The sequence below is a fragment of the Akebia trifoliata genome, chromosome 1, assembly GCF_017979445.1.
Source record: "Akebia trifoliata isolate Shusen 1 chromosome 1, ASM1797944v1, whole genome shotgun sequence".
Lineage (NCBI taxonomy): Eukaryota > Viridiplantae > Streptophyta > Magnoliopsida > Ranunculales > Lardizabalaceae > Akebia > Akebia trifoliata.
In genome coordinates this window covers 31,644,340-31,756,978 of record NC_141375.1, presented here as the reverse complement: position 1 = coordinate 31,756,978, position 112,639 = coordinate 31,644,340, and the positions used below count along the sequence as shown (strand labels likewise).

Genomic DNA, 112,639 nt, shown 5'->3' with positions numbered 1-112,639 from the left:
TGGATCATTCAATCTTATAAAATTTATAAATATTAATAGCTTGTATCTAAAAATCTTTACAAAATCAAAATAATTCGTTTTTTGAGGAATAAAAGACGTTTTCTTTTTTGGGGCATAATTAGTCTAGTGCAGGGCGCTAGGAAAAGGATGCCCCGCAACAATCATCACCGTCAATAATATTACAGGGTGACATATCAGGTTTTCCCTGCCTTGATTTCTGATGTCATAAGGGTATTTTTGTCATTAAAAAAATATATAGTTAGGTTAATTACTAGACCTCATTACTGAGAGTCTCCCAAAATGGTAAGTTGTTATGAATTTGATTCCCTAGCCTTGCTATTAATACTGAATGCTAGGCTTCTCATTTTGCATTAAACAAAACAAAGTCCATCTAAAGCTTAGAAGGTAAGCTTCTTCTTCTCTCTCATGGAGTGCCTCAGGCAATCCTCCTTTTGCTCTAGTATGTTTTTTGAAATATAATTTCTATTATTTATTTTGTTGTAAATTATCGTTTCGTGAACTGAACACGAAGACATTCCGATTGCGGCTCACTGTTCATTTTAATTCTCAAAACATGAAAATCTAGATCGTAGGTTTTTCAAAGTGACAATCTCACTGGTTTAAAGTAGCAAGATTGTTAGGATTCTGCCAGATCATCACTTTTATAACTAGCGAGATTGTCATTTTGAAGGGGAAAAAAAATAGTTTTCTCACTCTTCCTGTATTGGGAACTAAAATGAATAAATAGTCAAAATGGGAATTTCGTCGAAAGTTTATTACTTTTTGTGAAATTTTACTGTAGTTTTTAGGTCAAGAAAATCTAGATCGTAGGTTTTTCAAAGTGACGATCTCACTGGTTTAAAGTAGCAAGATTGTTGGGATTCTCCCAGATCATCACTTTTACAACTAGCGAGATTGTCATTTTGAAGGGAAAAAAAAAAATAGTTTTCTCACTCTTCCTGTATTGGGAACTAAAATGAATAGATAGTCAAAATGGGAATTTCGTCGAAAGTTTATTACTTTTTGGGAAATTTTACTGTAGTTTTTAGGTCAAGATCCGGTGACTCATGAAGAATGACCCATGGAAAAAACATATGATCTAGACCATTTAGATACGAAATCCAATTGTTAGGGTTTTCTTTTCTATATGAAGATTCTTGAGATATGTGTTATAGGGCTATGTATAAATCTTGACCATAGGATTTTGTTTACACGGTTGGGATCAAGTGTTTTCTTAGGAGTATTTTCTTCATGAGTCATCAGAGCCCGACCCTTAAATTTTTAAGTTGTTTTTTGTTCAGTTCCTATTACATCCCCCTTTATGCACAACATGAAAAAAGCCTATATTTAATGGCTCAAGATCGTTGAATTTCATAAATTTTGACGGACCAAGACGTCAAATTTTTCATTGTCAAAATTTTTTTGATGGATCGAAACCGTCAAATTAATGGAGGATGAGGGAAATTTGATCGTTTTAAGCCTTCGAATTGGGGAACATAAAAAATTTCAACAGCCATAGACTATCAAAATTCGATTTCTAAAATTTGTGAGCTTTGGCCTATCAAATTTTTTAATTTTCACATAGTGATGTGACTGTTATATTAGATCATGTTTAGGGAATATTTTGAAGGATCAGACTCTTACTCTAGAATATCAAAAATGTATTTGAACTCAAGTTTAATGTTTGGTGAGTGATCAACTTTCAACTTTTTGTAAAAGCTAGAAGTCAAAATGTGACCTAGAATTGTTTGTAGCTTAGATCGGCTTCTCATTCCTCCCCGCTCCTTGTTGTGGGAAGTGGGATGGACCATTAAACATGTATTTTTTATATTTTTTTAGTTTACCTTCAGTCCCTTGTTTTTTCTTGAATTTTTCAAATAAGTGTATAATTTTAAATTATTTTGCTCCCTTTACATTGTCCATAATTTCCAAATGCCTACTTGCAAAACATTGAACGAGCATTTTCTTAAAATTATATATTTTCTCATGAGTCATTCTGACCATTTTTAAAATAGTTAACAAAAAATATATATACCTATTTTCGTATTTATTTATTTTATAAAGGGATTGGGCTCTAGGGACTCATAAAAAATGATTCACGAGTAAACTCATGATCTTAGCCGTTTGAACATAAAATCTTATGGCTGAGATTTATATGTATTTTTCTAATACATACCTCGAACTAATTTATCTCGAGGAAAAATCACAACCATTGGATTTTGTACTTAAAGTTTGGGATCATGTGTTTTTTCCACAAGTCATTTTTCATGGTATTTATTAATGAGTAGTGATAATATAACACCCCCATCATAGAACCGTAGATCATTTGCATCGGGATATATAAGAAAATACTTATGATTATACATATCTCAAGATAAATGAGTTACAGTTCAGTGATGGGGGGACCAGGGGTGTGTGTGAGAGAGGGGGGCATTAGAAAGTCATTACACTTATTTATTTTATAAAATTAAGCACTTACTTTGCTGTCATTCTATTGAATTTACATTTATACCCTTATTTTGCAAAATGGGTTTAAAATAAAACCATGAAAGTGACATACAATATATACCCTTCTGGTAAAAATAAATACCAAAATGAATGTTCTTTTTATACATATTTTAAAAAGAGTTGTGATTTTTTGACTCAAAACTTTCACTCAACTAACATGTCAAGGGCAGAGCATCATAGATCTTTTTCATCAGGGATACACAAAGGAAAAGATCAATGGTTATGTGCCCTTGCCACATCAGTCGAGTACAGACCAAGTGAAAATTTTCTGAATCAGAAAATCATTAGCGTTTAAAAAATATTTGGGCCAGTAACATGAACTAAACACTAAACTATTAACGCCCAAGACTTCATGGGAGTGTTAGCATCCTCGAAAATTTAATTTTGTACATTGTTCAGAAAATCTAAAATACACGAAGAAGATTACTTCTTAGTGATATTTGCTTTCTTTTTTTCTTTTCTTTTCTTGTCAACTAACTTCAATATCTTAAATCATATATTAGCTTTGTTCATGAAGGTTAATACTAGATTAAACTTTTGTTAACTCCCCCCTCCCCCAAACTAAAAAAAGAAGCAATTCTTTTCCAAAAAATCAAGGGAATTGTGAAAATTTCATTTCAAACCATCTTCATTTCTTTACTTACTTCATTTTATCTGATTCATTTGTCATCTCATGACAAGTTTACTTTTGAAGCTTCAAAGCCGCATTATGACTCCACCATTGCGTTTGGGAGAAGACCAACGAGCCTTACAAGGCTCTTACAACCAACAATTTCAAAACCCCCCAATTCCAGTTTCAAACCTGGTTAATTATTCCAACTCTTTAACCGACCTACGCCTTGGTGGGTGGGGAAATTCCCAGGGGTTGCATCAATTCCAATCTAATGGAGTTTATAATGTTGTCCAACCCATAGCAAATGGTACAAATGTTGGTGTTGGGGGGGTACAAATGGGCGTAGATCAAGTTTCTGGTGGTCATGGGACAAGAGTTGCAGCTAATGAAACAAACATAGACATTGCTGGTTCACCAACGCAAAACAAAAGGATCCGAAATAGATTATCAGCTGCTCGATCAAGAGCAAGGAAGCAGGTTTGTTTCTTAAAGATGGATATTTTTATTGAGTTATATAGTAATAACATTGCTTGTTACATGAACAATTGGTTCTTATTTTATTTCTTAGATGTTTTACTAAATAGGCCAAGCGAGAAGCATAGTCACCAAAGTTGCCGATTTTTTCAAAAGTCGTAATTAAATCGTGATTTTAAAGATTGGTCACGAAACTCGTGTTTTAATCACGAAAAACGTGATTTAATCATTCACTTTTTAAAGGATTTTTTCACAGATTATTTATTCTTATAGTTTAAAATAAGATTTGATGATATAAATGACAACACCATTTAGTAGAAAAAATTATATTATCCTAACACTATTTCGATTTTTTCATTTTTTTTCTTCCGATTTTTTCCCTTGCCGACTTATTTTCGAATCCCAACTTGGTGACTATGGCTTAAAGTTAAAATCCCAGTCCCTTAGGCATTTTTAAAATATTTAGCATATAGGGGATATCCCATGTTTGATAAAAAAAAAAAAATTATCAAATAGGATACTTGTATTTACTTTGAAACCTTTAGCATGGGCATTAATTCGAAGTTAAAATAAGGGTTATAAAAGTGAGATTTAAATATATATATATACTATTTCTCTATAAGGGATATCTCTATATTTTAAAAACAAGTGTGTCATGGTATTTTTGACCTCTAATGTGCCCTGTTTTGTGTTTTCCCCTTAAATTTTTTCCATGGGAAAGTCTCAAATCGACAAGGAAAAAAAAATAGAAAATGTGCGATTTTCCTAAAATAAAAATGGGAAAAATCCTAATATTTATAGATTTCGAGACGTATTATTCACAAATAACATTATTAAACTATGTGATGGAAGTAAGACAGTTTGGTTGCTTTTATTAACACTATTATGACACCATGAATTGCAAGATATTGTTGGTATTAAAACCCATATTTGAAATCTTCTGATGTATTTAACTGTATTTTATTTATAAATATGTACTGATCACTCACTCTTTCTTGTGTTCATCTTCTCATCTTAGAATTACTATGATAGGCTAGAGATGGAAAACAACATGCTTAGGTATGAGAATGAAAACTTTAGGAGGGAGAATGAACACTTTAGGAGGGAAAATCAGATCCTAAGGAGTTTGTTTCAGGTAATTACAATTCCTCTCCATTTCTCTTCTTTCTTTCATTTTACCTCGGCATGCGTAAAATAAGATGACAAATGATTTTGATTGTTCTTGCTCTTTTTTTTTTTTTTTTTAGGAAATGTTTGTGATGGGAAGCATTCGAGCATCAATGCCGAGGAACTTCTCGGGGTCTTCATAAATCTCGCGATAGACACCTATGGATGGCACATATTATATGGGAATTTGTGCTTTAAAATTAGACTGGTATGGGTTTGCAGTAGAAAACTGAGATAAAACTGGGACTATGGTGTGTGGTGATGTTTGTTCCTTTTCTTCAATTCTTCTTTTCTGGAGAAGAAAAACTTGGGGTATTTAATTTAAGACTTTAAAAGACTTATTTTAGTATGATGTTGGGCTTCTCTGCTTGAATTGCATTTCTTAGGCCTATTTCAGCCGAAGAAATAGGCATCAAGATCCAATTTTTTTAAAGCCAATTTATGAATCTATCCATTATGGTTTCATGAATTTTATCATCAAGTTTAGCGACCCAAATAATAAAGGTACAACATATTTTTTTGAGAATCAAATTATCTCTTAATAGATATTATGATTGATGAAAGGATAATTAAGAACAGAGTCGTGGAATGTGGTTGGTGAAAATCATTGGAATCAGGGGCAGAGCCCATGGTTTTAAATGTCGTCCAAGACCGATACGTCTTGTTATCGTCCACCAACAAGATAGATAGACAAGTCAAACATATCGGACGAGATATAATACCACGGTTCATTTTTCTCATTGTTGAATGAGACAACTTAAACATTTTGGAAAACTCGTCCGAGACAATTCGGTCTCATTCATGGACGAGATGAGACGTCAAAACTAGTTTTAAAACCAGGGCGGAGCCAGGATTTTGCCCATGTGGGGGCAACCAAAAGTAGAAATTTTTTTGTGGGGACAACTAAGTGGAAAAAAAAATTGTGGGGGCAATAGTAGCAGATTTTTTCATCCACCGCTAAAATCTGTTGTAATAGCTTACTAATCCATAGACTTCGAAAATTCTTGTGGGGACAAGTGCCCCATAGCCTACACTGTAAATCTGCCCCTGATCGGAATGAGTCGAGCGTGATCGACCTGATTGTAGGATCAAAGTGGGTCATGACTCTGATACAATGATATAGTTGTAATTCAATTGAATAACTGAGGAATTTTGTCTCCAAAGTATTTTATTAAATTTATAAATAATACCTAATTATATAAATATCCTTACTGATTATTCCAATCCTAATCTAAGACAATGATTTCTTACCTCATTATAATACATCATAACCATTTCTACTCCTCTAATAGAAACCCCTACTATGGTTCCAATCCCTTATATTTTGAAGACCAAGGGGTCGGATCATGGTCCCTGGATTGAACAGCAATTACATGGATGACTGTTTTTTTTTTGGATGGGTAAGTCGGATTTGAACCCATGACCTCAAAGTCGATTTGCAATGTGTCAAACCAACTGAGCTCTATGGGTCCTATTGTGGTTTGGAGCCTAATAGTACTTGTCAACAAGAAGGTAGTGTAAATCAAACTACATCTTCATGCCGGTCAAACTAATATATGTAAAACCCTAGTTAGGTTTCTTGGGATATTTATATTTCTCATTTTTGGTGAAAGAGTGCAATCTGTAACTGCAAGTCTTCTCTTCGCAATGGAATCAGTGTGATCCACGAACATACCTCAATCTTAAAGGAATCACGTAAAATCTGTGTTTCTTTATGTGATTACGTCTTGTCTTGTGATTGTTTTTCGATTCATTTTCTTTGTTCGATTGAACCTATTTTTTTAACAGGTCCAAGCCCTACATGGATCACCGTGTTGTTAGGTCTGTTGGTGGGAATGGCTTATTATTGGCCACTTGGTTAACTTTAAAAATTAAATAAGATAAAAGTGGGAGGAGAAAAAAAGCTAAGATTGCAAGCCCAAATAGGAGAAGCAGCAACAGCAACACTAGAGTTTCTTAAGAAAATAATGCAGAGAGATTGTTACTCCCCCATTAGGAAACATAGCCCAGTCAGGAAAAAGGAAATTGAACTCTACTTCTACAACCCCTTTTTCCTTTATTTTTCTTCTTATATCAAAGAGATTCCTACTTCTGTCTCTTGTATATCTTCCCCAAGAATAACTTCAGAACTGCTTGCACTGCTTTGCTTGGATGAGTTTCAATGGAGGAGATTAGCTTCTCGTAACTTGTGTTCTCATACTCGGCAAAAACTCCCTAAAACATTAAAAAGACAATTGAATTGAGACTTGTACAAGATCTAAGCAGCTCCACTATTATTGCTAAATTTTGAGATGCTATAACCTTGGGATATGGGTTTTAAAGTTATGTGTCTGCTCATAAATGAATAGCAAAAAGAGAAGACATATTTCAAACCTCAATATTCAAGTCTTTATAAATGGCCTTCACTTTTGCAACACAGGATGGATCATTCTTCCCATAGTTTTCCTGAAACAAGTCTCATCATAAATAAGTAAATCTAATGCCACTTAGAATAGAAAATAAGGAAAATATAGGGATGATGAGATGTCACTCTTACATGTAACTGTTTCTTCTGATCCTCATTTGCAAGTTCAACTGCTTTTACGACCAACCAAGAGCACTTAAAATCTTCAATGTCAGTTCCAATCTGATCATCCCAAAGAAGAGTAAGATCTTTTATAGAGATTTGAGACTTTTAAATTGTATATTTCTACAGTCATATACCGAATGAGAATAACTCGGGAGCTTACCTTACCAATCACTTCGGGCGCACCGAAGCAATCTAGATAATCATCCTACAAAAACACCCCAGATTATTGACACTGACGATGGGGAACCCTTTGGAAAATAAAAGAAATATAGGAAAATATAAGAAACAATTACCTGCACTTGAAAGTAGATTCCCATATCAATGAGAACATCTTTCACAAGAGTATGGTTGTCCAGATTCTCACCCGCCATAAGCAATGCACATGCGACCTTTGTGTACAGAAAATAGTACATCCAGGTCAATATTCTATATGAAAAATATCATTCGTAAAGAAGCAGAGAACCTATAAAAGGGAGGAATCATCTAGATCTAATTCTGGGAAACATGAAGGTATAAGCATCCAAAACAGAGTGCTCCCATTAGAAGCTAGGATTATTTGGGTGGGGGAAGAATTAAGGAACAATAGAACCATCTTCCATGTGCAGTGAACATGCCAATTATTCAGGTACAAGTGTCCCACAACAGAGTGCTCCATGTAGAAGCTAAGATTAGTTCAATTTAGGAATACACGTGTCATTCCTTGGGGTCTACACATAACATAAAGTGGAGGGGGGGTACCACACTCATGTTTAATAAAGTACCACAAAAGGGTGTCTGATTTGTCTTATAGTAAATAGTATGAGATTCCTTATATCAGGCTACAACAAGGAAGTTAAAACACTTCAAGAATGGAACACGTAAAAGGTTAGGTGGCTTTCAAGGCCATGGTCAGGAGGACTAACGTCCAACCAAGCAATCACGCATTAACCAAACACCTGCAACTTGAGTTCATCTTGTAAATTGGTAGTAATTCATGAAAATGGGGGGTAGAATCAACTGGAACTAGAAAATCATCTTCCACCATGGAATAAAATGAAGTTTGTGCAATTTTTCAACCATTGTTTGACGACTAGGAAAACTACTGTTGGTGAAGTTTCCTACTTTCCATCTCAATCGTTTTTAACAGATCAGAAAATCTGTCTGCCCAGACAAAAAATCAGATGGGTAGTATACTACAAGCTATTTAGAAGTTTTTTCAAGCAAATATCATGACATAGACGAATATAAACCATTATAACCCATAGCATATTGTAGCAAAAAAATGAGGGCTTTTTACTCACAGGAAGATAAAATGAGTAATAGGCAGTTTTGTATTGAACGATGCGACGATGACTGCATCACAAACCATTTCAGAGATTAGAAAATACCAAACATCAAGAGATGATTAATGTTAATCAGGCTGGAAAATCATCTTAGATGTTACAAGAAAGTATGAGAAATTTTGTAGGGCAGTGAATTGAAAACAAGATAGAATATATTGTAATAAACCAAAGAAGAAAAAAAGATACCGCCAGAACTCCAGAACTCAGTTACATGTGTTTCTATCCTATGAAATGATAGTGCCCAATCAGTAAACTACAACATTGCAGCATTTCTTACAGATGGGAAATCAGTTGCAGCCCATTAAAGGCTCAGCGGTTGTGTCCTGCATCCCACATCACACACATGGCCAATAGAATGGTCAGGATAGATGGGTTCAAGAGTCACATGTGCAAAGCAGGACACAGAGCTCAGATGCATCATGAAAACAAAATCTAAACCTTCACCAAACTCACGTAGTTAAATCACTAACATTGAATCTTAACACTCCAAAATTTATCACTTACACAGACAACTTGTACTTGGACAGATCTTTCTCTCCTTCTATTGTGGCATTCAAATCTATCATTTGTCCTGAAGCTGTCTGGAACTCAACCTGTTAATACACGATTGGAATCAGACATAATTCATGTCTATTGGAACTTCACTGAAATAAAAACAAATTGTGCATCCTCCATGCAAAGATGGCTACCTCATTAAATAAATCCAACAGATCTACATAGTAAGGCTTTTCTCTGAAGTGCTTTTTGAGAATCCTGGGAATATGGTTACGAAGTAGAACCCCATCGTTCACAGCAATCAAACCAACCTACAATAAACATTTTAGAGATGTTAATAACCTAGTCCGCCAAGTAAAAAAATCATAAAACAGCCTTTGAAATAACACTAAACAACAAGGGAACATGCTCATATTGTTCACACCTTCTCCACTTTGTACCAACAAGGTTGACCGCGTCGTGTATGAGAGCCGTCCATAATATCATCAAGAACAAGAAAGTATGCCTGAAGCTGCAAGTAATTTTTATAAGAAGGGTTCAGATTAGCATCCACATAATAGCCCAAAAAGTAAAACAGCTAGTTCAATATCATTCTAGTAATTAAAAGTTCAGGTTTGATGTTTTTTTTATTTATAAAACCATATCAATCTTCTATGATTATACCCATTCAATGCACCAGCCAAGCGCGGATGCAAGAAAAACTTCATCATCAGTCAGATCGTTTCCTTCTTTCAACAACTTGTAGCTATCAATCACAGAGAGGCCTCGATTTAGCTTACCTGCAAAAATAGTCAATCAAGAGATGCAACGTTAATAACACTTGTTCCTAAATATGCTTTCCTATTTCATTGGTTTTTTTTAATTTATGAATATCAGATGCTTTCTTTAATTATTATTTTTTTTTAATCTATAAGGTGGTTTATTCCCCACCTCCAGGTACATTGTAGTCCAGCATCTGCAACAGAAGGGAAACCCATGTCAGGACACAAACAAAGCAACATAAATTTTTAAACAACATCAAAGGGAAGATAATAACTTTTAGTTTCTAACAGAGAGAAATAAAAAGGAGCATGTGCATGAAATAATGATGAAGTTGTTCTTGAGTTTTTAATGTTTAAAGATCTCCACAACTATATTTGTAAATTCAATTAAAATTGTGAAGTAGAAGTAAGACTCAGAAAGAGGAAAAATAACATTTCACTTCTCATTTTTAAGTATGGGAAAATCATGCAAAGACCCAAAGACTAGTATCACAGAAATAATGAAAAAGAACCCCAGAAAACTTTGCATCCATGAAGCAGCAAACCCCTTGAATGCAAGAGCTTTACCTCAAAAAAGATCTTTCCCTTTTCTTTTCTTTTTCTCTCAAATCCAATATGAAAATTATGCAAAACTGGGTACTGTGTGTTATGAAGACTCCTGTGTTCTAATATGAGATCAATTCTTTTAAATTCTGTTTTTTTTTTTCCAAATCAAAGTTATGAAACTCTGGTTTTTACCTCTCATCTTATGAAGACTCCTGTGTTCTAATATGAGATCAATTCTTTAAAATTCTGTTTAAAAAAAAAAAAATCAAACTGTTTTTTATCTCTCATTTATCTTCAAAAACTTTCTATCTACAGTTCTTTAAATAAATCATGTTTAGTCAATCACTAATTCAATTCTCCATAGTTCAATCTCAATATTTCTGGTTTTCTCATCTCGTTTTCCCATCGTGACTCAGAAACCAGCAAGAAAAAAAATCATTTCTAAGCTCAAATCTCTTTCAAAAAAAGTTAAAAATACTAATAAAAGTAGAAATTACAAATCAAACATTAAAAATTACTTAAAACTTCCACAAAACGCAGAAACACTTCTCTATCCATTAAATCTCCGAAATTTTTTACAAATTAATTAAAGGAACCATAGAAAAAAAAAAAAAAAAGTTCAGATCTCAAATTATAACCAAATGAAAGCGAAAAATCTGGTGTTTTTTATCTTACACGATCGACCCATTTACGAGCATCATCGGTGAACTCGAAAGCTGGATCTTGAAGAAGCTCAGATTTCAAAACCGAGTAGACTTCGAGAAAGGTCGACTTCAGATCGATCGCTGATCCATTGGGGGCGGCCATTGGAGAGCAACTTCAGAGAGAGAGAGAGAGAGATGCGGATCCAAGAGTCCGCTTGCGCAATGATTATATAAAGGAAGAAGAGCAGGACTACTAGTCAGAGTGTCGGACAGACAGACGGGGGAGTACCGTTTTTCCCGATTAAGTAGTTTCATAAGTGGGTCTTGTTTAAGTGAAAATTTCAAAAAATGCCATTTCTAATGGTCCAATCCAGCCTTACTAATTCAATTCCTTGGAGTGGAATACTGAGTTTTTACCAATTTTTAATCTTATTTTGACTTTGAATTTGATGCGCGAGGATTATTAGATTTGCAGTGCTAATGCTGCCAAGGACAAGAGCTCCACCAAGTTGGAATTTATGTCAAATATGGTGTTAAATATATCAAGTCCTCGATTATTTGCAAACTCATCAATATTCTAGGCACCCCACAAATTGATAAGAGAACCCATGTTTTAATTCATAAATTTTTTTTTTTTTTTAAAGTTAAGTTGCTCTCCAATTAGATCATCCCAACTTTTCTTTACTCTCCTCATTTCTTCCTTTTTCAAAAATCGTCGACACCCTCCATTGTTGGGATTCTTCTTAAAACTAAAAAATAGATGAATATGAAGAGTGTAGGGTGTGGAGGTGGGGGTGAAAAGGATTTTTGAAAATAAAAATCAAAGGAAAAAGGGGGGGGGGGGGGATAGAGGGGGAGGGGCGATGATGGTGGTGGTAACTAGAGAAGAACTAAAAGAGAGACGTGTGTGCAGTAAGGGTGCAAAGGGTTTTTGAAAAAAATAGAGCCATTAAAGAAAAAGAGAATATATGTAAATTGTGCATTGTGACAGGCCATATCAGTTAGCTCATTCTCACAAATAATATGATGTAATGGTGCTCATTTTATGACAAATGAGATCCGATGGTTTTTATATTAGGCTAAACATATATAGAAAATAAGCTAGCCTAGAAGAATATAATTAATTTGATAGCTTGGAGAGTATGAATATTAAAAATTAAGGAGTGGGAATAGAGCTGGCAATGGGTCATGTGTGAGTCAGATGAAGTTATTTCTTTATCCTTATCCAACTCTATATCTAGTTATCCATATCCGATCTTTTACCCACTTATGTTGAGTTTAGTCCCACATCGAAAACTCATTGCCTTGTCTCTCTCCCTATAAACTCTTGGGCCTCTCCACTCATTGTCAATTGGTTTTGAATTCGACTCTTAAGTGAGTGTAAATGGGCTCGAATCTTTACACCCTTATAGGTAAGGGGGATTGTTGAGTGTATATTTTCCTCTACTCTTAAGTGAGTTATACCCCAATTAAGTCCCGTGACTTTTTTATATTCATAGTTCTCTCTTTCTCCAACAAATTGATCTTTTTGAGTAATTGGGAATCCAATTCCAAACCAATTGACAATGAGTAGAGATGCCCAAGAGTTTATAAAGAGATAGACAAGGCAGCAAGTATTCAATGTAGGACTAAACTCTATATACCCCCGCACGTGTGGGCCAAATTAGGCCAAAGCACATAGAGATATGAATTGGATGACGTGAATGAGAGAAACGTCAGCTCCAATACCATGATAAATTTGGAGGTCCAACTCAAGACCAATTGACAATGAGTAGAGAGGCCCAAGATCTTATAAGGAGAGAGACAATACAATGAGTGTTCGATGTGGGACTAAACTCAACAAGCCCTGCATGTGTGGACCAGATTGGGTCAAAGCACATGGAGATATGATATCTCAAAATTATCAAAATGTTGATGAAAATTTTAAAAAAATTAAAGTAAATGGAGTTCATTGCATTTGCAACATTTCATCAAACCATAGCAAACCAGTTCGGAGAATCGTATTGCAAATTGATTCGATTCAAATTGCATGCACGTTCTCATTAAAACTATTATGTAGGAAGGAAGTTAGGATAAAAGATCATAAATATCGAGAAAAAGAAAATGGTTAAGACAGTTGAAAATAGGTATATAAATAAGTACACTTACATTATACTTTTTCCTATCGATCGTGAATGAAAATGTTGAATGATGGCATAATGAGTATTCAATGCATGATACTAAGAGTTGGTATGATTGTAGAGAATACTTTTTGTGAGATAATGAATTCCTCAAGAAAATGATCACGAAAAAATGAATTCCTTGAAAAAATAAACTTTGTCATATGATTGCATTTAAGAAAATGTGAAAAAAAAAAAAGTGAATTTTGGTAGTGGAGTAACCATGAAACAATGACATTAAGACACAAAATCAGTTTCTTAAAGGGTGAGATGGAAAAATATTTTTCTATCCCGAGGAAAAAAATTATCTTGGGTGAAAAATGATTTTCTAAGGAAAATATGTTATTATATACTTTAAAATGTAATTTCTAAGAAAATCCTTTTCCCACCAATTAATAAATAAATAAATAAGGGACGTAGGTATGGCCAGGGGAAAGGTTAGCATGTCTGTAAAGAAGAGAAATAGAGAAAGAATTCCTTAATTAATAAGTGAATCAAACTTTTTAACTTTGGAGGAACTAATTAAAGATGTTCCCACCATACCCTTTTATAGGAAAGGAGATCCTCTATCAAACATTCCATTAATCATAGTGGATTAGTGATGCAATCCCAAATATTTGTCACCCGTTTTGAGTTATGGAATCATTTGCAAGCTTTCATTTTGATTCCCCCAAACCTCACTTAGCCACTAACAACTTTAGCAAGTGGTAGCCCCACCATTGGGAACCTATGAAACAGAAGTAATGGTATTCTCGTAGTTTAGTTCTATATTGAGGTTATTAGATGAGTTAGGTTTTCAACGTCAACTGTAACACCGTTTGTCCAATATAACTACACGACGGAAAAAAACTACCTAACTCGTGTGTAATGACACGTGTTGAATTGTAGTACATCTCTTACATTTGCTGATTTGTTATGCCTTTGTCAAATGGAAAAGTTAATTTCGGCACGTGATGTGAGAATCATAGGCCGTCATTATTCTCACGAGAAATTGCACTAAATTATCGGTCAGATTTCTGACTTTTGCCGAGAGTAGGCGACAAACATGTTTGTCAATCTTGATTCTTGACCTTTAAATGAAGAACTGTACTGATTTGGACCAATTAGATACAGCTTAGAAGTAGCTTAGTAACGCTGCTGACCCATTTTTCACAAAAGATGGCTCGTGGCGCATATTGCATATTTTAAAATTTTAATTTATAATTATTTGCTTTACCTGAGCTTACCTACCAAAAAAAATAATAGTGCTGCTTGGACTCTACCAACCAAAAGACCAACTTGTTTGACTTTGACATGGGAGTATGGTCAAAATGTTACAGCTGTCAAAGAGATATTTCATATTTGTTATTTTAATTTTAGATTTAGAGAATAAATGTTTTACTGTGTTCAAATTTTATTTATTTTATTTTTCTGATAATCCGTATCCTCTGCACATGGACCGGGTCTGTATCTAGATTTTATCCGGTCCATAGACCATGTTCTTGTCCAAAGATTAGTCCCCAATCACATGCAACATCCGCAGGGCAAAATTTATTATTGCTTAGTGCCACAAGAAAATATCGTGTAAAATTGTTGTATGTACTTAGTTGACTTTTAATAATGATTTCGTGTCAAAATATGATGATTTTTTTCGTTTGTTTGACTTCATCTTTGATTTTTTGGTACAAAATCTTGTTTTTTAAAATTCATATCTTGAGATTGAAGGTGAGAGTGAAAATACTTATTAATTGAAAATGATGGATTTATCTGATAAAATTTTTTATGGGCACGGGTTTTTGGAAAGAGTTGAATATGAGGGTCTTTTAAGTCTTTTTCTTTTGTTTTCAAATAAAAGGACCACAGTCAAGGGGTGGGTTTAAATTACCTAATGAATTGTGATATTTTGCAACTTCTATTATTATTATTATATAATCTTCGAGTGTTGCACCTGAAATAGTAGTAGTAGTATATATGATATTTTGTGAAAATGATGGATTTATCCGAAAAAGAATTAGTGAAAGAATTGAATATAAAGGTATTTAATTCTTTTTCTGTTGTTTTCAAATAAAAATACCACAGACAAAGGGTGGTTTTAAATTACCTAATGAATTGTGATATTTTGTAACTTCTATTATTATTATTATTATTAGTGGTGGTATGATATGACGTTCATAATTCAATCACATTTTTTACTCACACTTGCTATGAATTGATTAACACCATCAATGTTGATACTTTACTGATCTCATAACCTCTTATCAACTGCAACCAGATAGTCTTTGATCGATATTAATAATGTTTAGTGATAAATATTTAACATATTTTAATAATTAAAAATTTAGTGTATCGAGGTTTTCAAAAAAAAAAAAAATCAATTTTAATAACACTTTTAGCTTTTTTCAAACCAGTTTTGCCTATAATTGCAATAATCACAAATATTTTGTTACAATAATTGCTTTTGAACACATAAAGAATCAACATTTATTTAAGAAAATAAAAAAACATTTAACAAGATGGATGAAACATGGTTTTTCATGGAGAGCACACTTTAAATATTTGGGCATAGAGATCCAATATGTTAAGAATGTTATTGGAGAAGGATCAGCTTCCAATTTATAAAATTGAGGTTTGAGACGAGAATGGTAACCTTGACAAATGGATCTAATGACTAACAATGAAACCTTAAAGCAGCTTAAAAAATGAAATTTCTTATATTATTGATATGCAAATATCAATTTTGTGATTTGTCGAATATCTAAAATCCAAGGATCGACATATGTGAACTCGGGTTTACAATCTCTTACGCCTAGGGATGCAACTTGAGTGAGCCCAACATGAGTTGAGCCGGATATTCGTTGGCCTATTTGAGGTTTGGATTGGATTTTGGAATATGGCCTTTATCAACCTAGCCTTCATTAAGGATATGTAACGTCTTTAAATTATATATTTTTAGTATCTTCTAGAACTCCAACTTCCTCATCTTGTTCGAGGTTTTTAGTGTCAAAAGTTTCCAAATAACCTTTTGAACACAGACCAGAATGAAGATTTACAAATAATTAGAAAATAGGTCATGAGTTCGATACCCAATATGAGCAGTAATTCCTCAGGGGCCACTTGCAAGGGCGCACCTTCACTTATCTAGTGTGTGATGTGCGGGCATTGCACATGCCCCAGATCTAATCCTTGGACAAGATCATGGTCTATAGACTGGGCAAAGTCAAAATACCAACCCGATCCGCTATCTACAGGAATACCTGATTATCAAAAAAAAAAAAAAAAAAGTTAGAAAATAAAAAATAGAAGTAATAATTGAATTAATGAATAATATTGATTATATGGGATGGCATATTCGCAATAAAACCTTCAACTTAACCATCCAATTAACCCAACCTCGTCCGATTCAATCTAAGTCAAACTTGGAGTTAATAGTAAATATTTTGTGTGGGCCCAGATAGAACATCTCAAATTCATTTTGAATTAGGTATGAACCAAGTGTTCTAAAGCTCAAGTTGGATCCAAACTTGTCCAAATTGCACCTCGACCTCTAGGTCTGGGCTCTAATATATCTTGTGAATTGAACTATGTACATGAACATAAAATTTGGGCCTTATCCTCTGATCACATGTTAGGGCAATTGAAAAAGCTCATTCTAAATAAAACATTACAGCTGTCAAAGAGATATTTGTTATTTTAATTTTAGATGTAGAGTATAAATGTTTTACTGTTTTCAAAATTTATTTATTTTATTTTTTCTGATAATCCGTATCCTCTGCACATGGACCGGGTCTGTATCTAGATTTTATCCGGTCCATAGACCATGTTCTTGTCCAAAGATTAGTCCCCGATCGCATGCAACATCCGCAGGTCAAAATTTATTATTGCTTAGTACCACAAGAAAATATCGTGTAAAATTGTTGTATATACTTAGTTGACTTTTAATAATGATTTCGTGTCAAAATATGATGATTTTTTTCATTTGTTTGACTTCATCTTTGATTTTTTGGTACAAAATCTTGTTTTTTAAAATTCATATCTTGAGATTGAAGGTGAGAGTGAAAATACTTATAGACTGCAAATGATGGATTTATCTGATAAAATTTTTTATGGGCATGGATTTTTGGAAAGAGTTGAATATGAGGGTCTTTAAGTCTTTTTCTTTTATTTTCAAATAAAAGGACCACAGTCAAGGGGTGGGTTTAAATTACCTAATGAATTATGATATTTTGTAACTTCTATTATTATTATTATTATTATTATTATTATTATTATTATAGTATAATATAATGTTCGGGTGTTGCACGTGAAATAGTAGTAGTAGTATAATATGATATTTTGTGAAAATAATTATTTGTAAACTTTAAACTTTCTAGGGTAGGGTATGATAATCTTGAGACTAGAAGCATGTGAACATGTCGGATCCACAATGGAGAAGGCCCACAATTATTAGAAAGGAAGTACTATATAATAATTATTCCATGATACTTTTTTATTTATTATTTACTTTTATACGGAGGAGAGGGTAGGTATGGTGGAGATGGGGACCACTGCAAAGGACAGAGGATTTCAGTTCTGTATATATAATTCATTGTTTGGAAACAAGGCTTCAACTCTGATGACTCTGATCTGATAACTTTGGATTTGAATCTAAGATTGTGTTCTACTAAGGATCCAATTTAATAACCTTTCAGATCAGTTTTCAATCAACCATGTTCTCACCGGACCGAAAAAATGTGAGAAACTATGTAAATTTTAATTAACTCAGATGATATTTATTTAACTTTCGAATATCAATCTGGTTTTGATCAATTCAATTGTTAATTGAATCTGATCTTGGAGCCAGAATCGACTCTACAAATACTTAATACCCATGGGGTATCTATTAAGATAGATAATGTTTATTTTTATTTTTTTAAGAGAAAAAAAAGATAAGTATCCCATAAAAGAGACCATTATTTATAAATATAATAACATAACTTGTAATTCTTCAATTGAAAGTTAATATCAATAATGAATTCTTCAAAGAAATCAATTTTTTGAGAATAAAATTGTAGAAAATTATATTACGGATCATTTCGTTGTTGTTGAAATTGTATAATACATGAAAAATGAATGGATGTTCATGTAGAGAAAATGCAAAAATTAAACTTCACATTCTCTCAATATTTTAATTTTAATTCAAGTACATTTACTTCAAAATATCAGTGTCGGTATTTAATTAAATTACTAATTTATTAAAAATAAATAAATTTACTAGTCGAGTACCCAAATGAGACCCAATTCTTATTGGGTCCTTAAAGGAGCTACTTAGAACCAGACCATAAAATGATTGGGTCCATAATGGTAGACCCAAAACCTATTAATGGTTTTTGGTACATCGGGTAATTGGGTACGATGCCATTGACACACTTATGTGCCCTAAAATCTAAGATTATGTCTAAATAGTTGAGCTGGAGTAGCATTAAAATTGACATCAATTCACACATTGCTGATGTGGATGTATGTAATGGACCATAGATGATTTTCATCAGGATACGATTGAAAAGCATCTATGGCTATGTGAGAATTGATGTCAATTTTAATGCTAATCTTCCAGGTTTTGGTGAATAATTGAAATACCTCCCATGTTTTTAAACGGATGACATGCCCCTTGACGACGGTCTTCTATGTGAGATTGAAAAATGAACAAAATACCTTCATCTTCAACCTTAAAATTATTATCCCCTTCAACCTTTAAACCTTAAGAGACTGGAATTAAGGGTTTGATCATTTTCTACTTAGTCCCAAATGAAAGATCAAAGTCAAGGGGCAAGTCATCTGTTTGAAAAAGCATGGTATCTTACTTGCAACAAATTGAAAGGGTATTTCAAAATAACCCAAACCAAATTTAAGTGGCATCTAATTAAACGCCGTTTGAAGAATTCATAGTAACAAAAATCTACGATTAAAAAAAAACAAAAGTATGATTAAATCACAATTTTAATAGTTATTGAATAAATGACGTTTTTTTTTGTAGCATTTTTAAGTGTTATTTACAATCTAATATATAAATAAATTTTTTTTTATAGTTTAAAAAATATTTTTACATGTTAATTTATTCAATATTTTCCTGTTTTTATTGGCTTTGGCCAATTTTTTTCCAAAGCTTTCTATTGGAGAATTATTCCCGATCCTCTGCTCGTCACTATGGAAGAATTAGAATATCATTCTACTTATACTAGCTCACAATTTTCAAATGGCAGGTTTGTTATTTGTGTTGTAAATAAAGAAGTTGTCTGAAAAGTTAGGAAAAATATTTAAAATTGGGAACTAGGGGTGTGTTAATGGCCAGACTTGGACAGACATGTCTAATGCTAGCTAGGCATACATGTAGCTGAGGCTAACTAAATCCAACCTGTAATGGGTTCATGGATGATTTCTAGCCAATATATCAAAGCTGGTTTTGGTGTGTAGGGTCATATAAACAAGTGTGCAAAACATTCACATGGTCAGTGGGCCCAAAACTGTTTTGCTTTTGAAGGCCCAAGGGAGAATTCGCACTTTGTTAGGCATTTTGCGACATCATCTTGACACAGAGTTTAAAGAAAAAGGGAGTAGCACCATTCACCATAGTCACAAAATTCTCTAAATTTCTTATAATTCCTAAAAAGAGAGACAAGTCCATGAAATCTGCGATCGATGAATTAATTAATACTTATTGATTAATCACAAAATATGGTAACATTTACCTTTCACCCTCAAAATTTCAAATATCAAGAAAAATATAAGATTTTTGGAAAATATTATTTGTATATTCTCCAAAAATAATTCTGATATTTTGACAAAAATTGCCCATAATATTCCGAATTAAATGAATTGAAGCCCCGGCAAATAATTATGGAATCCAAACTGTTACTATGCTTTGCACAAGCTGGGTTGAGTTCCTGATCACAGATCAGATTTGGATCAAATGGTTTGAATCCTAGTCGGATTTGTTTTTTATTTTATTTATACCGATTTTTGGTCCAATTCTTGAAGTAACATCCTGGTTACCTGGATCATGACCATTTCATGCCCTATTCCCTGGGTTGTGAAATGGGCAAACCCATGAAGGGTCTGGACTCTGGACATTCCATTTATAACTAAATCTGGGCCTGTCCTGGCCATTCAGATACTATTGGGTTTCAACGTACCCAGACTTGATTATTGGTTTCAGTATATACTAAAGAGGACATCCACACCTAAATCTTATTTCAAAGATTTGGTCGGCTAAACCAATCTTGTTCTTCTATTCCACTTTGTTTGGAATCACATCTTTGGTTATTGAAAATGGGTTCATATTTGCTTCCAGTACAGGACTTGAATTCATGACCTCAAAGTAGTTTTGCAATGTGTCAAACCAACTGAGCTATGTGTCTAAACCCATCCACTTCGGTGATATTGTTCCTCCATTGATTGAGAATTTTGATATATATAAAGTATTCCGATCATTCAATAAGAAGGGTTTCAATTTCTTCAAATGAAGGATTTTAACACTTGTTACCAAGCAGAGTCTCACGAAATCTTCCCTCTTTGCCTTCAATTACATCCGAAAACGACTTGTAAACTTTATTATGACCGTCCCTCATTGGTTGTCCGCGGATCCCATTATCAAGAAGTGTATCCACGGCTTCTTGTACTAATTTCTCCTGACACATTACTAATTCCCCTGGCGTAGATCTACTTGTTGTTAATAGATCGGTAAGAGTATTGTTCCATATTTGACCTCCCTACAATGAAACTAAATTAGTTATTGGATATCGTTATTTGTGGATTATATATAAATTATTGAATTAATGAAAGCTATATATATTGTTAAGTAAGCATGCAAATGTCGGGTTTTGATCCAAAGTCTATGGTGATATTGTTCATCTTACCAAGGTGAAAACTTCAAATTGATAAAATTCAAAATAAATACAATAAATTATAAAATTGATTTTTTAAATAAAAAAATTCATTTCAAGTCCAATAACAAAATCCAAGGGCAATCACAAATTTTTTGTTCCAAATTTATATAGTATCCTTAGTTACCAGAGTTTTTAATCAAAATATCTTTATGTTCATATGACCCAATTTAATTGACAAGTATCTATAATTGACAACCATATGATCTAGATACAACATATTCTTACATTCATTTCACTTAATCAAAACTATTAAGGCTATATTTGAATTGAGAGAAGTGGATGAAAAGAAACTCATGAGAAGCGAAGAGAAACTCAATTTCTCTCCCCCATGTTTGAATTAAGACTTAAAATGGTATGAATTTTACCCGATATTCGAGTGATTTAAATCCAAATTTAGTAGATTTGGTTTCATCAAGTATATTTGAATTAAAATATGATTCGGATATGGGTAATGTCCTTTTACTCGAGTCAGATCCGGATTCCATCTTATATCTGTCAAGACCCAAATGATATATTATTTTACAAGTTGTATTCTTATATTTTTTTAATTTATTTTTTAACAACTATAAATGATTGGGTGTAATGGTCAAGGTCTCTCTTCAAAATAAAGAGGTCTTGAGTTTAAGTCACCATATTTAATCATATTTTAGTAATTTTATTTAAAATAATCTTAAACGATTTAATAGTATTCTATCTGAATCAATAAATTCAACTATGGATATTCATATCCATCCCGTATCTGACCCATTTAAGCTCTAGTTTGGATTGACAAGAGAGAAATTGGTACAACTTTGAAATTTTAAAATATCTTAAAAGATATCTAGGACAAAATTTGAATTATAAAATATTTTAAAGGGAGTTCTCTCCTCTTCTCTCTACTTTTGAAGAGAAAAAAACTCACATTTTTTTTTATCTCCAATTCTTTTCCCTTCTCTCCCCACTTAACAATCCAACACAAGATAAATGAAGAGAAACTCATTTATTTTCTCTTCTCTCTGTTTCCCTCAATCCAAAAGATAGTAAAGGTTTTGGATGGTGTCCAATTAGTTTCTTACTAGAGAAGTAAAGAGACAAAGACAATTAACTCCCTACTTTTTGTGGCCAGGGATTGAAAAAATTTAATCAATCTGAATCTATCCTCACTAACCATAACTTTTCAAACTTCTTTTTCTAGATTTATGTAAAGTATTATTTATGATTTTTTTTTAATATATATTATGTACTTTTAAAAGTTGTTTAATAAAAATTGATACATATTTCCTCTTATAAACTTGCATGATCATTTGAGTTTGGCTAATATTATTGAATTATTAAAGATAGAAAGCACCCCTCAAGTACTAATAAATAAATAAAACATGCATAGTTTTGGCTCCATCCAAAGATCCATCCACCTAATCACTAAGTTAAAAAACTAATTAAAAAAGAAAAGAAAAAAAAACCTAAGAAATAATTGTACACTTATCATGGGCCAGGTCAATCATCTAATCATACATGATTTCAACTCATATCCAAAGAAATGCTCCATTCTAAATTCACATAAAACAATCATTTGAGCTACAAATCATTTTCATTTCACTATATTTAAGAAAAACAAAAATTGCAATTTTGATTATTACTTTTGTGTTTCCCTTTTGACATATGAGAAAGGGACATGCTCTTGTTATGGGTCTCTGAGGCAAATAAAAGTTGCCTAAAGCTTGGTGGGGCAGTCGAACTCAACCATTCATCTAGGGCGTGCACTTAACAACTCTCCTTGGACATATAGAACATTGTCGATAATCAAGAAACCAATTGATTGGTCAAATTGGGTCAAAATTTTATTCACACAGATCTCAGGCTTAGGCTTCAGATGCATTATCTTTGATTCATATAAATAACTTGCGTAAAATTTGTATATGGGGGCTTTTGTAGGAGTCATGATTTTCTAACCCCTCCTCTAAAATATGCCCCATGATGTGGCATGGGCTAGAACCACACATCTTTTTCTCGAGATAAAAAATTGCACGTCCCAAAAATATGTGCAGTTGTGTATCTTGAGAAAAAAGATCTATAATTCTAGCACATGCCACGTCAGGGGAAGTATGGGAGCGTATGTCACAGGGTGTCAGAAAATCATTACTCTTTCCCTACTCCCAAATATGGTATCATATACAAATTTACTATTATATCAATACAAATATGATATTATTATATATAAATGGGTTTATGAGGTTTTTAGTCTAAATTATACAATAATGGAAATGTGAAAAAAGCATCTCTCCATAAAAAAAAATAAAAAAAATGAAATATACAATTATAATTTAATAATTTATAAAGGTCCACACACACTCCAAACTCTCCATAGAGGGTGCCATCGTCTGAAGTCTTCTTTTGTTCTGTCTCTCCCTCTTTCTTCTTCTGCTGCTGCTTCTACTTCTACCGATCAATTCAAACCCCCTAAAATCTTCCCCTATTTCTTTGTTTCCTTCGTTCTCTCTCTCTCTGTATGTTTATTTGATTCTCCATCTCCTCTGCTTCTCCCCTTCTCTCTCTCTCTCTCTCTGTTTCTGTGCGTGTGTGTGTGTGTGCGTGCGCGTGTGTGTGTGTATAAACATGAGCTCCGGTTCTAGGGTTTCAATCCCCAACAACGTTCGCAAAACGATCCAAAACATCAAAGAGATCGCAGGGAATCACAGCGACGATGAGATATACGCAATGCTCAAGGATTGTTCGATGGATCCCAATGAAACCGCTCAAAAGCTCTTGCTTCAAGGTATTCTATCTTTGATTCCTTCGTGGGTTCTTTTGATCTTGATTCCGTTATTCTGGGTTTTGGGTTTTGATCTGTTTAGTTGTTCTTTTGTGGGGTTTGATCTATTTGGAGAGATTCGGATTCGATTTTAAAATTGAGCTGGTTTTTTTATGGGCGTTGATGGGTTTTCAGTGTTGATTGTAGCTCTGTAACGATGGGTTATTTCTTATTGGTTTATTCAAAATTCAAATACGCTATTGGGCATATTTTTTATATAGAAAAAAGACGTTTTCCCCCCAACTGTTAGATTACATGTAATTTGGATCACTCTTCGATGCAAATTTCGTCACTTTTTATGTGTTTCGGGAGAAAAATAGTGCATTAATTGGAAAATGAAGATCCTCTGTTATCTTTGATGTCCAGATTCACAGATACTATATATGGAGGGATTTATTTTGTTAGATTTTATTGGTAACCCATTGCTTTGTGTTTTTGTTTTTAATTCCATTTTATATACAACTGGTAATATTTTTTTTTTTTAAAACTTGTATTGTGTTATTGACTAGTGTAGATTGATGATCTGGTTGTAGCTTGATTCTTGTCAATTTCGTGCCTGGTATAGAGGAATGAATTCCCAGCTTTTCTGTTATCGATTTTTGGATTTTTATTGGCTTTGAAAATTAAAAATGATGAAGTGGTTGAACTACTATAGTAAGTAATGTGATCAATTTCACATACTGATTATGGTTGGTTTTTTTTTTCCCAAGAATTAGGTGATTTTTATTTTCCAAGTATTTCATCAGCTATCCCTTCCAGTTTTCCATAATGTGTATGTTAGAGTCGTTACTCTGTTATCAGGTCTTTACCTTGAATCTAGTGAATGAGCACTGAATCCAGCGCCCAATGGTAGTTAACAAAAGTATTATTTTGCTGTACCTTTTAGCTGGCCCAAGCTTTAAGTTCTTCTTTTTACAGGTTTAAGTGTGAAGACGGGATTTTGATCCCTGGTCTATGGTATTACCACACACAAACCTTACCTCTAAACCAAGGTGGCACCTTCACATTTAGCATTGTTTTGGTTGCTATCCTCTGCAAACAATCGATGATCCTGGATTGTTACAACATTTTAGTGGCAGTGCTCAGAGCATGGTTTCTATGAGACTCATTATGCCACGATGTTTAAGTCTTCTGACTTGCTGGGGTCCTGGTATACATTTTTATGAATCGTCAATTTCATTTCGGGCAGAAAATTTTATATCGTTTTTATGGGTTTTATCATCACCATCATCATTATCTCTCTCATGTGAAAAAATGATAAATTTTATTTATACCAGGTGGATTGCACATTAGGTTCAATGTGTATCATGATTTCTTGTTTAACATAGTCATAACTAATGAATGGTTTGGTTCACAGATACATTTCATGAGGTCAGAAGGAAACGTGACAAGAGAAAAGAGGTAAAACTTTGTCCTTAATTCTCTTCTTGCAGTTTCAATTATTGATGGAAGCTCTGAGTCTGCTATTAGTATACCTCTTTTTTATGGGGAAGTCGGATATTATTATCTAGAGTATGGATTTATTTCTTCTTCTCCTTTTTTTAATAAATAGGAAAAAAAATCTGGACTTTCAATTTCCATTTAAATTGACCTCATGGTCTTATTATTCTTGCAGAATAGTTTTTTCCATTCAACTTTTCATTGTTCCGATTTTATTTGGTTAACTGGGCTGCTGCTTTTTTATTTTATTTTATAAGTATAATTATATTATGAATAAAGAAGGTTGAGAAGACCTTCCTAATTATTACAAGAGGGGTGCTAGTGCCTATCTCTCCACCTGAGGATCCCATCTACAAACAACATCCTCAAAGAATACATCCTTAACTTTATCAAACATTTTGCACCAACAGAAAAGAAACCCTAGTATGTTAATTAGTGTTTCTTTAAGAGATTGCTCATCCCCTTCGAATATTCCTCTACTCCTTTCCTTTCAAATCCCCCAACATACTACAAAAGGAGTTAGGACCCACAAAATTCTCTTTCTATGTGAGAAGACCTTAATCTACCAACTTTGAAATGGTGCCAAGGTGGGCTTAGGAAAGAACCTTTGTTTATGGAATAAAAGAAAGAAATTGCGACCAGATTCTACCTGAAAAAAGAACAATGAATCGACAAGTGATCTACTGATTCCCCACTGAACTTACAAGGCACACAGTAACTGGGTGAAGAGAACCTCCTTTTGATTAGGTTATCACAAGTCCAAGCTTCTACTAACCAAATGAAGAAGGAAACTTTTGAAGGAAGTTTAGGTCCCCAAATGGACACCATAGAGAATTACGTTAGAGTTACCCACTAATGACAAGTAGAATGATTTAACAACCTCTCTTGATTGCAAGTCCACTCCCTTCGCTCCTCTTTTATTGTAGAAGAGGGATGCATGATAGTTGATTGGTAATATTTGTTATGTCTTGGACCTCCCAATCATTGATGCCTCTCCTAAACTTGAAGTTTCATGACTACTCATTCCCGTTACAAGTCATGCAAGCTTCCACTGGAAATTTTTCTTAGTCCATATGGAAAACATAGAGGGAAATTGCAGAGATAAGGGTGACATACCACACCACGGGTTCTCCTAGAATCTAATGTTGTTGCCTCTACCCACCTTGAATGCAATTCTCAGAGGAGAATCTGGCAGTACACTAGATGATTCCTTTCCATATACTACTACAGACATAGGATGACTACACCTCCCAACTCTCCTTCCCAAAGACTCTCTCACCATGCTTTTCCTTATTGATTTTCCTCTACATACAGGCTTGGTCCACTTCAAACCTCTGGAGCCATGCTTTTAATAGTGCTTCTATTTGCAGGGCAAAATGAAACAAAATTAATTATTGGTACATTGTGAAGTGGCTAAGGAGGTGTGGGTTATGTTTCTGGCCCGTTTTGGGGTGGAGTGTTGTCTTCAAGGCTCCTTGAGAGGTGTGTAGGTGGAATGGACTCAATTGGAGGCTAGGTTTCGCTTGTTGAAGAGATTGTTGTGGAGTCTCACCCCTTTCACGGTCTCATGGGGCATTTGGAAGGAAAGGAATGAAAGAACTTTTGGAGGGAAGTCGAGGTCTTCTCAAGAGATCTTTTTGGAGATTCTGGGCTTATTGTTCTTTTGGTGCAAGATCTTCAAAGAGTTAAAAGGGATATTTTTCGAAGATTTTTTAGTCTGTTGGGAAGTAGTTTTTAATCTATCATAATCTTAGTTTACTTTCTCTCCTTTATCTTGTTGCTATTTTTTCTTGGTTGGTCATCTCGACCTTCCTTTTGTATTGTTTTTTTTCCCCTGAATTATCAAAAAAGAAAAAAAAGAAAAACAAAACTAAGCAGGTCCTGATTTTTCAGAGACCGCAGTGTTAAATTGCATTTCTTTTTGCACTTGACTGCCACACCTGCTACAATGCACTTGGTAATTGGTATTAGACTACTAGTGTTGCATCCTGTCTTGGATTTGACACTATCACTAAAGAAATTTGCAATGCTTATATCACTATGGAAATCTGAAACTTTAGGAGTTGAATCATGAAAACCATAATATAAAAAGATTATTGGGAAAATGTTACAAGCTCAGTTGTCTTTGATTTAATTTATGCCTTAATTCCATAGAGAAGGGGAGAGTGGGGGGTAGTGAGGGGAAGACTGATTTGTCTCAGATAAATTTCTTGTCAATTAGGAGAAGTGGAGTTCTCTTTGATGTAGCATAGTTTTGTCCAATTATTCCTAAACGAGGCAGTTTGTAAACATTCCAACAGATGAAGTGAATGTAATAAATCTTGGTTGAAGGAAGCAACATTCAGAATTGATTGGGCCTTTTCTTCTTAACCAATTTGGATGGTTACAATTTTGTGGTAGAAATATCAAATCTGATCTATCAATCAAAAAAATATCGAATCTGACCTTATATTTTTCATGTCTGCTGGAGGTTTATGGTATGGGAGTTTGTTTATTCTGCACATGCTTTGGCCTTGAAGGCGTCGTTTGGTGTGTATTGTGGTGTCCTTTACACAATAAGCATTTTAATAGCATTAACATTCTTCTCACTGTTGCATGTTCTCTTCATTTTTTTTCCAGATTGTTAACGTTTCTATTTCTTTTTTTTTCTTTCCAGAACCTGAACAACAACAGAGAGTCTGCAGATTCTAGGTGGAGACCAGGCACTCAAGGGCGAGGGAGTAAGGGTGGAAGGGGGAATTACTTGCCTCGTGGTGTTTCTTATGGTACAAATTCACCTCTATAGCAGAATATTTAAACTGCATTTTTCAAGTACTTAATTTATTTGGTTTTGGAGAAACATCATTGTTTTGGCCAACCCCAGATTTTTACAATTAGGATTTGAACATGATGAAATTAATTGGTGATGGCTGAAACAAATTGCCTTCTTCCATTGAAGAAATAGTCATGACGTAGTGACATGTTTTTATCTCATTTATCTTTCTTTTCAGATGCAGGTGGTGGGAGGATTGTTGGTGCTGGAAAGGAAAATGGAGTCAGTCAAGGGCCGGAGGGAGGTGTTACACCTTATTCTTTGGTAGCTTCTCAGGATACAGAAAGTAAAGCAACAACTCCCCCATTGTTAAGGTGAACATTATCTGCAGAATTTTCTATAATGTTTCGACTCGATTTCTGGGCAGTCCAATCTCTTGTAAATAATCAATATGTTTACACATGGCATATCTTGGAAAAGTCAAATTTAAGTGTATTTATCTTGAGAGCTGCTATTGGCACCCCAACTATTACTTATTACATTCCAATAAAAAATAAAGAAAATAAAATAAATGGTTGAGAATAAATAAAAGTTGGGGTGCCAGTAGAAGCTCTCCCATTTTTTGTTTTGCTAGATCTCTATTTTTTGGGTTTAGGATTTTATATGAATCTGATCATAATTGTAAACAACTACTCTAATTGTGTGAAAGAGTGTTATAATGTTGAGATTATAATTTGAGCCCAAACCTTTGTAATGCTTGAAGAGTGTATTTTAATCTTTAATTGAGGTGTGATTAATAATTTAAGAAATTGGGGTGTAATAAGTAAAAGTTTGGGGTATCAATAGTATCTCTCTTTATCTTGCAGTTCCATAACTATCGTAGCCAATGGCGCAACTGGTGGGGCTCATGGGCGTTCCCCTCATGGTCGTGCCTCGGAATTGCCAGCTGGCAGTGGTACCAATCCTCCTCAGGAAAGTTCAGCTGCCAATGTTAGTAAGTTAGGGAGCACACTGCCACCACCCCCACCTGTCAATGCTAAAAGCACCGCTCCTGGAGTCAGCATCAATCATGGGCAGCCCACACCAGACCATATAACATCTCCGGTTTCTGTATTGGGAGTCTATTCCTCAGCTTCAGATCCTGTACTGGTGCCATCTCTTGATTCACGGCCCCCTGGTGCAGTGGGTACAATTAAACGTGAAGTGGGGAGCCAACGGACCTCTATTGGATTAAATGATACTAATCCTCAGGATTCCACTAATTGTCTTCAAATAAACAAAGTCGTATACCCTGAGTTATCTTCATCTATGGATGAAAAGACAGCTTCAGAAATTGAAAATTCCTTTATGCATGGAAAGATGCCAAGCAAAGCCCAGGGTGTTGAAAGGATCCAGTTCTCCGAGTCTCTGCAACTCTCATCTTCAACCACCCACGGTGGCACTTTGACTAGTAGGCCTTCATCTAATTATGGTAGCCGAGCTCAACAACTTGTTGGATCTCAGAAAGGTAATATCTGCGACTTCTCATTTGTTTTATCAACTGTATAATCCATGTTTCGCAACTGTGTGAAGATCTGTAAAATTTGAGTAGACTAGGAATAGGATGAACAATAAAATTTGTTATTATTATTGTTATTTTCTTTAAAGAATTTTGATATAGAAGATTCATCACTCAAACGAGTTGCAGCAAAGGAGGTGGAGACGGCCTACCTAATGCTGGATGATGATGATGAAATGGACTAAACATTGACGTGCTAGCTTGATTTTCAACTTCAATTTATAATGTCTGCTCCTGTTTATTTGAGTGTTAGGTTAAAAAAAAGATCTAAAATTACTTGTTAGAAAAATCTAAAATTAAGGTTTCCAATGGCTGAGTATTAAGCAATTTTTTTTTGTGATAGCTATTAAGCAATGTATTTATTTGAGACCGAAGTTTGTTCTTCTTCTTTTTTTTTTTGTTTTTTTTGCTAATCATTTGGGACTAATGTAAAATCTGGAGGATTAACTGCAGCTTTAAGTGATCAATTTGTTGGTGTCATTGTCTTCCTTCCCTTTTCCATGGGCCTTTTGTTTCATAGTTATGTTTTCACTTATGCATCTAGGATGTTTATGAAGTTCAGTTTTGCAAAGCAAACATGAAACAGTATGACCAATACATCAAAGAAGCAGGTACTTGGGCTATAATCACATTGAAAAAGAAAACAAAGTTTCAAAGAGTAGGAGATCAAACTATATATTGGAATAGATGGAAGACAAAGAAAGCCCATCTCAAAATAGGTATTCAGCCTTTTCAGAAGAATCCACATCTCATATTTTGAACAAGATTTCAAGCTAAGTATAATTACAATTTATTAAGCTACTTAGAAGTCTGACCTATCAAAAAAAAGTTATTCACAAGTCTTCATGGAACTAATACCCTCTTAGATATCAACAAAAGATATTATAAGTCACCAGAAACCACAGATGGAGAAGCTTGGAAAGAAAAGTAGGAATATTTCCAACGTTCAAATTTCTGTAATTCAAATCCCCTTAAGCCCAGGAAGAGCAATCTTCACCACACTCATCCTTGGTACACACAACCTATGCCTGGGAGTCTAGGGTAACAGTTATAGCTACCTTTGCTACTCAAATCAGGAATCCCAAATGTGGCCTCTCCCATCAAATTTCAAGGGTTCTCTCTTTTTTGCCCATTAGTCACATTCTTGGATGCGCACTCAATTCTTTAGTCCTGCTACAATTTCTAAATAAACCTTTTTGGGTTGCTCAGATGCCCTAATTTCCATTAATGGTGATCTTATCTCTAGTACATGTAATTTGGTTGGTGCTATTACCGATGTTGAGAATTTGTTTTTATCATGTATTAAACTGTAAGTCTGTAACTGAAACCATTTGGACTTGTTACAATCTTATGTGCTCAAAGTCATCAATGGAAAAATTAAGTGGTGACAGTTACTCTTTTCTTCTCACCTGTAGGTCCTAGTAAGGAGTGGAAACCAAAGCCAATAAACCCAACTTCTGCTCCACCCATTGGAACAGTTGGCAGATCAGAGGTTGTACCTATTTCAGTTGAAGCAGGTTCCCGCTCGCTACCTTCATTTAGTGCATCTACTTCTGAAGAAGCAACTTCAAAGCTGCAAAAGAAGCTAGAAGAGTTGCATTTCTCGGATAATCAAAATGTTATCATTCCAAACCATCTCCAGGTTCCTGAAGCTGAACGAACTAGGTTGAGCTTTGGAAGCTTTGATGCTAGTTTTGTTGTGAACAAAAGCTATGCCAATGGCCCTGATACCGAGAATAGCTCTACATCTCTGTCTGAATCCTCTCAGGGGATTGAAGAAATTTCTGAAGGGCCATCCTCAAGGTATGTGATCATAATCAGTACTTAACTTTTTTTTTTGAAGAGTGAATTTAATCACAAGTCACTTGGTACTATCTACGAGCTCTGAAATTATGCCTTGTGTGTATTTCCTCTTCATGTGTTTTATTCTGATTAGTTTTATAATTGGGTGCAGCAATCAAAATGTATCCTCAGTTGATCATGAAGGAGATTATCCTGATCATCCACAATCACCCATGAATGCACCAGAAGACCTATCACCTGTTGAGGCTGATGCCTCTTCCAATGCAGTGCCGGAATATGACCACTCCAAGCCTGACACTGTACTTCCTTTAGGTGGTCCTCAATACTCAGTTGTTCATCCTTCCCCAAACTACTCCAGTTTTGGGTTGATGCCACCCTTATTAGGGACTCAGTTTCCACCATTTGATAGCTCGGAGCTGCAGGCACGTGATGGCTCTCGCCTTCCAAGCTTTGTTGTAAGCCTTGAATCCTCCAGCCCCTATCTAATCTGTTGAATTATCTTTTATATACTTTCATACCGACATTTATTGTTTGTATTTAACTTTTTATTAGTCTTTAAAAAAAAAAGAATTCTACCTGAATTCACATTTAAATTTAATTTTTTTTTCATTAACACTGCAACACCATTATTTTTACTGCTTTTGCCGCCAAATAGAGTCCCAACTGCATACTCTGATTATTTCTAGAGACTTGGGTGAGTTGGCCAATGTACCTATTGATTTCTTTGTGGCATTTACGAATGAAAAAAAAACTTTGTTGGCATTTACATATCAAATTTTTTCTACGTTGGCATTGTGTACTTTTCTTTTTCATACAATTATTTGGTTGGGCTTGACTATTAGAATTTTAATGATACTTCTTGCAATTTATTGTTTTAATGTATTTCATAATCTGTGGATAATCAAGTGGTTGTGTTATTTAGGTCCAGCAACCATTCGATCCATCAACAAGTTATTACACCCCATTTTACCGACCTAATGCGGATGGTGATGGCCGCTTCTCCCCCTTCCTTGCACCTGGAACTGCCACCAAATATAATGGAAACGTGGCAATGTTATCCCCTCAGTCTGGACAGTCACCTCAAGAGGTTTGCACATATTAAGTTTTCCAGCTTGATCTTTTCACCCAGCATGCTCAAAGTTTGGGACGTCACCGTGCTGGCACTTTCAAGCTTTGTCTAATTTTCAGCTTTTTTTTTCCACTCTTCTTTACAGTTTTATATTTATATTCCATGTGTGCAGTTTTCCTTGTTTATTGTTTTCAACTTCTGATGCTTGTATATATGCCATCAAATTGCAGAGTGGAAATGCTCAGGTTCTCTCTACGGCAGGTTCCACTCCACTTGCAACCCAAGCTGCAGGAGTCATGCAGCAGAGCTCAGTAGCTATGACCCAACAGCCGATTCCTGTTTTCCGGCAGCCTGCTGGAGTACACCTATCTCATTATCCTCCTCCTAGTGGCTACATCCCTTATAACCAATACTTCCCTCCCTTCTATGTGCCTCCCACTATTCACCATTTTTTAAGCAACACAACTTTTCCTCAGCAACCTGTGACTGGAAATGTATATCCAGCTCCCGCAGCAGCAGCAGCAGCTGCGACAGGTGTCAAATATTCTCCCTCACAATTCAAGCCTGGAACTAATACAAGCAATTCAACCAACATTGGAATGTCGACCGGCTATGCACCATACAACTCCCCCTCAGATGGTTACAGTCCCAATCCATCTACAACCACTGTAAACTCAACTGGCAATGAGGATCTTGCGGCTTCTCAGTACAAGGAAAATAATGTCTACATCACCGGGCAGCAGGTTTGTTTTCTTTTTTCCTTCCAAGTTTTGAAATTTACTTATCTTATTTTACTTAAGTTTTGGAAAAATTACAATTGCCATTGGTTTGTCTTCTACTGAAATTTTTTTGTTGCCAAGAAAAAAATTCCAAATGGCAAGAATAAATGCGAGAAAGTGAAGTCATTATCAGCTTGTAGCTGAGTGCAATAGTGCTTTCTCAACCTTGAAATTGCTGCTGTGTTCCTGAATGATATAATGAATTCAATATAATTATATAATACAAATGAGGAAAGCTAAGGTGTTGGTGCTAGTATCTCCCTCACATGTCAGTCTATATCAAATATTTCCATGTGACACTTTTATAAGATTCACTGAACTCATGAATTTTTTGGCTCACCCCTCATAAACCTAGATGCGAAATATCGTAATGGATGATTCATAGCCATTGAATTTGAGCACTTTTAGATGATGAGCTTAGAACTTAGTGTTGTTCAATCCACATTTCTTGTTAATCACATGAGAAAAATGCCCAAGTCCAATGGCTAGGAATTATGTATCAGGCTGATTCTTGGTGTGTAGGTGGGGCGGGCCAAACATTCATGAGTTGGTGGGGCTGATGAATGTACCATGTGGCCTTATTTGGCATGACTAAGGTGTGGGACAGTTACTAGTGACCAGCACCTCTGATGCCCTTATCACATGATATTATCCTTGTATAGTTACTCTTATTTTCATTATTCAAATTAGTGATGAAATCAAAAGCATTAACCTTTAAATTTCTAGTGTGTGGTGGCTCTATCTATATGAGGTAGAAGTAAGACTGCTGACTAATTTTACAGTATGATAATGCAATAAAAGAACATAAAGAGTGGTCAACAAAAGTAGATGGAACGGGATTCTTTAGATTGAGAGCAAGATTCAAAGCATTAGGTGTGAGGTTTAAAAAAAATTTGGTGCGTCGGTTTGGAGAAGTATCTATCAGCTCTCAAAGCATTAAATCATTGTCTGGGAGCTAGTGTGCCACTCCTACTGGGAGGTTCTGGTTACTAAGGTTTAACTGACACTGTATTGGATGCTTTACAAGTTTAACCCAATCAATATGCCACACGTTATCTTTCTTGAGATAAGGGATCGAGACAATATTTTCCTTGTACTGAGAAACCGCACATGTCTTATTATTTATTTTTGTCATTGCACTCTGGAGAGCAAGATTTTCACAGATGACCACTGTGAACCGATATTTTGCAGAGCGAAGGTTCGGCTGTCTGGATTCCTACACCAGGTCGAGACATATCTGGCTTGCAGGCCAGTTCTTTCTACAATATCTCTCCTCAGGGACAGCATGTGACATTCGCCCCCACACAGGCTGGGCATGGTGCCGCCTTTGCTGGAATCTATCATCCTGCACAGACAGTAGCGGCAGCTGCTGTTCACCCACTGCTGCAACAGTCTCAAACCATGGCTGGTGGACCTGTTGAAATGGTAGGATCCTCAGCCGGTGTTTATCAGCAGCCTCAACTTGCACAAATCAACTGGACCAATAATTATTGAAAAAAAAAAAGGAGAGAAACTAGAAATACAAGTCAGATTCTTGGGATTTTCGGATATCCCAAAAGGTTCGAATGGAGTGAAACATTACAGAAGAACATACATCAGCACCCTAATTTGTGAGTGTAAATATTTCATAAGATGGCTGGAAAATTGGGGGGGACGTATCACAGATTGCTTGACTGACTGATAATTGACCAATTAAAGTTAGTTGAGAGAGGTATGTGCAGGACTTTTGTTGGTTGCTACTGATTTTCTATTTTACCTTTTTTTCTTCTTCTTCTAGCCTTCTTAAAATTATTGTTTGGTGTTTTTCACATCTTTTCCTTTATTTGATGAGGCCTTTAGGACTTCGAAGGGTAAGATAAATGCTTGGTGGGGTTTTCCATTATTTTTACCACTGTCTTACCTGTAAAGTAAATTTTGATAGTAAGAATTGATGATGTTTTACATAAAACTGTTGTAATTGATGCAATAGAAGTAGCAGTTCATTTGCTTCAATTACCTTAGTGTTAGCTTTCACTGATTGCTTCTATTACCTTACTGTTGGAGGACAAAAAATGTTACTGTGAGAGTAGTGATAGTAATCCCTCTATTCGAGCTAAAGCGACAGTTTTACATGTGCGTTGAATCTGTTTCCTCCTATGATTCAATAATTTAAGTTAATGTATTCTGTGTTAAGTAGGCTTGGTGAAAGACTTGGTTTTCACTTTCATTTAATTTTCAGAGAATATTTTGAATGAGTTTAGGTGGGTACCCTTCAATTGGTCACCTAAGCTTGTGTTATGAAGAGGGGGTCTTTGTTGAGTTTAGTCCCACATTGGGCACTCATTGCCAATTGGTTTTGAGTTTGACTCTCAAATTTATCATGGTATCAGATTTGTCTTGTTTTCTCCTCTACGTCACCCAGTTCATACCCCATGTACTTGGGTCCAGTCCGGCCCACACGTGTGTGGTGCGTTGACTGGAATATGCCTAGTATAAATTGGTTTGAATCATCAAAGCTTGACTAATTATGATGTTTAATGATCATGCAAAATTTGAGTTTGTGGTTCTGCATGATAAAATGGAATGGGGGAACAAATTTTGTTTAGTCAACCTAAAATTTTTAAGATAAAGATCCTAACAATGACCCGAAAATGAATTTGGTTTGAATGGTTAGGATTGAAGGTTGAGTTAGTGAATTGGACTGATGGATCAAGAGAGGGCAATTGTTTTAGAGGTGAAATGCATAAAATTTGATTAATAAAAAAAATGACTTTATAAACATAATAGAATGAAGAACTAGATTAGATTCCTTCGGCCGTCTCCAAATTTGTATGAGCTTTGATAATGATGTTAACCTTCGGATCTCCTCAAATACTTGGCTGTCCTGTGGGGGTGAGTATTCTTGATAGAGTCGTGATGAATGCTCACGGTCTTGATATGTGGCAAGGGCACAAAATCATAGATCGTTTTCATTGGGAAAAAGATGTGTGATTTTGTGCCTTTGCCATGTCAGCTGTGCACCCAACCGCGTGCATTCATCATTATTCTACTTAATAATATTCCTGAAACTGAAAGGTCCGACCCCTAAAGCTAGAAGACAAGACCATGGCCTGCTTCATGGACTCCTTGTTATCGATCCTCTTTGTTGTTATCTTCCCTCTAGAACCCTTTCTTTCATTAACACTAGAAGACCGCCCAATAAAATTTTTAAAAATAAGGAAGGTTAATTTAAGCTTACCTCCCTGTTTATTGGTGCAAATTTGAGAAACGCCTTGTATTTTCAATTTAATGATGTGCCCCTTGACTATGGTCCTTAAGAAATGAATAGAAAATGACCAAAATACCCCCATCTTCTATCTCTTGTCAAAACCTACATCTCGGTAAAAACTTTATTAGAGGAGTAATTAATCAAATCATAACCTTGCATATAACAAATGCAGATCTTGTCACCAGATCCAAGGTTGGAGAGAAAAAAAAAAAATCAGGGTTCTTGATAAGAAGTTAAAGACAAGGGCATTTCGTTCATTTTCTATTAGCGTCTCACAAAAGACCACCCTCAAGCCTTAAAGCAGCACTCAAGGGGTTGGTCATCAGTTTGAAAACATGGGCCTCTCAAACATTCACCAAAATCGAGAGATATAAGGCTAAAATTACCGGAAATAATATATTTTATATATATATATATATATATATAGGGTCCCGTTCGCCACCCTTAGTTTTACCACACACTTTAACAAACGCGTTTTGTCTTACATGGGTTAGAAGTTTCGGAATGAGCTGATTTTTGGTGAGGATGATCTCTATGGTGAGGAGATCATCCTCACCAAAAATCAGCTCATTCCAAAACTTCTAACCCCATAAAAATTGATTTACAAAAAATGGACGGTCCACGATTTTTCAACGTGTAAACATGGGGCTAAACATTTCGGAATGGGCTGATTTTTGGGGAGGATGATCTTCTAATCATAGAGATCATCCTCACCAAAAATCAGCTCATTCCAAAACTTCTAACCCATGTAGGACAAAAAAACGTTTGTTAAAGTGTGTGGTAAAACTTAGGGTGCTGAACATTTCCCATATAGGGTCCCGTTCGCCACCCTTAGTTTTACCACACACTTTAACAAACGCGTTTTGTCTTACATGGGTTAGAAGTTTCGGAATGAGCTGATTTTTGGTGAGGATGATCTCTATGGTGAGGAGATCATCCTCACCAAAAATCAGCTCATTCCCATATATATATATATATATATATATATAGGGTAGCGATCAAGGGCAAACTTTTTAGCAAACTTTTTGGCAAAACATTTTTCAAAACATGGGTTAGAGGTCTTGGAATGGGCTGATTTTTGATGAGGATGATCTCTATGGTGAGTAGATCATTCTCACCAAAAATCAGCCCATTCCAAAACTTCTAACCCATGTTTACCAGCTGAAAAATCGTGGACCGTCCATTTTTTGTAAACTGTTTTTGATGGGGTTAGAAGTTTTGGAATAGGCTGATTTTTGGTGATGATGATCTCCTCACCATAGAGATCATCCTCACCAAAAATCAGCCCATTCCAAAACCTCTAACTCATGTTTTGCCAAAAAGTTTGCTAAAAAGTTGGCCATTGAAAGCCCCCCATATATATATGGGAAATGTTCAGCACCCTAAGTTTTACCACACACTTTAACAAACGTTTTTTGTCCTACATGGGTTAGAAGTTTTGGAATGAGCTGTATATATATGGGTGGCGTTCAAGGGCCAACTTTTTAGCAAACTTTTTGGCAAAACATTTTTCAAAACATGGGTTAGAGGTTTTGGAATGGGCTGATTTTTGGTGAGGATGATCTCTACGGTGAGGAGATCATCCTCGCCAAAAATCAGCCCATTCCAAAACTTCTAACCCATGTTTACAAGTTGAAAAATCGTGGACCGTCCATTTTTTATAAACTGTTTTTGATGGGGTTAGAAGTTTTTGAATGGGCTGATTTTTGGTGATGATGATCTCCTCACCGTAGAGATCATCCTCACCAAAAATCAGCCAATTCCAATACCTCTAACCCATGTTTTGAAAAATGTTTTGCCAAAAAGTTTGCTAAAAAGTTGGCCTTTGAACGCCCCCCTATATATATATATATAGGGTCCCGTTCGGCACCCTAAGTTTTACCACACACTTTAACAAACGCGTTTTGTCCTACATGGGTTAGAAGTTTCGGAATGAGCTGATTTTTGGTGAGGATGATCTCTATGGTGAGGAGATCATCCTCACCAAAAATCAGCTCATTCCAAAACTTCTAACCCCATCAAAAATGATTTACAAAAAATGAACGGTCCACGATTTTTCAACGTGTAAACATGGGGCTAAACATTTCGGAATGGGCTGATTTTTGGGGAGGATGATCTTCTAATCATAGAGATCATCCTCACCAAAAATCAGGCCATTCCAAAACTTCTAACCCATGTAGGACAAAAAACGTTTGTTAAAGTGTGTGGTAAAACTTAGGGTGCTGAACATTTCCCATATATATATATATATATATAATTTAAAAACATAAATAAAAGATCCCTAGAAATTATCTTTCCCATCTTTATAAAGAGCATGAAACTTCAAATTAACTACCAACTAACATAACATGCTCAACAAACTTCTCAATGTCCGTATATTCTTCACTCCTTCTTTCTTGCGCCACGTGTCACCTAAATCAGCCCCTCCTCCACTCGATGAGGGACCGTTACCTTTGAGGATCATCCATGCTGGTGGGTTCGTCGAGTACTACTACATGGCAGTCCCTGCCATCAAAATCATGGAGAAGTATCCATCATTCTTGCTTGCTCGACCCGACATTTTCAAGAGACCATGGGATTCACTTGTAAGGTCAGAAGAGATTCTTACCCCAGGAGAGAAAATCTTCCTTGTACCACGTCATACGGTGCAGAAACTACGACGAAGGATCAGAAATCATGTCGAGTCCTGTTCCTCATCATCCCATGGCATCTCTGATGATGATGGGTCTGTCTCACAACCTAGCAAAGATGAATTTTCCAGTTCTACTAATCATGTAAGATTATCTAGTTTGGTGTCTAAACATAATTCTATAATGTCTAAGGGTCAGACGACCGAGGGTGATTCCTCAAGGAGCATGACGGGTTCACAATGTTTGAGGAAGTCGGGGAAGAAGGTGCGAAAATCGGTTATGTGGCATCCAACACTTACAGTGATCGGCGAGGGATCATCGGCTCCTAGGGCCGATGACTGACACTTTTACGTACAAAGGGCATTAGGATGACCAAAAAGAACTTGGATGGAGATAGTGAAAGTAGATATGAACTTATTCTCATTAACAAAAAAACTTGATTTTTGACAGAGTGAAATGAAGGAAAAAGATTTGTTTAGCCGATCCCAAATCTTTGGGATAAGGCTTTGTTGTTGTTGTGACATATTGCCAATATATTTTTTCTCACCTCAACCAACCATATTTAACTTTTTATTCTTATACAGCAAATCAAAATTTTCATGTTCAAAGTGATCACAGTTTTAGGTTTGAATTTCTAAAAATTGGGTTTTATTGGAAAAGAAACACATCAATGCAAATTATAACAAAGAGAACACAATTAGTACTTCAAATGTAAAATAGATCTTATTTCTTAGAAAATCAATTCTACCAAGACCACCTATTTTTATTTTTCTTCTTGAAATTCCCTAAAAAAATCCCCAAATTTGATAAATTGGTTTTGAAATCAAACCTAGGTTTGCATAATTTAATTGAGCATTTAAACCTCTTTCTGTTATTTAAAATCAACAACAACAAAGCCTTATCCCAAAGATTTGGAATCCGATAAACACATCTTGTTCCTCTATTTCATTTTGTTCAAAGCCAAGTTCGTTATTGAGAGTGAGTTCGTATCTACTTTTATTATGTCTAATCAAGTTCTTTTGGGTTTTCCTCTCACTCTTCTAGAATCTTCAACTTGAGTACATCTTCTAATTAGGGCTGTAATCAGACCTTGCGACTTTCTTCTCTTAGTATTTTGCTTCTCCTCAATTCTATTATTTGTCTCAATAGAAAAATTGCTTCGATGTTGATCTTGACAATTAAAATCAGTACAAGTTTAATTTTACATCTCCAAGAAGAAATTTTTTTACGGTACAAGTTGTTTGTAAGGTGCCAACTTAAATGGTCTTGAGTGTTGAAACACCAAGATTCCAATCCATGGTCTTTTGATCATAATAAAGCAACCAAAATTTGCATAGCTTATGCCTTATGCCACTGAACTTGACAAACAATCTAGCTTCATAATTTGTGGGCTACAGGCCTCTTTCATATATTGAAACTTAGGTGGGTCAGATTGTAAGGTACCCAATGTGGAAGTCCAAACTCAAAAATACAGAATCACAGAAAAAATGGGGTTTCTCCAAACCCAAAATTTTAATTAAATTATTAGTCTCTAAAATTAACAAGAATATTTATATGGGTTAGCTCTCTCACCCATCCCTCTGAAGAAAGTTCAGCACAGACGGTTCGGTGGTAGTATTCTTTACATCTACTAGCTTTTCCATATTGCCCTCAACATTGAACATTGGTTTTCACAGAAAATTGAATTCTGCTTTTATAGAAGCTTAATCGTATCCTCCTTTGGCTCCCGCAAGCTAAGAAAGGTGTAAACTGACATTCCAAAAAGAGCAGTAACAGCTCCGCATATGCTCACCACCCCCGGATCAGAATTAAAAAGTAAGTAGCCTCCAAGCATTATCACACAAGTCTTGAACTGGCCTAAAACAACATGGGAGATTGCAGACGTTGCACTGCAAAAAGTAATACTAAACATATTTAGGCCTACTGAGTCCCAAAAATCATATAATTTTAGCTAAGAGTCATGGACTAAATAATCAACATCATATATGTATATTATGCATTTGAATTTAATAACAATTTCCCAAAATCTGGATTCTGAATCACAAACCTTGCCTAAAACATGAAATTGAATATGAAAGAGTGAGTTAACAGGACAGAATCTCACCCAAGTGACAAAGCTGCGGACAATTGAATGAGAAACCCAAGAGCAGCTGATAGAAAAATAGCCAAAGTGTTAGAGAAATTCCAATTGAAGGATAATACCCCTGGTGGGTCCAGCCATGGCATCAATGCCAACAAAAATAAAATGGTCACAGGTGTAGTCTTCCACATCAACCTACATTCAGACATATTGATCCATGTAAGAGTATGTACTGAGAGCTTGATTTCTTTCTAAAAAGCAGAATTAAATTACTATTTACGAAGGAGCGGTCCAATTGGCTTTTTGTTGCAAATCAGACCAAAGAATTTTATTTGTAGCACTTGGAATTATCCATGTTAATGCAATACAAGCACCAAAGAAATTGAACTCCACATCTGTGATGGTCGCCACTCCAACTCCTACTGAAACAACAATAAGAGCCAGAACCTACACCTCGAGTAGAAAATTTAACAATAGTAAGAACCCTTTAATTATTAATGATCATATACCAAGTTTTCGGAATTTTCTTGTTATTTACGTAGAGAACCTTGAAACTCACCTTATAGAAAGAAATCATTTTTCTAAAGAGAATAAACTCTGCAAGAGCAATTGTTGGAGTGGTGGAAATCTTAGCCATCTGATAGAAACCAAGACTGCACAAGATACATTTTAACAATAGAAGGAGCAGTAATGTAGCGAAATGTTGTAAAAAGTTAGTATTGGGAGAGATATAAGTATACTCTTATCTTACCTGTTATGCTTTAAGCTGACATTGGCTAGGCCGGTGGAGAAAGCCATTACAGTACCCAAAGAAAAGAGAGAAGAGAAATGTGTGTATTTGGAGGGAGGAGAGATAGGAAGTGACAAGAACGACTTGAAGATGGCAAGTAGAATCCAAGCAACGGAGTAGTGGACCAATGTGAGAAAAATTGGGAAGTTAAACCCAATCTTCCCCATCACCTATAAAAATAATTTAAACCAATCAAGATGAATCAAATAAAAAATAGTAAGAGCTCACCATTGATGAAACACAAGTAGAGATGGGATAAGGATAATGGTTATATAATAGAAAAATGAATCACGTCAACCAAACAAATGATTGGAGAAGATAATTGGAAATCACTCAATCAGTGGATAATCTGATAACTACTCAATTTGACAGCTAGAATCTCTCATAGCTGTGGATGTATCCAATCTCCAAAGAAGGGAGAAATCACTCAACTCTAAATGAGGTCAAGGCTCACAAGTTGAAACGATGGCAATATAAAATTAATATTAGAAAGATATCCTTCATTCCTTCATTTCATTCAATATTTATAGGCTTCCATGAGGACTTCCAAGAGACAACTAAGAACATTTCAAGTGGAAGATACATGAGGTAATTAGGGAATATAAAATAGCATAGAATCATAACATGTGGGAAATCAAATCCAGAATAAACGGTTAACATCTGAAGCTAAACTGTAATAAATGGTTTAAGTCTCAAGATTGACTATAGAATACTATGATAAAAACCTCCATCTAGTCTTCTGGTTGTTGGAAATTGTAGGAACATATGAAGAGACACTTTACTATTAAAAATTTGGCTTCCAAAAGATGCTAAAATCAGTTGGTTGATGGACTTAAAGTTTGACCCATAAAAGATCCAATTTTGCTGCAATCGAACAATCTGAGAGGCACTTATGGCTATCAAGGTTTAAAGTTAGTACTCTGAAGTGCCTCTCCACACTCAACACATAGGCTACTTTACAAAATAAAACTAAATACTTACCAATTTGTTTGCTAGAATCATTCCAATGGAAACTGTGAAATTGAAGGTCATTGCTACAAATGGCCCACAGAACTGTTGTTGTTGACGTTTGGCTGCTTTGGAAGTTCGAAGTTCATTGATGAGAGAACCTCGCACTTCTTCCAATGAACGGCCTGGCATTTTAGAGGGAGAAAACCAAAGAAATTCAAGAACAAAATAAACCAAGTATAAATGATAAAGGGTGAGTTGTTGAACAAAATTTCACTCTCTTGAAGCAGAACTAAAAGTACAACATTATTGTGTCCTGTACTAAAACTTGCCCGTCTGTATAAGAGAGAAAAAAGGTGTGCATTGTCATATTGGGGAATTCATAGAAATTATCTAAAATAACTAATCAATAATATCTTCGTGTAGGCGTCGCAAATAACAAATTCTCAATTGCACAAAGAACTTTATAAAAATAATTCTTAGAGAATAAGAATAAAAGAGAACAATGTAACTTGCAGAGAAACACAAACTTGCAGTATCAAAGGCACATACAAGAATGAGCTCTAACAAAATATATTATTCAAGCTTCCTTAATTAACATAGAAAATGCTTAATTTTTTGTTAAAAAGGTAAGAAAAGGATTGATCAACAATATATTGACAAACACCTCTGCACCAACTTAAATGAAAGAAGAAAATAAAAGAGAAGCTCAGTATCTGAAACTAAAACTCAACTAACAACAAATGCTATAATGGCTTGATTTGGAGAATATAAAGTAGCATTTAATGGAATCTTAACAGCCCAATTGTAGAAGAAGAAGAAGAAAAAAATAAACTACAAAGGAAATTGTAGAAATATTAAAAAAAAAAAAAAATAGTACTTCAGTTGAAACAAAACTTCAAATAGCAGAATAATAGGAAGAACAACAATTTACAAGCTCAAATACACAAATCCATTTGTTTCAATATATGTTAAAACATGAAGAAATATCAATGGAACGCAAAAATTCAAGCAAATCTGCTTCACCTCCATTGCTGTCTTTCTCTTTGATGAGCTTCCTTGTATCTCTCCCAAACAATGAATCCAACAACCCCATTTTTCATAAAAGAAAAGCATCAATCAATCAATCAACTCGATAACTATCAAATTAAATTGTGCCCCCCAAAAAAATCAGAAAAAGCTTCCAAGAAGAAAGAATTTATAACAGAAAAAAGAACTAGAGACTTAAATGGGTCCCTTTTGTTTTGATCCGCAAATCACCAAACAAAACAAAACCATAAGGAAAGAGAAGAATCCTCAACGTAGGATGATTGTGGAGTTTTGATCCAGTAATCCTCGGAGTTGGGTGGCTGACCGCCTCCAAGTCCTATTTTGGTGCCACATGGCCCAGTCAACGATTGTCAACAAATTTGATTCTGATTGGTGATTTTCTAACGTGGAAAAATTGCTTGAGATAACCAATCAAAGTTACTTTCGGAGTACGTAGCATATTACGTAACGCATAAGGGAGACGTGAACAGATCGCGCCATCTGTCCTAGGAGATTTTTTAAACTTGGGCTACGTGTAGAGCTTGTTAAGTTTTGCACGGAGCTCAAGGTATCGTTTGCTAAACTTATCCAAAACGAATTTGCTTTTGCTTACTTCTCGATTAGAAATTTAAAAAAAAAAAAAAACCTATACGGAGCTCCAAGAATTGAACTCGTGACTATAGTCGTACTCCCACGGAAAATTCTTTAAAGCAGGTAATTTGCTACACTTACTAATATAAAAGTTTGATACAATCCTTTAATAGGTCCTGAATAATGAAAAACATTATGAGAAAAATCATATCAGGTGGCTAAGAATCAATTATGAAAATAAAGTTGAATTATTTTGGAGATAGAAAACTCTTTGTGGGACATCAAACTGTGTTGGAGATCACCCAATTGATGTGAGATTATAGCTAAGTTCATTGAACTGGGGGTCCCAATTCTCCGATCGTTAAAAGTGTTACATAAACATCTTAAAATGACTCAGTATGATTGGTCCCATCTTCTAGTGTGACGAGTGATTTCTATGATCTAAAATAACAGAGTTTGATATCCAATGGTTAAAAATCATTGACCAGACTATTCTACATCTAACGGCTGCAAGTCACTACTAGAATGTGGAATAATCTCCAAAGCCCAATCAATTGGCACGTCTTGGACCGATCGACCACAAATCTTTCCGCTGGCTTCATCATGTTGACATGTTAATGTCTTCTACCGTAGGTGATGGACCCATTTAACCAAAGGTTTAGATAGGATGAGAATGACAAAGGATTATTAGATCGAACATTGAACAATTTACAAGTGAAATTCCAAACAATTTTAAAATCTTACACAGTCAATAACCAAAGAAAAAAAAAAAACAGAAACCGCTAATGAATAAAATTTCCTTGCACTTTGATCAAATGTAGAATTAAAACCATCTAAAGATGAGTTTAAGCTATAAATAAATCTGGTGATGGCTATAGATGAGGAATTTACAAACTTTATTTATGGAGGAGCTTTTGTTCGAGGAACTCGTTTTCCTTCCTGATTGAATCCAGATCTGCCTGTAATTTGTCAATGTTTAAGCTGCGGGTGGCCATAGTTGCAAGCTTTGCTTCCTGTTCGGCTGCTTCCCTTCGAGTTCTGTCCGTGGCAAGGATCTTCTCAGAGATCTGTTCAAAGCTCTCATGAATGCTGGTGAGGAGTCTATACGCCTGTCGCCTCACTGGGTCTTTCTTTGCATCCCTACAAACAACAGTCACTCCATCAGAGAAGAAACAACTTGTGCTCTCTATTTTATGGAGATTTGAAATCAATGTCGGATGGTTATGATTATGGTTACGGATCAAGTAAATCTATCTTGGATGGGATACACTAGATGTCGGTAAGGGCAACACTCTGCATATACACTTGTGATATTACAATGTGCACTTTTGGATATCTTCACAAGTCCCATATGATGTTCAGGTGTTGTTTGGGGGCTCAGTATTATATATCATTTGACACTTCATACCTGAACATAGTTTCATCAGCTACTGCATAAGTTCTCTGAAGGCGCTCTTGGATGGAATTACTCTCTATCTGAAGCTCCCGAGTTTCTTTTAAGATTCGTTCGATATCTGCATCTTGTTTCCTGCTGTTTTTTGTGATCTCAGTTATCCGCTGAATATAGGATTTTCTAGAAGCAATTTTGGGTTGTTTCTCAAGTTCCAAAGAAAGTTTAGAAAGCTCCTCCTCTCTGTGACCAACAAGATAACAACCAGAAGAAAGCGATAAGAACATGTAATTATTTAAGAATCTGAGACACAGTTTAATCAGCTACCAGAAAAATCTAAAGAGTGCCTATTTGAACGGATTGGGCTCTTCTGACCAACTCATGATAACTACAAAATGGAGAAATATGGGTTATATGTATAGCTGAGGTCTATCATCCACAATGAACCCTGACTTCACACATTAATGTCAAAATCCAGAACCAAATTGCCAAATTTACTCCCCCTAGACCAAACTGTGAACTGGTATAAAGCAAACCAGTTCATGGTACATAAGGACTTGAATGATCAAATGCATGATCATTGAACAGAGGGTCAAGGTCATCCAGGTGATACGATTCTAGGGTTATGCTGAGATATAAATCAAATGGCCCAGGTTGATGAGTTGGTGGGTGATGTATAAACTCAAGTGTGAGGGTACGGTACATTAAGGTTGATAGCTCTTAGAACCATTGTACTTGTTCTTGCAAAAATTGGTTTTTCATTCTCTAGGGTTATCTTGACTTCAAAAATCATTCTAACATAGGCTTCATGCACTGCAAATAGTTCATAAAGAATCCAGGTACTTATATCAACAACAAAACCCGAGTTTCAAATTTATTTATCAGTACCTGTTTCGGATTTCGGAGATAATAGCCTCTGTTTCCAGCTCAATTTCTTTCACCCTTAGGCGGTTTTCTTGCACCTCTGGTTGTTGTTCATGAAGTAACTCTTCAAGGCTTCTTTTTTTCTCTTCTAGAGGTTTTATGGAAGCATTCCTATAGTCGATGGTGCATGGTAGTATTAAAATCAACTACTGAATAAGCATTCTAGTGAACAATTAGTTTTGTTTTATAAAAAATTGAAGTCTTTACAAGTATTATATAAAGTGTTTTGTGGTCCTACTCATGTAATGGTTTAAAGTGAAACCATGCACTGTTTCAGCTGAAAAATATACTCCAAAACAAAATCCAAGAAATCTCGACAGAAATGGAAAGAATTGCAATTGCCTACCACTGTGATTCCAATTCCACAAGATTTTGCCTTCCTGCTTCCACTCGCCTATTTAGCTCTTCGATATGTAAGTCAACAGGATGTTGATCATCCAATGCCATTTCTACCGCTGCTTTCAACAGCTCATGCTCACCTTCTAGATGTTGACATTCTAAAGCCTTAGTTGTCAAATCCTGCTTCAGCATCTTTTCTTGACTTCGTAAATCTTCGATCTCATTTCTTATCTGTAAAAGAGCAATAAACCGACACCCCTTATCAAGAGCTATTACCTATGGATAAAAAAAAATCATAAAGATTAAGATTTCATAGCAGGTACAATTTTTATATGAACCAATCAGTCATTAATCTGGTCAAATCACAATCTTCAAATATATCTATACCTTGGATGACCGTTCTTGAAGAGAAGACAGTTTCTCCTCAAATTCTGTAGCATGGCTATGTTTTCTCTGGGCAGCACTTTCTTTGTTTCCAGATGCATCCCTTCTTGATTTTTCAGATTCTTCGATTGCATCTTTGACATCTTCAGCACTCCTCAGTTCCTCTTCTCCAGAAGTCTCTAAAGACCCATTGACAATCGCCTCCTCAGCAACCGTATCTGTCTCTGGCACCTCTATCTTCAGTCTTAACTCTTCCAATCTTGCATTAACTGTCTGATAATTCTGATCCACTCCTGGTTCATCAAATTTTTCTGCCCGACTATTCAAAGAAGCTTCAAGATTATCTTCTTTTGTTCTCACCAATGCCTTGATCTCATTTTTGTCCGCAATATTTCCACTTTCTGGTGTTTCAGATAGTCTCTCCACCAAAAACCTCATCAGCTTAAACGAGCCCTCTTCAGAAGGATACAAGAACTGCCGTAAGCAACACATACATTCTGCTTCTAAGAATAATTTCAGAACAATAAGAATAATGATAACACAAATTAGAAGAAAAAGACATGGAAGAAGTACGAATGAATGAATAAAAACATAACAATACTAGCGAGAGAGATCTATTCATTCAAAGGAGCTCAACTCCTCTCATTCAGAAGAGATACCTGCATTTATGCTTCAAGAGCAGCGAAACAAGTAAGATTGAAAACCATGTTTCACCCATAACCACTGAATGCATTATGTAAACCAGGTTTCAAATGGGTTACAATTACAATTACATATACAAAACTATCACGTGGAATCTCTTTAGAATACAAAGAGTCCACCTGAGAAGTTAATGCAATCTAACTACAGGCTAGATCGTAAGGGCTTCTCAAAATGAGGAGATAATGTTTTGTGAAGAGTGACCCTTCACCATTTGTGTGGAGCATTTGGTTTAAAACCAAAAACTATGATAAGTATAGGTCGGTAACATTTTGTTGTTGATTAAGTAAAATCTTCAATTGACCAACTTTGGGCTTCAATTCTAAAAGGGTTTACAATATCCGTTCCACTGATTTGATTCACAGTTGGGGATACCATAATCAAGAGTTATTTTGAGAGGCAAATGCATTTGGGGGGCTGTTTTGCTTTGCTTCATACTTCAGTTGCTAGTGAGGGTGGCATAAAGCATTAACCATTGTACGTGGCCGAGATTTCAAAATTTCGTCTGAGACATCTTGTTTATCTCGGGAGATGGTGTGAAGTCTGAGACGCCATGTAAATCTGTCTCGTTGCTGAAATGATACCAAGATGACTCCGGTGAATCATCTCGTTCTCGTATGAGATTTAAAACCATGGTGTTAGTGGTCAGCAGTCAGCACTCAGTAGAGGTGAAGGTGGGTTAAACGGGGTTTGAACCTACGTTGTGAGATCAACACTTCTCAAAGCTTACCAACTTAGATAATTTGGCCAGTGCGAGTTTGAATGAGTATCAAAATTCATGAAGAACTGGTTTCGTCGACTAGCCTTTTATTCCATCAACAATCCACATAAATCAACAAGCAGATATACTTTTACTTGGGTTTACGTGAAATTTTCGCAAATTATACAGAAACGAACAAGATACACTAAATTGAATCAAATTTTCCTTGATAAAATAACATCTGAAGCTGAAACGTACCTGATGGAAGCTCATATCACCTCTGTAACCTAAATTTTTAATGGCAGAAGAGATTTCTGCACAGATCTTATATCTCTCCGCCATTGAATCCGGTAAAGAAATCGGAAACGATAGAGAATCGTCGATCCTGTGAAGCGATCGAGAACAGATCGAAACCAAAGCGCCTGGAGTAAGGTCTCGGATCGTAGAAACTCCCTCGGGAAGAGAAATTCCTGAGTTCTTGAGAGAGTTGAATAGAATCTCCTGAGCTTCCTCCATGGCTGATTGAAAAACTAGGGTCAGGGTTTTTCGTTTTCGTTTTTCTTCTCAGATCCTCCAACACTGAACACTCTAGGCGCCGGCGGAGCTCAACATGAGTTTTTGATCCATGGGAGACGGGGAATTGTTTTGTTTATGGTTTGACAGGGTAGTGCGACTCTCCTGGTTAACTCGACCGTACTCGGAGGATTTCACACTTATTTCTAGATAGATGGCTGCTAATGCCACACCAATTCCTATATAAGAATTGCATACTGTAAGTGTGGCGTTAGTAAACGTTGGTGTGGCAATAGCAGTTCTCTATTTCCACCATATTTCTTTAGCGGGTGTTTGTTTTGTATTCTAGAATCTGATTTAGGATTCATTCTAGCATCCAATGGTATGTTAGGTTTTGTTATTTATGTGTCTTTTGGATAGGATAAATTCCTCTTTTATAATCCTATAAGAGAGCTGCTATGGCCACACCAACTTTTACTAATGCCACTCCAATTCCTATGTAAATCACCAAAGAATTGCACACAGTATGTACATGAATAAAAGTAATTTATTTTGGGTTTTGAAAGAAACAAGAGGGTGTGCAATGGTTTCAGGGCTTGGATTTGGGATTAATGTTTCAATGTTTATTCATGTACTATGCTTCTTCCATCTTATAGTGAAGAATATATGATTCACCCGTGGGTATTGGGTGTGGGCACCATTGCCAAACCACGTAAATTTTGGTGTTCTTTGGTTTCATCTTTTATATTCTTTGCTATTTTCTTCATAATTGTATTGAATAGGTATATCCAAAATTGCTAAATATAAAAGCAATTATTCAACAAGCTAAAATAAAAAAACCAAGGACAACCTGTGTCACAAACGTTGAAATAGGGTCAGTAAAAGGAGATTCTGATTCTAGATTCTAAAATCAATTTCGATTCTGATCATTCAAAATTAGAATCTGGAATCAGAATATAACAACACAAAGCAAACAACCATGATTTGGAGTTCATGAAACGAGTTGTACACGGGATGTAACTGGTGGCTCCAGACCATATATATATATATATATATATCTTATAAATTGTTCTGAGACTCAGGTTCAACTTGGACACGGGATATGGATCCATCATCTAAGCTCTGCTCCGCGGGCAACATAGTTTCAATAATAAAAAAACGTGGCTCTGGACAGAATGGGATGGAGGACTTTGGGATTGATTTGTTGTAGCAGTGAAGTGTCATTGGCATGGATAAGCATATGAAGCCTTTGAACGTATGTGAACTGCATTTGGTGGCATTCCATTTACGACACCACATGCATGGTTCATGGTGCCTAGCATTTACCATGTACTTCAATTATTTCATGTATTATTAGCTAATAAATGTAACCCCCCCAACACACACACCAAAACAGAAAAAAAACAACCTTAAATGTTGGAATTACACACTCGTCAAAGAAACACCACCACACCCTTTTCATGTTTTCATTATGCTTGAGCAAAATAATGCTCTTTGGTGCAACAACAATCACTCCAAGAGTGTGTTAAAACAAGCCTAAAAAGTTCCATATTTCCAAGCCAATGTCCAAAAAATTTCAGCAAAAGCGTGTGATCCACCAACCAATATCTTTCCAATAATAAAAGAAAAAAATATGTATATAGGAAAGATTTTGGTTAGTTATAGTTGAATCACCTTGCTACGAAGTCGGTAAGTCCCATTAGATAAAGTTGGCCTTGTATCTTGAGTTCTTCCATCTAAAAAGGCATGGATTTTCGAAAAGAGGAAGAAATTGGGAGAGAGGAGGAAGGGGCAATGTCTTTCTCCCCTCCAACCATGGGAACTATGCAAATCACTGTCAGCAATGGATTTGGTCACAACATAGAATCCATGCCTCAAGCATGCATGATAAACAGAAATTCAGAAATAGATATAGAAGAAGAATGTTCAAACACCAATAAGGGTTGCACTCTTCCAATTTTTCTCAAGGTATTCGATCCTTATCGACACTTTTGTTTCGCATTTTTTGCGATTCTATTCATGATGGTTATGTTGTACATGCATTGAGGATGAGCCATATTGCATTTTTTGTGACATTTTTAAATCATAATGTCTCACTAATGGATTTTTATTTTTTTTTAATGAAAAAATTGCAGTTTGAAGATGTGGTGTATAAGGTGAGAAGCAGACAGAGCTCTTCTAGTAATCCAGTGAAGGCTATGATGTCAAAGGTGGGATCACAGATGAACATGGAGCATGAGAAGTACAAGAATATCTTGAAGGGTATAACAGGAAGCATAGGGCCTGGGGAGATACTTGCTTTGATGGGTCCTTCTGGTAGTGGGAAAACAACCTTACTCAAGATATTAGGTGGTAGATTGCATGAAACAAAAGGGGTCATCACTTACAATGATGTTTCATATAATCCAGCTCTTAAGAGGAGGTTAGTTAATTTGTCCAAGTCAAAAGGAGAACCTCTCTCTCTCTCTTTCTCACACACACACACACAAACATAAACACACGCACACACACACAAATAGAATATCTATATGTGTGGCATATGTAATAGTTGGACCCATATCTGATATGTTCACCTAGGAGCCCTCTTGGACCAAAATCAACTCAATGGGCCTATGGATGTTTTCCATATGTAGTGTTTGTTGGGGAAAAAAAAATCCCAATTTCAGTCCTGGGATACGAAATTAATTGAAGAGAATGAACAGGAAAAAGTTATAAATCACAACATACAAATTTCCGTTGAAAACCCTAAATCAGGGAAAAACCACGGAGCCACACCGATTTCACTATACTCAAAGACCAGGAAAAGGACTTATAAGTTTTCTCCTGCGGAAAACAACTATAAATTCCCTGAACGAATTAGCATCGTATCACACAAGTATGGAAGGGCTTTGGCTTGATTAGCAGTAAATCCTTGTAGACCAATTACCATCAGACTCCACAAAATATAACACTATTATTCTCTTATGTAGGGTATTATGCTCAATCTATGAGACATACATGTCATAATTATGCCATTTATATTCCTATAGAGAGATAATTTTAGAGATTGATGACTTTACAGGATTGGATTTGTGACCCAAGATGATGTACTCTTGCCTCAATTAACAGTGGAAGAAACTCTGGTTTTCGCTGCGTTCCTGAGACTTCCAAGTAACATGAGCAAGAAACAGAAGTATTCAAGAGTAGAGATGATAGTAAAGGAATTGGGCCTTGAAAGGTATGAGAACAAATATGGGTAAACTCATTAGTCTTTGTTTTCTTTTGTTAACCAACATTTTTATGAGTTTTAACACCAAATAGAAGGAAATGAAATAAAATATAACTACGTCTAGCTCTATATAATAACGTGTTTCATTACAGATGTCGTCATACAAGAGTAGGAGGCTCATTTGTGAAAGGAATATCTGGAGGTGAAAGGAAAAGAACAAGTATAGGTTATGAAATTCTAGTCGATCCATCTCTATTATTGCTTGACGAACCCACTTCAGGCCTCGATTCCACTTCTGCAAATAGACTCCTTCGAATTCTTCAAGGGATCGCCAAGGTAAATTTTATTTTATTTTATTTTGTTTTCTTTTTTCTTTTTTAGACCAACGGCACCATTTCTTACAAAGAATAAAAACTATCTTAATAGTTTCTGTTTAATGGATCAACAGGCAGGAAGGACAATCATCATAACAATCCACCAGCCTTCAAGCCGAATGTTCCACATGTTTGATAAGCTTTTGTTGATATCAGAAGGCTATCCGTTATATTGTGGGAAGGCTATAGAGTCCATGGAGTACTTTTCATCTTTAAGGTTCGTTCCCGAGATAGCCATGAACCCTGGAGAGTTCCTACTAGACTTGGCAACAGGGCAAGTGAATGATATAAGTGTCCCAAGCGACATACCAACACAGCGCGGTACTACTGAATTTGAGACAGATGTAATTAAAGTGAGCAAATTTTCAAAATTTTATGCCTTTTTTTTGTGTTTTCTTTAGATCTTTTTATTGACATTTGTTTCCCATGACATTTTAGTACTTGCAGCTGAAGTATAGCATTGAGGTCGAACCGAAAGAAAAAGCTAACCATCGGACGATGATGAGTGTGGAACATCTTCAGTTAGCTGTTCAAATCAAGAAAGATTGGACCATGACTTGGTGGCAGCAGTTCATGATATTATCAAAGAGAACATTTAAAGAGAGATGTAGAGATTACTTTGATAAGCTAAGACTAGTTCAAGCTCTTGGAGTTGCTGTCTTATTAGGCCTTCTTTGGTGGAAATCTAACACTAGAACAGAAGCTCAACTCAGAGATCAAGTAATGTTTCAAGACTTAAAACTAATGGGTCCTGTGGGATTTTCACCTACTCAATTATAACCACATTTTCAATAATTGTATTTGTGTTCCTTGTTGTAGGTCGGCCTAATGTTCTACATTTGCATTTTTTGGACATCTTCGTCGATATTTGGAGCAGTATATGTTTTCCCATTTGAGAAGGTCTATTTGGTGAAAGAAAGGAAAGCCGACATGTACAAACTTAGTGTATACTATGTGTCTAGCACTTTGTGCGACATGGTGGCTCATGTTTTCTATCCTACATTTTTCATGCTCATTGTATACTTCATGGCTGGCTTCAAAAGAACAGTTCCTTGCTTCTTCTTAACACATTTTTCAATATTGTTGATTGTGATTACAAGCCAAGTAAGTCAAGAACCTAGGATTAATTCAATTAGATTCATTATTTTTACAAAACAATTAAATGATTTTTTTTTTTCTATAATAGGGAGCCGGGGAACTCTTCGGTGCTGCAGTTCTAAGTATAAAACGAGCTGGAATGATTGCCTCTCTTGTGCTAATGTTATTTCTCCTCACTGGAGGATATTATGTGCAAGTACGTATTTCCTTTATAGTGTGATTTTTCTCCAAAATACATTTTTCTCCTCACTCAAATAGTTGATTCTGTTTCGATTTTGTCGCAGCATATACCAGAATTCATGCAATGGTTGAAGTACTTATCGTTCATGTATTATGGGTTTCGACTTCTTTTGAAAGTCCAATATTCTGGAGATGAATTATATGAGTGTGGAAGCAAAGGTGGATGTCGAAGTTTGCAGAGTTCACCCTCTTTTGACACAATAAACTTGAATGGTGGCTTAAAAGAAGTCTGGGTTCTACTAGCCATGGCTCTCTGTTATCGAATATGTGCTTATATTTTCCTTCGTAGAAAGACAGACATTTGTCAACTTTGAACGATTATTACTTGACATAGATCAATTATTCGGAGTTGTTAAGCAGTTTGTAATGGAGATCTTTAACTTCTGAAGAAGCCATGCAAAAAAGGCAAACAAGTGATTGATATTGAAACTCCTATGGTTGTTTAAATATAGAAATGGTGCAAAAAAAAAAAAAAAAAGCGTGTTTATGGATTGAGTTGTGTTTTGTTCAAATTTCCGTTTCCGTTGTTTTTGTGTGGATCCGGTACTAAATAGAATGACTTGGAAATGGGATAATAAGTTCGATTTTAGATTTTTAATCATCACCACCATATCATTGAAGCCATATCCCAAAAATTTTGGGCTGGTTGAATGAATCTTGTTCCCTCATTCAAATCTATTTAGAAATTGAGTCCTCTTTTCGTTTTTCTAGAACTTTCAACTTAAATGTTCTTTTTAATTAGTTGTAATCAACCTTTGAATTTCATAAAGGAATGGAAACCCCAAGGGGTTGGCCTAGTGGCAAGTCGAGCCTTGATAAGCTCCTCAAGAAGGGTAGGCAAGTGTTCGAAACCCCACGAAGTTATGAATTCCTTGAGGCCACCCTTTAGGGTCAGGTTGGCCCTCGACTCAACTAGTTGCACGTAGAACTTTTCGAGAGGACGGTGCGTGTGACCATGGGATTAGTCTCACCTGAAAGGTGGGGATGCTCACAATAAGTGAAAAAAAAAAAAAAAAAAAAAAAAAAAAACAGACAACAAAATAATCTTTAAGTTCTCTACCGTTGCTTTTGGATGATCAATACAACAACAAACGGTCAAAAACAAACAATCAAAAGCAAAATTATGTAGCTTGGACAGCTAGGATCAATAGTTGGGGTTTTTTAAGTTTCACTTATGAAATATCCTTACTTATCATCCTTTGCCACGTGTACACAAAAACTTGGAGGATTACTGAATCCCATGCTCCTCTCCCTATGTGTTGATTTCCATTATATTAATCATTAAAGACCATAACAACTGTCTCTCTCTTTTCAAAATCAAAATTAAATGAAATTTGTCAAACGCTCCCACCCCCGACAAATGCGGACCACAACTATCGGATAAATTCCAGTTCAGAGGGGCAATTTCGTCAAACTACGATATTTTTTATGGTCTAAATTATCCTTACCATAATAGCTTTACGCGAGACGGATATAAAACTGGATTGAGTGCATTTTCGTCATTTACTACACCAAGTGACTGACTTACACGTCTCAGCGGTCAAAGTCATCCAAAATTCTGTAAAATAAAATCCATTTCTGTCCCAATCTCTGTGCTTTCTGCGAGACTCTGTGAGTCTCTGTGTGTGTGTGTGTGTGTGTGGGAGAGAGAGAGAGAGGTTGGCTTAAGGGACTCGTCTCTGTTCCTTCAATGGAGCTCGTCCCTTACTCCAAACCAAACGGAACCAATAATTCCTCAAATATTCCATGGCAAGACATGTTTCGATCCGCATCGGTTCGCAAACCCGATCCTGCCCCGCAAACCCATCCTTCATCTCCTCAAAATGGTTCTCCTTTGCCTCCAAAACCACCAGGAGAAACCTCAGAACCAGAATTGGATCCGAGAAAACCCTTATCAGGAGATCCACAGGTACGTCTCGCTCTCTACATAGCCATGGCTCACGCAGGACTCGCATTTACAATTTTTTTACTCTTCGGTGTCTGTAAATTACTTGAAGAATATCTTCGACCGATTCAATGGGCTGTCCTTTGTTCAATTCCTTTAAGAGGAATTCAAGATGCCCTTGTTGGGTTTTGGTCTGAACCCTTGAGATTGGGTCTTACAGAGACTGTTCTAGCAGTCCCTGTAGCAATTTTTAGGGCTTCGATTGGTACCCTTGTTGATATACGACATGCTTGTGTTCGGGTAATTCTTCGTCGAAAGAAATCAGAAGTTTTGCGACAGAGTAGAAATGGGTTCTCGAAGTTGGTTCGATGGTTGGTATCTTTTGGGACTTTTGTTATTGTTTATGAACAAATGGGTGGTTTTGGGTCCTTAGCTCTTCTAGGATTGGGGTTTGTGTTTGCTTATGGTAATGTTGATTCGACGATGTCAGCGGTTTCATCTCTGAGGAGTAGTAGTTTTCGTCGAAGTAAAATTAGCTCGTTTTTGACACGAGGGATTCTTAAAAAATTGAAAACTATTGTGGCTATTGGGTTGATTGTGGCAATGATTGTTGGGTTTTTGGCTGGGGGGATTTTCTTCTCTTATAAGATAGGAATTGAGGGGAAAGACGCCGTAATTTCGCTTAAATCACATGTAGAGAAGAGTAATTATGCGGAGAGGATGGGCGTTAAGCAATGGATGGACGAGAACGATGTTCCAGGATTGATGGACACATATACTGCAAAGTTCTACGAAACCGTGTCTCAACAAATTGATAGTTTGGCAATGCAATATAATATGACTGAGTTTGTATCCGGGATTAAGCATTTTGTAATAACCCCGCCTGTTGATTCTTCGGAGCCTTCAAATTCTTCCCCATATGCTGAAAAGATTGTGAGTTTGAGAAATCGGGTTAGCAAACGAGAATGGGGACATATTTATACAGAGTTGGATGCCATTTTCAGGGAATTACTCATTACAAGGGAGGATTTGGTCGTGAAGGCAAAAGGGTATGCTGTTCAAGGGATGGATGTCTCTAAACGTGTCTTTGCTAGTAGTATAACTCTGCTTGGTGGAAGTGCGAACCTCGTGTTCTCCATCGGTCATTCCATCATCTCTGGAGCAGCAGGTGTTTTGAACTTTGTTTCTCAATCCATGGTTTTCTTTTGGGTTTTGTACTATCTCATCACATCGGAATCCGGTGGGGTGACGGAACAAGTGATGGTTATGTTACCGATTTCGAAACCGACAAGGATCCGTTGCGTTGAAGTTCTAGATCATGCCATTGGGAGTGTTCTTTTGGCTACAGTAGAGATTGCTATCTTTCAAGGCTGTGTCACATGGCTCTTATTCAGACTTTATTCTATACATTTCGTGTACATGTCAACTGTTCTTGCATTCTTCAGTCCTCTATTTCCTATCTTTCCGTCTTGGATTTCAACAATCCCTGCAGCATTACAATTTGTAATGGAAGGGAGATATGTGTTGGCCTTCGTCTTGTCTGCAGTACACCTTGTGCTCATGGATTATGGAGCATCAGAAATTCAGGAAGATATACCTGGTCATAGTGCATATCTTACTGGTCTTAGTATTATTGGTGGAATGGCATTGTTCCCGTCTGCACTGGAGGTAGTTTTCTTCTTCCTTTTACTTTGTGCTCTTTTAAATATTTTTTTGTTGGCACTGGTTACTTGACTTAATTCCAGTTTCTTTCAACTTCTCATACAGGATATTCTAAACAATTGTGTTCACATGATATTATGGTCCTTCCAATCATGATTTAAGTACTAATAAGGTACTAATTTATTTATGGTTGGTTGGTCATGAAAAAGAGATGTTTTGTCTTAAATGGGATTTGATATGTTCTTGGGATTGCCACCTTTAGTTCATACACATGGAGTAGAGGTAGGGGCATCATCATTCAATGTAGATTCTTGAAGTTGAAAGTCTCAGAATAGAAATTACCTTGTTGGAGACTCAATGAGGGCCTTCATTTTGATGGATTTGCATAGAAAGTCACTTTCAACACTAACCAACAAATAAATGGTGCAATCCCTTCTAAGGTGTCTTTCTTTGTATGGCTTGCCTCCCTGGGTAGGATCCTCACATTAGATAATTTGATCAAACGGGGGTGGGTCACTCCAAATTTTTGTTCACTTTGTTCGAGGGATGGGGAATCTGTTAATCATATTCTTATACATTGTCTTTTTACCCGTGCTATTTGGATGTTCTTTTTGTCCCGGTTCCAGGTGGATTGGGTTCTCCCTTTTTCTTTCTTTGACCTTGTAGAGGGGTGGAGTTTCAATATATTCTTTTCTAGAAAGAGGCATCTTTGGGCTATCCTTCCTTCGGCCATTGCTTGGGGTCTTTGGAAAGAGCGCAACAACAGGGTATTCCATAGCAAGGAGAGCTCACCTCACTCGGTGATTTTAGAGATTACTGGGCTTCTGTTCTTGTGGTCCAAGATGAATAAAGCTTTTGAGGAAGTGCGCTTCCAAGATTTCTTATTTAATTGGGAAGCCATTTGTGATTAGTTTCCATCCGTGTAATTTTTTTCTTTTTGGTGCGCTTGTTGTGTTGTTTGGGGGCTATCTCAGCCTCCCTCTTTTTCCTTCTTCATTTATAAAATTTTATACTAATCAAAAAAAAAAAAAAATGGTGCAATCAGACGTAATAAGTTATTACACATGGCTGGAACCATCACTCCCACAAATAGGTAAGTTACTGCCATTAACTCAAGATAGAGTTGTATGGTTAAATAGTATTCATAGTGCATTGCCCAACATTTCGGACAAGGCATAGATGATGATGGTAAGTTTCTATGCCTTAAAAGAGTTTATAATAAAGATATTATTAGACTATAAATAAGGATTTTTTTTCTTAATTAAGCACCGACCATCAGCAAAAACATTTTGAATTACCCGTTTTCTCGAATTACTATCCTCTTCTTACAGCTTACCAATTTTCTGATTCTCTATAAAACTCATTTTGTGTCTGATTTGTGGTAAAGCTGTTTATCGGTAGCTAGCACCTCGTAATTGATGTTGAGCATTTGGGTTTCTTTTTCATCAACAGGGAGCGATAATGGGCCCACTGATAACAACAGTCATGATTGCTTTGAAGAATTTGTATGCAGAGTTTGTTCTGGCACAACCAAAGGAGACTGACAAGTGAACATTGAATACTGAAGTTGTGCTGGTCTCTGGTACCAATGTGTGTGAAGAACTCTTATCTCTTTGTTTGGCCACAGGAGGTGATGTTCTTTAGGACTTGTTGATGCCACTGTCTCTATGTCCATGTAGAATAGCTATTCATTTTTATTGATGATGATATTCCCAACTAGGAATTATTTGTGTGGGGTTTTTCTGTAAGATATTATGATTTTAGAGAGAGATTGATCTTTTCTGTTGTTTGTGGGTTGTTTGTTTAAAGAGCAAACTGTAAATTGTCTTGTAATGATTTTAATAAGCTTCTGGGGATGATCTTATGTCTGTCTTTGGTCACAGTGGAATGGAGGATTATCAATTTTTTACAAAAAGGAAAAAAAAAATAGTAGTGGAGTGGAAGAACATAATTCATTTAGGCGAAATCCATTATCTTTGGGATGAGGCTTTGTTCTTTTTTTTAATGTGCAAATTGAATGATTGTGAATCCCCATGATGATGTGTGGGTGAGGATGTCAGATTGATTTAGATAGGCTTTGGTATTATTTTTGTGCTCACAAAATGATTTTTAAGAACTTAAACGCTTGTAGTGCATGTAAAATGAGACTGATTGTAGACAAAATCAGATTCAGTCCCATATGAAAACTCAATGTGATACGATGCTGAATTGCTTCTTCATAGTGTTTACGAGATTGGGTCCTAATTTTATAAACGTGATTTGGACATATTAATCACCTAAATGCTCTCGACATTCAACATGTAACAAAAAAATCCCTTGATTTCTCTTTCCAAAATCAGGCATCTTCAACCCTTTAATAATTTCTTTAATCCCACTCTTCAACCTAAAGATTTCAGTACTTCAACCTCTGAGCAGAGAGTCGTCCTGGAGTGACCTCAAGATTGGACTGTATATTGCACATCTTGAGGTGTAAGTAAAGATTTTATTACTTCAACCGCTGAAAAGAGAGTCGTCCTGGAGTGACCTCAAGATTGGACTGTATATTGCACATCTTGAGGTGTAAGTAGATAGGAATCATAGATGTTTTCAAGCATGTATAGTTCCCACACTTTCGTGTTAGGATGTGTGATGTGAAGTCCAGTCTTGGGTTCACTTCCGCATTATTCTTAAAAAAATTTACTGTCCTTTTCAACTTTCAAACCTCACAAACAAGATAGATTCTTTGAAGTAGAAGATCTAACAAAAGTATTTTACCAAAAGTATTAAGATGCGATTTAAATAGATGGATTTAAGAAATGATCAATATTTTTTATTTTATTTTATTTTATTAAATTTGTCCATAGAGGTTGAAGAATTTGAAAATGACTGGTTTAGGATTTTCTGTTACAAGTCGAAGATGAGAATATGTAAGTCATTTTTATCAGTCTATAATAGAAGACTGAGGTCAGGGGCATGTCATCATTTCAAAACACAGTGGTATCTCAAATATTCACCCAAACGTGGAGCAATCACCCTATCTATTACACTAAAAAAGTCAAAAAAGAAAAAGAAAAAAAAAGTAAGCCCATTTAAATCCAACTTAATCCTAAAAAGTTGATAATAATTTTAGTAGGCCTCAAGTGGCCCCGTTCAAGGAAGCCCAACTTATTAAAGTATATTAACGAATCTTTCGTCTACTGTCGGTGCAAAAATGACCACAAATCCCTACTCCACGAATCGAATTATCTTACACAACTCTCCTTTTATATATGGCCCACTCTTCCGCCTCTATTGGCCCATTCATGATGGGCCCACTCATTGATGGGCTACACACACAAAGTTACTGTAGTTATTTTCTCATAATGGGCTCAATAAAAAGTCTTCTAGTGGAAAGGACAACGTGTGTGTAGGAAAACATTATTCCACTTCTGGAGCATAGGATCCCCGCTCGTGTAAATATTCTATGATAGAGAGTTAAAAGCATTCGGTGCCCCCACGTACTCAAAAGCATCCACGTGTAATAATAAGACAAGATATGCGCCATACGCACCCTGATCATTTTAACATCTATCATTATAGTTTATTGATTCTTCATCATCGCTGACCACGAAACCCGAGAAAGTAGAAAAACTCTTGATGAAAGAGAGACGAGGGGGTTAGACTTTGAAGCTTCGATGCTTCAAGTTCAAACCAGTAGGAGAGAGTGAGTGAAATTTCTGAGCTGCATTCGATCTATCGAGAGAGGTGAATAATAAAGTACGGAACTCTTGTTCTCTGATTTAAAAACCTAGATCTGTTTGATGCATTCTTAGATTAAAGTTGCAGATCTTAGATCGATTGATTGAAGTGGTAGTAGTAGATGTACATGAATTTATAGATCAGAAACCCTAATTTTATCTTCACTTTTAGATCTGGAAACTTTAGTCCATTTTGTTACAGTCAGTTTGACCAGATCCAGGCTTAACTGTAATTGTACTTTGGATTTCGTTGATTTTGTGTGTGTGTGTGTGTGTGCTTATTCGCATTATTTGATTTCTTCTGATGAAACTTACTTGAAAACGAAAACTAGATCCAGGCAAATCTGTTTTTCTCTCCTTCTGATCTAATTCTCATTTAATTGATTTGTAGTTCATTTGTTGCATTACTCCGATCTTTTGCTTTGTGTGTATATTTGGGGTTTCTTTATTATTTCTGGTGAAATTTGAAGTCTAATCTGTACTAGTCTCCATTTCCCTATATTTGAGCTGATTCTGGTTGAATTTTTAGTTTGATTTACAGTTCATTTGTTGCATTACTCCGATTTTTTTGCTTTCTTTTGTAGATTTGGGGTTTCTTTGTTATTTCTGGTGAAATTTGAACTCTCTAATCTGTACTAATCCCATTTCCCTATATTTGAGCTGATTCTGATTGAATTTTTAGTTTAATTTGTAGTTTGTTTGTTGCATTAGTCCGATGTTTTACTTTCTGTGTATATTTGGGGGTTTTTTATTATTATTTCTGGTGAAATTTGAACTCTAATCTCTACTAGTATCTGTTTCCCTAATCCTATATTTGAGCTGTTTCTCATTGAAATTTGAATTTGATTTTGTTTTTGTTGTTTTTTCCCCCTTTTTCTTTTGGTTATGGTTGAGTAGACGTAGGGAGTGAAGGATTTCTGGCACGAAGATGTTAGGTCGCATGTCCTTATCCAGATCCGGAAGTTTCCGGGCAGAAAATCTAGGTCAAAATGCCCTCGCAATGATTGGAAACCTCTGTTTTACTATTTTTGTACTTGCTGTCTTGATCTTTACCATCATCGCTGCGACATACCAACCTGAAGATCCTCTGTTTCATCCGTCAACTAAAATTACCAATTTCCTTATGTCCAACTCCAATGCCACCTTCAAATCTGATGATACTGTCACCAAGACGGGTGAAGACTTTATGGCTTCGAATCAAACTGCATTTGCAGATTTCATAAACATCACAGATGTTACTGTCACTGAAGGGACTGCTGTTCCTGAATGTGAGGGTGACTTCGATAAACCAATTGAGTGCTCCGACCCAGAGATCTTTCATTTGATGATGAGAGCCGCCATAGAATATTTCAAGGATATCCATTTCTACCGATTCGGAAAGGCTGTTTCTGGATCGAATTCTAGCACTTGTGATATGGCATGGCGGTTTAGACCCAAGGAAGGGAAAACTGCCGCATTTTACAAGGATTATCGTAGATTCGTGATTTCTAGATCTGAGAACTGTAATTTCACTGTGATAGGGATCGGAGATTACCATACAGGTGTGAATGCAAGGAAAAAGAAGAAGAATCAAAAAGGATTCGAGAAGAAGAATCCAAAGCAAGAAGAGATTACCAATACTCTACCTGTAGTTGGGGAAATTGCAAATGATACACTTCCCGTGGTTGAATCTGAGGGTTCGTTCAGTCAAGGAAAGTACTTGCTTTACACTGGTGGTGGAGATAGGTGCAAGAGCATGAACCATTACCTTTGGAGTTTCTTGTGTGCTTTAGGCGAAGCTCAATATTTGAATCGAACATTGATCATGGATTTAAGTCTTTGTTTGTCTTCGATATATAGTTCATCAAATCAGGATGAGGAAGGGAAAGATTTCAGGTTTTACTTTGATTTTGAGCATCTAAGGGAGTCAGCATCTGTGTTGGATCAGAGTCAATTTTGGTCTGATTGGACGAAATGGCAGAAGAAAGATGGATTGAGTCTTCATCTTGTTGAAGATTTCAGGGTTACACCTATGAAGCTTTCTGGAGTGAACGATGCTTTGATCATGAGGAAGTTTGGGTTGGTGGAGCCAGACAATTACTGGTATAGAGTGTGTGAAGGGGAGACCGAATCAGTTATCCAACGGCCGTGGCACATGATCTGGAAATCAAGAAGGTTGATGGACATAGTGTCAGGGATCGCTTCAAGAATGAATTGGGATTTTGATTCTGTTCATGTTGTGAGAGGGGAGAAAGCGAAGAACACAGAGCTCTGGCCTAATTTGGCCGTGGATACTTCACCTGATGCGCTTCTCTCGTCTCTTCAAGACAAGATTGAAGATGGAAGGAACCTTTATATTGCTACGAATGAACATGATACTTCCTTCTACGACCCATTAAAGGATAAATACACGACACACTTCCTTGATGATTATAAGGATCTTTGGGATGAGAACAGTGAATGGTATACAGAGACAATGAAGCTTAATGGTGGGAATCCGGTGGAGTTCGATGGTTACATGAGAGTGTCGGTTGATACTGAAGTGTTCTTGAGGGGAAAAAAACAAATTGAAACTTTCAATGATCTCACAAGCGACTGCAAGGATGGTATCAACACTTGCCATCCGACAACTTGATCAATACTCATCAAGGATGATCGTCAACTGAGCTTTGAGATCTTACTTCTGCTACGATTGTGATTTCCAGATGTATCGTTAGCCATTATCTGTTGTTGCTTGTTAAAATTATTTATGCCCACATTGGTAGAGCTTTGGAATCTTGAACCTGTAGGAGAACAATTGCCAGTTTTTCATTCGAGAACTCATGTTAAATTTTGATTACACAACTGATTTGCTTTGTTTGTTTGTGCCTCTTAAAGTTAATGTATTTCCATTATCTGTTCGCCTCAATGTATGCATGGTTATCACTTATCATGCTGTATATGATTATTATTATTAATTATAAAAAAAATCGTGCTTCAAGGAGTCTCAGGCCTACCTTGAGCACTCGATGGTATGTGCTATTGAAATCCGATTGTCAAGCATTCTCTTCTGGGTATCCTCTTACCTGATATCATGGTGAAAGGAATTTGTAGGAATTCAGATTAAATAAAAGCTGAATTGATATGATCATTGCAGAAAACTTTAATATGCTTCCAAAATAATGTACTACAGACTAAAGATAAAGAAATTTTTTATCAGACTGTGGATCTAGGCTCATGTTTCATAAGCATATTAATGGTGAAATAATTTAAATTTACGATTCAACCTTAAAATAAAAATAAAACCTCCAAAACCATTTTTCTATGAATAACTTTAAGAAGCAATTTTGTTTTATTTTTTTAGAAAAAGGAACAAGAAGGATTGTAATTTTATTATATAATGATATTTTTGTAAACAATTTTTGAAATTTTGTGATATTTTAACATTATCATTGTACAAAGACAATAAAACTCTACTAAAAGACAAAATACTTTCATTGGGTGGGTTTGTTCCTTTCTCGGCTGCATTCATCAATAATCAAAATATATCTGTGAAAAGTGAGAAATTCTGCCCTTGTTATTTATGTGTTGGAAAAGGATAGTGGTAAAGGCACCCCACTCCATAGCCAATTTTATAGATCATCCTCACCAAAAATCATCCCATTCTGATACTTCTTTTCTATGCCTGAAAAGAGATACTTTCTAATAAAAATTAGATTTTTTTTGGATTAGAAATGAAAAAATGTTTCTCAAAAACAAAATTGCATGACTAACCAACATTACAATGGGAACTCTGACTACAACAATTAAACACTACAACAGAAGGTGGTGTGGTGACTCGGAACTATGTCCAACGGGATTCAATGCCGCCACCAGATGGAGAGTAGCCAGTTAAGGGTGGCCTGTACAATAAACGAATGAAGCGAACTGGGATGCTTTTCAACTTCATTTTCGACCTGCCTTCCACTTCTTGACTGGAAAGAGCGTTAATTTTGTACTCGAAAGGTAAGATCCAGCATCTGTAGGTCGTAATCTGGAAATGGCAACTTGATTCTGATCATTGTTCTCGTCGCCATCCATAAATGGTTTTACCTCAAAAGCCCCTCTAGTAAAACCTCTGGCGACCTGATATAGAGCATAGAGTAATTAGTTTTTAGTTTTACAGATTATACGGAAAACTGATAATCCATCAATGATCCACATATTTAATAAATATATACACATACTTTGGTATATATTTATTTCTATCAAAACAGTCGATTTTTTGCCAAAATATGTTTTTGACATATTTATCAAGAGGGCCATATACCCATTTTGGAATTTATTTGTACAAAAATGGATATCTACTGTGCGAATATTAAATTGAAATTACCTTTATAATCTCCTTTTTAAATTCATTCAAATGAACTCGTTTTTCCAAAAAGGGTACCCATTTAGCTTAATACCCTACTTTCAACAAGAAATAAATCCTCAACCCCAACAATGGTTCTGGCTTTTTTATAATTTTGTAACCAAAAAAAAAAAATGGACCTATTATTTGAGGTTCACCAGATGGCTAAACAGTAATATGACAAGTGTGGCATTCAAGGGGTGCCCATTTTGGTAAAAAAAATTAGCAAAAATGGGTATATGGATTTTTTGTTAATATTTTAAAATTATGGATGGACAGGTAATTTTGGCCTCAAACATAACCATTTTGGCACTTTCTCTTAAATAAAGTTATTGGATTCGCACTAAAGAAACTATTTCATGCATGAGGACTACCTTTAAAAGAATCCAGACTTTGAGAGAACTACTCAAGAGTGCAAGTCTTGTCCTTTTTCCTGAAGTAAGGTAGTTACACATGAAACGGTCCACCCTCAGGACGAATCTTGGCCAAGACTTTGGATTTTGAGGATTTGCCTTCTGGTCGGACATTGCCTGAAACAGAGAAGAAGAAGATGTCCAGTAAATACAGCTACACCGGAAGAGCATATTAACCTTGAAAACTGTAAAAACTGATGAAGTTGCGAAAAAGAGTAAAAAGTCGTTGGAGATGCTAAATCCCATTAGGAGAAACAAAGGGTGGTGATATTTGATCCCATGAGAGAAACAGAAACTCATATACAAAAAAAAAATGCAGAACTACTCACAAGTAATCGGCAAATTTCATGTTCAATTTTTGAAAAGGAAGTCTCCAAAGCTTCAACTCTCCCTGTAGCATGACAGCAAGTGCATGGTTCACTAATCATAAATGTCACACTTGGACGAACCTGCAACCAACCATGGAACCACAATTCATTAGATCAAAAAGTAGGTAGGTACTACTACAATGGTTGATCTCAAAAAACAGTTTTGATTTCTTCCAATATTATCTAATTAAGTATCGTCTATACTTAATATATATATGAGGAATACATACTTATATATTCACAAGTAAGAAATAATACCCTCTTTCTTGTTATTTCCATCAGCCCATGTCTAGACAATTCCGAGACCCTCACCATTGACCGGTCTCTCTCCACAGCCTTCTTAGTTTCTTCATATACCAACCTCTTGTTAGCTGGAAGAGAGAAAAGATAAAAAAATAAAATCAATTAAAGCATTGCTTTGGAAATAATTCACAGAACAAAAGGATAATGAGATGACCAAATTAATTACTATAGTTAATGAAGAGGGATTTCAGAAAGGATGAATAATCAGTCAAGAAGCACCCTTCCTGCCAGGGATTCCTCACATGCCACCATGGGAGGTCCTAAGATACAACAATGAGGAGTCCCACAAAAAAGTAAATAACATTGCAGAGACTTTTTTTACTTACAGTCATCAACCATGTCAATAAAATCTACCACGATAATGCCACCTATATCCCTGAGCCGCAATTCCCTTGCTATCTGAAAAAGTAATTACTATATCAGTAATTAAAAGTAAAATAAAATAAAATCTAGTGCTCTGTTCAAAACATGAAATTTCACAATTATCCATCTAAGACCAATTTCTCCAAATGGTACCCGACTAGCCTCTGACTAGGTTCCAAACAATATTGTACCTAAGAGAGATTTATTCCAAACTGACAAAGCTCGTGCTTTCTTCATCTTCTGAAAGTTCATAATCCCACAAAGCCTAGGTAATTATATTTCATCAAGTCAAACCAACATTGTATGAGAATGCAATAGTGTATTATCTCTTAGGTTTCTATGTTGACAGCAATTTAGTCAAATGTAAACTTGAGTTGCTACAAAACATTCAGGGCATTTATGTATTTTTTCCATGCTTGCATGCAGAGCACATAACATAGGGTAGAGAGAAATATATCAACTTCCACCCATTTCTCTATATTCTTCTTATTCCCCCATCATTATTTGCTTTTATTTTACTACATGGTATCAGAGCCTCCCAACTAGATTGCTCAGGAATACTCATCCAAGTCAGACATGATTAGACTGTTTAACTTGTGACACTAATTTTGATACTAGAGTCATGCTTTACTTCCTTTTCATTTGTGATCAATTTGTGATTCATTATAACTTGGATGTATTGTATGTATCTTCACGACTTCTTTGCCATGTTTTACAGTTTTGGGATTACTTTGGCTTTTGTGGTCTTGGATCATGTCTATTTTATCTTGGCCAAATGGAGGTCTAACTATGGCTGAAAGAGCTTGTTAAATCCTCCAGCTCTGATTCTTTGCTTTTCTTTTTCTGCAAATCTACGGGAGCAGCTATGGTGGTGCTGGTGGTACTGGTACACACATACGAATAGAATTGTAATTCAAAAAGTTCATTTTTACCAACTACAAGGTGGCATGTGCAAACGTGCATATATCAAAAGGGGCTTATTTATAATTTAAAATATTGATTGAAGGGTTATTGAAGATTACATAGTAAAAAAGGATACCTTTTTACTTAATTTTGAAAACTAAGAAACAGTTGTGGCAATTTTCTGGGTTTTTTTACCAAAATGACCCATATTATTTTAAATTTAAATATAAAAGTGGCGGCATTTATGGTCACTCAAATTTTGGTGTCGAACCACTTCTACTCCTACTTCTCTCATTATGATAGTAAAGGTGATCTTACATCTGAAATAATGACCAGGGTTTGGCTTTTAACGTACTTGTTTTGCAGCTGCAAGGTTGACATCAAGAATAGCTTTCTCCTGTGAATTTCCTTGACCAAGCATCCCATGACCCCCATTCACATCAATGGAAACTAATGCCTCTGTTTGTTCAATCACTAGAGAACCTCCATTAGCGAGTGGGACTCTGCAAGATGAGAGAACTAATCAGCATCTATCACAATTTGACAATCAAAATTAGGCATTAATGTTTCATCATTTAGTACAACAAGTAGAGTTCACGATTCATTTTCTTTAAAGATCTAAACTTGCTGGAATTTTGTAAAGTGTTGAAATTATGTGAATGTTGATTTCCAATCCAGATTATCAGTTTCCACTTCGCATGCGTACCATAGTAATCATCATGCATCCTCAAATGATACATCCATACTACATAAATTAGGATGCATCCCTATCATTAATTTTTAAAAACAAGAGTTAATATCTTAAGTATCCATAGAATCATAGTGGTAACTGACAACATAAGATCTAAGGAACAAGTAACCACTGGTTCTCACCTTTTACTAAGCATATTATTGATCTCTTCTTCAATCCCATACTTATCAAAAATAGGAATTCTTTTGTCGAATAGCTCAACCCGATCACAGAGATTGGGTGCAATTTCCTGAAGATAGCTGGTAACCTTCAGATAAAAAAAGAAGGAAGAAGAAGTTAATATTATGTCAGCGATAGTGAAGAAATTCAGATGAGGTCATCAAAATTGCTGACTGATATTCGGAAGTTGGTACATTAAAATCAAAGTTCACAAAGAGAACTTCAATAAATTAAAATAAGACCACATGACAGGTCAGCACTGGGAAACCATAGCCTCATTTGCAGCCTTTTTTTCACCACCACTTTGAAACTATCATATATTACACTTCCAATTAGTCATGACTCTCTTGAAGCGAATGGTATACTGATTTCTTTTGTAATTTTGCCTCTTAACATAACATAAAAGTATAAATTCAGAAAAAGAAAAAAAACTGTAACATTTGTACTTGCTCAACACTTTAGTGTTTTATAAGTTACTTAATATCTCCCAGGGCAACACGAAATCATGTGATCTTATCCATTAAGTAGAAATTTTCCTCGACCGTCCACCATATGTTTACTTGGCTGTCCAAGGAAAAGTAGAGCAGAAATTTTTTCCAGAGAAGGAGATCTCAATTAGAACCTGTTGCATGGTAATTCAACCACCTTACTTGTGCACCGTTTGAATGCACAGGTACGGAGGATGACAACCCATCTGCCTTCCTTATTCAGGTGTTCCTCTCAATTGAACATCTCAAGTTCATGTTATATCATACCTCATGAAACGTCCGAGGAGAATCAACCACCATGCTATTAACCTGAAAATAATTCCAGTTAAACATTGGGAAAATATTATGAGGGGTACTAGAATGAAAAGTTAAGATTGAGAACAACAAATATCTATATATGATAAATAAAGAGAGCTTCTTTTGCCACACCAACTTTTGCTAACACCAACCCCAAGATGTGCGCTAAGTCTCTGGTGATTTACATATGAATTGGGGTGGCATTAGCAAAAGTTGGTCTGGCAATAGAATCTCTCTAAATAAATGAGAATGAGTTCACCTTTTCATTAAAATAGTCCTGTGCAACAGAAAGTGTTTGACCCATTGCCCTATGCAAAATAGCAGGAATAGCTCCTTCCACGCCTTCATCTGCCGCAAGAGCTGCAGATTTTGCGTGTTCCATTATATCTTTCCAGGTTGAGAGCAAGCCTTCCAAGTCTTGCTGCAATTCCTCCAAGGAATGACCAGCAGCAACAGTTCTTACAGTAAGACCAAAACCAGGAGGTTGTAAAGTCTTTGCGATCACTCTTAACCGTGTACGCTCAACACCTGAAATTTTCTTCGAGACTCCAATTCTATCACAACGGGTACTCAATATCTGCAAGACAGGAGAAAGTAAACAAGATAATGAGAAATTAATTAAGGGTAATAAACAATAATTAATCAAATATTGTATGGAAATAGGAAGATAATAATAGAACCTACCCAGAATCTGCTTCTTAGATTCGGATAAGCAGTCAAAGCCGGACCTTTGGTACCCAATCCCTCTTTGACAACTTGCACGATTACTTTAGTTCCTTTGCGAACATGGGCCCATTTGTCTCCATCGGGGTGGGCATCCGTAGAATCTTTCATATCTTGGAGAATATGATGTGAAAGTGGAGTATCATGAGAACCTTCCATTTCACTGGGAAGGGACTCGTTAACAGGCCCAATTCCGTCAACGTAGTCTTCAAAATCAGCTTCTCCCCCACCATAATCAACTATGCTACCATTCATGTTCCTCTTAAGGATATCTGGAACATCAAAGTCATCTTCAGTTTCAAGTTCCTCAAAATCTTCATGCATAAATTGTGCCGGATTGTCCTGATAATCAACTTCAGTAAAGCCATCAATGACTTCAACATCATCATGTGAAGAAGTTTGATTGTCATGGATATTAGGATGCTCTTTATGCTTACTGGTCATGGAACCATTGACTTCTTTCTTCTTGGCCTTACGACGGAATGGAGGAAATACAAAGGGTTCCCTATAATGCTTGATGTCCATAAGCGACGGTCTGGAAATTCCAATATTTACAAATGCACCCCCCATATGAGGAACAAGTTTTGTAACCACCCCAAGATACACACTATCACATTGCACATTGTTTTTAACAGGTTCTAGTAATAACTCAACCAATTTCCCATCTTCCAAGACTGCAATCCTTTGCATTGTACATATAGAAGAGTTAATCAGTATAACAGTGGAAATAGGCTCCTCGACGCAACTTAGTCTAGTCCCGTCTTCAGGATTTCCCATACCATGATAACCCTTGTCAAGAAATTCTATTTTTGTCAACTCATCTTGATTAGATTGGTTCGACTCTTTATTAGACACAACGGACTCTAGCTTATCTTTGAACTCAAGAAAGAAAAGAGAAGATTGGACTAGCCAGGGCTCCTCGACAGGCTGGTTTCTTTCAAAGAATTTGCTAGAATCTGGCCTATTATTATTAACATTAATTGTATCCCTTCCAATAGAGTGAGACTCATCCACAACTGTCTGTTCGATCGAGAACGGCTTCAGCACTAAGGAATCACTTCTAAGACTTCTTAAAATCTCATGCTCATCTGTCAAAACACTGGAAACATTTAAGTGTTCAACGACATGATAAGAGAAGACATTGCAAAGGGCCATAGATACCTAAAAGGAATTGTTACCTCCAGATGGAACTGATGTTGCAAGTTCTGCACTAAGATATGTCTCCTCTGTCCATGAACCCCATGAATGAATTGGAGGTCTTTCAGTTTGGACTGTCATCCATGAATCTCTCAGGACTATGATTTTATTATGTTTTCTTGGTCTGGGTACTGAAACGGAAAATTCGGGTCCAGGTCTCCAAATGAGATCAATGGAAGGCCATTTATCACCTTTTATGAAATAATTGTACTTGAAATTGGTCCCACAAGGTACCTGCCAATGTATATAGAAACTTCAATATTAAATTGCTATTCTCCTAACATGAACTCATAAAAATAGTTAAAACTAGAGGCAACTAGCAAAGTGACTGATGCATCTCCTACTCTTTGCATGCAAAATATTTCAAGAATATTACATAACCCAATTCTAATAATTGAAGTGATTGCACAAGGCCCGTGCTGGAAGTGGTGATGGGCGTGTCCATGGGATTAGTCAGACTAATTCTGGATTCCTATGTATCAACAAAAAAAAATTGAAGTGATTGCAAAGTTTTACCCTTCTTAATAAAATCTTTTAGATGGGAAATGTATCATAACATTTATATTCTTTCTATGTCACAATATGCATAATGCTGACTATATATCGCATTCTGTAACCAATTGCAATTATTATAAACTTTTCTTTGAATCAAACTACCTTTATTTCAGTCTTCCACATGTTAGCATGCTCAGTAGATGGAGACATAAGGATAGCCATCTCTGGTTTCCAACAGCCTAAGACCATAGGATCCCCAGTTATGTACAATAGCTGGCCATCTTTTAAATCAGCTTCAATAGTCCAAAGCACCTTGCATAATTCTCGACGTGATGTATCTGAGTTGTGCAAGAAATCAAAGTTTTTGGATGCGCCCACCAATATAAAGTACAAATGGAACTAAGAAGAATGCAGCAAAACTTCAATAATATTACTTTCTGGAAAATTTAATCCTGCTGGATTCCGATACTGAGAAAAAAAAGTCTTTTCCTTCCAGCAGGTTAAAAGTTTATGAGATACAAATATGCTAATATTTTTGAAGTACAACTGACAGATTAACATTAAACAACTATCTAAATGTCTGATACTGTTTCTGAAAATCTGATAGAGGTCCAGCAGTTAACTATTCTATTCAAAAGGGGGGAAATATCATTACATGATACTAGTTCACACGTTTTAATGTGTGTTTGTAGTTGAGGTCAAAACAAGCCGATCAGATGTGAATCTAATGATCTAAGCACTTAGAAATAGTATCTGAAAACAAGATAAAACTACTACTAAGCAAATTAGACCGTGTCTAACATGCATGTCCAGCAGGTATTTCTGACATGGCATTCTTGTCAAAAAAGAAAAAGGAGAAACTGCTTCGGTTATGGAGGTATCAAAATTTTACAAATATATTTAAAAATGTAACTATCACATACCTTTCCTCGCAGACATTACAGGTGATTTCAAAAGACAATTACAGTGTCCTGGATGAAGAGTGATCTTGAACACATTCTGCATGGGAATTCGATGGCAGACATACCTGTTTCAGTAAAAGCAAAGACTGGTGATTGTTCATTCAAAGACAGATAAAATTTCTATGCTAATTCAGCTGGATACGCAATAAGTTAAATGAAAGGTAATACGATTTTGGGTCATAGACGATATGGGCATTTATAATTGTGTTACATGAACCCTGTAGACTGAATTGGATCAGGATTTAGAATCACAACCAAGTGAAGCGTTGACTTGGATTCAATATTCACCAAAATCTTTTCTTCAATAAAAAACGAAACAAAAAATTGAAGAAAAAAAAAAACAGTTGCTTCAAAAACAATTTTTTTTTTAAATGATGGTTGCACTACTTGCAGCCCCGGCACAGCAGGGCTTGGGAGCATTATTAGAGATGAGTGGGAGACATTATGAATTTACGCTTAAGGCGAGGAAATTCTTACTTATTCCCTAGTAGAAGTTTGAACGTTTGTTACCTTTTTGACTGTCTACTTGTAAAAATGGATGTTTTTCCATGCATTCATAAGCAGCTACTTGGGTATTGGGGCTTTGGAAACTAGCCAGTATAATTCAATTATGTTTAAGATTTGGCTAGAGATTTGAAAATAACAAGTAAATACCCTACATCATGCCAGAAAATTTAGCTGATTCATTGGTCAAACAAGATGAAAGAATCTTACCATATTATTATTTTTTTAATCGGTAATCTTACCATATAATTGAAATGCAGCATAAAGAACAAATGGACCATAAGCCCAACACAAACAACATAGAGTGTTAAGAACCCAAGTATGAAATACATGGGAAATAAAATAAAAAATGCAACCCAAGAACTAAGAACACTTCAAAAGGTGAACTAAGGAGATCAGCTAACGACAACTATGAGAAACTAATTAGTATTTTTTAAATAAATTTTGCATTAAAATCCAAGTAACAAGGGAAGATAAAAGTATCTGTTAAGATCACCACTTCTTTTCTTTCTTTTGTTTGGTGTTGGGAACTCCAATCTTTTACTTAAAGAAAACGTTTTTGCGAGAAGGCTCTTGAAATATATAAAAATTCCAAAACAAAAAAAAAAAAAAAACAGTTTGGCGATGAGTCAACTAATAACACATTCATACCAACCAAATAATATTTTGGAACACCGTTATTGAGCCCCAAAACAAAACAAAAAAATTTGCACAAATGGGCTCTTGAAAAGTAAAATATACAAATCCATTAGAGGTTGCAAGAAAAATGATCAAATCTGCAAACAAATTAACAAGAGCATTAGTGCATTACCATAGCAGAAACAGACAAAAATATGATAATTAGCTTGTTTGGCACATAGAGCATATCTTATAAATAACCTAATTTTAGATGCCAGAAGAATAATACTTCAAATCAAGGTTCTAACTTCAAATTACTACGAAAAATAACCCAACAACACCATAAAATACGAATTCTGGAGAACCCAATACACCAAAAAAAACAAACTCAATTCAACCCATTAACAATTAAACAGTTTGAAATTAAAATTCACTCACGGAGACAAAGCCCTTTCAGTGCCGAATAACGAAGAGCGAAAGCCACTGCTTCGGCTGACCATGAGAGGCCGAGGCCGAGCTTCACAGACAACCATTAACATGCCTTCAACTTAAGCCTGGATAAACTGTAACCGCCATCAAAGCTGGTATTGGGTTTCGTGGTGAGTAGTGTAAATTAGGAGGAGTATGAGGGGTGTTTTAGTCATTTGTAGATTATACATTTCGAGAGGCAGACAGAAGCGACTACAACTGGATAGAGAGTCCAGAGTGGGCGCGGAAAGAAGATAAAAGGAGGGTTGGCGTCCTCTGTGGCACGTGAGTTAGAACTCGTTATTCGTCTCGTCTCGTCCAGTTAATACAGAGTTGACTCGCCCAGACGAGATAAACACTTAACTCGATTATTATATGTTATATATAGATTAATTATGAATCTTTTGTAAAATAAAGAGAATTACAAATTTACAACATGCTTAGTTATAAAGATCGCATATAAAGTATTAAATCATTATACATTATTTATTTTTATAAAAATACAAAAATCAATTGACTTGGTCGAGTTTAACTACTCTAATCGATGTTTTTCAAAATATCGTACTAGTGAATTGGATCTTAGATAGGTCAATGTGGAAGATGATTCGCTTTGAAGCATGGTTTTAAAACTTGGTTTTGCTTCTTGTCTTGTTTATGCTAGATAACAAGTCATCTTGGATGAGTTTTCCATTACGTTTGAGACGTCTTGCTCATAATAAATAAAAAAGGAACATGGGATTTTATATCTCGTCTGAAAAATTGACTTGTCTATCCAGCTTGTCCAAGCCTAATACTAAGATGACTCGTGTTCGATACAGATTACAGATATAAAAATGAACAAGAAATAATAAATTTTGGTAAGTAAAGGTTGATCTACAAGGACAACGATCGATTCAAAACTTCTTTCAACTTAAAATCGATGCAAATTTAGTAACCAAATAAAATAGAATGATGAGATATTACAACTAAGAACAAATGAAAATAAAACAAGAAATGAAATGCAATGTAAAGATTATAAGAGTCAAATCCACCCTTTCAACCTATCTCAAAATTTGAACAGTTCTATTTCTATTAAAATCTGAGCAGTTCTATTTCTATCTCAATCCACGCAACAAAGCTCTTATTTGTGGATCGGAATATCAATCGATTAATTCTTTATGTGAATCCTTAACTAAGATGAGATTATCAGATTTATGTCTCAAGCTTGTCATTAAGTATGACTAAGTTTGATCTCATTTAAGCATGAATCAAATAATCTCAATCTTAAGAGTTTTCACAAAAGCACAATTAAAATAGAGGCAATATAACTAATTTGACAAGATTAAGATAAAGTCGCTTCAACTTCATTGACTTCTCTATGGAGAATCTAGCTGATCATCGCGAGGAATAAATTGTAATAAAATAAAATAGAGAAAGTAAAGTAGAGAAGAGAATGAGAGTTTCTTTGTTGCTATTTGATTTCAAAATTTAGCTTGAATCTCTTTGATTACACAACTTGAAAGCATGGTGAAAACTAAACCTAGAATACAAAAAGAAAAAAAGAACAAAAAGGGAAAAAGAGGTTTTTTAACTCTCACTCTATAAGAACTCTTTTTCTAATAAAAATAGAAAATTACATAATAGAATTAAGAAGAAGGGAGAGGGACCCTTTCCTTTGGAACAACTCCTCATTTTATAGAGTTTTTCTTTCGGGTTTTCAAGTCATATCCGCTCTAGTTGTTGCAAGCTAAATCCATCAATGCAACGGTCAAAAGGCCTAGAAGCTTCAACACAAATCCCAGGGTAATTCTCCCTAGGATCATCGCTGTGCGATGATGTGGAGGATTTTTTGCTCCGAGTTTTGAGTGGCTGATCCTCATTGGCTCAAGCATTGTAATGATAATTTTTCCCATTTCTATTTGTCTATGAATTTGACCTTTTTACTTGCAATCAATAGAAATTATTTGAGGTATCAATAATTTGGAATTTTTATATGAATTGTTGTTATTTGAAGAAAATAACAATCAAGTGGGGATCCTTGTATAATTCTAGTCTTAGAAATGACTTTATGAGACTTGATCAACTTGAGCAATACGTCTTAGTCTACTCGGGCAATACGTCTTAGTCTTAGACGAGTTTTGAAACCATGCTTTGAAGTTCTGGATGACTCAGACAAATCATTTTGATTTCAAATGATTTTTTAAAACATGTTAGAAGTCCATTGTACGTGTACGTGTTAGTTTAAGTATGTTGCTCATTTGTCTCATGATTAATAAAATCTTTTAAAAAATACAAATTACTTTCATAAATAAAAATAGGTAAATTTAGAAATATATATATACTAAAAGGAATTAAATGATTCACCCTTGAAATTTATTGTGTGAATAAAAAGAGTTGTTTACAAAAAAAAAAATGTTGAAGTGACTGCGCAACACACTGCATTGCTGTGGATGTGTGCACAGAACCATATATATTTTTTCTCAAGATACAAGTGAAAAACATCTATGATTCTATGCACACCTCCATATCAACGCGTTGGATTAGATTAGTATCTCTCTCTCTCTCTCTCTCACACACACACACACACACACCCTACTTTCTATCTATGTTTCTCATCACAATCTTTTTTCTCAAATATTTCCTCATTTTCTTTTCCTTTTATTCTCAGTCTCTTGCTCTTGTTGTTGGGAAAGATTTTTTGCTAGTTGGATATCGTTGTTATTTTACTTTTAAAAAAATTAATGATTTAGACTTGTTATTAATTGGTTGATTGCTCAATTAATGAGGAATCCATTTGGAATTTAGTTGAATCAATATTCTAAGGATTATGGTTACTGATTTTACTAAATTCTTTGTGCCATCTATTGATATAGCATATTTTTTTGTATTTAATTTATTAATAATTATTCGTACAATAACACATTTTTTAGAAAACCAAGGCAAAAATGTCGTGCCAACATCTTTACTTGAAAAAATCCATCCTACCCGGCATATAAAAAATCATAAGAAATTCAAGTATTCGAGTAATTAAAGAAGAGGACAATAAAATAATGTAAAATGCTTTTAGTTAAAACTAAGATACAGTTAGGATGAGCATGAACAAGTTAAACGATTAAGAGGAAATGGGATGAGAGAGGGAGAGAGTGCTAATGGGATAAGAGGATGTGAGTGCCATAATGGAGAGAGTGAGATCAAAGGGAGAGTAGTGAAAGATATTGGATTGAGAGATAGATGCAAAGTGAGATGAGAGAAATACCAAGAATGAGAAACAATGGAGAAACAGACAAGAGTGAGATGAAAGACAGCTAGAGCACTAAGAGTGAGAAGGATAGAAAGTACTAATAATGTGAGGGAGGCAAGGAGATAAGTAGAGTGATGAGTGAGGAAGAGAGGGGTCATTTTGCCCAAAAATCCAAGTTAATGCAGCAAATGTTTCTTTTTTCTGAGTAAGGTCTGTTTGATTGCATGGGAATTGAGATTCCATGAAGGTGGGAAAATGGTGTTAGGAAAATAGCTTAGGCACCATGGAAAATGATGAATTCCGCCATTTGATTGCAACTAGGAAATAGCATGCGAAAGAAAAAAGAAGGGAGAAAAATAGAGAAAGATATGGTTGGGAGGGTATGTGTTGATATCAGATAAGGCTAGAGGTCAAGGCAGGGAGGAAGAAGAATGAGAAGAAGGATAAAGGTGAGGGGATAGAGGAGGAAAGTAGAAGTGATAGAGATATAAGAAACGATGACAGTGGCAATATTGGAATTATGCAACAACAAAGTTGGAGATCGACGGTGGTAGAGGTCAAAGGTGGAGGGTAGAGGAAGAGAAAGGAGAGTGAATAAGGAAAAATGTTGGGTTATGACTTCTATTCTTGTATATGGAGAGTTGTCGTGAATTCAACCCGGATCTTTTGATGATCCATTAACAACCCGCATAGGATCCGGGGGTGAAGTCCCAGGACAAAATATTGGGCCCATTTGGTTTGGTTTTGGATATGACCCGTTTAACCTCTTTGTAACCCTAAGTATATAGAGGGTAAGAGATGAAACCCTAAATGACTGTGAGAGATACACGAGAGACAAAAGAGAAATTGTAACATAATTCTTCTTTGGTTAATATAGTGAAATTACCGTTTTTCGCTTGTAGACGTAGGTCGATGTTTTGACTGAACCATATATATCTTGTGTCGTATAAGATTCTTGTGTTTTTGTTTGATTTATACTTCGGATCATAGGATTTTTTCTAACAGAAAAAATAAAATTATATTAAATTTCATTTTCTCATAAGAGTAGGTGGGAAAATGAAATCCATTTTTCACTAGATTTTTTTGATGACGAAAGACTTTCATTTTCCATGGAAAAAAAGACCAATCAAACAATGACAACTTCACCCATTTTCCATGAGTGATCAAACAAACCCAAAGTTCCAATAGTAGTTCACTTTTGCTTATTTTATCATGCAGTGAAATCCTTTAACAGATTTGTTACAATATATATATATATATATATAAAAGAACTATATGCATAAATTAAAGTAGATTTTACAGATAATATAATAAATGTATATTTTAAAAAACTGAATCGATAATCAAATCAAAATTTTGTTCAAATGGTGATTGGGGTTCAATTCGGTTTGACCGGTTTGCATTTATATTAATATTTTTTAAATATATAAAAATAAAAAGGAAAATTTATGATTTTTTTCTGTGAATCGAGGGAAAAACACAAAAGGATTAATATTTTTTATTGAAAACATTATATTTTCTTCAAATCTTCAAAGGTTTTCAATTTATTTTCTTTTAAAATTTCTAATATAAATGAATTTTAGTAAATGGTTGGTTTGGTCCAATTTGTCAAAGCACTAATTTTAACAAGAATAATGATTTTCTAACGCCCCCTCTAAAATACGCCCCCATAGACTCCCTAATGTGGCATGTGCTACAACCATGATTTTTCCTCAGGATATACAATTGCACATATTTATGGGAATGTATAGTTGTGTATCCCAATGAAAAAAAATCTATGATTCTAGCCCATGTTACAACAGGGAGCGTATGTCAGAGGGGGTATTAGAAAATTAAAATCATGACTCTTTTAAAAACCAACTCAGCTATAGAGGTTGTGGGATTATAATTGTATATTCTAAGCGAGTTTAGTCTCATCCGTTAGTTGGTTTGACACTTTGCAAATTCCCACAAAAAAAAAAAAAAAAAAAAATTATATCCTAAGGGCTCTTTACAAATTTATTATAAATAAAAAGTGATTTTATAAATAACATAATAAAAATATATTTCTATAAAATTAGAAAGCTAAAAACCAAGGCTAATAGAGAATTATGGGATTGCAATTTTGTTTAATTTAACAAAAATAATTTTGATAATACTAAAATTAAATGTAAACCGGAAGGTGGCGTGTGCAAATCCACATGTATCTAAAGGGCTTATTTGTAATTTAAAATTTAATTAAAGAATAGTTTTGAAGATTACATCAGCATTTTTTATAATTTTAAACACTAACGTGGTCTTAGCCTCTTAGGGACGTTTGCAACTTTTTCTAGGTTTTTTTTTAATATCAAAATGACCTTTGATTATATTAAATTTAAATGTTAAGGTGGGAACATTTTTGGTGGGGAACCACTACTACTTGGCCTTGGACTTCTCTCATTATAATAGTAAAGAAGTGGGAGTATTTTTGGTCTTTACATTTTGGGAAAACTATTTAATGGACCAGGGACTTCTTTCTAACAAGTCTCTGAGTTTTGGACAGTTGTTTGATAGTCTATTTAGTAAAATTTTCATTTTTAATGGTCTGTCAACCTCATCTCATGTTATATTGCACACATCGAAATTGCAACTTCCACCCACTTTTTTGTGATACCCACCTTAACTTTAAATAATTATCGAAATTATTTGTTAATATTTTGTAGGTACCTACCGAACATAACTGTCAATAAATTTTTGATGATTTCGATTCAAAATCATTGTTTTGAAGTTTTAATAGTGATTTTTTTCCATATTCCTTGATGATTATATATATATAAAGTTAATTTGAAAAAAAAAATAATCCTAAAGTGTAATGATTTCCTAATGCTCCCTTTGACATACCTCCCATCACAGAATTGTAGATCATTTGTCTCGAGATACATTTTTTCTTATATATCTCGAGGCAAATGATCTACGATTTTGTGATGGGGGGCGTGTGTTAGAGGGGGGGCGTCATATTATCACAACTCAAATTTAATCTCCATTGATTCAATCTCTCATAAAATTCAGAAGGAGATGAAAAAAAATAACAAAGGGGAGAAAGGAAGGAGAGAATGAGAAAAAAACAAGGAGAAGAAAATGTAGGTTTTGGATTTTTTGATTAGTATGTGATGGTGTGTCCAATAAGTCAAAATGAAAAGGTAATATGATAATTAATTTTTTTTTTTAATTACAAAAAAGTCATTTAAATGGGTGCAATCAACTGTTTCGGTGTGTGCAAATAGACCGACTCTTGAATAAAATGCCTTGCTGGCCTTCTCACCCTGCTATTGTTACGTCGGTTCCTCGTATATTTCTTTACGTATCGAGATACATATTCTAAGTGCAAATATTTGTAGTCCAATATTGGGTGCCTAGAAACGTAAACTCGGCAAAATTTCCCCAATATATTGCCCCGCTCTCTAGTCCTCCAGCACGTGACATTGTTTAGTCTTCTATTTCTCTACTCTGATTTGTTGTATGTCCCAAACCCTAACCCTAATAACCCTTGGCACAACTCTCTCCCAAATCCCAGTCTTCTTCTCAAAAGATCTATTATTGCTCGCGAGCGTCCAAGAACCGTAGCTTTGATCTATTGCACTTCGTTGTGCCATCTGTTTCGTAGCAAGATCTGATGGGGTCGAAATCGAATGTAAATAGTTCAAGGCCCTCTTGGGGTGAAGGAGCGAGTCCTGGGTTCGTTTCTCACATCAAGATTCAATTTTTATCCCTTTTTTTGTTTTGGTTTTGGGTTTCACGTTGTTGATTTGCTTTTTTCCCTTCGATTTCAGGAAGATTTTTATTGGAGGACTTGCTAAGGACACAAGCTTAGGTAAGCTCTCTCGATGTCACCGTGTATTTAGTCCAGATGATTTTCGTTTTTGTTTCAGAATATTAAATTAGTTATCTCATGAATTTCACAATAAAACGTATGAAAAACAAACCAAACAAGATTTGGTGGGTCTTTGATTTTTTTTTCTGATTTCGGTTGTTTTGAGTTGGCTTGTTTGATAATATTTTCAAGATGTTTGATATTTGCCACCAATTTAGGTTTTAGGTTTAATGGATTATTATTTTATTTTTGAGTGGTGTTCTTCATTACCTGATTTTTGCCATTCTAAATTGTTTTGGTGATGAAATTAGCTGCATTCACAAAACATTTTGGAAAATATGGAGAAATAATTGACTCGGTCATCATGAAAGATCGGCACACGGGGCAACCAAGAGGTTTTGGATTTATCACCTATGCTGACCCTTCAGTTGTAGACAAAGTTATCGAAGAAATCCATGTCATCAATGAAAAACAAGTAAGTATGACTTCAGAAGTTTGATTCTTGTTTCTTAAATGCATTGTTATGCTTTTAGTTTGTGATGTTTTAATTTGACTAGGGTTTTAGTTTGTGTCTTTTGATATGAAACTGTTTGATGCATAACTTTTCTATTAGATTTAGTGTTAAAATAGAATTTGAGTGTCTATGTGGAAATGTTCTCGCATTGGCTTTATAAATCCACAGGATTTAATTCTGGACCTACTAAATAAATCTTGGATTTAACAGGTTGAAATTAAAAGAACAATTCCAAAAGGTTCTGTACAATCTAAAGATTTCAAAACGAAGAAGATCTTTGTTGGTGGGGTGCCTACAACAGTCACTGAAGGTATAATTTTTTACCTGTAATGTATCATTTACCATTCATGCATCCAAAGTTATTTTGTAATTTCTTTTTTTGAAAAAATCTTTTATTTTTAGGCCATCTCCAGCCTGACTCAAAATTTTTACTCAGATTTGACTAAAAACTTCATTTGATATTGAGCACTCCAGTGGCAAACTGAAAATCTCTAACAGCAAACTAAAAAATTTTCTGATTTTTTGAAAAATTCCCATCTTCTCCTCAAAGCCTGTCTCTTTCTCCAATTCTCACTCAAATATGACTGTCAAGAATTTGTTTAAAGATTTGAGTCTCCCTTGATTTGGGTAAAGATTTGAGTCTCCTTTGATTTGGTGTCAGTCTGAGTTAAGGAGTGGGGCTCCTTTTTACTACTTTTTACTTAAATTTGAATTTGAATCTGGACCTGAGTTAGGACCAGAGATGCTCTTAGAATAAAATTGTTATGTAATTTATCATTCTTATATTTAAATGATATATGAATAGATTTTAAAGAAACTATATTGTCTTATTGTTTACTTGTCTATTGAATTGTATAGATGAGTTCAAGAATTTTTTCTCCAAGTATGGGAAGGTGGTGGAGCACCAGATTATACGTGATCACGCAACCAATCGCTCTCGAGGTTTTGGATTTATAATCTTTGACAGTGATGAAGTTGTGGATGATATATTAGCTAAAGGAAATAGGATCGATATGGAGGGTACCCAGGTGAGTTTAGCGTGTTCGTGCAAAAAATTAGGTCAAATACAGATTTTGGGTTACTCCATTTCACTCATTGCACTTCTATGTTCTCCAAACAGCCTACATTATAAGGAGTACTATTTATTAATTCTGCTTAGTTGCTCCCCTCACCCCCCCCCCCCCCCCTCCTCCTCCTCCTCCTCCTCACCCACCCACCCACCCTCTCTTTCATTCTTTTAATCTTTGGTATAGATCATAATGGACATATTAGATCATCCCAAGTTAGGGTTCTTGAGATAATTTACTAATGGAAGAACCTAGGTTAACTCACTTGCTTTGTTGTAGGTGGAAATCAAGAAGGCTGAACCAAAGAAATCCTCAAACCCACCACCCGCACCTGCATTTGGTAGTGACTCTAGGCCTCGTTCTTTCGGCGATAGTCTTGGTGGTTTTGGCGATTCTTATAGTGGTTTTGGCAGCAGCAGGTTTGGTCCACCTCCCTATAGGACACCAGGAGGCCTTGGCGGTAGGCTTGGTGGTTATGTTGGCTATGGAGGTGGTGCAAGCGAATTTGATGGTGGTTATGGAGGTTTTGGTGGAAGTGGCCTAGGTGGTTTCCGGGGAGAATCTTCCCTTGGCTATCCTAGTCGTCTTGGACTGTATGGAGGATTTGGTGGGGGATATGGAGGAGGTGGGATAGATGGTTATGGTCGAGGAGGCGAAGGCTTTGATAGTTATGGTTCAGGTTATGGTGGTGCTTATGAATCTGGGCCTGGTACCGGTTATGGTGGAGCCGGTGGGTTTTATGGAGGTAGGGCAGGTTATAGTGGTAGTAGTCGGTACCACCCTTATGCGAGGTAGAAAGATGCAGGTTGCAGTTGTGGTTGATATATTGCCTAGAAGTTCCCCTCTGGTTCGTCTAGTTTTGCAGGACATATGACATGACATCCCTTGTAGCTCAATAGATGCTGGTTTGCAGGAACTAGAAATGCCTTCACTTATTGCAAGTGAGGAGGTCTAGATCAACCATAAGAACTACTAGTTTGTCTATTGCTTTTTATATGGCTTGACCTAGTTTTAACGATACTAGACTATATTCTATTTTAGCTTCTCTTTGTTTTGTGTTTGTTAGATGAGTTTAGCTTGTTGTGTAGACTTAAGCAGAATTATGTTCTAGTGCTTGTTTTGATTACCTCCGTCTCATGCTGGTTTTGGCAATTCGTTCCATTTGTACGGTTTGATTACATTCCGGTTGGTTAATATAAATAGATTGAATTGAGTGTATTCATTTAGGTTGTGGGTTTGACCTAATAATTCAGAAGGTAGAAAAATGTGAAAAAGGATACAAGACCCAGGTGCTGGGGGATGATCACATTAGGGCTGCAAGTGGGACCAATCTGATAGGCATTAATTCTGATCCTTGCTGGATAATTTTTAGATCCAAATCCAAACTAATTACAATTGAATTGATTCTAGACTGGATCACGTCTTGTTTGATATACAAATATCAATAAACTCAAATGTATATTATATAATAGTATTTCCAGAACTGATTGGGTTATGGTAGATCTAATTCCCCCTTTTTTTTTTTGTTTTGTTTTGTCGTCTGATGAGTATTGGATGGTCACACAAATTTATAGATTTGTTTTATTGATGACAATTGTAGTATAATTAACTTTTAATCAAGCTGAGGTATCTTGAAGTAAATATAAAGAGATTGTGGAGCCTTTATATATATGTATAGATATATTTCTTACACAAGATGTTCATGATTTTGGTTACTTTGTGTTTGGATTTATGGAGAGAGAAGCTCAAAAATTCATGAAACAGCTTCGGGTCTCCCCTCATTTTCACTCCCCCCAGTCTTATTTTTGGCTTGATTTCTCAACAAAAAAAAGAAAAATTAAAAAAAAGAAAGTAGTGATGCCGGCCAGAGTACTACCAATAATGCGGACTATAAACATAGTAAGGATCGTGCACCATAAGTGTCGGCCAGTAGTGTAGCACATGAGCCTAATAAAGATCATAATAAGGGTGAATCTGAATTCGCATGGTCCCTTGTCTCAAACATTTACAAGGTATTTCGGACGGGAGGTTCTATTGTCACATCAACTTTTGCTAACGCCACCTTTTATGTGTAAACCAAAGAATTAGCACAGTTCTCGGGGTTGCATTAGCAAAAGCTTGTGTGGCAATATAAGCTCTCTCGGATTATTTTCTATTGAATGATATCATGTCAGGCCATTGGCTGGGTCGAGTACCAAAACCTAGTCCAACCCCGATACATTCAATGGGTTTAGGCCAAAGCCTATTTACAATCTATTTTGAGTTACCCTATTTTCATACTGGTGGCATGCCCCTTGACCTTGGTCCTCTTTTTATGAATTGTCATTTCTTGGAAAAAAAGAACTTTTCTTGACCTCGTCAAAGGCTCACTTAATTCCCTAATTTAAAATTGAAATTAGCAGTGAAAAATGAACCGTTTTTTTTTTTCTTTTTAAGTTGTTCACATTTTGTACTCTTTATCCGTGTGACATACAACCATTTTTATTTCTTAATAATGCATTAGATTGAAGAATTACAAATTAATAATAAAAAATTAACTAACTTGCCTATTATTAACAATAAAATGTATATTATTATCCCAACATTATTAAAACTATACACCAAGCAAATTTAATGAAAAATAGGACACCCATCAACCTTAATTTTAGGTTCAGTCGGACAAGTTACATGAGGTCAATGATCATCGAAACTTGGGTCCATGTATATACTCTTGATATGGAGGGTAAAACTGGGTAGTAGAGCTAAAAAAGCAACACCCATATCAAGCCCATTTGATAAGTTGTGGTTGTACTTTTTCCACCATTCTCCGTATTTCATATACACTACAAAATTGAAGATGAGGGCCAACACAAATCAAGACCAGTAATTTATTGGATCAGCTACCATCAGCTTTGAAGAACCCAATCATATAATTGGAACGTTGACTATGGTTAAATTTCTTATTGGGGAACATCCTCAATAACATCCACACAATCATCGGTGCAACCATTCCGATAAGAAAAAATATGCAGATCATCGAGTATTGGCCATATGGTGCAAATACCTGGTTTGGATCGATTGCACTCCAGATCAACGTAGCGCTATAAGTGCTGTGTTGACCTGGGCATGTCCATGTGCTTCCCCTTTGGGAGCTTGTTCAAGTCGCAAATGTTGTCCACTGTAGCGATTAACCACCATGTTCTAGACACTAGGTACGCATCGGTTTTAGTTCTTAAGAATCGAACGAGAAAAAAAGTATTTCAAATTATCATAAAACTTTTTTTTCTTTAAAAGATTAAGATGGTATCAAAAAAATTATTAACTTAGTTACAATTTTTGTACTAAAGACATAAGCTTATTATTATAATTTTTTAAATAAAAAATAATCCTCTTTAAAAGTAATAAATGTTTAGAAGATATAGCTCATTTTAAGTTCCAATTCAAAGTTTATATATAAAAATTGAAGAACTTAATTTATCATGCATTTATTTTGAAATAAAAGAATGAATAATGTTGAAGTGACTTCCAAGATCGACCTCATTTCGCACTTTCTTGAAGTGGAGATGTCTACGAATCCTAGATTTGTTTTTTCATCGAGATGAGTGAAAAGCATTTATAGTTCTATGCTCACCTCCACATTAGGAAAGTCCAGAATGAGGTCACTCTAGTATGATTCTAGAAGAGCATCTTAAATCATTTATAATATTAAAAATATGACAAAATAAAATGGTTTTGGGTGCCAATGGACCCATCAGATAGAACCTAACGATTTTCATTCCTATAAGTTTGGTTCTATTTTCATTTCTATCAGTTTGGTTCTATTTTAAATCCAGTTCTACTTGGTTCCAACAAGAAGGGGATTTGAATCGAATTTGATTACGGTTTGGTGTCGATTAAAATAGGGGAAAATTTTCAAAAAATGACTAATTTTAATTTTGTTGATGGAGCCAATGATAATAGATTCACACTGGGAGAGTGGAAAATCATTTGCCCACTTTTACTGCACATGACCGTTTAAAACCAAACCGGTTTTTAAATTTGAATGAAAGACCGTTAAAACTATGATATCCTCTCTAGCTTCCCTCCACCTTCCTCCTTCACCAAAACCTAACCAAACCCACCAAAGCTCTCAATCTCCTTCCATTGAAAACCTTAAAAGTCACCTTCTCTACAACTTCAACACTCCATTTGAACTCAAACAAATCCATTCTCACATCATCAAAACTAACCAAAGTCACTCAATTCTCCCTCTCTCTCGTGTTGGGTCTATCTGCGCTTTCTCCCCAGATTTCGATTACGCTCGATGGATCTTCGAATGTGTTGAAAAACCTGAGATTGTAATTTGGAATTCTTCCCTGAAGAGCTTTGCCGAAGGCAATTCTCCAATTGATGCTATTCACCTCTTTTATAAATTGCGCCAATCTAATGTCCAACCCGATACCTTTACTTGTTCTTTCGTTCTCAAAGCTTGCTCCCTTTTACCTGATATTTGTACTGGTAGAATTGTTCATGGATTGGTCGAGAAACTTGGGTTTCAATCGGATTTGTTCTTGCAAAACACAATTGTTCATATGTATGCGTGTTGTGGTTCGATTAATGATGCTCGGAAGTTGTTTGAGAAGATGTCTGAACGAGATGTTGTAACGTGGAATATTATGATAACCCAGTTAACCAAGAGGGGTGAGATTGAAAGAGCCCATGATCTATTTGATCAGATGCCTGAGAGAAGTGTGAGGTCGTGGACTGCCATTATCGCAGGTTACGTCCAGTGTGGGAAGCCAAAGGAGGCGATTCGCCTCTTCACACAGATGGAAGAGGCCGGGGAAAAACCCAATGAGGTGACCGTTGTGGCTGTTCTTGCTGCTTGTGCAGATTTGGGTGCACTTGATCTTGGCAGGCGGGTTCACGAGTATTCGGATCAATGTGGATTTAAGAAAAATGTCCGTGTGTGCAACACTTTGATTGATATGTACATCAAATGCGGGTGTTTAGAGGTCGCACGCCAAGTTTTTAGTGAGATGGAGGAAAGAACGGTTGTGTCGTGGTCTGCCATGATTGGAGGGCTTGCAATGCACGGGCAGGGCGAGGATGCTCTGAAGCTTTTCTCTAAAATGACCAAAATTGGCATCAAGCCTAATGGGGTCACATTCATTGGGTTGTTGCATGCTTGTAGCCACATGGGTTTGATAAATGAGGGCCATAGGTTCTTCACTAGCATGACTAGGGATTATGCGATAATTCCTCAGATTGAGCATTATGGATGCATGGTTGATCTCCTTAGTCGGTCAGGGCTCCTTGAAGAAGCCCATGAGTTCATCAAGAACATGCCCATCAAGGTAAATGGAGTTGTATGGGGAGCCCTCCTTGGTGGATGTAGAGTACACAAGAATGTGGAGTTGGCTGAGGAAGCGATCAAACACCTTCTTGTATTAGACCCACTTAATGATGGATACTATGTAGTTCTTTCAAACATCTATGCAAAGGCGGGGCGGTGGGAGGACACGGCAAGAGTGAGAATGTTGATGAGAGAGAAAGGAGTGAAGAAGACACCTGGATGGAGTTCAATCACGGTAGATGGTGTGGTTCATGAGTTTGTGGCTGGGGATGGGACTCATCCTCAAGCTGAGGAGATATATGAAAGGTGGGAGGAACTACTAGAGCAAATGAAACTAAGAGGTTATGTTCCTGATACTTCGGTAGTCCTGCTTGACATGGACGAAGACAAGAAGGAACATGTTTTGTATCGACATAGTGAGAAGTTGGCAACTGTTTTTGGGCTATTGAACACTCCTTCTAGAGCACCGATTAGAATCATGAAGAACCTTCGTGTTTGCGAGGACTGCCATGCTGCTTTGAAACTAATCTCTTCAATTGTTAATCGAGAGATAGTTGTACGTGATCGAAACCGATTCCACTGTTTTAAAGATGGTTCTTGTTCTTGTAAGAATTATTGGTAGCGAATTCCAACACAATTGAAAATGTTCTTATTAATAAAATTATGTTTTAGATCTTGTTGGTTGCTCATTCATCATCATCTCATCTTTTCCCCAATTATTGGCCGGGTTTGGTAACAAGGATCCTACTTTGCCTTTCAATTTATTCATGACCCAAATATTCAATAGCCTTATGCTCCTAGTATCTTTTCTCACTACATTCATGTCATTTTTTTTGTCTTTCAACTTATCCTTTTAGAGCCTTAGTCTCTTTCCTAGCATCATAAAGAGTTTAATCCATAGCAAATCTCACCCCTTGTTGGATTTAAGGGTGTCAGTGGGTACCGGATTACCCAATTATCAATGTACCTGAAACCAATCAATCAATTTTGGGGTTACCATCAGGAATCTGATCATTTTTGGATAGCCATCATAGGGAGCCGATAAGAATCGGGTTTTTTTTTTGGGTATATTGCATTCGATAGCTAACCGACTTGGAGATTTACTTTAATGGGTACCTGATAGGTATTGAGTATTCGCAGGATCTATGTGGTTAATAAGGTCTCCTAACCAAAATCGAAACCGATAAGAAACAAAACCAATAATTAAAAAATAAAAAAATAAAAAAAATAAAAAAATTCTAGTTCTGAGTATTTGTAGATTAATTAAATTGAAATCAACCCATTTACACATCTAGTTGGTCCTACCGAGTTCCAATTTGATAAGGGCTTGATCCGATAAAATATTAGAAGCTATAAATTAAAATTGACATCCCACCTATCCCTCCCTCCCATCCCAGGTTCCCACCTCTCTCTCTCTCTTAAGTTTTATTTTTTGTTTTTCTGATCCAGCCTTCTTCACTATGACCCGGCAGGTATGTTCAATATTGGTGGTGAGGTTTTGTAGTCAATGGTGGTAGTGGTGATGGCACCACCATTACCGACCACAGGACTGCCCTTCACAATATCCATTCACCACGACTAGCCACCACGGAACCTCCTTCCATCTTGTCTCGAGCTCTACATTTTGTGGGATCCAATGAGAGGGTACTGTTAAAGCAAAGAATAAGATGAGTGAATTAATGAACTGAATTAGACATCAATCCACTTACATACATAAAGTGCTCAAATTAGATACTTCAAGCTCAATGGTTCACTTTTTTTTATTTTTATGTTCTTTAATGGTTGTATCATATTATAGTTGTTTGATGAACAAGACTGGTAAAGTAGCTTTCTACATAACCCACTGTTATAGCTTTAATGATTCATTCTTCTCGATGAACAAGACAGTTATAATGTCTTACAACTTTGATTTTTAGTGTGTAAGGTAGGAGGTGAGTTTCTCTTTTATAGATTTATTATGGCACAATGATTGTGAAGGACTCTTTATTGAGAATATGTACCTAGTAAAGAATATGGATTATTTAATTTTCACTTAATAAAATATTATCCTATTAAAGTTCTTTTGAAAAATATTTTAAGGGAAATACTTGAAATACTCTTTTAACAACTTTACAAAGTGATTCGATTTAAAAATATACTAAGCCAAATAAAAAATTGATCAATTTATTTGGTTATTAGTATTTTTGTGAAAGATAAAAAATAATTTTTATTTATTTATTAAAAATTATTCAGAAGGTCAATATAATTTTATTTAACTCATTTAAATTGACTTGTTAATTTTCTAATTGAATCAATTTGATGAACATTCAAGTTGAGTTTTAAATTATGTTTAAATTATTTATATATTTTAATAAATCTAATATATATATATCAAATCAATTTGAAATCAATTTGATGATGGTGATGACCATACACGTCTCCATCAACATCACTATCATCATCTATGTGAGATAAAGATTAATAATTTTGGGAAAAAAAATAAAGATTTTTTTTTTTTTTTTCATTTAGATCATTTTTTCATTGTTTTATAAGAGATGATCATAGTCAAGAGGCATGTCATTAATGTTAAAACATAGGAGTACCTCAAATATTCTCAAACAAACAAGTTTTGTTAAATGTCAAAATATCGTTGGAAGGGTAATTACAATATTTTCACTTAAAAAAATCCTTTTTAGATTAATACTTGATAAAATGGGTATTAAAGAGTCTATATTTTTTTTAAAGGGACTTTTTGATATATATTTTCAAAAAATTGATCTTTGTGATCATTGTCCCTTATTTATTTGTAAATATAATTATTCATCTTTATTATTTTGGGATTAAGAAGTAAAGCAAACATTCTTACAAAGGACATTCCTATTCCCCATCAATAAGTTCTCTCTAGTTGCGCCTCCTCATTGCATCCCGGCATTTCATGCTCTTCAAAACTCAACAAAGAGTTTGCAATAAGTCTATTTAACACCTCCAAAAAAGGACAATAAATCTACCACGAATCCTAAATGTTGCCATAATTTATTTGAAGGGTTTTAGAAAGAACTTTCAAGAAAGCTTTATTCCAACTATTTAAATTGATTATATTTAATGGGTTTACTTACATTATAAAGAAACTCTGATGCGATAGGTTCAAATCCAACTTACCCATTAAGAAAAAACAGATTATACATCAGTCTTAGAAAAGAAGACCAAGGTCAAGGGGAGCATGTCATTAGTTTGAAAGACCACTAGGAAGGGCTATGTAATGTCATCACAACCTAAGAAAATCATTAAAATTATAAACCGAACAAACTTAATGAAAAATGGGGCACCCATCCACCTTTATATTAGGTGCAGTAGGACACGTTGCAAGAGGGCAGTGATCATCAAAACTGGAACCCCACCAATTGGGCCCATATATATCTTTCATTTCAAGAGTAAAGCTGGTTAGTAGAGCCAAAAAAGAAATTCCCATATCAAGCCCATTTGATAAGGGGTAGGTGTACTTTGACCACCACTCTTTGTAATTCTTAAACACCACAAAGTGGAAGATAACACCCAACACAAACCAGGACCAATAATGGACTGCACCGGCTGGGGGCATCAATGAAGGCCCAAGTAATATAACTGGAACGTTGATTAGTCGTAACCACTTGTTCCCAGGACAAGCCTTTGAAAACATCCACACAATCACTGTTGCAACCAATCCGATAAGAAAAAATATATAGATCATCGAGTAGTTGCCGTGTGGTGCAAATACATGGCTTGGACCTATTGCACCCCAAATCAAGTTACCACTATAGGTGACGTGAACGCCAGGGCATGTCCATGAGCTCCCCTTTGGGAGCTTGTTCAATTCGCATATGTTGTCCACTGTAGTGAGTAACCACCATGTCGTACAATAGCTTATGGTCGATCCGATTAATGAGGCCATAATCTGTCTCCAAAAAATAATTTACAAATGACCTTGGTACTAAAATGAAGTTAAGTTGTTGAATTCTTAAATTACCTGAACAATGAACAAAGATTTTGGAGGAATTTTCAAGTAGTGGGCTAGCTTGAATTCTTGAATAAAACCCATAACGCTAGTCAATGTAGAATTACCATACGATTTGAAAACCAAGTTAGCCATAGGCTTCCCTGGGTATACATACCCTAAAATGAGCTCTGTTAGAGTGTACAAATCAATGCCCTGCATCCAAAGCACAGAAAAAACCATGTCAAAATCCAAACTGACAAATGCACAAAAGGAACAGATACAAGGTTAATTACCTGGCCTGTAGTAGCTTGTAGTACACCGTTAGGAAGGACTAGAACCAAAACCAAAAGGCACCCAAACAGAACACCCCAATATGGAAGTTGAAGTAGGTCATGAAATACTTCACAGATGAGGATAGCGATCCCCAACATTGAGAATAAGATTGTATAAAACCACCATTGGGGAATAACGTCATACTTCTTCATTAGCCTATTGTGAACATCATTGAATTGATCACCGTTTTTAAACGCTTGCTTAAATTGGACCCAACTCTCCCTAGGACATCAAAAATAAAATGATCAAAATGTTAATTTGTATAAAAACTTAAAAAAAAAGTAACACTAGTATTTGAACATATATAAAAGTAAGAACCTCACCTCCCATGGTATATCACAAAATGAGTTAGAGTGGCAGTTATGGCTGCGAAGTTAAATCCATAGTAATATAGCATTATTGTACTTAGGTAAATCTTCGAGTAACCATCATATGCTTGTTTGTCAAATACTAACTTGTCATCCAAAACTCGCGATACATTGTAGACATGTCCATTGGAATCAAACAAATCCCAAGAAGTAAATGGAAATTTCTTGGCACTGAATGAATTGGTCCAATAGGTAATGGGAGCTATTATATAGAGGCATAAGAGAAATCCAACCATCATATTTATGATAGTGGAAAAAGGGAGAACTAGAGGACTTCCCAAAAAGGTTGTTATAGTTCCCCAATCAAGGGCAAATGACCCAATGCCAAGACCAGAAGGACCAGAACCTATTTGTTGGGCAGTGACTGAATCTTTCCAAATCCAACAAACGAAGGAGAGGGCAGTTATAGATGGAAAAAAATAGTTAGGGATAAGGTAATAAGCAAAGCTCGAAACAGATGTTATTAGAAAGAATTGAAATGTGGTTAGGTGTCCCTTAGGTCTCACTTGTACCTCATGTAATCCCCTGGAAAATCAAAACAACATATCAGCTGATTTCAAAGAAAACTTCATTTATTGGATGTGTTTCAATGTGAAAGAAGAGAGTAAAGAAGTCTACCTATAGAAAGATACATCCATTAAAGTGAAAGGCCACCACATATAGGGAGAGTTCACTAAGAACTTTATGAACATCCCAGCAAAACCATACCCCAACATCTAAAAATTAAATATCAATTGAGGTTTTAAGATAAAGTTAAAATGTGAAAAGCTTTGAAAAAGCTAAATATTTTCTAAAGATAAAACAAAGTAAATGTGGACTAGAAAGAAAACTCACTTGAGATGTTTGGATTAAAAGAAAACCAGCCCAAAAGTTCACTTTTTTGTGGTAGAAGATCTTCGCAATTGACACCACAAACATTGCATAGGGCTCGTACATGTTTGAAGTGGCAAGAATAGCCAGCAAAACATGCTCTTTAACATTGAAAGGGCCAGGATTCATAGAGAATGTCCATGTTGTCATTGGAACTCTTACTGGTTTGGTTGGTAATATAGCTGCCATCAACTTCCCAAGTGGAACAACAAGGACTATATAACAAGATGCTGAAATACCCTTCTGTTGCTGACTAAACAAATTATAACATTGCGTGAAAGACAGGAGAATGCATGGAACTAGTCCAAGCACCCATGTTCGAAAAGTTAAGACAGGCAGTGTTGGGTCATCGGTTATTGGGACAGTGAGCCTTACTTGCTCAATTGGAGAGTCGTTGATTTCGTCTGGAATAACAAATAAATCAATTTAGAATAATAGCGTAACTCAGTAAATCTGATGCATGACACCAAATCCTTAATGCCTTATATGTCTAATAGCCTTCAAGGGGAGGAAATCCTTCTTTTCTTTACTTTTGTTTTTAACTAAGCTGGACTTAAACCTACGACCTTAAAAGTTAAAACTGAGCTATGAATTCAAAGCTATGGCACTATATTAGGTAGATCAGAAGTGGATACTAGCATGTACTAATGGTATACAAGCTTATGGAGTCTACATTTTGGAATGATTAATAATGATGAATGCACGAGGTCATGGTATGCGGCTGACGTGGCAATGGCACAGAACGGCACATCTTTTTCCTGTGTATCTCAATGAAAACGATCCATGGTTCTTTGTCCTTGCCACATCAGCCGTGTACTGCATTCCTCACGACTCTTTTGGAATTCTAATGTCCAATACAAGTATTTGAGTTATATCTTTAGAAAGTAATCTTTTCTCAATGTACAATGACATTTTGTACTTATAATTTTCGACAAAAATATTAGCCCGCACAATATACAGATATATACCATAAATAGATGCTACATCTACAAAATCTTATTTATATGGCAAGATTTTAGAATAAAATCATGATGTTGTATTTATTAATATATTGATAGGGTAACATCATAGCCTTTTATCTCTATGGGTATTTCTCTAAAACACGTGGTTTTAAATGTTAATAACATGCCATTGAAGTATTGGCGAGATGATCCCTTCACGGCAAAATAAAAATAAAAAACAAAGAAAGAGATTGAATGCTCGTTCTGATATTTCAGATTTGTTTTTTATTATTATTATTATAAAAAAAGGACGTAAATTGAAAAAAAAAAAAAAGTATTTAGTTTGTTGGTAATATATCTATGCCCTAAAAGTTTTTCCCCGACAGATAAAGAAGTAATATATATGTCTACTACTATTTTCCCTGACTAACACATATCTTACAAAAACAAAACCTACATGAATGATTACATGTGTATATTACCATTTGGATTGGTTAAATCCAAATGAAACTCCTATGATACACAAGTAACATGTAAAATTCGCGTGGGGTGCAATAAAAACATAAAAATAAAATAATAATAATAGTAAGAAGAAGAAGAAGAAGAGTATGATAAAGACAAAATAGTTACCTCGGTTTTCGTCCATGAGGAAGAGAAGAGATATGTTGATGTTCAAGGTAAAAACGAAAAGAAAGCTAAAGCACTTCAAATCCATGCTTATATCTATAATATATAGAAAGAGAATGTTCAATCAACCAAACATGGAAAGAAACTTTTGCAGTTTTGCTTACTATATCGGGTTTTCTCTTTTAGAAACAAACAGAGTATCACCTTACTTTTAGTAAGTAAAACCAATCAAAATGATCTGTATTCTTTTTACAAATTTGGAATGAAAGAAGAGTACGGATGATTTTTTTTTATTCACAACCCAACAGCCGTTTGACATGTGGCGCAAATGACGTCAGCAATAAAGAGAAAATTTCTCTCTCCTACCCACACGTCCTCCGTGCACAAATTTCAATTTTAGGTTTAAAATTCTAAAATGGATTATCGCATGGATTATCCCATTATCAATCCACTAGAGCCTTCCTGATTTTATGAAAAAAACTCATATTATATATATTATATATATATATATATATATATATATATATATATTATATATATATTAATATATATATATATATATATATAAAATATTTTGAGCTTGACCCATAGAATTGAAAAGGACGGTCACAAGTACCCAAACTTAAAATTAATTAATTCAATAGTAACTAAAAAAAAATTCAAAGTTTGTAGAATTTCGTCCAATACAACCCTGTGGCATCGGATCATAATTTTAATTTTAAATGCCATAAAGTAATCCCATTAGGAGATTTCAATTTTCCACCAGTAAATAGAAATTTCCTCTCTTATTGTTGAAGTCAATTGTGCCACAAGTCAAATGATTGTTGGATTGTGACAAAAAAAGCAGTCCAAAAATGGTATAAGATGAATTTCTCTTCAAAGTACTTTCTCCTTGATGAAGTGATGATGGACCTCCATGTACTTCATTCTAGCATGGAAAATGGGATATTCTGCAAGTTTGATTGCACTCTCATTATCACAATGCAGCCCTACTACATAATTTGTAGATTGATGCAAGTCTTTTATCAATTGTATCAATTATACACTTTCCCGTGATGCCATCGCTACTGCACGGTATTCTACTTTAGTTGTGGACAAAGAAACAGTTGATTGTCTCTTGTTGAACCATGAAATAGCTCCTGAACCCAAAGTGAAATAATAGCATGTGGTTGACCTCCTAGTTGAAAGATCGCTTGTGTAGTCGGCGTCGCATAACCACAAAACTTCACAATTGCTGCCCTTTCCATACAAAATACCAAAATTCAGTGTGCGTTTTACATATCTTAATATACGACGAATTGTATCTAGATGTAGTTTACTTGGATTTTGTATGAATTGGCTTACAACACTTACTGCTTGAGCTGTGTTAGGTCTAATTAAGGTTAAATAAATCAAGCTACCAACTAGTTACCTATACATAGTTTGCCCTTCAAGTTCTTCTTCGTCCTCTACTTGAAACTTCGCATTGACCTCCATTGGAGTTGCAATCATATTTACATTCAATCATCCCAGATGACCTAAGTAAGTCTGTGGTATATTTCTGTTGGCATAGAAAAATCCCTTGTTCAGTTCGATCCATCTCAATATCAAGAAAATGCTTAAGCTTGCCCAACTCCTTCATTTGGAATCTTGTACAAAGATTAAGTCGAACCTTTTTTATCTCCTCTTAATCATCTCCAATTATAATTAAGCCATCTACATAGATTAATATAACTAACATTTTACTAACCTTGGCCTTTACAAACAAGCTTGAATATGAAGGCGCTACTGAGTATCCACTGGCTATTAGATATTCTGCAATCTTCCCATATCAAGCATTTGGAGCTTGTTTTAAGTCGTATAAAGCCTTTTTCAACTTGCAAACGTATTGTGGATTTTTAGAGTTCACAAACCCCTTGGGTTGCTTTATGAAAATTTCTCGATCCAACTCATCATACAATAAAGTATTTTTTTTTAATCTCCATTTTCCATAACTTCCAATCTTTACAAGCAGCAAGAGTGACGAGTCACAAATTGTTGTAATTTTGACTACCAGGTTGAATGTCTCATCATAATCATGATCAAATTGTTGAGAAAAATCACGAGCAATAAGTCGAGCTTTGTACCTTTCAATTGATCCATCTGGTTTGGTCTTGACCTTATACACCCACTTGCAAGTAATGGACATTATTCCAATTGATCTTGGCACTAAATCCCACATCTCATTTTTCTTCAAAACTGAGATCTCCTCTATCATTAATGCTTCCTCCCATTCAGGATCACCATGTGCTTCCTCATAAGATGTTGGTTTTATGATACCAACTTCATCATTAACAATTGCTGAAAATGCTGCATTCATATACTTTGGATTTGGCTTGTGAATCCGAGACGATTTTCTTACCTCACTCCCAACTTCTTCTACTTTGGGCTTTTCCAATTGAGACTCCCTCATTTCTTCAATTGTTCGTGTATGATGAACACTTGATTGCCATGAGTTTTGTTGATTTGAAACTTTTGAAACCATTGGAGCATCTTCTTGATTTACTTCATTGGGATTCTCCATTTTAGGATCATCTGAGGTAGGCTCAAGTTCAATTGAAACTTCATAATTTATTTTCTTTCGCAACTCCATTGGAAGTTTTTCATTATCTTGGAGAGTGACTTGATTAGATGACCACCATGAAGATGTCTCATCAAACACAACATTTCTTGAAATGTATACACAAGCTATTGTGGGATCCACACATGTCCAACCTTTCTTCTCCTAGTCATACCTGGTGAATATACACAGAACTGCTTTCTTTTCAAGTTTGCTGCGCAATTGATTAGGTACAAACACATAACATACTGAACCAAAAATTCGAAGATGACTTACAACTGGTGGGATTTCAAAGAACTTTTCATATGGTGAGATAAACCCAAGTTTCAGTTGACGAAGATGATTTGTGACATAGGTGGCTGTTTTCATGCATTCTGCCCAAAAACGAACTGGTACATTATTCTCATGCATCATGCTTTGAGACGCTTCTACTAGATGCTTATTTTTCCTCTCTGCCTCCCTATTTTGTTGAAGTGTGTGAGGACAAGTAACTTGTCTGTGTATTCCATGTTTAAGCAAGTACATTGTGAACTCATTTAATAAGTACTCTCTTCCATTATCAGTCCTTAGACATTTGATCTTACAGTTAAGATCATTTTTTTACTTCTTAGTGGAATGCCATAAACTTTCCAAGTTCTTCAAATTTTTCTTCCAAAAAATACATCCAAACGTAACGAGAAAAATCATCAATAAACGTCAACATGTAACACTCGCCTCCAATAGATGGTACTCTAACTTTTTCAAACACGTCTGAGTGTACTAGTTCGAGTGGTTTTCTTGCCCGAAAAGATGACTCGATGTAAGGAAGTTGATGCGCCTTCCCGTAGTGACAAGTAGGAGATACTACATCATGACGAACATCCAATTGGGAAAGTCCTTTCAATAATTGCTTGTTCATCATTGCTTTCAACTTTGTACACCCAACATGTGCAAGTTGAGCATGCCATAGATCAACGGTTTCATTCTTTCGAGTTTTCTCCATGTATGCATCTTGAGCCAACATCACATAAATTGATTCTACTCCCCTTCCTTCCAAAAGAGGAGTACCTGAAATCTACAGTTGCATGTAGATCTCAACATCATCAAGTTCAAAATCACAAAATTATGTGATTTTGTTAGTTGAGAGACAGACATCATGTTGTTCTTCATATATGGAACGTGGTAGACAACCTTGAGTAGAGAACATTCCTTGTTAAATTGCATCGTGCAACTACCATCGACTACATGAGCCCTCATCAAAAGGTCATTTCATCGTAATAGGCAATTTTGCTTTGTTTGCTGTCACCACCATCTGTCCATATTTGTACTCAGATTCTGTTACAAATTTTTGCTCATCACCTATCATATGATTTGAACACTCTGAATCGACTATCCAATCCTTAGAATAGATGTGTCATTCCATCCTCCACCACAACTAAACCTAAGTCACAAGACAAATTAAATACCAATTTGTTTTGAGGATACCAATTTGGAATCATTGGACCAGTCACATGTGACGTGATCATCCACTTCACAAATTTGGGTAATCGAGATTCATATGAAAGCTAAACTCTGTTCAAGTCCTTATCATGTATTCAGAGTGACATTGTCTATTTTTATGTAAAAAGCTTCACATGTCTCTGGGATCGTAGGACATCATATTGGTGAGAAATAATAACAGAATCCTCATGTACCCCTATTTTTTCCACGTGGCATCATTGGGATGGAAGCCAATCCTTTGTAGCATGCGGCTCTGTAGCACAGATCCAACGGATGAGAGAGAGTTATCTTTTTAAAAAAAAATTTCACATTTCAGCCACTTGTGGTAATGATTTAGATCTGATTTAAAAAAAAATAAAACTAAACGGTTTTTTTCTTCCAGATCCATGTTGAATGGCTACTGAACACTCAATATTTTAAGTGTAAGACATAAGTATCTGATTGATGTGACACTCTTTCAACTGTTAGATCTGTGCTACAGGGGCTATAGAGAATCCCTTTCCCATTGGCATCGTGGTCTCATACTTCCATTCATAGTCACAAAATTCTCCAAAATTTTCAACAACAAAAAAAAAGAACAAAAAAATTATCCTAATTAGGGGTTAGTTGATTAAATCAGCTAATTGATGAATTAATCAACAAATCCTCCATTAATTAAGGAATATGGTAATATTTTTACCCTCCACCTTCAAAATTATAATTTTTTCAACATTCTAACATCAAGAAGAAAAAATAGAGATTTTAAAGATGATGGATTTTGGTAAAAAATCCAAAATGAAAATATCTCTGAAAATTTTCCGATTTTTCTACCAAACTTGCTCGAATAACTAATTTGAAGCCCCACAGAATAATTATAGAGTATGAACTTTGTTACCATGCAGTCCCATTTACTTCGGCCGCTATAGTTACTAGACTTGGGATTCTGTAAGGTATCCGGTTCCTAGTTTTAAGAAATAGTGTTTGTGTGGCATCCTTTAATTAGATTTTAATAAACCCCATGTCTAATCAAACAGACAAGGATCCTTTATGACACATCATGGAAAATTTTGAGAAAAATTATTTTTATTGTTTGAATTTCATAAAAGAAAAAAAAAACTATGATTTAATTTGAATTTTGTGATAATTATATAAAAAATTCATGATAAAATCATTTTTATGAAATTTTTTGAAATAAAAATAGAATTTCATCTTCTACCACCCTAAAACATCGATCATGTCATTGGATGCTAAGAGGTGAGCCCAAAGACCCTTAGTGAGTCCAACTAGCCTTCTTAAGTTAGTAAGGATTTCACCCTTACTAAGGGCTCTTACGCTCAACTTTTGGCACCCAAAATCATGACCACATACTTTTGAGTTGTAAAGCATAAAACTATATGAACTTTGAAAAATATAATAAAAAAGAGTTATTTTTCGGTATTAAATTGAACTTTTAAATTTGGGAGTTATGTGCAAGTTTGGTAACCATCCATTTGCAAAACCGTGCAAAGGAAATTAATTTTTGAATTTTTTTTTGTTAGATCTAAGTTTTTCCATGAAATCTAGGGGTTATGGTGTTGGATTTGCCAATGTGGTAATCCATTTGAGTAAATCGATCCTTTAGTGATTTAAAATCTTTGCTAAGTTAGTAAGGAAAATGTTTCACACTACCACCACATGTCTATTTGGAGTTCCTTATAACAATTGTAGCTCTTCAAGCACAAGTTAGTCCATGCTACAAGGATCATATAAACTCCTATCTTAATGCCTAAAATATAGGAAGTTTAATGGAAAAAAAAAATAGTCTCTATGGCTGCACGACCAACGAGTTGTCTGTATCAGTGGCAAATCTTGCGTGCCGAAAAATTGTTTTCCACTCTAATTTTGTTGAATTATTGCGTCAAACACTTGAAAATACTGATTTGCCATGGAAAATCCTTTTCCATCTGATTTTCCTTGCAAACAAACGTACCCTAATTTAAATATAAATAAAAAGCTTTTTTGGCCAGATCCATATCTTTGAAAATGAACGTCTATTGAATGCTCAATTGTTTAGGTTGGATTTTACTGTAACGATGATATGGCACTCTTTCAACGTCCAAACATCACTATAGGGTGCTACAGGGTACTTGTGCTACAATGGATCCACTTCCCTAATCAAACTGGGCAATGTATTTTTTTTTTTACAATCAAAATGTGCCACGTAGGCATTGTTCTAATAGATAGGAATGGATCGTATAGGATTGCGTTACTATTACTAATGATACATCTAGGGGTGTCAATGGGTACCCACTTAATGAAAATTGAATAGGAGCAGAAAATCCCAGTTTTGTTCCCTATTTTTTTTTTTTTTTTGAGTCAATTAGAGTCGGGTTTAAAATGAAATCAAACCGATAGGAATTGGAATCGATAGGCTCTATCCAACAGGTACAAATAATTAATTTATTCCGTCATTTCTTTTTATATTATAGATGATATAGGATTTATGGTATTATTTTATTTCAAAATTAATGCATGTTATACAAAACTCATCAACCCAATTTCCTAACAAATCCAAAAGAGAAATTTTTTTTCCTTTAATCGTTGTTAGTTTTGATTACTGAGTGGAGACATATGAAATAGGAAATAACGACCCAATATTCCGTAAGAAGTCCCTCTCATCCAGACATCTTCAAGGTTCGACTTAGTTGAACCCATCTTCACTTCCATTGTATTAAGATATTTTTAATTCGTATCTCGAGGAAAGACCTGTCAACAGTAAAATAAATGGAGAGGGGAAGAAATTCTTGTTCAACACCATGCTGACGAGCCAGTGCACAAATAGCCATATATCTATTTTTTCGAGATACAGTTAAAAATCAACCGTTCTTTAGACACTGCCACGTAAGCGTAGTGTTGAACACAGTATCCAAGGACGGAAGGCTGAAGAGAAATATATTGATTCAACGATCACAATTTTATTTATTAATTACTAACCGTTTACATATTCGTCACACACACACACACACACACACACACTCACACTCACACTCCACAGAGTTATACAGTGACAAAGTATTGAAGGAAGACATAAAAGCATAACAACTTAACATATGTAGCTATTACTTGGACATAATACTTAACGGAGTGTTTCCCTCCTAAGAAGGGCAACAAGACTTATCTTTCTGGCAACAACGATTACGGTCACCATCGCCACCTATAGTATTGTTGAGGACGGCGGATTGCCTACCACTAACAGACATGATCATGAGGAGGAAGATGACGAAACGCACAACTTTAACAACAATAGTCTTCATTCTTTAACCTTGAAGTTGCTGAATGTAGGGATGAACGTTGAAAGAATGTAATGACCTCTTTATATAGAATACGACTGTCAAGTAGTTTAGTTAAATAATATACATAAAATTTAATATCAGTTTGGTTAATAAGTTCTTGTCCAACGCTCCAACTCCAATCCAAAGAAATTTTTGATAGGACTATTAAATGCACCTACCAATCCAAACACATCTAATCAATAAATTAAGAAAATGAGCTTCATCAGACTAATTTATTTTCACTTGTACGCCTTGAGCTAGTTTTTCATTTGTACATCTACTCCTACAATAATTACATGGGAACCTAATTGCTTCCTATCATGCCACGTGGTTTTAGATATGTATTCCTTATTTAGAAAAAAAAAAAAGGAGAAAAATAAGAGAGAAAGATTGTCACATTTCTAATCAAGAGTAGAAATTAAAGCTCAATAGGGATATACAACAAAAAAAAGCATTAGAGAGGAAAGATCCTTTATATAGATAGAAAAGACACCCATCAGTGGTTAGTTGAGATGGTTAGGAGGGATTGGGCATGCTCTCTTGGTCTTCATTTTGAGTCTTTATATGCCCTTCTTCAACAGTGTGACTATTTTAATGATATCACGTGACAGGGTGTTGGATGGTGGCATGACACTTAAAAATTAGTTCTGATGGATAAGATTGTCTTATAGATTGGGTAAAAACTAATGAAAAAGAGTATATATTATATGCATCCAAGGAGTAGGGTTGGAGCCACACTCCCATGCACGCTTCACATCTTATTATATAAATATCAAAAATCATTTGTTTCGTGCTCATTTAGAGCATCTCCAACCCAACTCTTTGAAATCTTTTTTCAAAGGATCCTCTTTTTTAAATTTGAGGACCACAAACCTCTTTGGTCACTATCTCTCTCGACTATTTTAATGAAAAATAAGCTTTGTTAAATTTTTATTGCTTTACCATATACAGATAAATTTTTATTGCTTTACCATATACAGAAGGATCCAGTAGATAAGGTTTATTTTTTTTAATTTTTGTACTTGTGGCCATGTGACTTGTCTGCAGACAATATTAATTTTACGAACTAACGTGTAATCATGAAAGAACTTTACTCCACATTGAAAAAGATGGAAACCCCACAGGGGATCAACATTTTTTTTTTCTTCCAAACCAACTAATTTTTCTCTTTTATCAGTCCTATCTCAAAAAAAATTCTGGTTTTGTGAAAGAGATGTTTAATCTCGTCCAAAAGAGTTGATTAGTTTTTCAACATAACTAACTCAACTTTCATTTTTGCAAACCGAAGAAAAAGAAAATTTTTTTTTTCTTTGTTTGCATTTCTTCCGATTTTGATGATTTTTTACTTAGGTTGTGGGCCATTTATATGATAATTTTCCTAAGTTAGGGGTTGAAAAGGTCATTTAAAAAAAAAAAAAATGTTTCCAGAGAAAAATTACATTACCTCTATTACTTCGCCTAATTTTTCTTATAGCAGCCCAACTTCTATCTCACAACGTTAAATCATCTTTCATATTTAAACAAACATCGTTGTTGCTGAATGTTGAGGGTAATTGTTGCACTGATGAGCTCTCTATGTAGAGTATAGATTATTGATTTATAATAATAATAATATAATTAAAATTTTATAAACTTAAAATAAAATAAAATAAAATAAACAAGGCATCAAACGAAAAAAATTTATCACTCATCGTTTAGGTTTTAGTCGTTTCTATCCTTCGTGGCAGGCTATTGGAAGGGTTATACTTCAAATGCCATACTTTGTTTGATATTTATCCATAAGAGAGTGGATCCTTTGTAGTACTTTATTCCTGTAGTGCTCTTTTAATAGTAGTAAGTCATGTTGAAAATTAATATCCAAAACATCAGTCACGTAGTAATCATGACTTAGATCAGATTTGTCATAAAAAAAAAAAATTGAAAAAAACTTCTTTTTATTTTAATCTATGACCTTGAAGATGAACAGGTACTGAAATCTAACGTTTCAACGAATGCAAGGAACTACAGGAAAAGTACTACAGAGGATCCGCTCCCTTATCCATTAAAGATTACACTTCTAATGCCATATACTTTGTTTCTTATTATATTTTCTTTCTTATTGATTTGAGTTTTCAACTGTCTTGTTTTTTTTATCTTTGTATAACCTTGTAGGGGAGCTTCAATCTTAATTTATTGCAAATGGGTTTAGTTCAATTTTATTCAAGAGATGTAGAAAATTGTTGAAGTGTGTTTAGAGTATCATTGAGTTGATGAAGCATGGAACATGCATGTTTGATCAAATGACTCAAAAGGGATTTGGTTGCTTGGAATTCCATTATTTTTTAGTACAAATTTGTACATTGGGGTTCGGATCAGATTGGTTTTAGATTGATTGAACACGTAATCTGATCGGATTTGGTTCAATAATATAGTAATCCAACCCAATCTGATCTAGATCATGTAATAAAAACTTGGCATTTTATCCGGAACCAAACCTATCAAATGTTGCTCTAGTGGTCAATCACTGAAACTCAAATTTAAATTTATTTATTTACATCTTCTTTCTCCTTGTAGGTTCCACGTACGATGGAGTTCCTTTTTTTTTTTGTTGATAAATAGTATTGTATTCATGAACCAAAATCAAATTAGTCGAGATGACCAACCTGGATAAGCCTTATAAGACAAAACTATTCACGAACCGAATAACAAATCCTATCCCACCTAAACATAAAATCTTCAAAAAACAGACTCCTAAATTCCTTAAATACTTTGGACCCATAAAAGATAAGACCCAAGATAAATATAATTGTTTGAGGACAATCTATCTGCTTCCCCTCGAAATGCACCTATTACTTTCAATCCACACCCCCCAACAAATTGCGAAAGGCGTAATGTTCCACAACATCCTCTTTGCTTTGCTTTATTATTTTTACAAAATTAAATATTATGATTGTACATGTTTCGTACCCAATACATAAAAAATCAAATTTTGGTCGGGTTCCACGAACCAAACCATGAAATTCAAAGACTCTAATATTTTTTAATTGATTTTTATTTTTTTTATTATTCACATTTAAAATTTAGAATATTTTACTAATTTATTTTTATTTAATTTAAAATTTTATAATATTATAATTATAATTATAACTTGTATACTTGAATTATATATAGGCACAAGCAAACCAAAATAAACCCAAAAACGAATTTTTTCTACTTACCCCAATAAATGGAGTTCATTTTAGTTTGCCAACCACAAACTCAAAACCAGAATTCGAATCAACCAACCAGCCAACCAGGTAACATAGCTTTTAACTAAAAGAGGAAGAGAGAGAGAGAGAGAGAGATGGGGACCAGTAAAAAATAAAAGAAAACAGTTCTATTTATTGCATATTTTTATAGTAAAAATTTAAAATATCAGCAAAAAGCTTGGTTTTTTTTTTTTCCAAATGATGAAAAAATCCATTAGCCTATAAATGAGTTTCCCATCATCTTCCATTCGTTGTCATTTTAATAAAGAGAGAAATTACTACAGATGCACATCAAGCACAAATGAGTAATGAACTTACATGGAGACAAAATTGATTAGCACCAGCCCAGTTCAAATATAAATCAATTTACATAAAATAAAATAAAAAGCCATTATCTTTTCTGGAACAAATGTTTGGATAGTAAAAAACGAGTAATGAACCTCTGACTTTTGTGAACATTGATCTAAGATTTTAAGACAATTTTTGGGGAAAAACAATGTAATTTCTACAATGAAAAATTAATTTATAGTTAGATCTCAATAATAATTAAGTATTTAAGACCATTCTTGTGAGAGCATTTTAACTTAAGAAACAAAAGGATGACACCTATTGTTAAGATGAAATATATATTTTACTTGTCGATAAATGAGAAACAAAATCATTAAAATGGTATATAATTTCCAATGTATTTAGTTTTTCAATGTATAACCTATTCAAGCTATCAATTATTGATATAACTTAAGAAGGACAACGTAGCTAAGTGGTTAGACCTTGTGGAGGTTATTCCTAAGGTCTTGAGTTTAAACCCCTTCTTATACTAAATGCTAACTATTAACAATTAACCCTGCCTAGTAAAAAAAATTATTGATCTAATCGGTTAGAGGTATTGATATTGATATAAAGTCATAAAAATCACTTTTTTCCAAGTCGAAAGCGCATCACAACCTTTACATGTTTTATATGTTGGGTGCCAATATTCAAGAGAAAATATTAAAAAAATATCTTGAATTTTCTTGATAGAGATCCGTAGGGATGTTGCATTGCTTGTATCCAAGAGAATGTAAAGACAAGGTTGAAGAATTTTATATTGAAAAAAAATTGTGTAGAAGTGAAACTCTTTTCAAAGAGTATGAGGCAATAATTAATAAATTATTATCAGTAAAACATTTTATATACAAAAATAATAGAGTTTTATGAATTGTAAAACTCTTGTTCAAAGAAGAGAGACGTGAGCAATAAATTAGTATTTGTGAAATTATTAAATTTATTATTAATGTATAAAAAAATAAGCATACATACAAAGGTGGAATAGATAAAATATTTTAATCAATAAAATTATTAAATAAAATAATAATTTTCTTGAATAGTAAAAAAAATGAACTTCTAAAATCGTGCTACAGATAAGTAAAAGAATATATATTAATAATTTTTTAATTTAATTAATAATTAAATTTTTTTAAAAAAGAGAGGCACTGAATTATAAGAGATGTGAAATTTCTAAAATCGTAGAATGGACTAGTAAAAAATAATATTTTCTAATTTAAGTAATAATTAAATTAAAAGGAGGGATGGAATTATAAAAGACGTGAAATTTCAGGTTTTTCAATAAATATTTTGATTTAAAAATTAGTTAAAATATTTTTAATTAATTTTTTATTAGAAAAATAAGAAAAATAATTTACTTTTTAAGGAGGTAGAGGACATAGGTTATATATTATTAAAGCGTCCTGGTGATATGACCCGTTAAGTGACCTATTCAATGGACTCCTTGACGTAAACAAGTCCGAGAATCTCTAGGTCTGCAACTCGGGTTACATGAATCCCTCAAGATACAATTTTTTATGGGGAAGTGCAATCATAAATCTATGATTCTCGAACTTGGCATGTCAAGAAGTCAATTGAGTATGTCACTAGGAGTGGAAATTAATGTGATCAAATTTGAGGTAGTTCACTCTTAAAAAACTGAATCACAAACTGATTTAAATGCATGTAGTCACTGCATAGAATACATAGATGATAGATCTTATATTTGTTTCTCTCTTTAGCTATCGTAGGTGGTTCGCTTTGTACATAAATCGTATTTTATATGCACATAGTCGCTGCATATAGTACATAGATGATAGATCGTATATTTGTTTCTCTTTCGCTATCATACGTACTCTTTTAGTTTTAGTTTTTGACTTTATATTAATAAAAGCTCATCCAAAAACAGGAATAGGAGAGAGAGAGAGATTAATGTGGTCAAATTTGAGGTAGTTCGTAAACATTAAGTTTTTCCTGATTTTCTGGATTTCCATGGATAAGTTTCAACTTCCTGTCACGTTTTTGTTACTCCGTACTTTTTTTTTATAGTGTTAAAATAGACATGTAGAAGCCCTGTTGATTTAATGCATCATTCTATATATGATGAAAAAAATAAAAAGCTTACCTTCCCATTAAAGAGTTGAAAGAGAGAGAGGGGTGAGGTGACATCAAGAGAAAATTGAATTGGTCAATTATGAGGTAGTTCGTCAACATTAACGTTCTATGGATAATTTACGATTAGGGACCACCTCGTGGAGTTTGTAAGTTGTGAGACAGAATACTTCCTACTTTCATTTTAGACTTTCTTTGAGAAGAATCACTTCAGATTTCACACAGTGAACCAAAAATATTATTATTTCTATTTTTGTTTATGGGTTACATGTGCTTTTGTATATTAATAATGAAAATCAAATTAAGGATACCCCAATTGGAGGGGTTCCAGTTTTGATGACCACTGCCTTTTGCATTAAATTTCTTTGGTATATGGCTTTAGTGATATTTCTTAAATTGTGAAAATGGAAATGGAAAGATTGCTTATGTGATCATCAAAGAAGAAAAAGTTACTTAGAAAGAGGCTATAGTCTAATAATATTGTTGAAATTGTTCTATGTGATCAAAGAAAAATTAAAAGAAATAATTGAGAAATTAGTCTCATGTATTCTCAACATAACTTTTTGAAAAATGATGGTCACATATAAGATGGTTCGACATAAAAAAATATATTGAAGTAAAAAAAAAAAAAAAAAAAGGGTTGATGATGATATTTAGGTTTTTTTCAATAACAAATTTCAAATGTATTTGTTCTTTTTATTTTGTTGAGATCCTTGGTTGCTTGCTCGTAAAACGTTTAAGGTTGATAGGATTAATATTTCATCCCCAAGGCATTTGTAAAAAAAGAATTTATACTTTTTTCATTAATTATAATCACTTGAATTGGTGCCAATAGAAATTATTTTTTTTTTCTTGCTAAATTTCAATTTTCATTAATTCTTTGTTTCTTATTATATTTTCTTTCTTATTGATTTGAGTTTTTAACTGTCTTGTTTTTTTTATCTTTGTATAACCTTGTAGGGGAGCTTCAATCTTAATTTATTGCAAATGGGTTTAGTTCAATTTTATTCAAGAGATGTAGAAAATTGTTGAAGTGTGTTTATAGTATCATTGAATTGATGAAGCATGGAACATGCATGTTTGATCAAATGACTCAAAAGGGATTTGGTTGCTTGGAATTCCATTAATTTTTAGTATAAATTTGTATATTAGGGTTCGGATCAGATCGGTTTTAGATTGATTGAACACGTAATCTGATCGGATTTGGTTCAATAATATAGTAATCCAACCCAATCTGATCTATATCATGTAATAAAAACTTGGTATTTTATCCGGAACCAAACCGATCAAATGTTGCTCTAGTGGTCAATCATTGAAACTGAAATTTAAATTTATTTATTTATTTATTTATTTATATCTTCTTTCTCCTTGTAGGTTCCACGTACGATGGAGTTCCTTCCTTTATTTGTTGATAAATAGCATTGTGTTCATGAATCAAAATCAAATTAGTCGAGATGACTAACCTGGATAAGTCTTATAAGACAAAACTATTCACAAACAGAATAACAAATCTTATCCCACCTAAACACAAAATCTTCAAAAAACAGACCCTAATTAAGTTTCTTAAATACTTTGGACCAATAAAAGATAAGACCCAAGATAAATATAATTGTTTGAGGACAATCTATCTGCTTCCCCTCGAAATGCACCTATTCCTTTCAATCCACACCCCCTAACAAATTGTGAAGTGTGTAATGTTCCATAACATCCTCTTTACTTTGTTTTTCTATTTTTACAAAATTAAATATTATGACTGGACATGTTTCGTACCCAATACATAAAAAATCAAATTTTGGTCGGGTTCCACGAACCAAACCATGAAATTCAAAGACTCAAATATTTTTTAATTGATTTTTATTTTTTTATTATTCACATTTAAAATTAGAATATTTTATTAATTTATTTCTATTTAATTTAAAATTTTATAATATTATATTTATAATTATAACTTGTATACTTGAATTATATATAGGCACAAGCAAACCAAAATATACCCAAAAACGACTTTTCTCTATTTACCCCTACAAATCGAGTTCATTTTAGTTTGCCAACCACAAACTCAAAACCAGAATTCGAATCGACCAACCAGCCAACCAGGTAACATAGCTTTTAACTAAAAGAGGAGAGAGAGAGAGAGAGATGGGGACCAGTAAAAAATAAAAGAAAACAGTTCTATTTATTGCATATTTTTATAGTAAAAATTTAAAATATCAGCAAAAAGCTTGGTTTTTTTTTTTCCAAATGATGAAAAATCCATTAGCCTATAAATGAGTTTCCCATCATCTTCCATTCGTTGTCATTTTAATAAAGAGAGAAATTACTACAGATGCACATCAAGCACAAATGAGTAATGAACTTACATGGAGACAAAATTGATTAGCACCAGCCCAGTTCAAATATAAATCAATTTACATAAAATAAAATAAAAAGCCATTATCTTTTCTGGAACAAATGTTTGGATAGTAAAAAACGAGTAATGAACCTCTGACTATTTTAAGACAATTTTTGGGGAAAAACAATGTAATTTCTACAATGAAAAATTAATTTATAGTTAGATCTCAATAATAATTAAGTATTTAAGACCATTCTTGTGAGAGCATTTTAACTTAAGAAACAAAAGGATGACACCTATTGTTAAGATGAAATATATATTTTACTTGTCGATAAATGAGAAACAAAATCATTAAAATGGTATATAATTTCCAATGTATTTAGCTTTTCGATGTATAACCTATTCAAGCTATCAATTATTGATGTAACTTAAGAAGGACCACTTAGCTAAGTGGTAAGACCTTGTGGAGGTTATTCCCAAGGTCTTGAGTTTAAACCCCTTCTTATACTAAATGCTAACTATTAACAATTAACCCTGTCTAGTAAAAAAAAATTATTGATCTAATCGGTTAGAGGTATTGATATTGATATAAAGTCATAAAAATCACTTTTTTTCAAGTCGAAAATGCATCACAACCTTTACATGTTTTATATATTGGGTGCCAATATTCAAGAGAAAATATTAAAAAAATATCTTGAATTTTCTTGGTAGAGATCCGTAGGGATGTTGCATTGCTTGTATCCAAGAGATTATAAAGACAAGATTGAAGAATTGTATATTGGAAAAAATTTGTGTAAAAGTGAAACTCTTTTCAAAGCGTATGAGACAATAATTAATAAATTATTATTAGTAAAACATTTTATATACAAAAGTAATAGAGTTTTAGGAATTGTAAAACTCTTGTTCAAAGAAGAGAGACGTGAGCAATAAATTATTATTTGTGAAATTATTAAATTTATTATTAATGTATAAAAAAATTAAGTATACATACAAAGGTGGAATAGATAACATATTTTAATCAATAAAATTATTAAATAAAATAATATTTTTCTTGAATAGTAAAAAAAATGGACTTCTAAAATCGTTCTATGGATAAGTAAAAGAATATATATTAATAATTTTTTAATT

The 112,639-nt window shown here is 34.9% G+C and overlaps 11 protein-coding genes and 1 pseudogene across 20 annotated transcripts; 7 read left to right on the top strand and 5 right to left on the bottom strand.

The window, feature by feature from the left end:
* Positions 1–313: 313 nt before the first annotated feature.
* LOC147411780 (uncharacterized) lies at positions 314–5,093 on the top strand. Its single transcript, XM_086456025.1, has 4 exons — positions 314–405; positions 3,203–3,598; positions 4,614–4,730; positions 4,843–5,093. Exons 2-4 carry the CDS (start codon positions 3,218–3,220, stop codon positions 4,903–4,905), a joined length of 561 nt encoding a protein of 186 aa, XP_086312151.1. The 5' UTR covers positions 314–405; positions 3,203–3,217; the 3' UTR covers positions 4,906–5,093.
* Positions 5,094–6,649: 1,556 nt separating this feature from the next.
* Positions 6,650–11,324, bottom strand: LOC147411779 (farnesyl pyrophosphate synthase-like). The gene is made up of 12 exons (XM_086452394.1): positions 11,131–11,324; positions 10,079–10,103; positions 9,812–9,927; positions 9,573–9,659; positions 9,343–9,459; positions 9,158–9,246; positions 8,612–8,663; positions 7,625–7,720; positions 7,492–7,536; positions 7,299–7,388; positions 7,136–7,207; positions 6,650–6,976 (listed from the first exon to the last, which is right to left on the bottom strand). Exons 1-12 carry the CDS (start codon positions 11,260–11,262, stop codon positions 6,848–6,850), a joined length of 1,050 nt encoding a protein of 349 aa, XP_086308520.1. The 5' UTR covers positions 11,263–11,324; the 3' UTR covers positions 6,650–6,847.
* A 12,164-nt stretch (positions 11,325–23,488) lies between these two features.
* Positions 23,489–35,340, top strand: GIP1 (GBF-interacting protein 1). The gene is made up of 10 exons (XM_086452383.1): positions 23,489–23,911; positions 25,305–25,348; positions 28,044–28,152; positions 28,378–28,513; positions 29,006–29,646; positions 31,113–31,500; positions 31,652–31,955; positions 32,423–32,587; positions 32,800–33,312; positions 34,540–35,340. Exons 1-10 carry the CDS (start codon positions 23,752–23,754, stop codon positions 34,840–34,842), a joined length of 2,763 nt encoding a protein of 920 aa, XP_086308509.1. The 5' UTR covers positions 23,489–23,751; the 3' UTR covers positions 34,843–35,340.
* Positions 35,341–40,706: 5,366 nt separating this feature from the next.
* Positions 40,707–45,184, bottom strand: LOC147411777 (nucleotide-sugar uncharacterized transporter 2-like). Of its 4 annotated transcripts, none has more exons than XM_086452353.1 (7): positions 44,070–45,184; positions 43,077–43,228; positions 42,057–42,265; positions 41,865–41,958; positions 41,586–41,752; positions 41,330–41,500; positions 40,707–41,114 (listed from the first exon to the last, which is right to left on the bottom strand). In XM_086452353.1, exons 1-7 carry the CDS (start codon positions 44,137–44,139, stop codon positions 40,919–40,921), a joined length of 1,059 nt encoding a protein of 352 aa, XP_086308479.1. In that variant the 5' UTR covers positions 44,140–45,184; the 3' UTR covers positions 40,707–40,918. The 4 variants fall into 4 exon arrangements, with proteins under 4 accessions (XP_086308479.1, XP_086308487.1, XP_086308491.1 ...); XM_086452361.1 differs by having other exon boundaries at positions 41,625–41,752; XM_086452365.1 differs by lacking the exon at positions 40,707–41,114 and having other exon boundaries at positions 41,326–41,500.
* Positions 45,185–45,328: 144 nt separating this feature from the next.
* On the bottom strand, positions 45,329–49,819 carry LOC147411776 (coiled-coil protein). 4 transcript variants are annotated; one of them, XM_086452318.1, is made up of 6 exons: positions 49,358–49,819; positions 47,704–48,174; positions 47,324–47,547; positions 46,942–47,088; positions 46,072–46,296; positions 45,329–45,803 (listed from the first exon to the last, which is right to left on the bottom strand). In XM_086452318.1, the coding sequence occupies exons 1-6, from the start codon at positions 49,613–49,615 to the stop codon at positions 45,560–45,562; spliced, it is 1,569 nt and encodes a 522-aa protein (XP_086308444.1). In that variant the 5' UTR covers positions 49,616–49,819; the 3' UTR covers positions 45,329–45,559. The 4 variants fall into 4 exon arrangements, with proteins under 4 accessions (XP_086308444.1, XP_086308468.1, XP_086308452.1 ...); XM_086452342.1 differs by having other exon boundaries at positions 47,704–48,155; positions 49,358–49,499; XM_086452326.1 differs by having other exon boundaries at positions 47,704–48,197; positions 49,358–49,497.
* A 2,081-nt stretch (positions 49,820–51,900) lies between these two features.
* ABCG26 (ABC-2 type transporter family protein) lies at positions 51,901–54,846 on the top strand. Its single transcript, XM_086455926.1, has 8 exons — positions 51,901–52,034; positions 52,674–52,829; positions 52,973–53,156; positions 53,269–53,547; positions 53,633–53,914; positions 54,014–54,298; positions 54,381–54,488; positions 54,577–54,846. The coding sequence occupies exons 1-8, from the start codon at positions 51,916–51,918 to the stop codon at positions 54,844–54,846; spliced, it is 1,683 nt and encodes a 560-aa protein (XP_086312052.1). The 5' UTR covers positions 51,901–51,915.
* Positions 54,847–56,112: 1,266 nt separating this feature from the next.
* On the top strand, positions 56,113–59,935 carry LOC147411774 (transmembrane protein C9orf5 protein). 2 transcript variants are annotated; one of them, XM_086452307.1, is made up of 3 exons: positions 56,113–58,085; positions 58,185–58,251; positions 59,532–59,935. In XM_086452307.1, exons 1-2 carry the CDS (start codon positions 56,223–56,225, stop codon positions 58,233–58,235), a joined length of 1,914 nt encoding a protein of 637 aa, XP_086308433.1. In that variant the 5' UTR covers positions 56,113–56,222; the 3' UTR covers positions 58,236–58,251; positions 59,532–59,935. The 2 variants fall into 2 exon arrangements, with proteins under 2 accessions (XP_086308433.1, XP_086308427.1); XM_086452301.1 differs by lacking the exon at positions 58,185–58,251 and having other exon boundaries at positions 56,115–58,085.
* A 1,707-nt stretch (positions 59,936–61,642) lies between these two features.
* On the top strand, positions 61,643–64,643 carry LOC147411773 (calcium ion-binding protein). Of its 2 annotated transcripts, none has more exons than XM_086452291.1 (2): positions 61,643–61,802; positions 62,693–64,643. In XM_086452291.1, exon 2 carries the CDS (start codon positions 62,724–62,726, stop codon positions 64,407–64,409), a length of 1,686 nt encoding a protein of 561 aa, XP_086308417.1. In that variant the 5' UTR covers positions 61,643–61,802; positions 62,693–62,723; the 3' UTR covers positions 64,410–64,643. The 2 variants fall into 2 exon arrangements, with proteins under 2 accessions (XP_086308417.1, XP_086308413.1); XM_086452287.1 differs by having other exon boundaries at positions 61,648–61,814.
* A 773-nt stretch (positions 64,644–65,416) lies between these two features.
* Positions 65,417–75,393, bottom strand: RNEE/G (RNAse E/G-like protein). Of its 2 annotated transcripts, XM_086452273.1 has the most exons (14): positions 75,126–75,392; positions 73,527–73,630; positions 72,766–72,941; positions 72,090–72,342; positions 70,873–71,999; positions 70,448–70,765; positions 70,159–70,200; positions 69,367–69,491; positions 68,849–68,996; positions 67,554–67,626; positions 67,183–67,295; positions 66,886–67,005; positions 66,518–66,673; positions 65,417–65,878 (listed from the first exon to the last, which is right to left on the bottom strand). In XM_086452273.1, exons 1-14 carry the CDS (start codon positions 75,224–75,226, stop codon positions 65,699–65,701), a joined length of 3,036 nt encoding a protein of 1,011 aa, XP_086308399.1. In that variant the 5' UTR covers positions 75,227–75,392; the 3' UTR covers positions 65,417–65,698. The 2 variants fall into 2 exon arrangements, 1 of the variants encoding a protein (XP_086308399.1); XR_015181101.1 differs by lacking the exons at positions 65,417–65,878; positions 66,518–66,673; positions 66,886–67,005 and adding an exon at positions 67,394–67,487 and having other exon boundaries at positions 67,270–67,295; positions 75,126–75,393.
* Positions 75,394–81,783: 6,390 nt separating this feature from the next.
* Positions 81,784–85,003, top strand: LOC147411771 (heterogeneous nuclear ribonucleoprotein 1-like). Its single transcript, XM_086452260.1, has 6 exons — positions 81,784–82,068; positions 82,164–82,204; positions 82,516–82,679; positions 82,929–83,028; positions 83,577–83,746; positions 84,065–85,003. The coding sequence occupies exons 1-6, from the start codon at positions 82,007–82,009 to the stop codon at positions 84,578–84,580; spliced, it is 1,053 nt and encodes a 350-aa protein (XP_086308386.1). The 5' UTR covers positions 81,784–82,006; the 3' UTR covers positions 84,581–85,003.
* Positions 85,004–87,231: 2,228 nt separating this feature from the next.
* LOC147411770 (pentatricopeptide repeat-containing protein At5g48910 pseudogene) lies at positions 87,232–89,774 on the top strand (annotated as a pseudogene).
* A 2,485-nt stretch (positions 89,775–92,259) lies between these two features.
* LOC147411769 (oligopeptide transporter 1-like) lies at positions 92,260–94,430 on the bottom strand. Its single transcript, XM_086455804.1, has 5 exons — positions 94,371–94,430; positions 93,708–94,277; positions 93,345–93,606; positions 93,082–93,264; positions 92,260–93,009 (listed from the first exon to the last, which is right to left on the bottom strand). The coding sequence occupies exons 1-5, from the start codon at positions 94,409–94,411 to the stop codon at positions 92,386–92,388; spliced, it is 1,680 nt and encodes a 559-aa protein (XP_086311930.1). The 5' UTR covers positions 94,412–94,430; the 3' UTR covers positions 92,260–92,385.
* Between the last annotated feature and the right edge of the window lie 18,209 nt (positions 94,431–112,639).

What these genes read in the sequence shown, in the direction of transcription:
- LOC147411779 (XM_086452394.1), bottom strand. Translation starts at nt 11,262, where the DNA reads ATGGCCGCCCCCAATGGATCAGCGATCGATCTGAAGTCGACCTTTCTC. An exon ending in ATTACTCATTTTATCTTCCT is followed by an intron (nt 7,721 to 8,611) that starts GTGAGTAAAAAG and finishes CTGTACACAAAG; the next exon opens with GTCGCATGTGCATTGCTTAT. An exon ending in GAATCTACTTTCAAGTGCAG is followed by an intron (nt 7,537 to 7,624) that starts GTAATTGTTTCT and finishes GTGTTTTTGTAG; the next exon opens with GATGATTATCTAGATTGCTT.
- LOC147411774 (XM_086452301.1), top strand. Translation starts at nt 56,223, where the DNA reads ATGGAGCTCGTCCCTTACTCCAAACCAAACGGAACCAATAATTCCTCA. An exon ending in TGTTCCCGTCTGCACTGGAG is followed by an intron (nt 58,086 to 59,531) that starts GTAGTTTTCTTC and finishes TTTCATCAACAG; the next exon opens with GGAGCGATAATGGGCCCACT.
- LOC147411776 (XM_086452318.1), bottom strand. Translation starts at nt 49,615, where the DNA reads ATGGAGGAAGCTCAGGAGATTCTATTCAACTCTCTCAAGAACTCAGGA. An exon ending in GTGATATGAGCTTCCATCAG is followed by an intron (nt 48,175 to 49,357) that starts GTACGTTTCAGC and finishes TGCTTACGGCAG; the next exon opens with TTCTTGTATCCTTCTGAAGA. An exon ending in GCTGATGAAACTATGTTCAG is followed by an intron (nt 45,804 to 46,071) that starts GTATGAAGTGTC and finishes TGTTGTTTGTAG; the next exon opens with GGATGCAAAGAAAGACCCAG.
- GIP1 (XM_086452383.1), top strand. Translation starts at nt 23,752, where the DNA reads ATGAGCTCCGGTTCTAGGGTTTCAATCCCCAACAACGTTCGCAAAACG. An exon ending in TCAAAAGCTCTTGCTTCAAG is followed by an intron (nt 23,912 to 25,304) that starts GTATTCTATCTT and finishes TTTGGTTCACAG; the next exon opens with ATACATTTCATGAGGTCAGA. An exon ending in AACGTGACAAGAGAAAAGAG is followed by an intron (nt 25,349 to 28,043) that starts GTAAAACTTTGT and finishes TTTTCTTTCCAG; the next exon opens with AACCTGAACAACAACAGAGA.
- LOC147411777 (XM_086452353.1), bottom strand. Translation starts at nt 44,139, where the DNA reads ATGGGGTTGTTGGATTCATTGTTTGGGAGAGATACAAGGAAGCTCATC. An exon ending in GCCAATTGGACCGCTCCTTC is followed by an intron (nt 41,501 to 41,585) that starts GTAAATAGTAAT and finishes GTCTGAATGTAG; the next exon opens with GTTGATGTGGAAGACTACAC. An exon ending in TCCGCAGCTTTGTCACTTGG is followed by an intron (nt 41,115 to 41,329) that starts GTGAGATTCTGT and finishes TACTTTTTGCAG; the next exon opens with TGCAACGTCTGCAATCTCCC.
- LOC147411773 (XM_086452291.1), top strand. Translation starts at nt 62,724, where the DNA reads ATGTTAGGTCGCATGTCCTTATCCAGATCCGGAAGTTTCCGGGCAGAA.
- ABCG26 (XM_086455926.1), top strand. Translation starts at nt 51,916, where the DNA reads ATGGGTCCTTCTGGTAGTGGGAAAACAACCTTACTCAAGATATTAGGT. An exon ending in AAGCTCAACTCAGAGATCAA is followed by an intron (nt 53,915 to 54,013) that starts GTAATGTTTCAA and finishes TCCTTGTTGTAG; the next exon opens with GTCGGCCTAATGTTCTACAT. An exon ending in TGATTGTGATTACAAGCCAA is followed by an intron (nt 54,299 to 54,380) that starts GTAAGTCAAGAA and finishes TTTCTATAATAG; the next exon opens with GGAGCCGGGGAACTCTTCGG.
- RNEE/G (XM_086452273.1), bottom strand. Translation starts at nt 75,226, where the DNA reads ATGTTAATGGTTGTCTGTGAAGCTCGGCCTCGGCCTCTCATGGTCAGC. An exon ending in ACTGAAAGGGCTTTGTCTCC is followed by an intron (nt 73,631 to 75,125) that starts GTGAGTGAATTT and finishes TTACTGAAACAG; the next exon opens with GTATGTCTGCCATCGAATTC. An exon ending in AACATCAGTTCCATCTGGAG is followed by an intron (nt 72,000 to 72,089) that starts GTAACAATTCCT and finishes GTGTTTTGACAG; the next exon opens with ATGAGCATGAGATTTTAAGA.
- LOC147411769 (XM_086455804.1), bottom strand. Translation starts at nt 94,411, where the DNA reads ATGTGGTGGCCTTTCACTTTAATGGATGTATCTTTCTATAG. An exon ending in TACAAGCTACTACAGGCCAG is followed by an intron (nt 93,265 to 93,344) that starts GTAATTAACCTT and finishes CTTTGGATGCAG; the next exon opens with GGCATTGATTTGTACACTCT. An exon ending in AATCTTTGTTCATTGTTCAG is followed by an intron (nt 93,010 to 93,081) that starts GTAATTTAAGAA and finishes TTTTGGAGACAG; the next exon opens with ATTATGGCCTCATTAATCGG.
- LOC147411771 (XM_086452260.1), top strand. Translation starts at nt 82,007, where the DNA reads ATGGGGTCGAAATCGAATGTAAATAGTTCAAGGCCCTCTTGGGGTGAA. An exon ending in ATGTCATCAATGAAAAACAA is followed by an intron (nt 82,680 to 82,928) that starts GTAAGTATGACT and finishes TGGATTTAACAG; the next exon opens with GTTGAAATTAAAAGAACAAT. An exon ending in GCCTACAACAGTCACTGAAG is followed by an intron (nt 83,029 to 83,576) that starts GTATAATTTTTT and finishes TGAATTGTATAG; the next exon opens with ATGAGTTCAAGAATTTTTTC.
- LOC147411780 (XM_086456025.1), top strand. Translation starts at nt 3,218, where the DNA reads ATGACTCCACCATTGCGTTTGGGAGAAGACCAACGAGCCTTACAAGGC. An exon ending in GATCAAGAGCAAGGAAGCAG is followed by an intron (nt 3,599 to 4,613) that starts GTTTGTTTCTTA and finishes TTCTCATCTTAG; the next exon opens with AATTACTATGATAGGCTAGA. An exon ending in TCCTAAGGAGTTTGTTTCAG is followed by an intron (nt 4,731 to 4,842) that starts GTAATTACAATT and finishes TTTTTTTTTTAG; the next exon opens with GAAATGTTTGTGATGGGAAG.